The following is a 137,720-nucleotide window of genomic DNA, read 5'->3' on the forward strand; positions in this document are numbered from 1 at the left end:
CTTCATACTGCCTGTCCCATTATCATCCTCACAGCTACCACCATATCCATAGCGACCAAGGTGCATTGGTGATAAACACAGAATTCAATCCCGGTCAAACGTACACGAGGAACGGACAAAATTAAATAAAATGCAGAATAAATTAAACTTATTGAACGTACAGGCAAGCAACGCACACACATATCTACTCCCAATAGGAAATGAACCGGAAAAGATCAAACGGGAAGAGTTTTTAAAACATTATCATAAAAAGCCACATAATCAAGCGTCGGTCAATTTGGATGTTCCCGGAAGCCACCGTCAAAGACTTCAATAGCAGGTGCGCTTTTGTAGGTGATTAAAAAAAACCAACTCACACTCACGCGCAGCCACTCAACTTAAAATCATTTCAACCCACTTCCCCGACTGCAAGCGGCTAATGAGCGAATCAAGGCTAATTATAAATTATTCCCATAACAATTAAATAAACATGATTAAATCTGTGTTTAATGATGATAAACCGTCGCATGACTGCGACGAAACCCCCGAAACGCAGGAACCAATTTCGTGCGAATGCGCTGGGAACAGACTCGGAAAAACTTTTTAATGCTAATGCAGCAAGTGCAGTACATTATCGGAATTTCATAATCTGCGACACAATAACTTACTGGACATGTTTTGCTGCAGCCTGAGTCCGAGCAAGCCCTTGCTGTCCGCATTAGGCATCGGGTCCGTTCCGATGATGCACCTTAAGATGGGTGGATGCTGCTGAATTGGCTGCTTTATCATGATTGCCAGCAACATCATTATCCTAGCTACCGAATCCCAACCCCTGTCCATTCCTAGGTCGAAAGAAACAGATTGCAGTACAAAACAAACATCCATCCAGCGGCAAATGAAGAGAAAAGAGCAAAATTAACTGTTGATAAATTGTTCCCGAGAATAGTTTTCTCGACCTTTGGCTCGCTTGCGTTTCTTCCGGTGTACTGGAAAGTGCCTATGCAACGGTGAAATAGAAAAGAGAAAGCTCCTTCTCCAGTTCCGGTCATTTTCTTTTTCCTCTTACACCGGTTCGCTTCTCACCCCTAACAAGCAAAAACTTGCAATCGGCGCTCTGTCTTGCGGTTTCGCCCGGACTAAGGACAGTTGGCGCACAGTTTTCAAGCGCTTGATTGTGACTGATCATTTGTTTCGTTTCGAAATTTCAACAATCCCGACTATTCGCTCGACCCCGGAGATCGGAAGGGGCCTTCGTTCACTCGTTCCCCTTGATGAACCGTGATGGCATGCTTGCCCTTTTAGCCTACAGATGGGACCAGCTCGCAAAAGCGCCCAAACCAGCTTTCCCAAACCAACAACCGTGGGCCTGCCGCTGAGTGGCCCTCCAAAAAACTTAGGCTTTTGGGCAGCGGTATGGCAAACACGGAATTCGGCTCTTTTGGGAAATTCTTTCCAGCCTTGACCTCGAAAACGAGCCGTTTGACCGGCTTTTACAGAACTTTACACCTACATCTTCTTTTCCTCGCTTTGATGCTGGGTACTTAAACTAAACGAACGTCGAGCAAGTTTCTCGAGATAAAGTTCTCCATTCTGCTCAAACTCCAGAGCCCAGTCGGCTGTGGCTGTGATCCTGAGTGCGTACGTCTGAGTGTATCTGTGTGTGTGTGTATGTGTGCTTACTCATTGTCCAAACAAGCCGGTAGGGATGGTTCATTTTAACGCGCACTCGAACACAAACAAGCACACAGCCATGCCTCCTGTGATCGCCCGCAGCCGTTAATTTCAATTTGACGTCTATGAATATTTAAAGCAAAACTAAATTGATTTCATTATCTACCTCCAACACTTGCACGCCTGAACAAATCAATAATAAATGCAAAGTTCCACAACAAATTGACAGTAACGTATATGCGTCCGGAAAGCCCATGGCCCACACCTTCCCTTATCAGCGACGAAGGGCATTTAGCCATCCAGATGAAGGGTTTATTGGGGCCTCCATTATTCATACGTTTCTACAGCACAACTGTGCGGGTTTCTTTACGCTCAGCTCAAGTACTCCTAATGGTACACCGACAATCAAACCGCCGTAGCCTCAATCGAGCTGTCTCTTATCTACCACGTGTTTTATCGCAGGCGGCTGCAAATGACTTATCTGTGTGTTCGGAGAAATCGAACAAGATTTACAACCCGGGCTAATACAAGCACTCATCCATCCGCGTGCACGTTTCTTCGGCCGTTGTGGCAAGGCGCCTCCATCAAATGGATGTGCCCCGGGGTGAAACACATTGTGCTCATTCTTTCTCGGACGCTTACCGACACCACGGAGGCATGAAACAAAGGAATCTTACATTCAATTTATTGCAATATTTTGCATATCATTATGACGGCGATGGTCCATTTCGGAAGCAGGGTTTTCCACATCTCTCTATTTACTTTTTTTTTGTTCTTATACCACCCAATTCACGTCACGGATGATGGAGCAGCTTTTCATGCTTCGCATTCGCCACTCATTTTCGCGCTCTCTGTCCACTTTCCGTCTGCTTCCCGACTCTGCAGCTCTGCAGATTCGGGAGACAGAGAGCGAGAAAATTGTCGCTAGCGCAGAGCCATTAAAGCTGCCGGGAAACTGGAATGTGATACTCATCCCCCTGTCAACGGTCACAGTGGACATTTCAAGCGGGAGCTTTGAAAAACAGAATGGAAATGAACCTAAGACGAACAACAAGCTATCCACGATGACGAAACACAATGCCGGCGGAGGTCGGAAGAGACCATTCTAAGGCACTCTCTCGGCTCCAGTTCTCGGCATCAAATGTCAAGGACGATGGTGTCATGGTTGGCGTTGGTATCATCATCAGCGCGCTCCGGGCAAGGCCGAGCGATGCTTATCTTCATTCAGTGCTTTATTATTTCACTCATTTCTCACTTCCTTTCGCTTCATGCTTCTCTGCGGTGTGTACTTCAACATTCTCGTTTTATTTTCCTTATGGTCACTTATCTAATCACAATCTCCAGCGGGAAGGCGTTCTTTTTGTGTTCATTATCCAGCCTGCTCCGATCGTTCCGGGACGAAGAAAACCCAACGCATTCTACGCGCGTCCAGCCTGCTCGGCGTTTTAACGTTTGATCCCGTCAATCACTCTATTAATCTCACTATCAGCCACAGCAGGTACTCTGGGGAGCGGAAGCCGTCTGTTGATGGCCTATCGTCCTGCCGTCCTTATGTCTAATGTACGATGAAATGGGTGAGTGAATGGAATCACCTTTCGTGCCATTTCTAGCCCTCTGAACTTCCGCGACGTGGGCGAACGGTGCCAAAAGCCCCACACCGTGGCAGTGCAGGAAGTCAATTTTAAGCTTGATAGCGTTGCGGATGGCCACGTTGACGACCCCGATGCAAAATGGCGCTAGGCTTCGCTGCCGGGATTGCCGGTCCCTTGCCGACCAATGCCGTCGGCTTTGAAGCGGCCACGTTTCGGTAGAAACGATGCTTATCGTTCAGCTGGCTATAATAGTCCTCGAAACTGCCGAGCGGTTGCTGCGGAAACGGACGTTGACAGAATAATTGAATGATACGATTCGTGAGTACTTCGCGAAACCGATTAGACACAACGAAGCGGCACTGATTTCTGCAGTGCGCTTTTGCGTGGGCTTACCGATAAAAAGGACTCGACAGATGCACCCCCCGTCGACGGTATCCATCCCCCGTGCCAGCTGGCACCTCCCCCGGCGCCCACAATGTCGCCTCCGTACGAGTGCGCTGGTGGGTAATTGTGACCATTACCTGCAGCTGCAACGAATCGAACCGAATGCCCCTTTGGTCAAACGCCTGAAAGTATGCAACACGCTCGCCATCCCTTACCTGCGTGAAAGCTCACAAAATCTTGAGGTAATCTCTGGGGCCAGGCTCCGTCCAGTTTCAGTGGATGGGGTTTGAACGCGATCAGCGAAGCCGGAGAATGCACCCCAGGGATGGGGTGTTTCTTCTTTTTGTAATCGAAATTGAACACTGCATAGTTGGGGAGGCGCAGCTCCTTCAGGATCGGTGCTTTCGGAGCGGCGTAATGCGGCAGCTGGTGATGGGGATGATCATGCAGCAGCAATTTGTCACTCGGGTGTGGAATCAGATACGTCGTATCGACGGTGGCCAATGTGTTGTGGTTGTACTCGCCCTCCGGTGAAGTGTACCGGTTGTCCGGTGTCTGCACAACGCGGAACGTCGGTCTCGTCACGCGATGTTGATGCGGGTACACCTGGTACTGGCGTTGCTCCAGCAGCACACCGTCCGGCACAGCGATGCCATCCTTTTGCAGACGATTCAGTGCCAAACGGTCGGTCAGAAACGCCGAGTCTGGTATTTTGCCTCCGGCATGCGGTAGCACTTGCTCACGGAAAAGCTGACGTTTCTAAAATTGTGAGACAAGCGGAATTGACTCATCAGCGCGTCACGCGCGAAACCCATCGACGGCTACTCACCCTGATTATGTGCGACAGCGCATAGTGCTTGCTGAGCAGGATAGATATTAAAATAATGTACAATGAGACCTTCATTGTGTCATTCGAATCGTGTCTTCTTTTTAATCTGAAACATGAAAATCAAGAGGAACCGATCTAATACAACTCAAATTTACCCAACTTCTAAACATTGTTACATCAAACGAGCTAATGTTCACACCATGACAGTGGCACTTTGAAACAAGAATCACATTTGCACCCAGCTCCTGAGTCATTCCAATCCCTACGCTGCACAAGCTAAGGCTCCAAATGTCACAAACGTCCTGGCAACGCACGCAAATAAATGCATTCCCACCATGGCATCGCACGATACCTGCCTGCTACGATTGCTCGGAACAGTAGTTCGAAACGGTCACATCCTACGAAGGCCTCTTCACACAGCAACAGCACGCCATAGGGTCACGTAATTAAACCGAATGAAAATCAGTATTTCGGGCTTCGCTTCTTTTGTTACCCTGCGTTCTCGGACCGCACGAGATGCGCTGGCAGCAAGTGATCTTCTCGATTCTAGGCGTGAAGCTTAATACCAAAGCTGAGCTCGCTTAGTCTATACGAGCTCCAACGTACAATGTAAGCCCGTAGAGAAATTATTTATCCACCCATTCTTTGCAGGGTGCACCGGCCCCGGACCGGCGCAGCTTCGCCATGGGGCGAGTTTTCGTCGACCCGGGTTGGGAAAATTGAAATTCAATGCATAACGCACGTGTTCCTGGTGGCAAAAGTTTTGTTTCGGACGAAACTTGTCCCGAGCTCAAGGCTGCCGTCCGTACTTTCGGAACGGCACCGACCCAATGGCAGCTGTTGTCGTTCGGTCGACATTTGTTATAATGAGGCCGAAACTTATTCATGGTCCCGGCGTTATCCCAAAATCTTTCGCTCAGCAGGCACACTCGTGGTTCGTAGTCCTACGTCGGAAAATATCATCCGCATTGATTTATTATTCTCACTTTATCATATGTTTATCCGATTATAGATAGCTGGTTCGCCTTGGACAGGCCACGTTCGCACACCAGCTGCAGCTATCCTGTCGGCACCAACCATTCCTCGCATCAGACTCGTCCTCCACTCAATAGTATCCCGGTAAAGGTTGGTACGGTTTCGGATGTTATGGACTCCCGATTCTCTGGCAACCTCCCAGGAGATCATCATCGCTTGCAGCAGCATGTAGGCTGACCGTAACCACCTCCGTGCTTTAGTGTGGCTGTCGAACCACAATGCTACGCACAAACAATACACCGATGAAGCTGTATCGGTTGCAATCCAATCAGACACGGAGGAAAAGTATCATGGAAAATCTCCAAAGAGTTCCGTGCATGCTAAATGCAATTGATATCTCGATGAGTGCTCCGTAGAACCTGGCACACGCTCCATCGTTCTCTGTTGGTCTTGCGGTCTGCAAGTGAAGTACGGAATCATTCATGCTACATTACTAATTTCGAATAGTTGCCAGAATTGACCACGCTTTAGGAGACGAATAAATAAGGAAGCCTCTTCAATTGTTCTGAGATATCATGATGCTTACTCCTTGATAGTTGACAAAATAAACGAAGGTTTCTTAATCGAAATACTGGTTATTATATGTTTACCTTTTGTTAGTTGTTGGGAATTCAAGCATTTGTGAGGACGAAAACTTATAAATTTATCATACTCCTCTCAAAATGGTGAAATGTCAAGTGCTAGCCATTTGCTGGACAACTGCAACTGGTGTAGTGAAATCTTACGAATTAATACCGGTTGCCGATGCAACAAACCGTGTTCTGACAAGCTGGGAACCTACAGGTGAAAGTCCTACAGCCTGCACTATGTATCAAAACAATTGTGGGTTTGTGGTTTTACGGCTCGAAGCACGTCCTTTGCAATGCAAAACCAGCAGCGCAGTGTATCTTACCCAGAGGTCCAAGAAGATTCTAGAATAAACGCCCGCCCCTTGTTTCTTAATAGATCGGCCAATTAAACCGAACGAAGCTCGGTAAAGCTCACTTGGAACGAACGAGCACAGCCACAGGTCAGGGAAGTATGGTGCATTACTTGTCCAATTTCCTTTCGGATAAATTTTAATTTAAACAAAGCACGAGGAACGCACCGGAATGTAAACCAAGCTCCCGATGGCCGGAGCCTAGCGGCACCGGCCACATGAAGCCGTCAGCTTTTTGGTGTGCAGAAAGAATCCTTTTCCGAGCCACACGGCCCCTTTTCAACTTGGCCCCTCGTGCCATTTGGCCTTTCCTTTCGCGCTGCAGACCGCGCACTGCAGGACCTCCGAGTCTGTCTGATGCCCGGTCGCTGTCCCCCAAGGAAGTCGAATAAATAAGGATGTCTTTGTTTTCTTTCCACTCTCGTACATTTACTGTAGCCCGATCTCAACGTGGAGGGTTACTTTTGTTGCGTTTGTTATTGTTACGCTGTTGTTGATGATTCTTCACAGTCAAACGGCACACTTCCGTTTCCGCTCGGCCACCTTTGGAAGCCGAACGCCGGGAAACGCGAAACGAAACCCCAGCGTGGGCAAAAGGATTGAGCACGGGAAAATGAGAGAGATAGAGAGAGCAAGCGTGCCGGCAGAACGGAGAGCTTTGTTTTCCTCGTGTACGTAAGGACAAAACAAACCACCCACATAAACATCTCTGACAGTCGCTGGCCCACTCAAAGGTAGCCCATGGGAGGAAAAGGACACCCGTCCAAACCCGGACCTAAAGCAAGGGACGGCACGAGACGGTGGAAAGTGGCAACAAAAACCTTTTCCTCGTGATAGCAGATTGTTGACTGAATGGCTGAATGGTGCTTGACCACCGTTGACGGGGTCCGTGACAGAGGGTGGTCGTGACAAGGGGGTGGTCTTAGAATTGGACGATTGTTCTCGTCAAGGAGCGGTGGGAGCTTTCGAGAGGAAAGCTAAATAATAATGAAACAACAACATAGAAGAAAATTAAAGGGATAAAAAGGAAACCCAAGTGTCATTGTGATGCCGTCGCCCGTTCCCCGAAGCAGGTATCTTTTTTCAAAGGTGCTCGGGAGCCTCCAGGGTAACTAGGGTAACCTTCCAGAGCATCCAGAGCCACTGTCACCGCCCATTTTGAGCGAGCCAAAAAAGTAGCAAACACCAACACCAACCGGAACCGGCGTTAAACCTACAATGGTAAACAGTGGCAAACCAGGGCGCGTAAAACACCCGGAGGATGGCAACGATGGAGAATGACAATGGAGTAGAAAGTAATAATTGAAGTCACACAAAATAGAAACAAATGCTGTTCCGTATGAATACGTCTCGGGTTCAGGGAAAAGCCAACCCTTTTGCCATGCCGTTGCACATCGCTGCATTTTCTCATGCACATCTTCGCGCCCTGTCCGACCATTTACGGTGGAATAACTCAACAAAAGTATTTCTCTTCTTTTACGTTTTGTCGAAGGAACAGACACCTTCCCCAGACTAGCGGTGTTGCAAGGATGATACGCCGCATCAAAGGACCCATTCGCCAGGACCGGGTCGCCTTTCCAATCCCTGGCGAAACACCTGTAAGATCCCACGGGCTCATGGCCGCCAACAATTCGTGCCATCCTTCGTCGGGCCGGTTCGTTACGGCGGTTCGGTTTGTTTTGAAGTTAGACGACCATAAACTTGAACCTTCGTCAAGACGACTCTTTTCTCCGTTCCCAGCGAAGCGAGGAGGTGCGAAAATTATTGCAAAAGCGAGCACACCCACCCATTCGGGATCGTTCAATGGGCGCCGTTCCAGATGCCATCGGCCGTGGAGTGTTTGTCGAGGATTTGAAGCATTGTTCCACAAACACCCCCATTCTGTCATGGTGCATTGTGCACGTAAGCTTCCGGAGCGTCGGAAACGATTTGCATCGACTTTTTGGTTCACGGGAATCGTGTCTCGTGCTAGTGGGATTTAATTCCCACTCGCTCACGCAACAACTCAAGCAATTCGAGAATCTATAGGTATTGATTCCATTCTTTGTATATTTCACTATATTTTGTCGAAAGAATTTCGACACCTTAACGAACTTATGCTTCTTTTCTGTGACACGAGTGCTACTCCAGGGCGTAGTCCCCTAAGCATTTTGTGCCAATCAATTAGTAGCATACCTCCAGTAAGCCTTTCCTGCGTATGGGACATTCGACCCTCGGTTCAGTAACACGAACGCCAGAGGGAACCAATTGACGATGTTTGCAAAAATACCACAAAACCACATCGTACTGTGCACGAACCCATCGTGCTGGGCGTCCGTTATCAAGCAAAGACGTAGTCGCCCTGCAATCGCAGCTAATACGGCTACATCTGCTGATGCTGCTGCAGCAAGATTTTGATGAACTGGAACATGGGCGGCATTCCGTTCCGTTTCGTTCCCTTTCGAGCCAGCCAGCCAGTCGAATATCTTTTTCGACAACTCCCTTGGCTGTGGTCGTCACGAGATCGACACCGACGTCGTTGTCCCAAAACCACGGTCAATTATTCATTAGCCACATTGTGTCCTCTCGTGGAAGGCTGTCTCGACTGCGCCAGGGATCCAAAAAGAAAGGCCCCCATCACGCGCCCTCCTTGGCGCAACGTGAAACAATTTGCACCAGACCAGAGCCATATGGACTGAAGTGCTCTTCGCTTAGGGGCGAAATTCGAAATGCACCCACACATTCTAACCAAAATGGGGATTGTAGTGGGGAGGCTCGCAAGCTTGCGAAAAAGGACCCGCTCGTTGTTGTTGTCTTTGCTGTTTGCTGCTATAAAAATGCCGGCCATCATTAGTCTTCATTAGTTCTCACTCGTGTACTCTGGGCGCACAGAAACTCGACCCAAATATCTCAGAGTCTCCGCACCGCTCACCTCGATGCCCAGCGCATGTTTGGCCGTTCCAAGGTAAACACTTTCATTCTTCTCGCGTTAGAACGCTTTGGCCGTAAATGAGGAACCTGCTTCAGAACAACGCTTTTAAGACCAGTTTCAATGAGCTCAGTTTGATGGTCGTTATAACTTGATGATTGAAATTCGCGAGTTTCATCTAACCGGGCCTAAACGGAGCACTTTTTGCCATATTTTCCACCGATCGGGCACGTTTCCTAATTATTTCCGCGCACGGTATCAGTCGCGTAATGCTTTTTACCAGAGCTGCGCTCGCGTTCCACGAGGTCTCAAGAATAATTAATTCGCATCCAATCCCAAGATCTGTATATAGAAAATTAATTCCACACCATACCGCACATCCTCGCGATGTTTGGCTCGCTCGAAACACCCACCAGCCACTTGTGAGCCGTTGGCACCGGCCGCATAAAGCAGGCTCGAAGAAAGCACCCCAAATTTACGATAATTGATAATTTTAAACCAATAAAAATTAACTCCAGTCCTCACTCTGCGGACCGCTCGCAAAACGGTGGCTCCAAACAATTCGGCACGAAATAAAGCTACGACGATAGTATCTACTAAAATCGACGCACTCTGCCAGCCCGAGCCCGAGGTGGCTACAATATCGAAATTAATATTCATGAGCAGAGCGTTATTTCCTACCGTACTATATTTCTTCGCAAAGTTCCGCTCTCCTCGTGGTGGCCAGCGATACTTCCGGCCGGTTTGCCGGTTCTGCTTCAGCATCTAAACGACACCGAAGCCGTGATGAAATGCACGGATCTAGCACCCACCACGGCACCCAGCGTCGAAAAGGAAGGCAAACCCCAGATCCGGTGTGCCAGACCGTAAGAAAAGGAAACCGTGCCGAAGCAGCGCTTCTTATACATCACCAAGCACCGGCGTGCTCCTAGATGCTTCTTACAACTATCTTTCCGTCCAAAACAGACACTACCAGAGGACTCAGTGTGGCCAGGACCATGTGAAGACCATGCCGCTAGGATATTCCGACCATATCGCCTCCCGGACGAACCGCTGCGTTCACCACTGCCGGCTTTGGTCTGGTTTAGTCGTTAAGTGTTATTGGAGTTTAAAACAGTTTTGCTTTTATTTATTTAAAAAAAACCCATACCCTTTCTGCCCACTCTGCCCCGTACGGACGTCTCCACCAGCGCATCGGGATGACCATTTTCACCTGGCTTGGGAAACCAGCCAGGCCCCGTCGTTGGGAGAGCACCGTCGCTGGTTCGACGGAAGCGAAAGAATCTGGCTGCGCTGGTACAGGAGTGGCAGTACCTGATTTCAGCATGATAGCGCCAATAAATTTCCCCCGGAACGAGCACTTACAGCGAGGAAGACACAACGACTGATTCCGAGCGAAACACACCGTTCTGCCGAAGGAAAAATCGCCCCACACCAGCGAGAAGGCATCTTCCTTTCTCAGTTCCGCACCGCGCATGGGAAAATATTTATAGAGATATAATTTTCCTCCGATGATTATCTCCTCCCAACCGGACGGGTCGGCGCCAGATCTTTCGTTAAGTCCATCATGGGGACTATGAATCACTACCTTTTTTTTTGCTTCCTTTTTCGCTCGTTCTGTTAGTCGCTTCGGGCGGGCTACTATTGCACGGGCAATGTTTCTGGAAAATCAAATCCAACTGACACACGACTGCAAAGAGGCTGCGGGACGTGACTAAATAAATACGCACAGATTAACTTATTACGGTACGGCTCCAGCACCACAAATTGATATCCATCAGAGGAAAGGTCAGTTCTTCGTGTCCTTGCAGGAATAAATCCCAAACTCAAACCAAGAGAAACAACGGCATTCTTCGCATGCTCGTGTGAGTATACCTGCTTCACATACAAGGCCCAAAAATTCTGCACAACCTGCTCGATAGCTGATGATTAGATTCAGGCGTTATCATTTCAATAACTCTCTTTCCGATAGCTCAGGAGCTAGTCGCAGGACTGAGCGATATGGTGAAGTCGGAAAGAACTCGTCTGCGTACTCTGAACTCGACTCCAGCTCAAATCTTGTAGAGCACATGATAGGCACGAGTACGGTTGTATCGCTAGCGCAGCAGAAGCACACGAGTGCGAAACGTATACGCTCGGCTGTCCAGAGGTCAATTCAATTAGCATTGCCATCTCTGGAAATCGGTGCTAGAACCCAAGCCGACAACCAACCGCATATTGTACATTTGATGTCGTACGGTATCAATGGCTCAAATTAACCTGTGCTGTTGCATCCGCTCGGCTATGCTGGATTCCGCAGCGTAACCACGCGGACACACGCTTGCTGATCAAACAGGTTCAAGTGCACAATCTCATAAAATCAACAGTTCTCCTCATGCAGCAAGACGCAAACTCTGCTCGCTGCAACCTAATCGATGCGTCAAACGCATTCCTTCCAGAGAAGCACATTTTGAAGAGACGTCCGGCGGTTGGGATGCCCGGTCCATTTCGCTAATGCGGGCGCAAATGGTAATCAATTCACTGTTTGCATAACAGCACTAGCCTCACTTCTCAAACGTTCACCATTCTCGGCTCTGTGGTCAAATTCTGAGCAGTTCTGCCTGTATCAAGTGCTACACAGCCAGGTGTTTCGATCGTACGCTGTCCGGAGCATCTTCAATTACTGCTAAAGCCAGCGTTCGAAAAGCTAGCGTAATTCGTAAAGTATATAATATTATGATAATATTTTCTCCGAAAATGAATCGTATCAACAAATGCAGAGTATGCTAAACATACTTTGAATTAAGATAATTGTAGCTTGAGCTTGTGAAGTTCAAAGCTCAACCGAATTAGGTCGCCTGAGTATTAGACTTAAAATTTCTAGCACATACATGTGCTTTAAATAACACTACCGCAGAATACCACAAACCATTCTAAAGCAAACGCTCTCTCATGCACATATTTTACGCACTGGAAAGCTTTACATTCACTGACCAAAAGCTGATCCCAAAAAACCTCACCAACCCATTTCTGCCGGGTATGGGTTCCAAATCGGTCCCGGTCGGAAAAAAATGTCCAACGTCCCGACGAGTCTCTTCGCTCGCCACTCGAAAGCTCATCTGTTTTCACATCATGTTTATCATCGATACGGATCATTAATCGTCCCCTGTCTCGCTTCCGTTTCCGTCTCGTGCGTCCGGTCGTCTTCAGCACGGTCCGTGCATAAGGATGCCTAGCTCGTCGTCCGCTTTGAGCTGATAGGTACAAAATCTACATGAAATCGAACATCCTGCCACCTAGAGCAAGATATTGACACCGATGGCTCATTTGTTACGAATTTTCGGGCGGTCGATAAACTTTTATGGACCTGCGACTATCTCTTCCAGCACCGGGCGGCTCATTTCGGTACCGGATGCGAATGTCCCGGACGAGGAATCCACAAGACGAGGACCTCCACAATTCTCGGCTCAAAGGCGTTCGAAAGCTGGCCATCGTCCACTGGCTAGTAAAAACCCATTGGCCATATAAATTGAAGTCGATTGATATCCGTCGGTAAATCTCTCCGTCGGCTGCATATCGATGGGGCGGAGCGGTAAATCGATGACATCACTTCACTAGTTCCCGATTTGTTTGAAACTTTTTCCCATATCTTAGCAAATTAAATCCAATTGCTACATTTCTACTCCACGCCACATCAGCTGCCCAGCAAACCTTTCGCTTCTGCCTGACTCGCGGCATGCCTCTTTTCGCACTGCACTCGCACCCGGTCGGATTGAATTAGGTGCTTAGGCGCGCGCCACCATGCTGTACCGTAAGTTTCGTAGCAAATCACATTAAAAGCTTCAATGCCACCGTCTTTAATGTGCCGGATTGCTTCAACGAACCACGGGAAGCGTCTCGAAAAATGCCTGCTACTCATCTTAAAGACTTCGTTTACGCTGGCTCGAAACCTGCGTCTCGTGCAGCAGTTTGATGGACGATCATTAAAGCACATCTCTTCCATATTTCTCAACCTGTGCAAGCGCCGGCAGTTAGCACAACATCGCTCCTATGAACCACAAAAGGGCGACTGGAAAAGTGAACGAAATGGTTCCTACCGCACAGTGGCCTTTTTTCCGCAGTAATGGAGTGCTGATCATATCTGTGTCCCGCTTTTACCAACGAAAGTCCCTTTTCTTGGAACGCTCATTTAAAGCTTCGCTCTACACCTACGGTTTCCCACACACAAGCAAATGCAAACACAACTGGCATCCACGTAGGGCTTGGAATTGAGGATCGCGTTGGAAACGTCAAAACATGGTGCGACTCAAACGCACGGATGACTAGACGAATGGAAAACGGATCCGTCAATGCTGCCGAAAAGCTCGCGCCACTAAGCAACCGAGCGTTTCGACAATGCTGGGCTACCTGGGCTTGTTTCACTTCGAATGCGTACATCCCGCGTACTCGCTTTTTTCAATTTGACAGCATGATGAATGGCACCGAAACAGCAAATGGGGGCTTCATCTATTGCAGCATCATCTTGTGGTACCGTAGGGCTCCGCGGGTCCATCATCTTCCGCGACCATCAACACCATTTTCCGATCATCTCCTCGCACGGCTGGCTCACTGAAATCGCTCGCGGGCCATTTATCAACGCGCACACGTCACGAAACGGTAGTTAGCTGCTAATAAATTTCCATCTCCCATTTGGAAATGAGATTATAATACCCCCACGTGGAAACCGCCGCCACCGGGCCCGTGGCTCGCTTCCTTGCGCCCACAAAAGCCCACCCACCGGGAAGATGGCACCGTTCTGAGGCACGTTCGTACCGCGCGAGAAGTTCCAATAAGGCGCCGTTGGCGGACAAATACGCTGCACGCTAAATCCATCATGCCAGGTTTGTGGCTGCTGGTGGCCTTTAATCCCCAACCAGGTTCCACCTGAATGCGAAAGGTTTCGTGAACGATTCACCCCACCCAGACCCGAAGTGCTGTTCCCTTCACTTATCAATCCACCAACGAGCGGCAGGGACAACGGCGAGACATCAGTTCTCGCGCGAAACCAATGGCGATCGGTTTGCAAAAGTGCCTCCGCGGTTTTTGCGGTCCAGCCAACGCCAACGCCTAGAAGCCAGTGCGGCTTCACGAGCCCTCTGCACGCGGAGAAGGTTCCAGCGTGGGAACTGTCGGAAAAACAAACGAACGCCAAACACCGCACGCGCGCACACTTGCGGTGTGGGCGAAATCACACCCATAAATTTCCACCGGCTTAGCTGGGCCGGATTAAAATTGAATTTATGAAATTCGTGTTACGCGCGCGTTACAATCATCGACTCACTTCGTCCGCCGGGGTGGTGGGTGGGAACGGAAGTGCCGTGTGCTTGTGTGAGTCTGCGCACGCTTCCGGATGGTGCCTGTCGCGGGCCACCAAGCGCCCATCTCCGGATTTGCCCGCGATGATGAACGATTGGTGGCCCAAACTTCACCAGCCGGCTGTCAGACCGAACTCCGAAGGGTCGAACTTTATGAACTGTAATTTACTAGTACCACATGGCAGCGTTTGCGTGGATGAGGAACACTTCCCAGCCCCACCCACACGCGCGCGATTAGCTCGATCCCTATTCCATTGCCGAAGGAAAAGCGACCTTCCAAAGCCGACCGTTAATAAGTCGCGGTTGCGCTCGTTGTCAAATCCCATTCGAAGCGGCTAAATTATTTACAACCCGTCCGCGGAACCCGCGGTGACTCGCTGAAAAAGCGTCCCTATATGAGACACACTCTTATCATCGATAGCACCCTCCGCAACAGCGCAATCGCTGCTCGTGGCTCATAAATCCTTCGACCACAATCCGGAGCGAGTACAGGCAATTTACCACGCGATGATTGAACATTCTAGCGCCCTGGCAATTTCCCGCTAAATCCCATCCGTTTGGTAAACCGCGGGTTGTTTTTTTTCTCCTTTCTTGCTTCTGTTGTACTTAATCGTTGGGTTAACCTCTCATCAATTCCAGCGCAACGCTCATAACCCCAAAACCATTCAGAGCCCTGCGGAAGGATCAATGATTTAAAGTCAAAAGCCGGCTAACGCTCCAACTACTTGCAGTATTTTGGTGCATTCTAAAACGCTCATCGGTAAGCCTGCCGATCACAGAACATGCATGTGCACCGAGTACGAACTGGGAGATTTACCACGGTTTAGTTTGTTTGTCCCAAGAGAGACGTAGCGTGTTAGCTTTAACGTAAAAATATTAAAACGCGATTCCGATTCATGGACTTGTACTCATCTATATTGCAAGTCCATGATTGACCAGGAAGAATACACATGTTTTTGGCTTTCTTCTTATCAATACCCAAACACATAAAAAGTTATTTGAATTTTCCGAAAAAAAACCTCCGGTTTCTAAAGCACCAAACATTTCTTCATACATTCACTTTGTTAAATCGAGCAATGCCCTGGAAACAGAGTGATTGTATATTACACACATTTTCAAGCACATTTCTAACCAATGTCTTAACGACCAGCTGATGAAATAGCCCAAATTGTACTCAAATTGACCATTCCAGCTCAACGATGCGTGAAGGAAAATTTTGAGGCCTCGACAGTGTCGCCGGGCAACAAAATGAGCACATCAAGGAAGAAATGAAGAATTTTCTACAATTTCCAGCCCACAAAGATGAAATTGTCATCCTGAGTACAAAGCATAGGATCTTGGACATAATTTGAATGTCATCACAAACTTCATTCATTTTTCTTTAATTTGTGATACAAAATAAATTTGACATCATCATGACTACACAACTCCATACAAATAGCAGCTATCATCAAATAAATTTCCAATGAAATGTTTCTTGTACTACTCGGCTGGAATTTTTCCCGTTTCATGCTACTTGTTAGATTATACTGGTATCCTCCTGATGATTTAACCCCATTTTTAAGCAACAATTTAGCTGATAGCTAATCTCATTCTTATTATGGAATTCCAGACATTGTGAAAAAAATTTGCAAGTAATTCCTGGCCTGTTGTAAGAGACAAGGAATATGTCCAAAGCAAGCAAGCTCTCTTAGCTCTCCTTAGCTAACACGTCCTTCAAACAACAACAAAATTATGATTTCATTTTAAATGCGTTAGCGTTGGCAGCGGCTATAAACGATTGCACCTGTCTACGGGTACGACAGCACTGCGATGCAACCCTTCAGAGCCCTTCAGAGGAATGCCTGTTAATGCTCACACCACACATAATTCCGTAACCGTAAAATTAGCGTTTTTGTAAGTGCTTCGATAACAATCCCTCTAATCGCCATTAACGAACGGCTCACTCAAAAACCAGAAAATATCTCCCAAACCCCCAGTGACGCCAACGGCGCTCATCAAGGTTCGGGGGTCTCGCATAATATTTGTGTTATTTTCTTTCCCTGTATGACATTTCCCTTTGTCTGGCTGCGGGCAGAAGCTATCTGCTTTTACCCGTGCGAGCACACATTAGCATAATTTCGTAAACACTAAAGCGCCCGGGCGCGCGTTTGGCCAGCCTTACGCCGTTCGCGAGTGAAAATGCCAGTAGCCATCTACCAGCAGCGTCTCCAGCACTAAGAGATGGATGCGATACACCGTCCCAAGGAAAACCACCAAATTTATGGCCACAGGGCAGCAGGGTGGTATGCGTTATTGTGTGAGATCCAGATTTACTGGGCGACACCGCGAAACAATAGATCACATGGGCAAACGAATGAGAAAATCTACAACACCCTGGGGTCGCAGCAAAGTTGGCCAATTGCAGCAGGAAAACGAAACCATTTTTCTCTCCTTCTTTTTCGAAACCTAACATAACAAACGATCATTGCCTGCCAGTTCTCGATTGCGTAACCGTCATTCGCGACACTGTACCATTCTCCCGGTGGTCGCAGGATTACGCTTCACTGCGGGTCTACGCCTGCAGGCCGTATTCTACAATGTACAATCTCCTTTCATCTACACGAATTGGCGATCAGCGTGCGATCAGCAATCCGCATCACGATGCGCAGAAACGAGACGACGACGACTATGATGATGATGATGATCGCGGTGATTTGGGGTGTAATCGGTTCCCTTAGCCACTCGGTACAATCCCTTTGCACCATCGGTGACGGTTGGGGCGGGAGCATTTTTACAAAAGATTATTATTCAACGGACGAGCGATCGGGTGCTGTTACAAAAGGCGCCATACAATAAGCAATTGGGGAAGCAAACTTTTACTTCGAGACAGCGCTCTTGTTTACTTTAGCGAACCGTGCCACCTTGCAAACCGATCGAGTTCTTGTCAAAGGCAGCCTTCGTACTCTAGGGCTGAGGCGGCCCGTGATCACTCCCATCGGCTACCTTTCACCGATAAGCTCAGCGCGGCTACACTAAATTCAACACCTTCCCTCGGTAGATTGCAATCAACAAACGATGGGAGCGCTGCTGTAGCAATGATTTATTAAATAACATCACTTCTCGAAACCCACGGCAGCACCGTATCTAGCAGCAACGATCGCTGCTTCCACTCACTCCAAACGGCTGCTTTGAAGATCTTTTGCCAACACCGATAACAGCATCGGCACCAGGATCGCTACCCTAGTTGGCTTCGCTTTACATTCACACCTGTTGTTCCTGGATGAAGGAACTATTTAAGTTCGCTTATGTCACAAACCATTTAGGGGGTATTTCACTTTTTCCCGCGCATCGATCACTAACCAGGCGCACCCTTCGGAAGCTGTATTAATGGTCCTATTCGAGGGATTAATCAATCACCAGAGCCTGTGAACCGTTCTATCACCGACACGCAGCTGAGACGACGAGAAAACCAACCGTTATGTGAGCACTTGGCACAGAACAACTTCAACGCACGTCCAAGCGACGAACGCGATCAGTATACAAGCAGCAGACTTGCACCGTGGCGAAGTTTCAAACACCAAATAACGCCATTATTCGCAGCGGGGCTGAATTTTATGAAAATCAACCCCAAAACGGAACCTACCTCGTGGCTGCCACCGAGTGTCGCAAAGGAGCGTTTGAATCTTCAGCAATTGTGGGGGTTCGTGCGCTGTGGCCCTGTTGCAGTCCCGCACGATCGTTTGATCATCGCTCTCGCCTACCAGCGACCTTCTCACTCTCGCTTTCTGTTACGCTCACGCTTTTGCGCTTGTTCGAGCTCTCGCGTTCCATCGTTCCTGCTCGTTTTGGCCCATCCATGGCTGCACGTGGTCGCCCCCATCACGCTCATCGCATGTACTTTCGTTGTTTTCCGCACGGCTCGGGGAAGACCGGAGCAACCCTTTCCAAAACCCTAATCAACTACGGCACCCGTTAAAGAAGGGCAGATTGCATCCATCGGAGTGCGCCTGGGGTATGCACCGCATCGGTTGCGCTTCTTTGTCACGAGTGCTCTCTTCCGCAGATGCGAACACCGTCATCATCATTGGTTCAGCATCTTCAGACGAACTAATTCCACATGAGCTGCATCTGCAGCTAGATACGAATATTTGTGGATTGAAACGGCAAATGCATCCGGACGAGAATCTTGCAATTCGTGCAGAAAAATTCGTGTAAATTCTTCCAACAATTGTGTAATAGATAATTGCTTTTAGCACGTGCCTTCAATGTGTTAATAGAGGCAGGGCAAGGTGTTGCTCCTGAATTGCCACTTACAACCATTACCATTACTGTAATTGTATAAATATTGTTTTTAAACTAATCATATAAAACTTACATTCCATCCATCGCATCGCCCAAGGTGCAGGCAATTATGGGCTAATAATTGGACGTTTCAACTTCATTATCTGCTGCTTGGTCGAACGGTTGGCTTTTCCATTTTCCAGCTGGTGTGCTCGTGACTCGACAGCAGGATGCAGAGTGCAGTATACGGTAAACTGCAATCCAGAGAGGCACTTCCAAGAATATTCCGGTATGAAATTATGTCGATTCGATTGCTTTCCGTCAGACGCTGCCAGTAGCATGGAAAAGTTATGCTTCGATCACATGCGAGCTTCTGCCTTAAGGGAGCTCAGCCATCCGACGATCAATCAATTTACACGTCAAGAGGATTTTAAAACAAGAAATATCATCGAAAAAAAAACACTACAGCGTCGTTACCCTTGCGCCTCATTTACCTCACGACGAGCCGACTCAAAGACGGGCCACATGCGGCTTCCATGAAAAATGTATCACGAGAAAAGAATAAATTTTTGGATCCATCGCTAGACGCTGAAGGTGAACGAAGCCAAACCTGCCAGGCAGAGTGTGTGAGCTTGAGACCATGCGCCGATGGATCGCACTGCTTGCCTGTGGCGCACAACGAGAAGATGCCACACTCGAAATAATACTGGAGCAATCGGCCAGATTGGCTGGGTAGAGTGTTTCACTCGTGAACGTATACGGCGTCATGCTTTTAAGCGAAGGCGATCCTCTGAGGGTTTTGACACCTTTAATTGTGCCCCTTGCGCTGGTACGGCTCAGAAACAACACGGCCACATGAATTTCGACCAGAGGTCAATCTCGGCCAGCTGACGCAATGGCGTTACTCCAATTACGTGTCCGTTGACACCAGCGAGTCTGGGTGCTAGCATGCTGCAAGCCATTGCGACTCGGGAGACTAATTCCCAGCTCCCTTCCGATCGATAATTAGCTGAAAACCACCGTTTATAATACAACCGATTAACCCGCTGAACCGGGGAAAAAGCCAGCGATGAAACGTAGGAAAAACTGCCAACCAGTTTGCTCTCGACACTCGGCTATGCTCGTCTGGTGATGCGCGGTTGCGCGTGTGCATGAATTATTGCCGTAAAAAGTCCTTTCCAGCAAATTGAACGCATCCGGACTCTTCTCTCACGGCCCAACACTCGAACCGCGCTCAAAGCCCTGAACGGCTTTGCCCCAGCGGGCGGTTGTGAAAGGAAGAACCTTGGCGTGCCGGCTACCCTTCCATGTGCACTTGTCCATGCTCCCGTGCGGCCATCGCAACCCGCTTCGCTTGATCATCGTCAACAGCCAACACAAATGGATTGGAGTCAGCGCCACCGCAACAAAATCAGCTCACCACTCGACCAAGCAAGCCGGAGCAAGCTCGGAGCTAAATAGAAAAGGGATCCATCCGAGATCGTGGTAAAAGAAACGATCCCCACATCATCACCGTTTCCGCGTTCGCTACGGAGGGGTACATTTTTCTTCTGCCCTACTGAGTGGCGGACCAACCGACCGACCGAGGTCCAGGTGCCTTCGCCACAAATCATATTTACCATACCGATGCGAAACGTTAAATAAGAGGAGGACAAGGGCTAGCGCGCGCCCGTATCGAAAGTGAACGTTCCTTTGGGTGCACGGTGCGGTAACTGTGTTACGGTCTCTTTTGTAATTCGAACTGGCACATCTAACAATAGCAGGGCAAGCATACATGCAGCATCGATTCCACCTGATCCTTTCCCAAGATCCACCCCTTGGGCGCATTCCTAACCAGACACCATTTTCTTTCACAGGGCGCCATCCCGAAAGGGCGATCCCACTTGACGACATGACGATGACATGCACTCGATCGAGAGCCGATCGACGCGACTTTTCATTCGAGCCCTTTGCAAGCGTTCGCTCCTGATGCCTCACGTTTCTATTTTGGATGATATTTTTTTATCATTATGATTGAAACCGACCACCACGCGTAGGATATTTTACTCCTCCTTAGCAGCCTATTCTCCAGAACCTCTAACAACCACAAGCAGTCGTAAGCACAGGAAACAGAAATGTTTGCGTTTCGAGCGTTGAACGGAAGCTTTCCACGTGCAGTGCATCGTACTTCGTGACTTCGGTGAAGCCTCGGTTCGTGAAAACCCCAAAATGTTATCAAATTCGATTTCACTTTCGGAAGCGACCACCAGAGATAGGTTTGGTGGGTTTTTATTTATGAAACCCGTGGAATTTATGCTCAAAATTGGCAATAAACCTGGGCCTGTTGGCCGCGTCTTTTCGCGTAACTTGATGAATTTCATCAGTTACTGGTTATTGTTTCTTTTTCGCGCCGCAACGAGCCCACAATTTGAAGCACACTCATTGCATCGGTTAGTTCCGCTCAAAAGCGTGGTAGCGTCTCCACTAGGCTGTATCTCCACTTTTCCGCGCTTTATCTTACAACTCCCTGCAATCGAAACGATAGCCAGTTACGAGAGTGCTTTGAAGATGTATTTATTTTTCAGTTGTTGTTTCCTACAAAACGCGTTTGAACTTTCGATTACAAGGGAATGCATTCAGCGGGCCAGCGGGAATTCAATTTTTCACAACTCTCCAACAATACTTCACCCGGAGATTAATGTACGTTGCTGCTCTGCGAAATGTTGTCGTTCTCGGTAATGCACGAGGCGTGCTTCATTCGCTGTCGCCCTTGCAAATCGCCTACACCTCCCGTGAGAACTGCACCAACACCTCACGGTGACCTGCTCTCGTGCATGCGCCAAAAAAAAAGAAAGACAAAAACGGAACTAATTTATGCGGGAACGAGTGTACCTCGCACCCACCAACTGCAGTGAGGCCGCATTTTAAACCGGGCACAATTAGATGCACCTTTCTCAACCACCAGCGCAACACGATGTTAGGCGCGATGTTTTCTAACAAACCGATGTTGCCAAAGATAATGTAAAGATTGTCCTAAACACAGATTATCTGCTGGGGGCTTTTTCATCACCACGTCATCACGTACCGGCTCGGCCATCGCGAAATATCTCAGTGCATGGCATCTCGGCGAAAAAAAGTGCCATAAATTCGCGAACGTGCTGCGTTATTTGTGGCCGGTTGGAGATAGGCCTAGCCCTTCTTACCAAACAATAGGCTAGCAGAGTTCTTCGGTTTCGGGCGGATTACATACACCCAAGATCACTGAACAACGGAGCTAAACGACACGGCTGAACGATGAACCGGGCGCACAGTGAATGCAGTAGCTTTATCGTAAAGCTTCCACACTTTCCGGTAGAAACTTTCACGTCATTCGCCATTACTATGCAAACATTTCGAATGAGATGAATCAGCGAAATCGAAACAACGTGGTACGTTGCTGAAGCATTTTGTTTACCCAATAATACGATAGCCAACAGAATTCCGCCGTCCGTTCACTAAATAAATAAAATACATTGTAAGGAAATGGCATCACCCCGGTGCTGGGATCGAATGAAAGATATAAAATGAATCCCAAAACCAGCGCGGTGACAGCGCAGGCCCGTAATTGCAGCTCGCTTTTGCTTCAACACGACGATTGATGGCGACGGTTAAGCATCGCTGCGGACCATTTCTTCTCGCGGGAAAAAATACTCCACGCTATCGTCATTGTCAATGGAGAGGATGATAACTTTTTAACGTGCGCAACATTGCGCCATCATCAAAAGATGAGCCACGGGTGGGCTGTTACGAACCGAGCGCTGTTAGCCAGGGGAAAGCTGGAACAAATTGCTCGTTATTCCCTCTTTGTTAGAGGCACATTAATAGATAACACTTTTAATTAATTTACATGCTGTACACAACACTCGCAGTACCTCGGTCGGCACTCTTTTGGTTGGTTCTTGCTAAACTGTAGCAGCAAGACAAAATAACCACAACAATTTGATGCTCTTGATCGTTTGATGTAATTGACTTTTTATAATACAATTTTTTTCAACCCTACTAGCTCCCTGGATCTTAAGGATAAGTGCTTTTTTGCAATATAAATACATATTTTTACCTTCGGTATAGTGCTAGGGATGAGCTATTCCTCACTATCTTCGGCAGCCTGTACTGGTGATGTAGTAATGGAACACTGGCAGCTCCCATATGTACGATTATTGTCGTATGCATTACCGAACCGAGCAACTGCTTCTGCGCTCCATGCTGATTCGATGGGCTTCCAGTGTGTAATTATGTTGCGACCAGCACACAGAGCAAGCCCACGCGCAAACGCGCAACGGGAAAACGCGGATGAGTGCCTTTTTGCCCGCCGCCAGTGGTGATGGCTTATTTATCCACTTCTTGACGGCACTTTTCCAAGCGATCGTTAGCGATCGAACTCTTCTGCGCAGCCACTCTTCGGTACACAGCTCGCATTTGGCCGACAGCCACGTTGCAGACATTGAACTGGAAGGTCGCTTAATTTTTCAATTTCATCTCATTGCCTCTTAGCGTACGTGGCGGCGCGCGCGCTGCGAGTGGAATGACGAAATTCGTACCAATTGGGCTCCAACGGAGAAGCCACCGAAGAAGCCACCAGCCACAGCTAGTCTAACGAGTTCCGACCGATCGAACAAACCCGTCAGCTGATGAAGCTGACACCCGGGTGTCATCAGTCTCTCTCTCTTTCTCTCTGACCGTTTAGCAGGGCTCAAAATTGAAAGGCTTCCCGATGTGTGCCCGGTTCCCAGCGCACTATCGACGTTTATCTAATCGCTTTCCACCCCACTTGCAGTCGTGCTCTCTGAAGGCACGTGAACGCGAAAATTAATTAACATAAGTTCAAGAAGCAGCACTCGATCGCTTTGTTTGTTCGACTTCCCCGAGGAAGGTTCCATTGCCGCACGCCGGTCGAACATTGACGAGCATAATAGCGAGCTGCTCGGTTCTGTTTACGTTGGCTCAGTGACAGCCAGTTCGACATTCATTACGAGCCGATCGGTGCGGCTGTGGGATCAATTATCTGTTCCCACCGAGACGGGTGCCCGAATACTTTGATCCCCTGTCTGGCCTTTTCTTCGCACACAAAAATGTCCTCTATTTATCAGCCACCAGCAGCAGCGGACGCGTACGTTCAACAATATTTACCAAATCCAAACAACGCCATACCAGCCAGCCCCCAAACCGAAAGCTTTTATTTCAATCAAAGCAACCCGGTACCAAAGGCGACAGCCGTGTACAATCGAAACACATCATCCAGCCCAAACATAGCCCGCATCTCACTCTTGTGTCTGTTCGCCTTTTCATGCCTCCTACGATGCCTACAGTTTTCTTCGTTTAGTTATGCCATTTCGCCAGCATAAAGCTTCCTTCGACGACCCCCGGTTTTCCCGCTTCGCTGGGTGATTTGGTAGCGATTATCTTTGCTCTTTGCGCACGTCGGCACCGGTTCATGCACCTGACGCAATTGACGGCACCCTTTTTGTGGTTCGTGCCAGCATTATCGCGGGGAAGTTTGCCATTATGCCTTACTAACCTACGAGCAACGGTATGCTGCTAAAGCTCCGATTTCCTGAAATCGAAAAGCACTTTAAATGCTACTCCCCAACTTTTCCTTCCGTGAATTTTACTGCATTTAACGGTGTACACATTCTAGTGTGTTACCTGTCCACAGCGAAGATGCTATGTGAAAGGTTGCATGCGAAATAGAATGGCTAATGTGTTTGCAATTCTACGCATGAGTCATGCCTTCAGCCAAAAATCCCAAGGAAATCATCCGCGCGGTATGCAAGACAGTAAGCATGCTCAAATAAGGGATCCGAAGCATTATAACACCGGCTCATTTATGTTTCAACAGATGCGTGACCTTGTAACACTCTTGTTTCTGTGGGTTCCTCTTGGAGAATGTCTCCTTCCGAGTGGAGGAAGTCCAATGCTAACGACGGCGGATCGGATAACCTTCAAATGGACGGACGACCCAACCGTCGAGAGGACCAAACAGCCACCGTCGTCATCGTAATCAAATGTGAGCAGGCTCCTTGTGAATGATGAGCAGCCCAGCCGGGGCAAATGAGGACAAACTTGCGCTGCATATCATTGTGAGTTCACGAGCTTCCATTTTCCTATCGAGTTGGAATCGAAGGCACATTCTTCTACGCCGATTTCGCGCCATTTATCTTCCGCCATCGCAAATGGATACTGGTACTCCGCAACGTTTACGCGACCTCTGCCAAAACACTTTCACACGCACATTGCGAGCACACGCACGTTCAAGATCAAAATCTCGATTCGAATGGAGACGCGTGGGTTGTTCGCCAACGATGCCTTCACTTCGCCCGAAGATTGTATGGCGCATTTTAACATCCCAATCCTCGACGAATGATAGGCTGACGTTCACTTGTTTTATAACCATTTTATCCAATTCCGAGCAAAATTGAAATGTTTTGCCGAAGAAATCATTTGAAACACCTAGTGGCCATCCGCCGCTAGTGATGAATTCATCGCACCACTCGAGCGCCACATAACGAAAAGTCCATTTTGTCACCTCAAACGTCGAGAAGCCGCTGCTCGATCGATTAGCCCGAGGGTTTCCGATCCCGGCTTGGTGAGCATAAATTACCCGTCCGATCGGCGCCTTCCACAGCGATATCCGCCCATTTTGAGTCCGTTTCCCACGACAGTGTTGTGCACGAATTTCTTCACGAGGAAAACCCCTCGGCAATGTGCCACTGGTTGTGACAATCTGTCACTTCCTGCGCGACCGGCTAATTGTTGCTGGATGTTAAATGTCGCTCCCGCGAGAAACATAAATAAAACCTAACCCCTAGCCAGCCCGCTGGCGGCACGCGATTGCGAGCGGATTGGGTTTACATTCTGAAGGGCAATCAATGCGATACGATCGGCAAACGGTTGCTTTTGTAAGCTCCGTTCACCGTCGCTCGTGCTCTTGGAGCTGGAGCACGGAGAACTGGATAATTAAAAGGGACTTCTCGAAGGAAGCTGCATGGTTTATGCCATTGAGCAAAGAAACTGCCCTCGACGTCAAATATTCGCTGGATGAGGTGTTGCCCACGTGGGATGGTGTAACACAAACGGGTTTCATTTTTCTTTCTCTCAACACCTGTTTAACGCGTCAGGAGCACTTCCCGAAACATGGAACGCCTCGATTCTGGGCATTCGTTAACAGGATGAACTCGATCGGTCCAGTTTGCTTGAGCGTTTCATGGTTATTCAACGCTTTATGGATGGAAATGCATCCCCAAGGGACTGCGCTTGTTCACGCAAACGATCACATTTTTATTTTAGCTCTTTTTTGCTACATTATCCCCTTTCGAGTGAAAGGAGTTTTTCCAATCACGATCAGCCCACCTTTGACAAGAATTTGCCCCAACGATCGTAATTAATCGACATAATGCATAATAATAGTGTGTTTTAGATTTTTTTTTACCTACTACTGTCGCTAACTTTACTGCTACGCGAAACCGTCAAGTGAAATCAAGTACTAGGAAATTGGTTAAACATTTCTTAACAAAGTTTGATGCTTAACCTACATTACCTACTAAACTGTATAGCTACTGGAGGAAGAACAAAATATGCCCATAAATGTGTTAGGATCTATTACCGGCAAAAGTAACAACACATCGGTGTCATACATTTTACTGAGCTTTCGCTGACCATCAGCACTAGAACCAAAAGCAATGGGCCAAGGATTGTACAAAGTTCAGCTTATGTCAGTATTCCACTAATGGATTCATCATTTTTCTCGATTAGCGCTTTGTGGATTTGTTTGAGGGTTAGAGGCACATGTTAGCACATGCTAGTACGCTATCACCACCCTCTACGTGTGCTAAACTTTGCACTAACTTCACGGACTATTACGCCCATTACCCTCAATACGGAGGGTTCCCATTTTCATTCCTTAAACCGCTGCGGGCTGTCCTGACTATGGCTGGCGAGCGAGCAGAGAGTTTGAGCACGCATTATAAAATCATTGCCACTCAAACATTTACGCCTTCGGCATCCCGCAATTCTACCAAACGGCGGCCATCGTTCTCTCTTTCCAACGTGCAGAGGATTGCTGGGTGCATGTTGCATCGTGTAACTGAGCCCTCCGGCCACACGTCCTGCAAGAATCTTTGCATCCCGTGTACGAGTTTTAGACAACTTATTCACTCGTCGAGCACCGCCACGACCAGGAATCAATGCAAACTCGCCCAGAAATTTGTGGTGGACTTTGCGGAATTATTCTATACCGCCGGCTGCAGGGTAAGCAAAATAGCTCCAAACGCCAAAGTATGCTTGCGCCGATGCGATACATTAATTAAATTAGCCGTGCTTGATTCATCAGCAGCAGTAACTTTGCTTCACAACAAGTCTCGATACGCTGCAGGATAAGCTTCTCATCAGAAACGGTTCGGTTTTAACTAAAACACAAAATCTGCATCTCTTCTCTTTTGGCATCAAATAAAGCATGCAGTAAAATTTGTGCAGCTGAAGCAACTGTGATCGATACTTTGCACAAGTTGTGATTTATAATACCTTCCCTTGTCCCGGTGTCCCACCTAATCCAGCTTATCGATTGTAGGTATTATGTAAATTACTAGCCCAACATTGCCATTACCCGGATTCGACGAGATGCAATCGCTGCACTCCCGGCAAGGTAAATATTAGCTATTAATTAGGCGCGGTTAACCAAATCGTCTCAATCCCTGTAGGCAAGCATGGCTTTCTCGGCTAATCCAGCGTCTTTGCCGAAACGTAGAGCTTCACCCGACGAAACTATTTCCACATCTGCCCTTTCTCACGCTCTCTCCCTATCTGGCGTAGTAAAAATTTAAATTTAATGATTGACACAATTTTATTTGTTTTGAACAATTTACGAACTCAAAATATATACCAACAACGGCTCAGAAACTAACGATTTGTGCGTTCCATTCACAACCGAAAGTGAGAGGAAGTACACCGTGGATGATGTGTACAACGATACTGATCCATGTTTCCGTCTTGAGAAAAAAAGAAGGGTGCTGACCTGCCTGGGAGACTGTAGTGTAGGCAGCATAAAAGCATCAGTTTTCAATCCACTGTTTGTGGGACCACGTAATGGTATCAAGCCAACGATCGGAATCAAGCGTGAGTGGAAGGCTTTTCCTTTTATCTTCCATATAATAAGCATGTGACCTTATAGATCAATACTTGATGGTGGCTTATGTACTGAAGAGTGACAGATATACTTTAAAGGTTTCTATTATCCATTTGCCATTATCAACGTGCAGTCCCGAAACAATGGAAGGCTGCCTATTTTCTTAAATATTGTATCAATTATGTTGAGGTACTTACAGTAACTGTTACCAAAGTCCAAATGAACTATATACTCAAACGATCTTCGATGTCGTGAATCAAATAGACACCTAAGCGTTTCATCCCATCAGAGCCGCGTTTGAGAATCTAGATCAAAGAATGTCGCCCACGGTCATCTGGAATCGACACCATACGGTCGTACGCAACGCCAAGATCATTTCCTTTCTATTCGAGCCTTTTTCCTACAGCACTGCTAGAACCTTGGACATCATACGGTGGCTGCTCTAAATATTTGACACCCTCAACTCGAACACGTCATGCACCAAGCAACATTGTTTGCTCTGATTGTGCGAGCCTTCGAATCGTGTCAGATTCCCTTCAATGCTCCTTTGGAAGCAGCTCCCACAGAAGAGATTGCCTTCCTCTCCCTTTTCACCCGGGTAAAATGCTGATGTCAAGGTCAAAACTCGTTTGTTTCGGAGATGGTCAATACAAAGCTAGATTGCTCACGATCTCGATTCATCAATGATCAGTCAACGGTGGCAGCCTGGAGTTGCGACCATAAAACCCTTCAAAATGCCTCGTGTATGCTAGAAAAAGTTGTTGGTATGATTTTTTGCCCGATGCTTTGATCATCCTTGCTGATGCAGCTGAATTCTTACGTAAAGTCTCCGCATTCAAATCACCACACGCAAATAGTTCTTGGATGTGAAAGAAACAAACGAACCGCATCGTAAGAGTTATACATTTCTTCTATTTTCTAAATGATTCAAATTGGCAATATTATGTTATGTATACCAATATAAAATATTACAGCGCAGAACAAATGCGTCAAAGTTATATCTTTTTCCATAAAAAGAGGTTTTTGCATCATCGTAGAGTTCGTAAATTCCGGAAAAGCCGTGAAGTCACGTGCAACTGCATAACAGCCTAGTTTAAAATTGCTGATATCAATGCTATATGGCTCAGCGAAACAAGCTATAGTATTGCTATTAATTTCCATATTGGATAATGAAGTTACAGTGTATTGTAGGATTTTATTACATTGCTTTGTAACTGATCAGCTTTTGCATTATTGATTCCCGCTGAATTTGTCATGAGCTTAGTTTTTCTCTCATTTTCAGCTAGTGTTAGAAACATGTTTTGCTATAGCTAAGTTTGATGAGCAATTTAATCATAGCTCATGTTAGTGAGTAGTAACAACATATTTGTGTCGTTTGTTATGTCAAGGTTTATGTCCAGAAAACACTAGTGTCAACTATTGTTTTGGTCTGCGTTATCAAATAGATTGCAATTTATCAAAGAAGTTACAATTACTCAGGCCGTATATTTTTTTGTTTTTATACCAGGCTGTTAAAAAACTAGCTTTCAAAAGTTTTGTGCCACGAAATTCATAAGTGGTTCTTTGACTACCGGACGCAACGACTGGGTGGATTGTATCGTGTAGGTACATAATAAAAGATCACCATCACCAAATCCTAGCAGATTAGTAGTTAAAATCAAGTAAATATTTTGAAGAATAGAAGACGTAAAATATACTTACCCTCGCCTGTACGAACATAACAAATCAAATTAAGTGGAAATCAGATCTGCAGCTAGAATCTCACAATGGTAAGTTAGATTGTGATAAAAAATAAACAATTGTATGTATCAGTTCAAAACGCAATGTTTATTCAAATATCCCTGCTGCTCTGTGTGAATTGCGAGTGTGCGAATTATGGGGCTTTATCTTAGCAACATGGCAAATAGTATCAATAGTGGAGATTCTACTGGACACGCACTGACCGACCGGAGGGGATAGGCTTAAGATAGTTGGTAATCGGCGACTACTGGCGATGCATCGTTTCACTGCTGGTGTATCCATACCGTCCGAGCTAAAGATGGTCCTTCCCTTCAGGCTGCAGAGTAATCCGCAAGACCACTGCGTTTACCGCCCCATGAATGAAATGGGTTTCGTATAACGACTTTCGGCTGTTTGTGCGGTCGCACTACGGTACGTTTTCCGCCCCATGGATAGAAGACCTGAGCATTATTTCGCTTGCCGCCCCATGAATGGAACTTTTGCTTCGACACATATCGTGGGGTATCCCGTTTCTGGAGCAAAGTGTTGTGGCCTGCGGAATCGGTCAGGTCACAATTGGCATCTAGATAATCGTGCAGCGTTTTCAGCAGCTGTTGATCGTCAATGTGGCTCGAGAGACAATAATAATACTGCTTGGCATTGCTTAGACATGGGTCTACACGTAATTGACGATAATTCATTGTATCGGGCATACGAGCATCTCTTTGAAGCCCATCTGGAGCTGAAAGAAACAAACATTCAATTTTTTTTCAACTATGCATGCGATGCTTTAGCTACATAATGCCAACAAATTGAATTGCGTGTGCAGCATCGAATATTCAATTTTCAATATTATTCCCTTTTGGCAATTCCTTTCAATCTATATTTTGTTGTTTCTATTTAAAAAAATGTGTAAAACCGGAACAATATAATTGCATGATTGCGTTACATTAATTCTATTAACTTGCTTCTATGCCACACCCAACTCGCCAAGAGACGGAGTAAAAAGCAATCACGCTAAAACGGATCATGTAGCGTCAACAAGCAACGCAAACACATCGTGTCCATTAGGGAGTATTGATACAAAAAAGGCTCGCAAAAAACACAACTCAAAATACGTACAGAACTTAAGAGGAACCGAAAATCAAATAAACCGTCAGTTGATTTCCGCCTAAAGCTACTCACTCTTGTAGCTTGCGGCTCCCCCCGTACTGTCCAATGGACCATTGGTTGATCTGCCCGGGGATACTTCTGTGCTTTCCGTGTGCGACCCCAACGTAGGCGAGGATTCTTCGTCGTTCTCGGCTATTGCACGGCCACGACCTAGCCAGTAACACGCATCGTCGTGGCGAATGAGTTTTTCCACTATAAACTTCCGGTAGCGGTTGATCAGCGATTCTAGGTCCATCAGTTCGTTGGGGGTTTCGCGAGCGCTATAGCATGGAACCAGAGGTACCCCGTGGATCGGTTTAGCGGCCGGAATTAAATTGTTTCCATCCTCGAGCCGCTGGCGCTCTAAATTCCGTCCTAGAATATTGCTCCAAAAACTTCCATCCAGTCCCTCGTCGTTAACCGTTGCCCGGAACACATCTCCACTAACACGCGGTCGATCACATCGACAAGCTCGTGGGCCTCCGGCCAGCACGAACGCTGCCGCCGCCAGGAACAGACAAAACATGGCCATCGTTCATAAATCCACTTATCACCACACCTCACAATCGTGACGGGGAAAATCCGTGCCACACCGGAAATAACAGAGCGCTGTGCTTCCTGTCAATTCAGGACCACCTCACTCGCGCGCTCGCTCGGCTTTACCACGTTACTGTTTTGAGCAGTGATTTTTTTTGCTCCTGTTGCTCTAGCTACTCAACCATAAGGCTTTCAGTTACCTACCGCGCAACCAAACGCGGTTGGATGCATGTCGATGCTGTCACGGTCAATCACGAACTGGCTCACCTGTTGAACTGCGGATGTCCTTTTTATACTTCGTCCGCCCAAATTGTAATCATTTGCGATGGCTGGTGGCTGTCGAGAATAACCTACACAAATCACCAATTCGCAACGCGATTCCGAAGGGAATGTGCCGCGCTCTGAAGGGTCCTTGATTGCTGACAATTAGAAACGATTGAAGCATTTCCCGGGTACACTCCAGCAACAAAACCAAAAACTACAATAGATACGGACGAAGCCACGCTTGGCTTAAGATTTACATCTATTACCGATGCCTCATCCCTCATTGCCCTGCCATCGCAATACGACGACAGGGACGTGCGTAATGAAAAGTTTTACTCATTGTCAGCCCTCAAAGAAAGGCACGTCGGTAGCAAGGAAGAGTGGAAGAAATCAAATGGTCACCGGAAAGTAAAGCGTTTAAGGTGTTCCTACCGTGCAATAAAACTGAGTTCAACTGAGCGGAACCGATGAAGCACGTTGCCACTCGTTTGAAAAGTTGTCACACAATCGCAGCTACCGGAGGTTTGGATCCTTTGGATCGCTCCTATGGCAAATGAGCGAACCAGTCGTTCCTAGTATTGCTGCTCGTTGACCAATTTGGGTTTAAACAAGTTTTTTATTATAAGCTATTAAACAAGCAGACTATGCAATGAAACTCTCCACCAGCAAACGTTGTATCCTTATTCACTACACTCACGCAAACCGGAACCATAAAAGTTAAGAAAAATACTGAGGTGCTTCAAATAGACGCTTCCTGTTTCGTACTCAATTTAGCCCCGATCGTCGCTTCTCTATTTCGGGTGGTGATTACTAAAACTATTCGCTCGAGCATGGTAATGCATTAGACTCCAAGCCATTAGAAACTAAGGGTGTTGCTAAAAGATGCATCTTGCGCAATTTGTTCATCGAAATTAGCTGAAAAGTTTGCAAGTAAACACTTGCATCAAGAGTTAATTCCAACATAGATTTATTGTAACTCCCTTTGATTTGTTTTCCCTTTTCCAGAAATTTCGCTTCTGTGGCGATGGAGACTGTCCGGATTGGGTGTTGGCCGAAATTCATTCAAATCTGGCACAGCTCAATACCAACCAATTGAACGAACTTGGACAATATACGGCTAAGTTAATCATTGGAGCTGAAATTCATGTTAGTTATCTTCGACTTCTATTTTCTGAATATAATGTAGCACTTTTTAAACAATATTACGCTCTTTCGCCCAGCAGGAGACTTCAATTAACGAGATTTATTCCATCACCAAGGGATCCATCGATGCTCCAAAGGGAGGAATTGCTTGTCTTCGATTCCTTCTAACTAGCGCTTCCCGGTACAACACGGATTGTGAAATCTTCGGTACAGAACTGCAGCAGCTAGGGCTGCCAAAGGAACATACCGCCATCATGTGCAAGCTTTTGGACAGCTATCTACAAAAGATACGGGTTATCCTTAAGGAAAAGAGCTTGGGTATAAATCAGTTGAACACATTCAGTTGTAACATTCCAAAGAATACAATCGATTGCATTCAGCTGAATATTGGCATTCATAATGAAATAGTTGATGGGTTGCCAAAAAATACCACCCACGTCGTGAATCTGAATCGTAACGATGCGTTGCTTTTGCTCAACGAGCTGAAAACCGTGCGAGATACAATGGAAAACTATAATTATGATAAGAAGTATAGCGAATAAAAATTATGAATATATCATAAAGCATGTTAAACTCATTGTTTATGTTCCGACGATTTCGGCTACGGTTCTACTTCGACGGAAGGAAACTAAAGCGTGCAGCATCAGCGAAACAAGCTAAATATCGAAGAAGTGCCGCTTCGCGTTAGGATGAGGTCTCCTACGCTTTCTAGCTCTTTAAAAGTAACAATTCAACTGATGGTAGACTGGAGGTGGAACTTTGTAAGATAAGTCTGGCGGGGTTTTCAGTTGCTATGCATATATTGATTGCAAAAATTTGAAACGGATACTCAAACAGTGACAAAGACGAGGCTCGATGTTCGGGACATGTTAAAAGGATGTCGAAACAGGTCGTAGTTTAAGATAAAGGACTGCGGCCATTTGAATGGCTGCCTGATTATGTCATCACGTGCTCCGTTGGATGCGATTAAAAAAGAGAAGTTGCTAATCAGCATGCTCGAATCAGGTCAGTGAGATTGAGCCTCGAAGTCTGGTAAATATTTTACTATTATATAAGCTTGTATGTAGGTTTCCCATATTAAATATAAGCATCCTATTTTATTACATTATTTCTTCCAGGTGAGATTTAATTTTAAAAATACAATAAACATATGATTAGTAATTAGACTAACAATCTTCTTCTTCTTTGCTAGGCTTTGCCCATTATAAGATGCAATAGTCCAGCTTCCTGGGCCCTCCTGTATTAATCCGTGACTAAGAGGGCTGATCCTCCATCCTAGTTATATACTGGACCGGCAGCTATAGGCCATATGTCCTAAAAATTAGACGAACAGTAAAAAATTATTTACATTAATTTTAAATTACTTTCCATCAACTTATCGCGCGAAATGGCCTTCTGACGTTTTTACACTGTGCGCCAAATAAGCCCTTTCGGATTCTTTCTGTCATTTTTGTTTGTTTGCCATACATCTTTTGCACTGAACCAGTTATTGAAAATTTTAGTTGCTTTCGCTTGGAAGGTGTATTTTTCGAATAACATAGTATAATATTAAATTCAGTGAATCCTCTAATCTACATTCTAAAAGTCACTATTAAAAAGTATCATAGTAACAACCCGCCGGTACGTCCATCATGGACTTTCTACGTAATTACGCTGCAGACCAGGAAGACTCGGACTCAAATCGGGTAAATTTTTATGCTAATTTCACTTTGTAATACCTGCGACGGATATTAAGTGTCCGATAAAAGAGCTGTTCAATCGTGTATGTTTCCGCAACAAACTTTTGGAAAGATTGGGCTTGAGAATGGATGGATTCCAAGAGGCATCGGTTTGTCGGGTCAAGGCATACCTTATAAGGATGATATAAGATGCTTTCTATGCAGATGAACTGGCCATTGTGTGGAAGAGAGAAAGAGAGAAAGAGAGAGAGAGAGTAAAAGATGTTTATTAAGTGTCGTTTGAATGACTAAAAAAAGAAATTATTATCTATTTCAATATTGCCCTCTTGTTTCACCTTGGTGAACATCCGTACCATTGGAATATCGATTTTCCCAACATTCCTACCATTTTTTTTAGTAGAAGAGATTTGGCGCAATGAAAGGAAATGACTAGTTTATTTATTTTCATCATGCAGCTGCAACTGCAACAAATGCTCGCATTAACATCTGGACCATTGCCTCAATTTATCTCATTATTATTTATTCTTTGAGTTTGTCATGAATTTAAACTCGAATAAGATTGTTTGTAGAGTGGTAACATTTCGGCACAGCACGGATCGGGAAAATTGTATGCGGGATGAAGGGAAAACTATTTTTGTTAAATGCAATCTCTCGGTGGCTCAAGGTCGCCATGGTGTCAATCCCCAGAAGTATTGCGAAAAGCCGCAAATTCTCGTTAGTAAGGGACAATATATTTGTTCGAAGTAACTACGCTGTGTATATCTCGTTATATTCTCCTTTAATAACATCACTCGCATATCTTGCCTGTACATATCCTGAATAGTTGCCCCTTCCCTTAGGAACAAACCGCATCTCCGACAGGCTCAACCAGCTCGTCGTCTGGTGGATCTACCAAAAGGAATGCATCCAGCAAACGGCAGCAACGTCTAAAGGACGATAAAAATGAATTCTCACGGAAAGCTTCCGAAAAGGAAGGCAACCAACACCATAGATCACGGAAGGAGCTGAATGAGGTAAATATTAACAAGCTGATTTTTATTTTCCTCTTGAGCTTTCTATCTCTTTATAATTGTGTTAAACTGTTGTCCAACTACCGTTAAAGTATGCTTAATACATCTATCAATTTCGATTAACTTTCCAAGTCCACTGGATGGTGAACGAAAAACTTTAAATGATAAATGTGTTCGGGTCGCGTAAATAATTTTCCTTTTCTCTATATGTGATGGTTATAAGCATTCACAAACATTGCTTTCTTCACTCTCTACCTCTTTGATCGTTCGTTCGGGTTCGCTCTTATATAAAGTAGAATTCAGTTTTTTTACTTTCAAAACTGCATTTTGTAATCTCCAATAATTCTGACGCCTGTTATGTTGTCGTCCAAAGAACACCTCAATCATATAGCCTATAAAAATGCATATGCCACAAAATCCCTCAAAACACAAACACTCAAAAGAAACTCCTAAGAGCAACAACCATCCGTCGATCGGACATGCCGCCGTAACAAGTAACCTGCCATCGGCACCGAACAAACCTTCCCCAAGAGCTTACGCTTTCGTAGAAGACGCCTTTCGGCAGTTCTGCAGACGATCAGCTGGTCAACGCAACTGTACCTCCAGTTCGTCGATTATGCCGTAAAGGTTCCTTCGCGTGTTCTTGAAGACATAGGGTGCTCGGTAGTAATAAAAAAAGAGCCATCAGCGTTCATTATCAGTCTCTGTGAGTAAAAAGCTTTTGTGTAAGTATGGCTAGAACAGAAAACCAAAGGAAAAAAAGAACACATTCTCACACTTTCTTCTTCTCTACTACAATTTCTTATACCATTATTCTTTTAAAGCATATTGCTAGAGCGTAGGAACTATTTTCTACATTATCTCTCCTTGGTAATGCAATGCAATCATAGGGTCGATTGAATCGTGCGGGACGCCGTGAAAAGAACGTTAACATTATTTTCTTCCAGCGTCCTTTGACTGCAACCAATATGCTCGTCCAAACGTGGGTCCAAATACGACGTTCGCTAATGCTTAACCACTGACGATTGAATCTAACACGTTGATTGGATTCAAAAATTCATGTGGCAAACTCAAGCTCGTATGGCACACGTGCGCGAGTGGATTGTGTGCAGTATAAAACAGCAAGGACGAACGCATGGTGTTTGCTTATCTCCTTTTAGAAATTGTCTTCATCGGCATCTGAGGTTGATGGCGATTCGCTTAATTCATCGAGTTCAGATTCGACGAGTTCCAACTCTCGATCCAGAAGCCATTCACCAGCACCGCGAACCACCAGTGGAAATGGTGCGAATGAAAAGAAGTCCACGAACAGAACATCATCTAGAGGAAACAATTTCAACGACAGAGGCAGAAAAACTCCATCGCCATCTTTTCGCCAACGCCACGGAGGCAGCAGTGCAAACAAGGTATCTGTATAACCGTGTCTAGAGCATTGTGTTCTACGGACAGAACGTGTAATTACATTAATATTCTTATTTTCAGAACCCAGCAAAAGTCGTTCATAAGGACAAAAAGAAGTCCTCCCCACCAAGACAGGAGCTCCGCAAACGCGATAGAAGTGATTCCAGAGAGCGTGATCGTAAAACCCGCGACAAAGAACGAGATCGTGAAAGAGATCGAAACCGAGAGAAGCAGAGGCGAGAGGCTGAACGCGAGCGGGAACGCGGAAGAGATCGCGAAAAAGATCGCCTGCAGGATCGAGACCGTAATCGTGATCGGGAACGTGATCGAGATCGGGAACGTGGTCGCAGCGAGCGTGATCGTTACGTCCGTGACACTCGCAGTGACTACCGAGATCAGCGACGTGGCGGCAATTGGAGGTGACTCATTGGATACTTTTTTTTCATAGTAGACATAAGTTTTTCATAAATTTACTACGCTGAAATAGTGATTTTGCATTATTTTTTTTTCCACAGCAAACCCAATGACCGAGATAATATAAGGCGCGACAGTCGTGGGTATGGCGATCGAAAGGGCGATCGCAAAGAGAGAAGAAACAGTTGCGAATACGACAAAGAACGTCGTAGACATCATCGTTCCAACTCGCGTGAATCTCGCAATCGTAGACGTAGCTCTCCAAATGATCGCATTTCTTCAAGAACGCGTGACTCGAGATCTCGATCACGATCGCGGTCGCGATCGCGTTCGCGGTCGAATAGTAAGATTTCACCAGCGCGAGTCACGCCGCAACAAATGCCAACAAACTTTCCTCAATACGCCGGCGGGTTATTGCCAACACCAACCAAGCATCCCCACGGATTGCCCTCTCAAGCGAAACCCACTTCACTGCTTCCAACTCCGCCCATCTCGCAGTCGTTGTTAGGAGCAATTCCGCTTGCATCGAGTGTGCCGATTCCATCACTCATGAGCATCCCAACGAAGCCTCCGATTAGTCCACTGATTCCTGCAGCAGTCGCTGCTAAACTGAACCTTTCCAACGAACCGAAACCAGGACAAGTCGGAAATTCGCTGACGGCTTCCCCACTGGACACAGCAGCCTCCAATGTACTACTCTCACGCAGCGCCCTATTGCGGAACACCGCCAAAGTGGCACAGCTGGAAAAGATGGGCATCGATGTGTTACAACAGAACCAAAAGGCGGTTGATAGTGTTCCATTGCCATCTTACTATAATCCAGGTGTTGTGAACCCCGTCAGATACGCCGATCAGGTACAAAAACGCAAGCTGCTGTGGAGTCACAAGTCAACCGAAAGTAAAGAAGTGTCCTCGAACATCAGCAAATGGGAACAAGCGAAGTTTGCCCAGGACACAGACGGCCGGATGGCGACGAAATTTCTCCGGCTGATGGGAGTAAAGGATGCGCCTGGCAAGCCAAGTGACGAAGCAGGGCCATCCTTTTCGACAATCGGTTCTTCCTCGTCTCAACCAGCAACAGTTCCAGCAAGCGGGCAGACGAATATTTGTGCTGTAGCAAGTAATGGGGCAAAACCCACAGGAGACAGTATTAAGAAACAGGAAGAACTTTTCTCTACAATGGAGCAACAATATGAGGTGGCTCGGCAGGTGACACATACTATGCGAGGCGTCGGCCTCGGATTTAGCTCACAGGCCCGTCAATTTTAGTGTGAAATGCCTAGTCGAAAATTCATTGCTTATTATTCATGCCACATTCAAGCAGGGTCTGGTTATGTATGCCAACATGCTTCTTTCCAAGTCGCAATGACTTCGAGGCATGGACGTTTTTCTCGTAGAAATTAGTGGATGACCCGACTTTCTAGTGTACTCGGCTTGAGTCGCTACGCTCATCATATTCGTTTGTATGATTCAACAACATGAAGAAATAAGATCAATAAATTGCAAAATCCCTCATCCCCACATTGTTCCGACATGCGTTATTTCTTTCTATCTTAATTTGCATGAAATTTTTATACTATTTACTGACCGAATTTACTCTTTTATTCCAACTACTACCAAAATGAAAGCTTAAACATGTACTCAAAATTAACAAGTCAATAGATAATCAACCAAACCAACAAAAATACCGTGGGTATTTGTGGGGTTTACCACGTTACATAGGTTCCTTTGTGTTTTCCATTACAAATTCAACAACCAATGTCACAATTCATATGGATCATACACGGGATAAAGGATGGTGACGAAATTCAACAATTAAAGGGTAAAGAAGGATGCTTAGGCTCATAATAGGTCATTATTACTTCATAGCTTCTTACAGTGTAACAAGGAACGTTTTTATCGTAATAGTGTTTTCTTTTTCTTCTTCCAGATATAATTGAATTTCTCATTCCAATATCATTGAATGGCTTTTCCAACTTAAACGTACATTTAACCAGAAAAATAACAATTGATTTGCACAATACGGTTGCATCATAATACATAAACTACTTCAACACGTGGGAAAACCTTCCACGGTAGAATTTAGGATAGATAGAGACTGCCTGCTGTCGGATTACAATATCTATCGCTTACAAAATGAATATAGTAGTAGCAAACTGAACATTCCAGTACATTTTCATCAAAAAAGAACTATGTAAATTCAATAAAACTAATCATTGTTCTCCGCACAATCAAATTTTGTATGGTTGTGAGTGTCAAATGCTCTATCCATTGTATATCTGCGGAATGTGTTCCGTTTATCTTCCTGTTCACAACATTTACATCACAGCGCTTAGAGCAGCGACAAACACAGATCCATTGACCAGCTTATTTTTTTGTAAAAAATATAAAGCTTAGCAAAGTATGCAAAAGCCGCGCGTTAAGGCAACATACATTAATTTTGCAAAACATACAATGACATCAGTAATCTCCTATCATGGCGGTTTTCATCTACGAATGTTAGCTGCTGGTACTGTTCTTGTCGACCTTCTGGTCTTTACCGTCCATCCTTTCACGAACTCCAATTGCACATTATAAAGTTGTTTGTAAAGCGACCACTATAGCCGTGAAATGAGTTGATTAAATTTATGCAGTCCCATTGTGTTCAAAACTTCCAATATTGGAAATATGGCGCATTTCGTATAATTTATATTATTTGTTTTAGCTAGAAGAACATACTTTAAATTTTGTTTCTCTACACATTCTGTTCCCTCGCGCAAAAAAGCATCTTAAAAGTGCTCACGTTATCGAGCACATTTTTTTTAGATCATTATCACCATCGTCGATGTCGAGGAGCCCCTCACTGGGTAGTTGCCGGCCATCCACTGTTGGTAAGTACGGTCCGTAATCGAGATCGCGCCGTTCATAAAACAATAGATAAGCCGTGCTGGGATCAATTTTTGGTCGCGTAGGTATTTCGCGGCATGAGCTATCGTTGTAGCAGAACCAGGACCCATTCGGGTTAGCTGCATAAGAGATATAATGTCCTCCATTAAGCATTCCCGAGTGACACTGCAAGAAAGAAGACTAGTTTGAGAACAATTTCGTAGAATTGCTTTTCACAAATGCACATACCACAGCGGCATATAACTGATATTTTAGCTCAAACGGATCGCATTCCGATTTTAGATGATGCTTGTGGAAATCGGTAAACTCCCCGTCTATTACTGGAGTTTTTGTTAGGCTCGTCGATACCAGTCGCTGTCGCCGAGTTGAATCACCACTTCGTATGGATGAGGTTTTCGTGCGAACGCTCGCTGAAACACTTTCATTGCCCTCCGAGAAGCTTCCGCTCATCGCCTCATTGCCTCCCGTACCACTCTGGCTCGACTGGCCTTCGATGGCTGGCGTGATAATACTGCTCCGTGCTATTGAATCCTGCTTATGCCATCGATTGTCTTTAGTGCCGTCTACTTCGTTCTCCTTCATTCCGTTGATTTGCAAAGAAGACAATGAAACCTCATCGCTTCCTTCCTCAATCATAGACATTTCACGATCAAACTCAACAAACTCTTCGTGACAATCACGATTACGTCCGTCTCCACGAGTTCCTGATGGTAAACCGTCTAACAAATCACGATGTCGTAAAATAGTTTCCTGCGGTACGGAAGCGAGGTAAGGAGTTGGATCGAAGTCTTCGTAAGGAAAGTTAACGACCTTTTGCGATTTCACCCATTTTCCGTTGACATAATTAAATCGCTTTAGATGGACGATCTGGCAAAAACATCGAACAAAACTCAATTAATCATAATCAACGTATTCATACAGTGCGTATAGTAGCATACCAAAATAGGAGGTAGTTTCCAGATCTGTAACTTTTTGGTAGCTGGCTTTTTTTGCTTGCAGTGTGAACAATGATACCATTGTTCAAGCTTTTCCTCTGAGGTAAATGCCCGTAGACAGTGGTCCAAATCCACGGGTTCTGTTTGTTGTTTTCGGCAGATATCCACGGACTCGTGTACTGTCCACAACTAGCAATAATAATTGTACAGTGTTATTTTAACACGTCATTAATAAACATTATGTGATTTTTATGATATGATTCATATGGTTCATGAACATTTTGTACTCCCATGTAAAAGTTTGTATGCAGCTTACCCGTTCACGTGTACTTTGGTAACGCAAATGAAGAGCAGTTGGATCCCAATCGATGGCAATTTGAATTGATCGTGCATTGATAAAGCTTTGCAGTAACGATATTGGAGTAGAAGAAGATGACGGCAATGCACCCATTGACGATGGCTGCTGCTGCTGCTGCTGCTGTTGCTGCGAAATCACCTGCTGGTGGTTTGTGTTACCATCGAGTGATGAACTACCCGACGAGTTGGCTGCGTACACTTTTCGTCGGAAGGTTGGTGTTTGTTCGCGCGATGATAAATTTGGGGTGGAAGTATTGCCTGTTAGAAAAAAAAACATAACATATGATACAGTTGACCCGCTTTTGATCACGTAAGGCGGTCAACGATGACGATAACACTTACTCAGGGAACTAGGCGCTGGACATATCAACCCCTGTAGCAGAGGCTCGTCATTGCATGGAATCTCACATCCACGGCAGAAACGTGACCAAGGACAAAGTGCACACATTCGACCACCGCTTGCAACCGCACGTAATGTGAAGGGGAAGTCATAACCTAAGCTATCATCACTAATTGCAAAAAACGGAAATGGAAGAAAATTTTCGAAAAAAGACAACAAACATAAAACAAATCAATCAATATGGCTCATATTTCGCTCAATGTTTGCGTACTTAACAACCAAAAATACTGCAGTCAATGACTTACCAGTCGGTAGCGTGGTTTGATTGATCGGGTGGTGTTGGCGGTAACGGGCTGAGTAAACGAGCCACTTGCAACCATACTGAACAGTATAGCTCCTTGTTGGTAACACCATCATAGCAGGGGATCAATAGTGGAATACCGAACAAGCCTGGCTTCGATTTATGATGCGACAGGAAGTACGTATCCTGCCGACTAAGCTTTCGATGTACTGCAATTAGATAGTTGGTTTTCTGCTGACTAAATGCAGCGCTCGCACTTCCATACGCCTGCGTTCGCTTGCTAATTGCACTCAAACTTATCGCATCGTTATGCTGATGATCGCCAAAAGGTAGCATATCTTCCCCCATGTAAACGTTATCGCAATCGTTACAATCGTAAGGGTGGTGGTGTACATGGTGTGGATTGGAGTCGTACAAACCATCACCATTGTTCCAACCATTGTCAGTACTGTTCAACAAATTAGTCCTTGATATCGTCTTGGATCGATTCGGCTCTTTCAATGGTTGCTGGGTAGCGGAAGATTTTGAATGCTGCTGATTGTTGATAACGCTTTTCGAATTCCCGTAACTATTGCTGTTGCCGCCGTACGCCGTTAACTCGCTGTACTGTCCGGGTCCATAAATGAATGTACTGTCTGGGCTAGCACTAACTTCAGCAATATGCTGCAAACAGGAGTACAATTGTACATTGATGTTAAATGCAGCACATGCAAATGATAATTCAACAATAACACAGCATCAAATGGTCATAATGTAGCGAATAACTTTTCGAACTGAGCTACTCAATCATAAATCATTATTATGAGCGTTCGGTATACACCGGCTTTTGAAATTTAATAAGAAACAAGTGTAATATGCCCCCTTAAATGTCTTCTCATGTGAGGATGGTTCAATAAGGAACTAACTACTTAGGACATTAATTCTGCATGTATTAGCCAACTACGCATACTCTCTACTTAGCTCGTAAGTGTGTGCATCTTCAAACTAAACCCCATACTATTTCATACGTTGTAGCATATAAGGTTCAATAGCATTAATCAATTTAATAGCATTAAAGAAATATATCGATATTTTAACTATACATTTAGCGCTGTACTAGCTGGTAGACTTATTTGTCTAGCAACCAACCACAATATAAAATGTTAATATTGTTATTAAAATAGACACGTGTTTTTACAAACTTATAAATAATTTTACACGCGATATATTTACATAAAAAAGGAACTTGTATTGTCTGCGAACTCACTTGCAAAATATCAGTACCATTTTCTCAGTAATTTGTATGACCGGGAGTGGAGTAAACTATTTTTACATACTTATGTTGCAGTGACTGACCACCAGTTTGCCATAAATATGCTTCAATTTCGCCCAATCACGACTGTTCAAATTAGTTTACTGTCGTAACAAATATTGATTTCTTCATCATCAATCAAACAGATATTTACAAAAAATAACAACTTATATTAATAATAATTCGTTAATGATTAGCGCCAAGGCGACGGTAAAAAAAAAACTATTGGTTTTAAGATTTACATCGAAACATATTGAATGTTGAAGCTCCTTTTTTAACCTTATGTAAATGCGTTCAAGCCTAATGAATACAAACACTAGAACATGTATTATTGAATATAAATATATTTACACAACCATACCTTGAAGCACAACATATTCGGGGGCATGCAGAGTGTGTTTCCAAAGCACCGGCTTACCTTCGACGTGGCCGAGCTCCTTCGATTAGCCATCGTCGTTCCATTCTCATTTTCGCCACCAGCGCCTCCTCCTCCTGCGCTGCCGTTGAATAGGATGCCATTGGCCAATACAGTGCCAGTACTGTCATGGCCCATGCGTCCTGTTGGGAGAACCGGTTTACGCCCGTTAATGGCCATTGTATCCTCAGTGATGGCTGTCGAGGAGGAGGACGACGATGTTGAGGAGATCGTTGTGTTGATCGAACTGGTTGTAAGCTGGTGTGGGTCTAATGATGGTAGTAGAAGAGCTGGGTTGCAGTACGGTACGGTTTGGTTGGTATGATTGAGTATGAAAGGATCAGCCCCCGTAAACAAATTGTAGATATGATGCACAAATTGATGAATGCCACGGCACAAATGATGACAGGATTGATTTGTTTAGAGAGAGAAATGAAAAGTGAAAAGAACACACAGATGAAGAGGGAATGGTGGTTATAGGTTTTTGCATGCCACAAAAATCACGGTTAACATCAACATTCAATGATTTTGAGAGCAAAACAAAATGGAATAAGGAAAATGATTATTGAAATGTGAAACAAAAAATAAGAAAAAAAAAACAACACAATTAATAAACAAATGGAGAAAAAACACCTTTTAAACAAATTAAAGTGAATGAATACGTTTTAACCAATGAATAATTTCCACGATTTTCATGTTGAAACACGGATTGGAAATCGTTAAGCTTTAGACACGGTAAAGAAAGCATGCACGAATTCCGCGGTTATGGATGACTGTGAATCAGCCTTCAATCAATCACCAAATAATAAACGTATATCACACACACATCATGACCATATTTTTTTTGCTGTGTACCTTGATTCCGCTGAATATCCTTGAGTCCTTTTTCGATGTTAATCCCAAGCTCGGATCCCGCTCTAGATCGGAGCACACTATCTATTTTTGGCAGCTCATACACATATAACTCGCAAGCAGTACTCGGCTTTATCCGATGTTCGTTTGCAAGCACAAAACGGATTTGCGAGTTGGACAGCTCACATATCAACATTTGATCCGGTTCGAGGCCACACATTTCACACAGATTTTTCTTAAGATCCCAATACTTAGAATCGGAGTTCATTCGCAGACCATACTTTATAGGCACGGACCCGTCTAACAACATAACTAAATGAAACAAGATGCGTAATCAGTCAAGGCAAGATTAAGTCACAATTAAAGCGTTATACTCACCAAGAACTTCGCAATAAGTATAGTTTTCAACCGGCAGTGGAAGGCTCAATAAACTAAAAGGATCAAATCGCACCGAATCCCGTCCACAACCTTGGCAGGTCACTTTTGATTTTAGCTGCCCGTAAAACAGATCCACGATTATGCTTTGGTTGCGAGCATGATGTTGGCTCCACGCTTCCGTCGCTACGATCACGTCCGAGCGCCCGTCTGAATCCTTCAACTCCGTGTAAGGTTTCTCCATTACTCGATTCAGATCCTCATGAAGCGAATCGAGTAGCCAATCGAGCAATTCCTGCGAATCGTGTTGTCCTCCGCCTGAGAACTGAGGTGCGTGTTTGGTGACACAGAATCGCAGTTTTAAGGGAGCGATAGACCGGGTGGAAGCTGTCCAAACGTCCCGCAACAGCTCTGCGTACCGAAGGACAAGCTGCCCTTTCGTACCTAGCTTGTTCGTCGTATTCAGCTCATACATATGCATCTTTTTTATAAAGTATTGTGTGAGCGGCTGTGTGTTAAACAGAACTTGAAGAGCAGCATTCATGAAGCAGGTGTTCCCTAAATTGTGTAGCCCTGTGGCACCAGGAGGATGTTGGGATTGAATTGATGAAACCGTCCCACGTCGCTCCGTACTTGTGCCTCCGGAACCGTGTGTAAGCGCCAACGAACCAAGCTCCTCGGGCCAGGTAAGATCCTTGTTACGAATTTCGAGCAGGATCTGATCGTTGTCGGCTATGGACAGCTCATGTAATGTCAAATGATCTTCTTCCAGCAAATATGGAAATTCACTGATGCCTGTCGGGGTAGGCACAAGGTGCCATAGGCGAATATCTTCGGATTTTAACTTTAGTCTTTGGCATAGAAACTCGGCCACTTGTTTCACCGTTGCCAGCCGACTAAATGCGGCCGTGTATGCGAGATATTTCTTTGGAGGTTGCAACACCGTTGGCACGGATGACACTGTGGATGAGTAATTGCCGGTTGTAAGTGCACCATACCCTCCAGACATGCTGGCCCAAGCACTACTCCCAGCTATCTGCCCATGATGTTGCTGATGCTGAGCCGGTACACTCTGGTGACGCAATATCCTCAAATTGAGCGGATACAGTTCCAACTCAACGTCTCCATTGCTGTGCGGTTGAATTACTTGTCTCGGCAATGGCAAAGGACCTCCGTACCACTGAGCTAATGCTTTCCAAAGCGAGTCCGGCACCAGTTCGAAGTCACGATGTTGCACCAGTGTCAGATCTCGTTTCAACCGACCACCCTCTCCTGTGAGCGTTGGAATTGGTTTATAAATATGTGGTGCTATGAGACAGTTGTTATCGATCGTTCCCGGTGCACTGCCTGAATGACGACCGTACGAAATTCCGCTACTGCCTGAACCCAAACTAGATGAATCGCCCGTTCCCAAGAGATCACCCATGCTTTCTGTTGAGTTCGACGTAAAACTTTCATCACAGATCATTGCTTCATCTACTGTTCCACTACTATTCGTACCGGTGCCTCCGTTGGTTACCGTAAATGGAGCACCCGTGCCAATATTAGTACGATTGTTTGCATAACTTGCCCCAGTCGTCTTACAGTAAACGCACGATAAACTAGGAGATGCCATTTGTGTATACTGCGTCCAATGTTGCCACCAGTCCGATGAAATTAGGTACCAGAACTGCCCAACCTTGTATCCTCGACGAACTTCTCTGGACAACCATCCGCGCACTATGTCTCCTTCTAGATGCCGACATTGTGGGCGCAACCCCAATACGATATGACATACTTCGAACAGCAGGTCCAGAAACGGTTGTACAAGATTAGAATTGCTTTCAATACTCCAGATCAGAAAGTCTTCTTGAGAAAATCTAAATTCCGGGACATCCGATACACTCACAGTCGCATCAGCCATTGGTTCTTTTCTTTGTAATTTTTCGCCATTTTCGCTCCTTCTCGATGAATCTGATGAACGATGATACAATTCTGCGAGAACCTTGTCAGCACCTAGATTTTTATAGGTACTAGCGTTTGCTTCACGAGCTACCGAAAGCAGTATATCAACCATTTGCCGTATTTCTACAAAACTTAGCGTTCCATCGCGATCGATGTCGAATACTTTAAAGCAAAACTTGCTGCGCTCCACGCTGGGTCCTCTGCAAGCGGCACTGACACCGCAACATAGCTCTTTGAAATCGATGTGACCATCGTGATTTTCGTCAAATGCGACAAAAACCCCTCCTAGAGCAGCCTTTGGAACAGGTGGGCTAATCAAAGGGCCGAGGGATTCCAAGTCCAACTGTCCTGTGACGGCGGCTCCCTTCAGAAGCCAAAATACCTTTTCAAGGTCGCCTATATCTTGCTCTTCGAGATGGGTTACACCTGCTAAACTTTGATAGAAAGTGGGAGTTTCAAGCTCAGAGCTGAGATTAACACACGCGTCTTGTAGCAGCCATTTGGATAAGGCGGTTGCTCCTCGGTTCATCTGGATCCATGATTTGAACTGCTCGAATGTGACTCGATCGTTCTGCCCGAACAATGAAACCTGAAACCGACTCCATTGCAGCTGCTGATGGTGAGTTTGCCTATTCCCTCCCGATTGGCTATTAATAGTATTATTATTATTATTGCTACAGTTGGTAGTGTTGTTGCTGTTGGTGGTATTGCTTTGGTAGGTCGATTCAATTTGTATGGCTTTTTGGAATTCCTGTTTGAGTATATGTGAACCAGACTCGTTGCAGTATAGAGTCCAGAGAAATCTAAAAAGGCATATAGAAACAATTGAAATATTAAAGAACTCGTTTGGTATGTAGATGTAATCTTCAGATCTAATCAAGCCTATCGAACTAATGAAATTCTAACTAACATGATCTCTACTGAGCTTCCAATGTAGACAGGACTAACTAGCAGGCAACGTACAAATTTCAAGCCATGGAAAGCATTAACAAGGCAGCCCTCATCGTACATCGGTTGTTGAGCCATTTAGGAAGGAGAACTAACATCAGAATTGAACAGATCATGAAATGATCTGCAGCTCATTTTGGATAACTTTGGAAATCTATCACAGTTCAATATTTCCAAAATCCTCATTGATTGTTGCTTAGCAATTTCCTTTTTCTTGTTTGCAAATGCGGCAAATCGAAATAATTGCGTTGCGTTAAATTTCATTATCAACGATTAAAGACAAAGCATGATAGCGGTCTGTACAAAATGATGATACCGAACGATGCAAACAAATATTGATAGCGAACGAGTATAAATAAACCGCTCTGCTACCTATATGTAAAAGAATATGCCACGCGAAAGTAAAGCGAGATATATACGATAATAATAAATAAAGAAATGAAAAGTAGATGTGAAGCAACTATGGGCGTATGGTACAGTCAACGGATATCTTTGATATACAACCCAAACTAATCTATATTGGACCAGTACTTATAGAAATGAATAATGGATAATGAACTATGATCATCATCTTTCAGATAGCTAATAGTTGAACCTAAGGAATGAGACATCGCGAAATATGAAAACGAATGTGTAAATACGATATTTTCTATTGCAGTACACGATAAAGCACTGCAATGTAAAATAAAACACGTTAATGTAAAAACCTTAATTATGACGACAAAAATCCATTCTGCAGAAAAAAAAAGACTTATGGTTCTTACTTTATTTTCTCATCTTGTGTTCCTTTTGTAAGCAACACAAGGCCACATAGGAGCTCTTTGAAGGCGATACCCTTGGACGTACCGCCGCATGCCGTGTAAAGCCAATCTGCGACTACAGAAGGTACGCCATCGCCTAAGACATCCTGCATGAAGGCACATTTGCTTAACACTGATCCGCTCGTTCCTGCAGATCGCTTAAACGCATCTTTAATTCGCCGTAGCTCAGAGTCGGTTACTGTAAAAAAATCAACAAAAAATTTAGATGGAATTAATTGTGCTATTCTTACGAGACCGATGGATTATATGATTCAAATATATCAATGATAGCAAAAATAATACATCAGTTGTCGATTCGTGGAAAGATATTATAAAGTGCCTAATTCTTAACGGCAAAATATGAACCAAATAAGTTCATGTGCAAATGAATATTAACTAAAAAAATCGTAACAACGCACGCTAATCAATCGCCGAAACGGGTTTAAACTTTAACAAAAATGAAGCGATAAAACGTTATCAGCATGAAAAAGATCCGGAGAAGTATAAAAAAGCGTATTTCATTCACATACGAACACAAATTACATTGAAACGGCAGTTCCGCATGCGATCTAAGGAGGAAAACATTAGCTAATTGTCATTCTCCTTTTGTCAGACTACTATAGGCCACGATTGGTACCTCGGTACTATGGCCGGTCGGTTCTCGTAACCATTCAAAATTGTTACACTCATGCATGTTACTCGCTTCAAGGGTCATAATAAAAAAAACAAGTGTGCATCATTTCTTTTGATTTTAAATTTATTGTATGAGTTGTGATTCGTAAAGAATCTCACATTAATTTAGATAGTGTGCAAGTTTGATTCTTCTATGGTTTAATATAATGGTTTAATTTAAAAATACTTTTGTTTAAAATCGTTGTCTTGCAGACAATGTACTGACTCGAATGCTGAATGTACCTTAGTTAGACAGATTAATGGTGGAAAAAACTATCTACATTATTAACACAAATCAGCGTAACCCATTACATGTTTATTTCCAACATTATTTGTCACGTATGTAATGAACACCGTAAGCTGTGTATGAGCATTATACCAAAATATTTTAGATAGAGTTTTGTGGTATCCTATGAACAATTCATAACATCTAGAATCATTTATCTGATTATAGAATCGCGAAGAACAATCATAATAAATTATGTCCTCATAACAAAGTATACACTCTCACAGTTTAAAGCAAGGAGTACTACATTCAACTCTATCGCTGACGTTAGACGTCGGCGTTTGCGGCAATCCACCCGTCTACAAAAAGTTACTTTAACTACAGAGAGAACAGAGTAGGACAAAAAATGTATATAAATGCTGGGACGCGAGAATGGTTGCGAAGCGAGGGACGGTGGCGCCGATTTTCTTCCTCGCATAGCCCATTCCCGCTCTTCAGTTTCGTGGCCAACACATTCCCAATGATGTTTGCTAATTAGCTTTCATACGCGACGGAGATGATAGTGGTGAACGTGCAATTTCGACGCAACTCACCGTCCTCATCGCCGTCATCGCGAGTAACTTGTTCAGAATGCACCAGGCGTCCAATCGAGTATGGACGGAAAATAAAAAAAACGCAAAATACTGCAGGTGTGCATCATGCTACAATACAGCGTCCAGTTGGCATAGAGATACGGTTTCAAGAACGTTGTAAAATCAGCCTACTCGCTGTAGTACGTGTACTTACCTCGTTTCACAGCCTCCTCGTAGCTAATGCATGATGGCTTTGAATCCTTAGCTCCCATCGTTGTTCAGGCGATTATGTTGGTCCAGATCGACACGTATTTGTATAAGACAGTACGTTATCGGTACGCAGGACAATTACCCGAAATGATACAGTGGTTCACGAGCTAATCCATTCATGCAGGTTTTCATGGTCAGCATTCCGCACTCGGTGGTGTTGACTGCTGGCAAGGTAGGTGGTTCTACAGTAAACGCGGCGGCAGTCTATCCAAGAACAAATCGACGCACTATCAAAATGGTAACACAATGTTTTCTCTCTCTAGCGATTCATTAACGCACATGCTAAATTGATTCTCGGAAAATCGAAACACTACAAAAATATGAACGTTTAGTTTTGGTTGTATACTGCCGCATTTTCTATTCTTTTACTCTGTTGTAATTAGTTTTTTTTGTCTAAGAGCGTCTCGGTGAAAAAACGGCTATTGCGTTGAGGTTTTTACAGTAAAAGCACCACGATAGTCAACCACGACGATTTCATTGCGTCACACTTTCTTTGACTCTGTATGTACCAGTTTTTTAACACTGCAGCTCGACACTTAAACGAACACTCTTTACTGCAGAGCCCCCGTTTCTCACAAGGAAAACCGATGGGGTTTAACATACGAGGCGAAAATTTTGCTCCGTCGGCGTACTTTAGCTCGCGCAGCCCATGTTTTGTACACTGCCTATTAACGTACATACGAGCAGGCATCAGGGGGTAACTGCATACGCACACCCCCTCGAGTGTATCTGTTAACTGACACTACAGATACTACCTACCCTTACTTTCGCGAGCGTTATCTTCGATTGGAGTGCGCACTTTAGCCTTTTTTTATTCGCATTTTCTCGCTTTTAACATTACGGTCTTCCAACTCTCCTCACTGAATCTGAATCTATGTTGCAAGTCACGACACAATATTCGTACCAGCTAATTTTTAATACTTAGAGCCAGTGGGGTGTATCCAATGGTAAATATTTTCCATCGTAATGTAACACCCCACCACTTCCAAGCTGTTCCACGCACAAACTGGTCAGTGGAAAAACCACCGAGAAGAGCGAGAAAGCGAGCGTTCCCCGGACAACTGGACAAATCTAATGCGACAAACCGTCGTAATGTGATAGATAACCACCAGAACCCTGCAACCCCCATTACAGCACTTCCACCCTTCTTTGTTTGCAACACTACGGAAGCGATCTTGTTTGCATGCAGAATGCCTTTGCACCTTTTGCTTCCCAACTTTGCATTTCAGAATGAAATACCCACACTATTCGATGAAACACGCCAAAATTACAACGAATTTACAGCAAAAACGCTCGCCAACCCCAAGTGCTTCACACAACAACTAAATCTGGAGGGCTGAAGAACTGAACTGAGTATAAAACAAATTCGCTCGATGACAACGAATTTGACGGCTAAATGACGTCAACAAAATATTTGCTTTGCCGATTGCATTTATTCACGCGCTCATACGTTCCATCCCCACAGCTAGCTACACTACACTTTCTTTGGTTGTGCACGAAAAGATTCACAAAAATACTAACGTTCTTTATCTAACTACGTAATTTCGATGCGAGCGTTCGATCATAATTTACCTAAGTCCGTATAGTACAAACACAATGTAAACAATTCATCAAGAATGGTTTGCCCATCACTCGCCAAAACACATGATAACTGTGAGAGTTATTGAGCTACTTCGTCCATATGATATCTGTCAAATCTAATTGCTCATTTTTCGTTCAACATGATTTTGAACTGGTCGTTTAACATTTTCAAAAAACAGTATTGATAAAACAAATCTTTACGCCAGCAGAATATAGAATATATGATATGTTAAATTTAATCATTTATCTCATTATCAGTATTTGATGGTAGCATGTGCGAGCTATAAAAAAAACAAAATTGGTTCCGTCTAGCTGTGCCTTTGGCGCACTGACACAAGAGTTTGACGTTTTCTTTGCGTGCGTGATTGAAACAAAAACCAACAGCAACATCAGCAGCTACGTCGAAGTCTATTCCTCATTTCCCGTTTTCTTTTTTCGTTGTTACGCCTGGGAGAAAACGTAAAGAATAGTGTATCGAGTGATAAGCAAGTTGTTCTTCAGCAAAACCTGCTTCCAACAATTCCTAAGCGCATCAGCGTTCTCCGATCGTAGCAATCACCCTGTTTGCGTCGATTGCGCGACTCATCCACTATTAGCAGGTTTTCATCGTTGGAATTACATTGCATACGCGAATTGAAGGAACGGGCATCAGCAACACAACCACGGCCGTCTCTCTCGCTCTCGTTGGGGGGCACTAAATTGTTCCGATCGACCGCCGAGGACAAGAAGTTCTGACGAGACTAGTCTATTGTATGTGAATTGGTTCTAGAGCGTGTAAAAGTGTCGATTGAAGAACCCTATTTGCCGGCCGGGACTGCACGTCTTTGAAACTCGCGAAAAATCACTCCTCGGCTGAGTCGCCGTACGGGCTTTTGACAGATCAGAAAGCAACTCGACGACTCAGCTCACCAGCCCAAGGGCCGATTAAACAGCCAAGCACTTGAGATGGCGAAAACGTACGACTATCTGTTCAAACTTTTACTCATAGGCGATTCCGGCGTTGGCAAAACCTGCATACTGTTCCGCTTTTCGGAGGATGCCTTCAATACCACATTCATCAGTACGATAGGTGAGTAATAAACATGATTGTGGTGGCCTTGTACGATGTGTCTTTGATACTGTCGACACGGTCAGACGGGCGAGATTTAATAATGCGACCACAGACATAAAGAAACTGGTCTTATTGTCAGTAACACTGTAGCTACGACGACACCTGTCGTCATAGCAAGGTGGCGAAGCTTCCTTCTTCCACATCGCTTCGTATGCTATGCTGTCGTGCAACTTTGTGGAGTAAAGTTAACAAACCAAAGTGAAAATTGCATAAAAACCCCGCTTAAGATGGGCGAGGTCTTTTTCGGTCACTGGGATGTTCTGCTAGTGCTGCGTTGATGGAATTATCAAACACTTCTGATGAATCGCGCTCACATGTATTTTCTATGATATAAGACCAAGTGTGCAGGGCACCTGATAAGCATATGTATTCCACTGACCATGATGAGTAAACGGCATTGGGTAGAGCAGGAACAAGCATAGCCATTGTTGATAAGCTTGCAGACTCTGGATATGAGATTATCAGAAAACACATTTGTTTTACAAAACTATTTCCAAAATAGTCAATGATTAATGAACTTATTTTTGTTTGCAGTTGCCTTTAAACTATCTGAAGTCTACTTTTATTATCTACAACGTTTTGATCATGCAAATAAATAATTCTTTGTGCGCTAAGTTATCATGACTGAGTACAATCACCATAATGCCATTTATTTATAAAAATAAAAATATTTTAATTTTCATTAATGAATCTTAACATGAAACTGCAAAGCAATATGATGTTATACTTATAAAAAAATTGTTCTTTATTTGATTTTTTTCAATGCTTTCGATACCATTGATCCTGCATGCATTTGCTATTACGATCAACAGAAGCGCGAATGCAGAATGTTGCCTTCGCCAAACTGTATACCAGCTGACTAGTCCAAATATTTGCTTTCTACAGGATATATAAGAATGCACTGCTAAATTCGAAACAATCCAAATAGAGCGAGAAGAAGATAAAAATATCTTAGCGGCACCGTGCTGCGCCACACGAGCACTCGTAGTACTATTGGAATACCGAACCATTTGAGGAACGATATTTGGTGTGTCATTGAAGCAAGAAGATAGCACTTTCTTTTTATTTTATTTTTTTTTTTTTCAAAATTTAAAAGCTTTCGTCTGCTTTCTTAATATTGGTATAACAAGCCAAATGATTTCAAATAAAATTAAAAGAAAATTATGCTTTTCGTTAATCCTGAGAACGGAATTTATGTTAATAGGGAGGACGGTTACGACTTCAAAGAATAATTTAAATTCCTTCTGCTTGATTTTTCTCTTTACGATAAAAAAATAATTCCATATTTTTTCTTTGATCTTCAGGCATTGATTTCAAAATAAGAACCATCGATTTGGACGGCAAAAAAATCAAGCTTCAAATTTGGTAAACACGCGTTGTATCTAGATGGAACGAAAGATCTAAATAACAATCTTCAATTTTTTTCTACGCTTCCGCAGGGACACAGCCGGTCAGGAACGTTTTCGTACGATTACAACCGCCTATTACCGAGGCGCTATGGGTATCATGCTGGTATACGACATTACACAAGAAAAATCCTTCGAAAATATCAAAAACTGGATCCGGAACATCGAAGAGAATGCAGCAGCCGACGTAGAAAAGATGCTGCTTGGCAATAAGTGTGAGCTGAACGAAAAAAGACAGGTATAAAATTTGCTTTATACCTTTGTACATTTTGTAACATGAAGATTATTACTGTATCTTAGGTTACCAGAGTCCGAGGTGAACAGCTAGCTGTAGAATATGGAATAAAGTTTATGGAAACTTCAGCCAAGGCAAGCATCAACGTTGACGACGCATTTTTTACGCTTGCCCGTGACATTAAATGTAAAATGGAGAAACGAATGGTAAGCTGTTTAACTGTTCACGTTATTAAATTTACAAATTCACATTTTCGTTATCGTTTCGATTGTAGGAAGCTAATAACCCGCCGAAAGGTGGACATCAGCTCAAGCCACAAGTTGAACCACGGAAGGCACCGAGTTGGTTATCGAAGTGCAATCTGTTTTGACCTTGTAATAGTCCTATTAATAATTATTACTTTTTATATAACACTCTAAATAATAATTATCATTATTATTTAAAAAGTATGTAAACGGATAAGGTCGAGAATACGCAACACAACTATCATCACCGTATGTCACATTTAGGAGGATGTCTCAACATTTCATGTCAGAAAAGAATGCGTTTCACACACGTAACGATGGTCACGGATCATTCAAACTGTGAAAAAGAAATCATTTCATTTATTTCTAACATAATTGCGGATGATTTGTAATTCTGTTAGAAATAACATTATGCTCGCTCTAAAGATTCCCACATGCAAGAAGCTATCAAACGGAGCAATAAAAGAGCAAATGAATCAATTTGATGAAAAAAATATCGAGTAAAGAAAATCGTTGATATTTTGAACGTCTGCAGTATCTTGGTTTTAAATCCGGAGTAATGGAGATTTTGATTCGAGCAAAAATGTCGAAACGAATTATTGGCTAGACCTTGGTTTCCTAAATTTAGAGTAGCAGATTTATCTGCAATCAATAAGAATAAATGGCACATGGGAACTATCATTTCAAGCATTCTGAATATGCAGTTAAACTACAAATTAAAACTTTATAGTTCAAGTAAAAGTACATATTCGATTTTTTTACATGTTTTGCTTCTAATCAACGTGTATTCCTTCCAGCATATAATTCTTTTTCACTCCTCAATATTATTTTAACAAAAGCGTGGAGGAAGGGTTTCCAAAGCAATAACAACGCCATCTCATGAAACATGTTAGATAAGTACTCAAACCAATACCATCATTCCATCAGCAACATAGTTGATATTGTTTTGTCGGGCATAGTTTTCGACCAAGTCGGTGAATCATAAATTTAAATTTCGTTTCTAACTCTGAACGGTTTGAGCGTTGTCTAATACTGTATTCCTTCGGAAGCAGAATAACAGCACGTACATATATTCTTTTTCTCTACCCTAGTGCCAGGAAAACTGACTAGCGTGTTATATGCATTACACTGCTGTTCTTCATAAAACTGCTGCATTGGGCGTTTTCTGAAATGTAACTGTGGTAATCATTGACCTATTTAAACAGTTTATCTCTTTTTAAAAAGGAAAAACGACTTCCTTTATTTGTATTGGTTGTATTATTGTCAATTTACATCATTTTTTTCTACGACTGTGCGAACCCTCTACGCTGGTAGTCTTTTTGAAACGAACAACATAATGGGGAATTTGTGGGATGAATGATGTAAAATTAAATAAAAGAATTAAAAGTACGAGAAAAGTTTTGTTTTTAAGTTAACTAAATATGTTTGAGAAACATTTTCTGCACGGCACACTAAACCACATTCTCTAGCTCTAGTACTAGCATCGGGCATTTGTTTAAAAATGAGTCTATAGTCGACGCAAACACTCAGCTGTGATTTTTTTCCCTAACACCATGCTACTTTCTTTTTACCAAATCGAGGCACATTTAACCCGTTTGAACCATTTTGAGTGCTATTTTGTTGCTCGATGTGTAGTCGATTTACGGGTAGGTTTAAATCATCGCACGTGGCAAACGGAAATATACTGTTGAATGTGTTATTACGTTGCGAGCTTAGTGACGTCGATAATCGTCGTTCTATTTGGACTTCATTAGTGTTTGCTTTACTCTGTTGCTTTTTTATGTCGTGTTCGCGAAAAACAAGCATATCCTTCAACTGACTGTTATTTGCTGAAGTAACGTACTCATCGCGTGATTTGCCTGACATGAGTTCCTTAAGCCTGTGACTTGCTCCTTCAATGGCTTTGATATGTTGTTCTCGAACCTCGATCAGTTCTCGTTGCCGTTGAGTGCATTCAACAAGTTTTGTCTCAAAATCTATTAACCGATCTTCTAACAAACATCTCAGCTGTTGCTCGCGAATAGTCGCTTCACTGTTCCACTTGTCTTCGCATTTTGTCAGATTGTGCTTCGCTTCCGATTCGTACATATTTTCGATCATCATCTGTTGCTCTACCTCTAGTTCATATTGTAGCTGAAACTTTCGTCGCAAATACTCTATCCCTTCTGTACTCTCGGCAGCTGCCGTACTATCAATTGCAATTCGTTGGAGCAGCTGAATGTCGTGTAGCAAATCATTACGAATCGCTTCTGATCGTTCACGTAGCAGCATTTTGATACGCCTTAAGTTATGCATCGCTACCACACGATCGCGCCGCTGGTCGTTGTACACACGGAGCTGCTCTAGTTCGGTGACCATTTCTTCCTTTTTAGTTTTCAATCGTGCCTCATACATCTTCTGCTCGTTAGCTTCTTTTTCACGTTGTTTCAGTTCTACCATATGCATCTCCTGCAAGCTGCGCAATTCCTTCATTTCATGCTCACGCATGCGACTTTTTTCCAAAAGCACCTCATCTCTGCGTCGTACTTCTTCGTGTAACTTTAACTCACGTTCTTCTCGATCTCGTCGATCTTTCTCATCTTGCAACTGCATCTCTACTTGTCGATCGATCCAATTTAATTTCGCCATTGCTTGATGGCTTGTTTTCGAGTCCAGTATAACAGCATCACGATCATAACCTAAGCGCCATTTACTATACAAATTTGCCTCGAGGTCCATTCGCTTTTTGTTGTGTTCAGTGCTCTGTAGCCGGGAACGAATACCTTCCAAAATTTCTGTTGATAACGTTTTCGATTTCGGACGGGAAATAGCTGTCGAAATACGACGAACATTTAAAAAAGATCTCAATCACAGCCAAATAGATACTTGAAACATACCTTCCATCTCCCTTTGAAGCTGTTCGTTTTCCTTTTGCAGCAATTCTTTGAGCCGGTTCCGTTTCGCAACCAGTGCTTCCTGCTTTATCTTTTCATTTTCACGCTTCCTGCAGGCTGCTTCAGCTTCCCGGTAATACTGCGGTGTTGTCCATGACTCGTACCGGCTTGTGATACGTCCCCACTGGTCGTAGTATCGTTCAACAGCGGCCGACTTTTGATACTTGATCTGTTCAGCTTCACGACGTTTTACCAACGCCGCTTGTAACTTTGCGCCACGCATTCTGCAAATGTAATGATTGCTTAAATGAAATATAAAAATCCTTTGGTAGCCTGGTGAACGTATGTATGGAATATACATAGCATATTTGATGGTTTATCTAAATAACATATTTTATTTGCTTCAACTAATCTTGATCGCTTGATTTATGATCAACTTTATCATCATTACCGAATTTCTTTCATTTCTTTTCATTCAAAATAATAATTTAGTGTTAATAATACAATTCAAAATCAAGTTAATATGATGATTGAGTACAAATGTTGTTTTTTGATAAGACATAAATCAATACCACACGTTAGATGATGTAGGATTCATTTTTCTTCCTCGGCCCATCCGCTTCCCCTTCTGCTTTTGTTTAATTTCATGATTCTGCAATTTAACGAGTAAACAGTCTCTATCATTAAAGTAAAGATGACCAATCTTTCTTGCGTGTGAATTTATAGTCATCATAGTTGCAACTTCATAAAAGCCCTATTAATGTTACGTAGAAACTGTTATGCTGTAAAATAAAAGCAATATTGTGTTTCTTATTCACATTAGACAGATAGAGATAAATTTTCATATACAATCCATAGATTATCTTTCATAAAATATCTTCGAAATATATGACATAGCATTGAGCTTTCACTTCTAAATCACCAGAGCACGTTAAACAAGGTGAATCCCCGAAAAACAACATACAGATCCGATAGATGTTATTCGCCACGAGCCAATGCATGACTCGTTCAAACAAAATCGCTTGATGTCGGATTCTCACCTCTCGGTAGCTCGACAAAACTCCTCCCGGGGATCTTCATTGATCTCTCTGACGATTTTATACTCACCGCTCACGCGGTAGCATCCACTCTCAAACGCGTTGTATGGTCGCCGTGTTTGCAACACGAGGACCTATTTAACTCTAACCGACTGAGTTCCGCCACAACAGTATTACTTTACTAGAGATGCGGGAAGCAAAGGATAGGAAAGGCAACAGTAACTGTTCCTCCTTAAATAATGTGTCAAATAGTGTTGTAAGCACTTGAAGAAACTGTACATCGCAATGAATTGGGGCTTTTTTAGATGCTTTTTGAAGAAGACAAATGTAAAAGTTGACTATGCTCTAACAACACATTAGTGAATACGTTCGAAACATACGAGGCCACTTGTTTCCAGCACCGCGGTATTGTTCTCGTTACAGTGCTCCATAGCAAACTGTTTGTTTAAGTGGCGAATGTTACCTTCTCTTTTGGAAGCTCATTATTTGTTCATCCTATGACAGATTTTGAAGCTCACGACTATCGCTCCTAATCATTGACTGATTGCATTGATCAGACAACTTGTCTGTGTTCAAAGTACGAAGCATAGCATAGAGAATTGTGAAATAATACAAAAAAAAACTACACTATAAACGAAATTTGTAATTACTAGAGGTGCTAAAAAATACTTCTTGAAATTCTACATTATGTCGGCATCGAGACTTATAATTTGGCACACGATTGCAATACCGCTGATATTGCTAAGAGCTGCTGTTAACAGTAAAGCATGCGGTAAGTAAAGAGAGATAACATTAACTGAACTTGTGAATTGCGTTAATATTTGTTAAGTGACCAACAGATACGTAGTACGTTGTTCAATTGAACGATTATTAGACATTACTGCATGGTCAAAAAATCCCCGTTGTGGAGAGTTTGATTGTAAAAGTTGAGTACACATTACCACGTCGTGCTCGCTTGTGCGTTGGGCATGTCGCATGTGTTTTTTGCAACAAAAATTTACAAATACAAATTACATCATTAAAAGTAGCCTCCCAGAGACACAATCATAATCACTTATGACATGTAAATTCTCTTAACCTCATTATAACGATGCTTACCTGCGTAAGCAAATATTCACATACAAAACAGCTGACCAAACAGATTAGAATGAGAAAAAAACATTGCCTGAGGAAACGATCAGACTAGCTTAATCGTGGCCATCATGATACCATCGACAAAGTTTCCTGCAATAGAACACTCCACGATTTTATCATTTAGAGACAATTTTCCGCGAGATTGTGATCACCTGAGGACGGTGTGATGACAGTGTATAGCTAATAAGAAATTGTATAATTATTTCTCAGATTCACCACCTTACGTGTCTCGCAGTGCATGGAACGCTCAGCCGGCCAAACTGATTGAACACTTTACTGGACCCATCCCGTACGTTATCATTCACCACTCATATATTCCGGCTGCTTGCTACAATGGCCCGCAATGCATTGCAGCGATGCAATCTATGCAGAAAGCGCACCAAGACGTCCGTCAATGGAATGATATCGGGTATAGCTTCGCAGTAGGAGGTGACGGCCGTGTGTATCAGGGACGGGGGTTCAATGTTGTTGGGGCTCATGCACCGAGATATAACAATCGGAGTGTGGGGATTTGTCTTATAGGAGATTGGGTTGGTAAGTGGTTTTTTTTGTATGGTTATACGCTGTTGTCTATCTATCACCCGCTATATCTTTACAGCGGAAGTACCACCTAAGATCATGCTGACTGCAACTCAAAACTTAATCGAATATGGCGTTCGGAATGGACTTATTGCCCAGAACTACACACTACTGGGGCATAGGCAAGTGCGGTTGACCGAATGCCCCGGTGACAAATTATTCGAGGAGATTAAAATGTGGCCCCACTTTTCCCCCATGACTGACATTGTTGATCAGACCAATGTTTAAGTCACGATGCACATTTATTAAATGAAAGTATTTTACACGTGTTTTTTCTACCTCTTACAAATATTTTATGTTCCTAATGTTTTGTTGAAGCAAATATACATCAATCACATTCAACCAAAGCTTACAATTATGTCGTTCAAACTGCAAGGGGTAAAAATTTGTGTTGAAGTTTTCATAGAATTTAATTTACAACATTTTTTACGACTGAAGTGAGATGAATACATCATATATTTCAAAACATTCAACATAAAATAGCATGCTAATCATTCTTACGAAAAAACGAATACTATAGGACGAACGATAGGATCATACTTGATATGACAATACTAACAGTGTTATAGGGGTATATGTATAAAGTGAGCATTTTCGAAAATAGTTTTTGTAACTCAAAAGAATAGCAAAATTATAATAAAAAACAAATTGTTTTGAACCCATTCGTTCTACGCTGATTGACTTGTAAACAAAAACCATATTAAGTTTTACAAATAATTATGTCTGAGAAAAAATTGAGGAGAGAGATAAAGGAAGGGGAAGAGAAAGGAAGTGAAATATATAATGCCTGAGATGTTATGCCACTATCAAAATGATTGCTCATTTTCCCTGCAATTTCCCAAACCTGAGAATCCATCAAAGCACAGTGCATTCGATCATGTCTCGTAGTCGAGGAATTTTAATTTTAGCTTTGCGCGTGCACATCTTGCGCATGCAGGAATGGGTTTGAAGCGCCGCCGTTACGAATACAGTCACGATCGCACGACGTGGAGAGCTACGTAGGGAAAATCGGAAAACCACCTTATGACCACCGATCGCCCGAAGCGCACGCTCGCGTGAATCTCCGTCTCGTTTTTCGGCAGAACTCTCAAAAATTTTCGCGACGTGTCTTTTCCACCACAATGTTCATCGTGCGTGAGCGTTCAGTCGTTGAAGATCAACGAACAAACGCTGTGGTTTTCATGTAGGGCGGTGTTTCTTATAAAAAAAGATACAAAAATCAAAAGTGACATAGAAAGCCAGGAATAAATCGAAAATATATTGTGCATTCCGAATACCAAGCTAGGTGGTGCAAATTAAACGTCGGTCTGGTTTTCAGTAAAACCTACTTAAATTTTTTTTCGACGTTTTTGCAAGGTGAAAAATGTGATCTTTTCTGATCTTGTGGCATCCTTTTCGAGCGTTCACCCTCCCCAAGAATGTACCACTAAAAGTGATTAAAGGAACTAGCTCATCACGCGACACTTGCAAAAATCCCGTGGCGTAACGCCGAAACCGATTAATTAAAGAACGAGGATCATTGCACACAAAGAGAAATGAAAAGGGGATCAGTAGTGGAATTTACTAAATTGCGCGTACGTGGGCTACGTGTGCATACATTTGTGTGTAGTATACCCACGAAGGGTTCTGCAAAATGTGAAATTCATTGATAGTGCGTGCACTAGTCTACGCGTTTATTCAAATTACGAGGGTTACCAAAAGCTTATTTTTTATACGAGCTATATAATCGATAGTGCGTGATTGCATGTGTTTGTACCTGAGCAGGAGCAGCAAAAATAAAAAAATACTAAATGATGTGTAGATATTTACTAAAATATCAAAAGTGAACAAAAATCAACGCGAAGTTCAAGAAAAGTTTGTCAGGTATTGCGCTCAGAATTTTGTCTCTGCTGACCTACTTATCATAGAATGCAGTTTTATACATTTTCATATATTTTACCGACACACAGTGCATTTATACCAGTATATTGAAAAATTTTCCGTTTGCTCATCCTTCCACATGTTTTACAAACATGTTTAGTAACCTTTGCAAGTTGCACTCGGAGCAGTTACTTATCTATCTTACAAACCTACGCAATACCTCTCACATACAAACACAAAATCACACACATGCACACCGATACGTATTTGAACGTGTTTAAAAATATACAAATATATGTTTCAAACGATCATATCCACAATTCTGAAGTAAACGTTGGGCTAAATCCCGGGTCATGCTCATGCACTAACACTGTGACCAAGGCAAGTGACGTCATTCGAGAAAATTAATGGATCGTCCACGACTGCTATACAATTGTTTAGTCTAACATTATTACAAAATGTCTAGCTTATCAGTGGAGATCGACGCAGTGCCTAAACATTTGTTCTGAAATTCATCTAGTTTTCGACTATGAAACGAACAAATGTAGTAGAGTGATAATCCTTATGCCCTTGTTTGCAAAACAAACCCCAACGTTAGACAATCTTTATGGCACCCATGGCATTCGCGCAGCGCGAACAACCTTCAAAATTTTGTTACTTTTTTGAATGGCCTTCAATGAAGCTGCTTTCTCGGCATTTTAGTTTCACACGATTGCCGAAGAACACCGATCGCAGGGTTGACATCACAATATCAAGTTCGTAAGCAAAATGATGCTGCTTTTGTAACTATATATTTAAAATTAATCTAGAACCAACGAATGAGACTAATGCGATCCAGTGGAGGTTAATTCACGATTACTACTTACTATTTTCCTAGACTTTGTTGTTGACAAACAGTGAACGACCATCCGCCTCCATTTCCGAACTGTATGGAGACACTACTACCAACATGGTCGACACATCCGTTGAAGAAAAGCAACACCATTTTTACGAAAAGTTATTCTTAGCAATAAAGCCTGCCATGTGGATCATAAGGAAATTTCAAAATTATTTTGTTGCTTGTTTAAAAATTGACATTTTTTTATAACAATATCTCTTAGAGTGAATTTATGATGAATTTAGTGAAAATGGTGGAAAGCTCGAGAGAGAGTAATTCTTTGTATTAACGAGCAGTTGAGTATTTCTACGATATTGTTCGTCATTGGTAATGCAGTCGCAACGTATTAAAGAAGTTAAATGATTTGTTTCGTCCAAATTATGATACCAAACCTAATTGCCGTAATAGGGATTTGTAATTCAACATAAATGAAATCAGAATTCTATATGATATGTTTTGCGTAGTGAAATCTTTGCGTATATTGTCAGTCACGCGTATACCGATATTTTTATTTTTAGACGAAAGTTTAACACGTTTATTAACGCGCGACAGCACTGTCTCTTTCGATGTCCTCGAATCGCCCAAGAATGTATGACAAACGGTGTAAAAGACGTCATCAGATACAGCCATCGACGACAAAAACTAAGATCCTCGGAATAAACCAGTGATCGTATCATTGGAAAAGTTGTAATTAGTGCATTTCCATTCTAATAACATCCATTTTAATTGCATCCACATTCAAATTTTCCAGAATAAAATTAAAATTCATCTGTTTTAATTTGTCAAATGGTGTCTATTTTTAATTTTTATAGTCATCCTCATTCTATTGTAAATAGACAATCAAAATCACCCCTGAGCAATCGCAGATCAAAAATAACTCTTTTATCGTTAACCATAAATAGTACTTCAACACGGTGTTTGTGATACAGGAGTGAAGCAACAGAAATAAAGCCCTGACCATTCCTACCATCGGGCACTTGGGTTAGTTGAACAAATAGAAATCCTAGTACAATTTATCGCAACCACCGGTTGCTTGTAAGTTCAAGATGCCAAATAGTCGTCCTCCTTGGCTGAAGGATCGTCTAGAGACGGTTAACAAAAATGTACCTCCTGCTTGGACCCGTAAGGCAAGTGCAACGCCAGCCACTGATACCAAGGAGTCTTCACCGTCCGCCAAATCCAAATCCATTGAAGAAACTCCCGCCGCCAGTACGAAAGCACCAGTAACAGCATCGACCGGCATCAAGAAATCGGTCAACCCGCCTGTAAAAGAAAACGGCGAAACCGGTGCAAAGACTACAGCCACGGGCAAGCTACAATCAAAGGAAATCAAAGTTCCAGTTCTAGTAGCTCAGAAAAAACCGGTGAATCCTCCGCCAAGCAAATCCGACGCTTCGCCAGTCCTGAAAAATACAACCCCTGTCATGACGGTGCACCGCGAAGCAGCCAAACCAAAAACCAAATCGGTACTCAAGGAGCCAACGCCAGAACCCGACGAAGAAGATGAAGATGAATACGAAGAGGAAGAAGAGGAAGAGGAGGAAGAAGAAGGCAGCACCGAATATGAGACGGAAACTGAATCGGAAGAAGAAGTATCTCCTCCGCCACCAGTAAAATCGGCGCCTAAAAAACCCGATCCGAGTGAATTAAAGCGTCAGGACGCCGTTTCAGCGCAGTCCCCAAAGCTACCGGTGCAGTTGCGCAAAGTAACGCCAACAAAAAGCCCCGAAAAATCCGACACTGACAGTAAGCCCACCTCTAAGTCCGTATCGGAAAAATCTTCATCTCCGGAGTCGAACACATTCGTGAGACCCCCGCTTAAAAAAGTGGTACGTCCTCAGCAGGACGCGCCGCCAAAGGAGCGATCGGCATCGCCAGAGCCTGCAAAGAACTTCCGCGTGCAGTTACGAAAAGTACCGTCGAATCTCAAGGCCCCACGTGTCAAAGAAAAATTGCCAGAGGTGCAGCTAAAAAAGGTAGAAAAGCCACTCTTGGAGGATATTCCGAAGAAAGAAGAAGCCTACCCGCACAAACCGTCTATGTTGAAATCGGAGAGCAGCAAAAGAAGTAAGTCTAAAATTTACGAACCAATCCAACACCATGTTTCCATAACTCTTCGTCCTTGCTATGGAAACTGCAAAATCGTGTTCGAAAAACATATAAATCATTCTTTTATTCCATTGTGATGGCAGTTCCTCCACCACCACCGATGCCAAAGTCCAACATACCGCCACCTCCGCCACCGCCACCAGGCATGAAGCCACCTCCAGATTTTAAGAAGCAGGAAATATCTGATAAGCAACTGGAAGTGCTGGATAAACTAAAGTAAGCACTACACGCAGCTAGCATTGCTATAGCCGTTGGTGGCAAATCATAATTCATTTTCTGCATTTTCCACAACCATCCTTTATCGTTTAGCATTGCGTAGTGTATTGCCGTAGTAAAGCTTCTTCCTTTTCCTACTAAGTTTGAAACATTTCCTGCTAAAAACCGAAACGTATCTAACACGCCATTTTTTAATCGTGAATCGTCAAACACCTCGACTAACAACTAATCACATGTTACCTTTTATAAATCTTACATTCTTGCAGACGACGTCCACGTCGACGTCCGGACTGGTCGGATATGATGAAGGAAGTTGAAAAGGGAAAGAAACTCAGACACGTTCAGTGTAACGACAGGTATTGACTACATCAACCAGAGGGCAAAACTGGCGCTAACTTCTGTTTTTAATCAAAGCTTTCTTTGGGCCCATTCTTCAAATGTTTCCTATAGCTGATATTGTTATCTCTCCTACTGTACGTTACACTGTCGCTTTCGATGTGATTTATGATCCCAGAAATCTGCTGTGTACAGCTTACATTAATAAGTACCCGCCTCGAACATTCAATAATTTGTTGTTTTTTGTTTTATTTCCTTCTAATTGTACTCTACAGATCACACCCCATCATAAACTCTAAATCTATTACGAAGGTAAAGGATCAGTTCATCTTCGAAACGGAAAAAGCCACAGCGCATAATCAGCTGCTGAAGCAAATTCAAGGAGGCATCCAGCTGAAACCCACCAAATGCAACGATCGCAGCAAACCAATCCTAGAAGGATTGCGCAAGTTCAGACGTCAGATGACGCTTGAAGAGCAGCTTGCCAAATCGGAATCAAGAGCAAATTTGGAGGCCCCACCAGCTGACGAAGAGGAGGACGAATTAGACGACATTGATAAGGTTCGTGATGATCTGCAAAGCACAAAGCAAATGCTGGCCCATGAGCTACGCAACAATGAGGCTCTGGAGCGTGAAAACAAGAGGCTGTTGGTACGAGTGCAGAATCTTGAAGCAGAACTGTCCCGTGAGCGGTGGAATCCGCTGAGTGGCGAAGAACGGACAACAGTTACCGGACCTCAGTCCGATCTCATACAATCGCTTAAAGACGAGGCGTTAGAGGCTCAGAATCAGTCGAAGCAGCTTGAAGATAAATATCAAACTGTCGCCAAGGAACTAGATACAGCATACAAGCAGGTGGACGAGCAAAAGCGGAAACTCGCTGAACTAGAACGGAAACTTCAGGTAATGGGAGAGTATTGGTTAAGCAATCCAGGATGATTCAAATTTAACGGGTACAAGCACGATGCAAAAACAGCTTTGATATAAAAAAAACACCATCAATTGATTGTCAATTTGATGGAAAATAATTTTACTTGCATTTATGAATAAAATGTCACTAACGGAACGAATGGCCACAATTAACAGCACATCAACACATCGGAATAAAAATTCGGTGTGAAAAAATTAAACAAATTTATCCTCAGCAACAAAGCAAATAATGCTCTAATAAAAAAATATATGTTGCTTTTACTTTAATCGCAGTGCTTAACGGACGATGACTTCTATTTGAGCGAGCAACAGGTAATTGATATAATATATGTGTTAATGAATATGTAGTGCACATTGCTCCATTGCTCTTCATGACTAATCCATAACACAAAAAATACAACTTAAAAACATCTTAGGCTTATCATTTCCAGTGGCAATGTTCTAACCCCATATTTGTCAATCACCAGGGTGTAACGGATGATCGTAGAGCTACGGAATCAGCTCAAAAAGAAAGCTCACCAGAGCTGCAACCCGAAGAGGAAGAGGAAGAAGAGGACGAAGAAGACGAAGAAAAGAAGGCAGAAAAGATTGCCAAACGACTGAATCGCGAAGTAAATATGCTACAAGCTCGATTGACGAGACTAAAAGAAAAACAGGAGGAAAAGCATGCAGAACGACAGGCTCTTAAATATGCAATGAAAACAAATCAGTATGCTCTTAAGTACGTATTATTGATTATATGCGATAAAATTGATTGTGGCAATATAACGCATTTATTTTATCTATAGGGCTGAAAAGAAAAAATATAAAAAACTCCAGAAGGAAGTCGAAAAAATGGCAGCAATGATGAAAATGGAAGATGACGACGATGACGCCGCGGAACCCAAGGAACCGGCAGTGGATGATCCAGAAGACGAAGAACAAGAAGAGGAAGAAGAGGAGGAAAGCGAGTCCGAAGAGTCTGAGTCAGAGAGTGAAAATGAGAGCGAAAATGAAGCTGAGGTAGGTCGAGCAGCTGACTTAATTACATGAAAGAATTGTTCAATATAGTTGAACATTAACGGTTACGTTGACACGCATCACCCTTATTTCACAGGATGCTCCTGATGCTAAAAAGAAAATCAATCTTGATCCAAGAGTCAAACGCCATGAGGCACGACTGGCCTCGCTCAAGAAAGGAAACTACCTCCTGCAAGCAAATGTCGATCGTATCAAGGACGAAATCAGCAAGGTTCGAGAGGAATGTTGCACACTACAAACGGACTTGGACAACGTAATTGCAGACCTAGGTTAAAGAAATTCGACGGTGATGTTTTGACACGCTATAATTATGATGTAAAAGCAGTCTGTAGAATCTACTGCAAATTGCACTGTATTCGTTTCCTATGTACAATACGTATTTATCAAATAATCACAAAAACATATTTTCTTCTAATGCTTTAGAAATTTTGCAGAAAAGCTGCAGCGTAGTTTTCGTAAAAATGACTTCGAAAACATTGTTTCTTTGGATATTGCCAATTTCATAATCTAGTCTGAGCTGCTATTCATTTCATATCATCAATATGTGCACTTTAAAGAAAATGCACGAAACAAAGTATTTTTTGTACATCATTACTTTTGTATAACGATATATTAATATATATAATAAACTTACCTTTACGTACAAAAATTTAAGTTTCAATCACTCAAAAACTATTAATTCTGGACAAATTTAAATTATTGTAAACAGTAAATCAGCAACTCCTGCGATTTATTTGTTGTTAACTTAAATGTTTTCTTTTGTATCCCGGTTCAATTTGTTTTGACACCGTAAACAAACTGCTGCTGTCAAAGTGTCGCGCATGCGTATTTCAATGACTGTCCATGCAGCAACACGCTCTTGCACTATGGGCGTGCTATCAACTACTCGATCCAAAAATATTGTATCTTTTAACAATATAACACCTTCTCCGTAGATTTACACAGTTTCGAAATGCCTGAGAGCTATGATAAATCATGGTCAAGGATATTTTGTTACCACGTAAGTATTAATGCATCGCTACCGTAACATACACTCTCATTAAAATTCATTTCATGAACATGCTACAAGGACAACAAGGTCCTTGCTTTCACAGCTTACTGTCATTTGCAAGCACTAAATTAGTGCAAATTTCGAACTAACCCAATGAGATAATTTGTCCGTGTTTCTCTATGTAGTAAATTTAGCAGTTATTTGAAAACCTAAGCGTTCTGTTTATTTGATATCATAATAACTGAGCGCCACGTGTATACCGTATGAACATTCGCTGTTTTGATGGTTTAATAGTTTAATGTTAAAACAAATACTTCCATCGCTTGGTGCCGTCCTGTATTGGCCGTGGCAGAAAAATATGCGACCAAAACGAAGGTTTGTTTATAATGTTCCTAATTTATTCACTTCGTGCTTATGGAGAATTATTATCTGATTCTTTTTTGTTTGCAGTTGTGCGGTGTTCCGTGATGCTGTAGCTAACCAACAGTAGATATATTAGGATACTCTGAACTGAATCATTGGAACATTGGAATCTTTATTGCCGTAAAATGCCCGAACACCTTGAGCTTCAGCAGTTAGTGGACGGTGTGTTGCAAGGCTCAACGCGCCATCGGTCACTCTCGTGGCTACAATGCTCATGTCCTTATCTGGGAATCATATTAGCGACTGTGTCCTCGTTTTTCTTTTCCCTTTGTTCCGTCATCGTTAAGGGGTTGGTTGATGTAAACCCAATCGAGCTAGCCACATTCAGGTCTGCAATAGTCACTCTGCAATATATATGGATAATGTGCCTAAATTTTCACCTTTTTTATATTTTTAGGTTTATTGGGGTGTTGTTACCCTCGATACCGATTGCAATTTACCGAGAAGAAAGTTTTTATCCAGAAGGCAAACGTATCATATTAATACTGCGTTGTTTCGTTGGCACTACAGGACTAATGCTTAGTTTCTACGCGTTCCGGCACATGCCATTGGCGGATGCATCGGTGATAATTTTTTCTACTCCGGTATTTGTTGCTATTTTTGCACGGTTATTTCTCCGGGAAGCTTGCGGAATGTTTAATGTCATTACTATCGTGCTAACGTTAATAGGCGTAGTTTTAATCACTAAACCACCATTCCTATTTGGCGAAAATCATGTGTCGATAGTGGACGAACAGATCATGGAATCCAGTTACGACATTTGGGGGCCGGTAGCTGCACTTTCGTCGACTCTCTTTGGCGCAAATGCATACGTTTTGCTCCGTGCCCTGAAAGGGCTTCATTTCTCTGTTATTATGTCGAACTTTGGCGCTTTTGCCTTATTCTACACGCTGATAGTGTGTTATTACATTGGAGCTCTTTGCTGGCCCCTATGTGGAACAGATCGTTTTCTTGTTATAGCGTTAGCTCTTTTTAGTTTCGGCGGCCAAATACTGCTTACTCTTGCTTTACAATATGAACAAGCGGGCCCCGTAGCGATAGCACGGTCTGCCGACATTGTTTTCGCTTTCATTTGGCAGATTATGTTTTTCAAGGAAACTCCTAGCCTTTACTCGGTGCTCGGTGCTCTACTCGTTGTTAGCTCGGTCATTTTGTCCGGGCTACGGAAATGGGCTCTGGCACTACCAAGAGATTCGGAAACAAGAAAAAAGTTGCAGTTTTTATATTTAGAATAGATTCCTATTGATATGATTGATCTCGTTTTTTTTTATTATATCCATTGTCTTTGTGATCTTTGTTCCTTGCAATCCTATGTTAAGAGGTGAGCCTAAGTCCTTTCCAACAGGATACATTTTTCATTTGTTTTAACCAACCTCAAAGCAACATAATTAAAAAAAAATGATCAAAAGGCTGCTTACATCAACTTTTTTCGATTATAGGCTATCGAATGAAACCATTCTTAATAATTTAACAAAGTTTAATGAAGCAAAATAAAAAAATTGTAAGATCTTATGACGACCAAAATCGGCGAGTAGATGGTTCAAATATTTTTAAAGTTCTTTACTCTAATATGGAATTGCTTTTCTACTATTGTTTTAGTGCAAACAAAAGATTAAATGGCAACATCAAATACAAATGCGAACTCTCACACTCTCGACCCTTTTAAAACTAGTCCGGCGCCGAAAATCAGCGATAGAAATCAAGAACCAAATACCGAAAATAATTTTACGGTGTAAAATATATTGAAAATAGTTTTGAAACAGACGCAAGAGAATAAAAAACGATGAATAACTAATTAAACAATAGCTAATGCAATGTCATCATGATTCTAATCGAAGACGTTTTCCAAAGCGTTCAAAGAACATCAGCAAAATTGTATCACGAGGAAGAACAAAAATTCGGGTTTTTTGTCCAACTTTCTTGTAATATAACGAAATATTAAATAGCAAAATAAAACTGCATTGTGATTAAAAATGGTCTCATATTCTTGCCGCCATAAATGTTTCGGGAAGAGTTTTTGGTAATCAAATGATTAGTTCAAATTATGTTATTCCTTCGCGTGCATTTTAGTTAAATCTTCCCAGCAAGGTGTGCCTATTGCAAGGCGGAATAAAATAAAAATGGTCTGATATTTTACTTTGTCATACTAAATACTCAACAAATGCACCTGAATCTAAATTGTTCCGGATGTCACAGCACAAAAGACAGATCAGCTGTATAAAAACTACGAAAAAACACAAATCAACACTTGTATGTTTTTACAAGAATAAAAATCGTATCCCTCTCTATTACTTAAATAAAACAACGCTAAGAATCAACATAGGATATTCGGATTTTGGCTATATAACGAAAAAAGAACACAGAAAGAACATTTTATTTTCATGAATAATTTAATATTATATTAAGTACATAGCTAAATTAACAATAAGGCTTAGCCAGTTAACAATTTATGCTGTTCAGTGTATAAAAAATTATTGTTTCATGTTGCATGAGTCTCGCTTGGCAATTGTTGAACCTTTATGTATCATATGATTGATTGCACTTTTTTATCTGTTAAAAAGTATGATTGGATGAATAAAAGAGTTAACTATCGATTCCCTACTAGCTGTTCTTGCCCAGCAAGAGTGTACTAAGCCAGTTGTGTGATAAAAAAGCCTGAATTCTTATAAATATTCTAGTCTACGTTTTTTCCTGTACCTTTCTGTAACACACCCATGCATATTTCCATTAAATAAGGCACTAACAGAACAACTTTATCTAATACTAACGCGATTTTCGATTTTAATCAAGCCGCTTAAGCACGGAATGAATACGCACGGTAACACGGTTATCAAAATCGTAGTTTTTGAAATTCTGCTGCGCATGAATCAACAACCGACGGGCCTCAACCCTGTGATCATCACAATGTCCTTCCCGGAGTAAAAGCAGTGCTAGTTCGTAGTAGGAAAAAGCCGAAATGTGTAGGTCTTGTTGCTCAGGATGATCGGACGCTTCTCGTATAGTGATGCATTCACGATAAGCTCGAATCGCTTCCTCATACCGGGCAAGGTAGCATAAGCAGGCTCCAAGGATTAATCTGGATATTCCCAGCATCGGTTCGCAAAGCGAATCTGCTGGTTGCGAACAATCGACCACCATGCTCTCGAGCTGCTCGACATTACAGCTACCGAGAGCATTCCACAGGAACAGCATCTCAAACACGAGGTACTTCCAATACAGGGAACTACTGTATTTCGGTAGGTTTCCACTTTCTGCGCGAGGCAGCTTTAGACAGCGTCGAAAAATATACCGTTCGATTTGAGAGTCCTGAAATAACAGAATGAAACAAGTATTTTATTATGATTGTAACTGTAGCGAAATCTAACCAAACCTTTTGCGGAGAACGGTTAATCAATTCCAGAATATCTGCACGCCACTTCACTAAGTTAGAAAACTGTCCGTAAGACCCCTCGCATATTGCTGTCAAATACGAATAAAAGCTTTTCGAAAATTGACTACACAATCTGAAAAAAAAATCAATTTTCATTCTTTCGTGGTCTATGCTGTGGTAAGATATTCACACTTACTTGAGCTCCTTGAAGTTCCTCAACGCTGTTCCGTAATCTAGCTGTATCAAACGACACCACCCAATTTCATGAAGGCAGAGTAATTTTATTTCACGTTGAGCTGAAGAACGGCAAGCTGTCTCATAAGCACGTATCGCATCCTGGATGTTAGACTGTAAGTAAACGACACGTTAATAACACATAAGCGCCAATCTCTCCATGTCTCAGATGCACTCGATATAGTGAGGATCCTCACTAATCGCGTAAGATCCGCGATGGAATACTAATATCGGATGCTATAGGAGTCCACTCTCACAATGGGGCCATGTTTTTTATTATTTTACGGCATTGACAAATAACTACAACTAAACTTACCTTCAAACGCTCGACACGACCTCGGAAAAACAGAAAAAGGGATGAGTTGGCATAATGATTATTTGCTTCGTTGATCAGCTCCTGGGCAGCACTAATCTCGATGCTCAAATTTGTGCCATCAAGTGCAAAAAACGGCGTCACGATGGTGTAGTACCAAAGTAGAGCTAATGTAGCTAAGGGTGCTCTCATGTCGGTGCTTTGGCGAGAAAAACTTAAACAAGCGATTCCCATCGCTCGGTCGCCTTCGAAGCCGAGAAAACTTATTAATTTCAGCAAGCTTGGGGGTAACAAGGATATGCTCAACTGGAACACGCCATAACCGAAACTGACTGCTCCCATTAATCTTTGGATCTCTTCAGGGCAAATTTCTCTTTAAAAAACAAGAAAAATCATCAATAATAATTACATAGTGTTGAAACCATTGCAACTGAAATTAGCATTATTCCCCGATCGTACCTTGCTGCAGGAGGTGATGAGGATAAACGCGAATGTCCCGTAGCCTTTGGAAGAATGAACTTTGACCCGTTTATCCGATGAACAATGCCTACATTTAAATCAAGCATCAACTGTTCTCGTGTCACGTTGCATTCCATCACAGGCTTATCGTGATCCAGGGATTCTGTGCTGGAACCAATTACCGGACGGCTCGTATTTCCAACACAATCGGTTGTGTAACTTTTTGTTACTTTAACGTTACTACCACTTGATTGGGATTCATTCGATGGGATATTGCCAAACGAAGATCCTTCCACCGTTAGCAAATCAGTTGATTCGAATGTTGTAGTTTGCGATTTGCGCAAAGAGCCCAATTGTGAAGCCCTACAAAAGGTAAATTTCGAAGGAATAATGCCATTCAATATTGTATGAATTGTGAGTATGAATTTAATGATAATAATAACAATAATAATAGTAATCCATACCATTCACAGTCGTCTGGACTTTGAAGGGTAGAATTCGGAACAGTCCAGTCAGTGGATCCAGGAGATCCCAAATCCAGTGGCATTATCATTGTAGTAGCGTGTCTTGTTTGTTCGTTGATTAGCGGCGCTTGCGGGACGGACGTTGCTCCACTGAGATCCAGAGTGTCGGAGTAGAGCTGATAGATCTGTTGATAAGTGTGTTGATATACTTTCCAAGCTTTCCTCAGCAGCCAGCCACCCTTCACGAATCCGCCAATATCTTGTCCCAAGGACACTAGAATGGCTAGGCACAGTTGACTGTCTGCCAAGATAATTTGTTCTTCCAACGTCTCAGTGAGTGATTTTTTGGGTTCGCTGGATCCAAACAGCTTCGATCGAACAGATTTTAACCATCCTACGTCACCCGCGCAGTGCTTTTCTAGCTCTCGTAAACGAGTGTGGGCTTCGTTCATCTTTTCCGTTTCCCATGATATGACGGCATTCTAACAGAAGAATAAAGCGAATAGAGAATGCTTCTCAAAACTTGATTGGTGAATCCTTCAAACCCGTAATAAATCTATTTCAGTCGCGACTACCGGTAATCTCTTGTATTAATCAAATGCAATAGAGCAGCTCGAAAAGTATTGTAAAATCATCATGTATGGAACCATATCGTTTGAATAGTCATTGAAAAATACCCGGACAAAATATACATGATATTGTTCATTACTGTTTAAAAGTTGATAATGAAACACGTTTTCGCGTGAGTAATCACAGGGTGTTCCACCTGTAAAAGCACTTCAAATGAACATGACTGCAACTGCGTCAACAGTATGATATTATCTTCTTCAACAAGAAACAATGATCTGCACCTTATGCTGTGTACATATTGGTAACATTTGAAGTGATTTTAAACTGCGGTCTGCATTGACATCACTATAAATGGCAGCTCATCGTCCATCGATATCACAGTATCGAGTGGTAATTTATCAGGCATCATGAAGATTTTTGCGTTTGCTCTCGTGCTATCTTTGGGCCTGGTTCTGGGCATTGAAGTAGACACTGCACCAGAGGTGCCATCGGAACTAGAGCTTCAAGCAGATCAAGAAATTGCAGAACATCCAGATAACGCTGATTTGGACAATGCCATTGAAGATCACGATCGGCCAGACGTTGATTCGGATATCGCAGATCCATCAGAACATAACGAAGAACAAGACACAGCTCCTGAACCGCAACAAGAATCGGAGCCCAATCCACAGGACAACGAACAGGAAGATGCTGCCAAAGAAGAGGAAGCAGATGAAGAAGAGGATAATGAGCAGGAACATTCTGATTCCGATGATTCCGATGAAAGCGATGAAGAAGAAGACGACCGTTTGATCGCAGAAGAATTGGAAGAACGTCAAAAGGAATTGGACTATCTCAAACGGTACCTGATAGGGCGGCTTCTGCCAATTAGAGTTCGTCCTTCTATCATTCGACGCCCTTGGATCCCTCGTCCTTGGATCCCTCATCTTAGGATCAGGCGCCCAAGACTAATGGTCTAAGCTTTTAAACCAATTTCTGACAAAAACAGCAGAACAGTTGCTGAAGCACACTTATGTAAAACGATGCAATAAACTTTCACACTTTCCCTGCAATAATTTGTTGATCTAAAACCCGCTGAAAAATCTATATGAGCACGCGACGCTTTGGAAGATTTGAAAAATCAAACCAGCACTACGGATTAGCTTATTTAACAAACGTACAGCAACGTACTCTGTAACCAGCTTGCTATTTATTGTTTTTGTCTGCCATTACTTACCATAAATGAGATGAAGGTGCGTCCTGCAATAATATGTACACTTGAAGGACGATCCTTGAAGCTATCCTCGGCCGCTTTCGGCATATTATTGAGCCATAGCGTGATACTCTGCTTTACATACTCCCAATCTTGCATCTCTTCCACACCTCGATCGTCCATAGTAGTACACATTTTAGTTTCTATGAACACTGTTAGTATGCCGGAAACTAACACAATCAATCCAGAATCGATCCACAAACCGACGTAAAATCAGCCATCAAATTAAATAAATTCTATTTATAAACAATCTGTTGTGTGTCTCAGTAACCGCCACGACGTTATCGACATGAAATATTGTTTCATAACAAGTAATTTAAGAAATAATTGCGATTAGAAAAGCTAACAAAAACTAGGAAACTACAAACTTGATGATACGCTGAAGTATGTAATAAATAGTATGATAAAATCTGTGTACATTTCATGAAATGTGTAATGCGATGGCTACGCGTGTCTGGCTGTGCAAAACCCCTACAAAAATGACACCGTTGAATCGGAAATCAAAAAATAATTTTAAATAAGATTTTAATTTTAAACGTTATGTCGTTTTTTTAACGTTATAAAGGATATATTTCAGAAATTAAATAATTTATTTTAGATCCTAGAAATGTAACAAAAAAAAACCAAAAATATATCCAATGATCAGAAAGCATTTTTTACGTTAACAGTTTTGTAAACCTGTGTGAACCTAAAAGTGATGCTTCAGAACAAAATATATCCCGGTTTCACTCAGTCCATCTAATATCTAAAGTTTAGCCATAGGTATCGATGAAAACATATCTACGTAACATTCTCGAGGAGAATCGATTTTCGAATTGAAAATTCATTGTCTACGACACGAGAGAAACACACAGCGACTAGCACCTAAAACCTATCTCCCACATTACATGTCAATATCTCGTACTGTTTAAAGGAAGACAATAATGCTAGCAAAAAATCACTAATAGATAGCACCGCCTTTTTACCGTCTTGTGCATTTATTAATGGAACTCACAAATTCTGCAAACGATCGAAATTATAACTCGAAATTTACTAGGAACTTCCGCTTCAACGTTCTCACCTCGTCTAAACAACTTTCAACGTTCAGAGAAAACAGAGCGATGGGTAACGTCTGGACAAAACACTTTCACCGCATAAGCTAAATAAATGGATGTAACATCTGCAGCCTTCAATTACATTTATCTATGAAAAGACATTCAAATAATCACGCAACACAAGTTCATGTAAGTTTTATGCGACCGACCTCTTGAAACCGGTATAGAAACACGTTGAACATGGCTTCTATGGAATCTATCGCTCTTTTGTTAAAGATTGCTCGATTCGCCGCATTGCAGCTCCTTGAAAGAAGGATAACATATAAATACTCTCGCCGAGAGAAAATCTTTAGTAAGTGAGAATTTCTTTCTCCCATGGTTATTGACAACCGGCATTTACTGTTCTCTGTTTGGTTTTTCCAAGGATGCGAAATAGCATGTTTGAAAATTGTATCAAAATCGTACAAAAAATATTTAAAAAATAAATAAAAAGGTAGAAACTGAAATTCATTGATTCGATTGTGTGGGATGGATATTTTTTTATTCAGTTAAATTTTTAAAATAGTTACTGTACATGGAGCAATCAGAACTACTATATCACAACGGAAATAGGAAAGCCAGCGCTCTTCCTTTTTAGCTATAAACAACGGTCGGATATGAAAATCCGATTAATGTATCTTAACCCTCCAGGATCGATTAATGTATCTTATGTCACACGCTACTCAGTGACAGTGAAATTTGCATTGAATTCTTGTCGCAAAAAATATCTAACGAAAACCCTTTTAACAAAATCACCTGCCTACAGCGCTTTCGATAACGTCGAAAGTCATTGTCTAACTAGCTGCTAATACAAGAATACAGACTGTGGTTATATACAAACAGAATATTCTAAAGGATAATAGAAGGAAACATCAACGAAGAGTTCAAAAGCCCATTTGCACTCTTTGCATTAGATAAATTCTAGCCCTTCAAATTTGTATTCCGTGGGGATTCTCGTCTCGGACAGTAACTGTTCCCCTTCGATCGTGAACGCACTGATAAAACTTGATGTTTTACCATTCAGCTCCTCTGTTGATAATGCAACAATAATTTCATCGTTGCTTGTGGGCAAAAATTTAAAACTAGAGTACCCATGTGTTGATGGCACATCATTCCGCTTGAGTTCGATAGCGCGAATGTTCTGGAACGATTCGTCGCTCGATATGAGAAAACTGCATCCCATGTGCTCGTCGCGCGTCTCGTTGTAACGCTCCCGTGAGCATCTACGAGGCAGAAAAAACCATCTTCTATGCACATCAGACCAAGCTCCAGACTCGTGAATCATATAGCCTGGAAATTCGATGCCGATTGATTTACGAATGGCTTTGAAATTGTTCATCCAATTGAGATGATACACCTGCAAAAGGATAAGCAAACATCAGTTCGATTCGATCGCTCTGGTCAAATGATGATACATACCTCTCCGTGTACCGTAACAGCTTTCACGTACATGGGATCGTTGCTTTCAAAATCTCCCGTCGACGTCGTCCATTCCTTACCCATCGATCCGACGTAAAGCACTTGATCCTTTACGGTAGCCCATTCCGATTTGAATCCCTTCGGTGTTCTGCCATCGCCATCCATTAGTAACACCCATGGAAACACTTTTTCTCCTTCGATATCATACACCAGTCCGGTCCTATCATCAAATGTCAACAGTTTTCCGTTGAACACCACCAACTCCGAGAGTTCCATCCCCCGACCTTTGAGGGAAAATCCGGATTGCAATGCCTTTGGGTCGCCTTCATCCCAGGAAACTGTCACCGAACGTTTCGATGGAATGAAGCTCAGATAGCCTTTCTGGTAGAAACTACCCCATTGATTCTTGTTTAAGGCCGAATTTGTGTCAAGATCTGCAATTATGCCTATCCGAAAGGAGTATATTCCACTACTGATGATGGGGCTGGTCAACGGATAGGTGCGATTATACACGATTGCTGTGCTTCGGAGAAAACTGTTGGAAGTCGGTACATCAGCCACTAAGGACGACGGGTGTGATGAGATGAATAAGACGAATAGCAGGAATGTACACAGTATAGCCAACACCCAGGTGAAGTGGACCTGCAACCGGATGGTTCGGTTTCCTATCCTGTATGAAGGAGGTGATCGAAGGGCTTTCCGCCAATCCCTTAGATACATTCCAGTGTCTATGATAGTTGAACCGGACTGCTTAGAAGGTTTTGGTTCAGAGGTCTTTCCTGACCCTAGACTGGTGTACAGCAAGGACGACGAAGAGACAGAGCTACTAAATTGTTGCTTCATCTGAAGGAACTTCTCCGTTGGCGAGAACGATTCTCCCAATCAATCGGCTATGGCAGGGGGCTGCCCAAAGCGTATGATATGTAATATCACACGCTACGATATTAAACTCACGTACGTATATTTACACGTCACAATGCCATCGTTGATAATACTGTATCTATTTTTTTCTCACAACACTTCGGGCAAGATCTGCGAGCATGAGCTTTCGTTCTCTTCTGATTATGCCACGTACATCTGATTATGACGCTTGTAAAACCAGCGGTATACTCTTGAATATATTCAAGAGTATACCACTTTATGATATCGCTGAATATTGAAATGGATTGGATATTTTCATAAACTGAGGTACGAAATGTCCCTAAAAAAACACTTCTTATAACCACAGTTTGACATAGCGAACGTCAGTGCATTATGTCACTGCTGTTCATTAAAATTATGTATTCTCTTTCAGTGTTGTTACTATTTCGATTCAATCGCACTTGCCTGCAAATCTATTATCTTCCTTGAACGTCTTCCAATGCGCTAATATTATCTTGTCTTTATTTCATAACGAAATTAATCAATGATACTAGATGGTTACAAAAATATGAAGGCGTATGTTTAGATTAAGTCATAATTGCCATCGCATGCCTTTAAAGCTGCATGTCTAAATAATTTAAAATAGCCAAAATTAATGTTTGCTTCACTTCTTTTGCAGTTCTGCCTCTATAATGTAGCCACGTGCTTAATCATGTTCAAAACGGTATTTACTTCACTCATCATGAAGCGTGGGTTTGAACATATGATAGCGAACCAAACTCCTTTCAAGGTTCGTCTCGCTTCAGTTATTGCCTCATGGCTGCGCTCAATATGGTCAGGTCGCCGCCTCCACCCATGCGTTCCTGATAGACCCATATACCCATGAAGCAATTTAATCCTCCTCATCCCAAGGCCTATTTGAAATGACTCAGAACGTGACATTTAATGATACGCAAATCCAACATAGAATTCTGTTGTTGAAGTAATATTTTATTTTATTACTTTCATTGTTTCACATTTACGTTCAGTGGCTGTTTTGCTACTGGCGTTCGTACGTTTAGTACTCTTCAGCACCCTCACCCTCTCCCTCGCCGGAGTCCATGCCGACCTCTTCGTAGTCCTTCTCGAGGGCGGCCAAATCTTCGCGAGCCTCCGAGAACTCTCCCTCTTCCATACCCTCTCCGACATACCAGTGCACGAAGGCACGCTTGGCGTACATCAGATCGAACTTGTGATCAAGGCGAGCCCAGGCCTCGGCGATGGCCGTGGTGTTCGAAAGCATGCACACGGCACGCTGCACCTTGGCCAGATCTCCACCCGGTACAACGGTCGGCGGCTGGTAATTGATGCCCACCTTGAACCCGGTCGGGCACCAGTCGACGAACTGGATGGTGCGCTTCGTCTTGATGGTGGCGATGGCCGCATTGACGTCTTTCGGTACCACATCACCGCGGTACAACATGCAGCAGGCCATGTACTTGCCGTGGCGCGGGTCGCATTTCACCATCTGGTTGGCGGGTTCGAAGCAAGCGTTCGTGATCTCAGCCACTGAAAGCTGCTCGTGGTATGCCTTCTCCGCCGAGATAACGGGTGCATAGGTGACCAGGGGGAAATGGATACGCGGGTACGGTACCAAGTTCGTCTGGAATTCGGTCAAATCGACGTTGAGGGCACCATCGAAGCGAAGAGAAGCCGTGATGGACGACACGATCTGGCCAATCAGCCGGTTGAGATTCGTGTAAGTCGGACGCTCGATGTCCAGATTACGACGGCAGATGTCATAGATAGCTTCGTTGTCGACCATGAACGCGCAGTCGGAATGTTCCAACGTGGTGTGAGTGGTCAGGATGGAATTGTACGGCTCGACAACGGCGGTCGAGACCTGGGGAGCCGGGTAGATGGCAAATTCGAGCTTGGATTTCTTGCCGTAGTCTACCGACAAGCGCTCCATCAGCAGAGATGTGAATCCCGAACCGGTGCCGCCGCCGAACGAGTGGAAGATCAGGAATCCCTGCAGACCCGTGCACTGATCGGCGAGCTTGCGAATACGGTCCAGCACAACATCGACGATTTCCTTGCCGATGGTGTAGTGACCACGGGCGTAGTTGTTGGCGGCGTCCTCCTTTCCGGTGATCAACTGCTCCGGGTGGAACAGCTGACGGTAGGTGCCGGTGCGAACCTCATCAACGACGGTCGGCTCCAGATCGACGAACACGGCACGGGGCACGTGCTTACCGGCGCCAGTCTCCGAAAAGAAGGTGTTGAACGAATCGTCACCCCCTCCGATAGTCTTGTCCGAGGGCATCTGACCGTCCGGTTGGATTCCATGTTCCAGACAGTACAGCTCCCAGCAGGCGTTTCCGATCTGCACACCAGCCTGGCCCACGTGTACGGAGATACATTCACGCTGTGAAACGAAAAAATATATTTATTTTAGTAACCATACACGATCATCGGTAGGCGCTGCATTTGATGGCGGTAGCTGCTATTTTATCAATTTGTTCATCCCTTTATATGACCGCGTGGCTATTGAAGAGCCATCCCGATAGTTGTTTAAAGGACCTGTTATTATTGCCTTTCCTGATTGAAGTCAAAATTGCAGGGGAGATGCGAATAGACTACTGCCCAGGGAAGGCGAAAAACAACATCTTTTTTCTCCATCCTAGTTGAAAAAATCTGATTTTCTTCTCTCATCGGAATCCAAGATGGCCTCACCATGCGGTATGGTGGTATGCATCACACCAAATGACTCATCGGCATGGGCGAAGAAATCAATTCCGGCCAACGCCCTTTATGACCGAATGCACTGGAGCATCAGCACACGGCATGAACACATTCGTACCGCAGGCAGCAAATCTATTGTGCGCAATGCGTCAATTCAAGAAACATTCTATCCAACGCAAATTACTACTGATCATTCCATTGCCGAAAATAGCCGGCCACCGACGTCGAGATGACGTGGAAGCAAACCCCCCATGAAGATATCTTGGGGACGTTTTTGCATTCTAATAAACTCAAACCCATGGATCGTTCACGCCACAATAATCTACATGTTTTTTACTCACCATCTTGATTCGAGTGTCTCGAAAATCACTTCACAAAGAATTTGCAGAAATGTGAGCTTGGAACAAAACTGTTCGCACAAGATTCCGCTTGGCGTAGCTGACTAGGACGCTTTCCAAACAGAGAGAATTTGAACGAAACTGCCGCAGAATTTCAGTTTTATACAACCACCAGGAACGAACCGGAAACTGGAACGACGCTCTCTCTCTTCTAACGGTTTCATCTCGTACTTTTTCGTTGAAACATGACTATAATCTCGTCTTCGATACTTTGATAAAATGATTTTTCCTCGCATAATAACATCTATATACGTAACGTAAAAACAAGATAATTTTCTGATCTTTTACAATTGCTTGAATGTTTCAAGAAGCTGTTGAGAAAGGTCTACGGTTGTGTAGCGATGCACCGGATCCATTCGTGAACATGTGCGTGCTCAAGAACAGCGCTTAATCAAGGTGATAAATTCTCAGCTCAGGAAAAGAGTGCTCTCTTTTGCTGCATGGTCTTTAATACTTACACATTTGTAATTTATCTAGTTGAACGAAAATGATAAAGATTTATAGCCCATTTTAGAAATAATCATCATCATCTTTTAAATTAAAACTCAATTGAAATTCTTAATGAAAAATTGAAAACTGTACTTACCGATTTATTTACAAATCATTTTGAATTGAATTTAGTTCGTCATCTTCTCGCGTCTATCAATCATGTTTTCCAGCAATGTTCGAAAACGGGATTCCCTGTACTGTAACAAAAACTTAAGCTTTCTAATTACGACATTCTGCTAAAAAAAAGTTATATAACCGTCTCTTTACATTTGGTGTTGGAATGCAACTCCACATAAAACGATTAATGAAACCAGCATGTTTTTATTAAGTACCTTAAAAGTCTATGCAGCAAACTGAATGAAAATACCTAAGGAACACTCTTTTCCTGAGCTGAGAATTTATCACCTTGATTAAGCGCTGTTCTTGAGCACGCACATGTTCACGAATGGATCCGGTGCATCGCTACACAACCGTAGACCTTTCTCAACAGCTTCTTGAAACATTCAAGCAATTGTAAAAGATCAGAAAATTATCTTGTTTTTACGTTACGTATATAGATGTTATTATGCGAGGAAAAATCATTTTATCAAAGTATCGAAGACGAGATTATAGTCATGTTTCAACGAAAAAGTACGAGATGAAACCGTTAGAAGAGAGAGAGCGTCGTTCCAGTTTCCGGTTCGTTCCTGGTGGTTGTATAAAACTGAAATTCTGCGGCAGTTTCGTTCAAATTCTCTCTGTTTGGAAAGCGTCCTAGTCAGCTACGCCAAGCGGAATCTTGTGCGAACAGTTTTGTTCCAAGCTCACATTTCTGCAAATTCTTTGTGAAGTGATTTTCGAGACACTCGAATCAAGATGGTGAGTAAAAAACATGTAGATTATTGTGGCGTGAACGATCCATGGGTTTGAGTTTATTAGAATGCAAAAACGTCCCCAAGATATCTTCATGGGGGGTTTGCTTCCACGTCATCTCGACGTCGGTGGCCGGCTATTTTCGGCAATGGAATGATCAGTAGTAATTTGCGTTGGATAGAATGTTTCTTGAATTGACGCATTGCGCACAATAGATTTGCTGCCTGCGGTACGAATGTGTTCATGCCGTGTGCTGATGCTCCAGTGCATTCGGTCATAAAGGGCGTTGGCCGGAATTGATTTCTTCGCCCATGCCGATGAGTCATTTGGTGTGATGCATACCACCATACCGCATGGTGAGGCCATCTTGGATTCCGATGAGAGAAGAAAATCAGATTTTTTCAACTAGGATGGAGAAAAAAGATGTTGTTTTTCGCCTTCCCTGGGCAGTAGTCTATTCGCATCTCCCCTGCAATTTTGACTTCAATCAGGAAAGGCAATAATAACAGGTCCTTTAAACAACTATCGGGATGGCTCTTCAATAGCCACGCGGTCATATAAAGGGATGAACAAATTGATAAAATAGCAGCTACCGCCATCAAATGCAGCGCCTACCGATGATCGTGTATGGTTACTAAAATAAATATATTTTTTCGTTTCACAGCGTGAATGTATCTCCGTACACGTGGGCCAGGCTGGTGTGCAGATCGGAAACGCCTGCTGGGAGCTGTACTGTCTGGAACATGGAATCCAACCGGACGGTCAGATGCCCTCGGACAAGACTATCGGAGGGGGTGACGATTCGTTCAACACCTTCTTTTCGGAGACTGGCGCCGGTAAGCACGTGCCCCGTGCCGTGTTCGTCGATCTGGAGCCGACCGTCGTTGATGAGGTTCGCACCGGCACCTACCGTCAGCTGTTCCACCCGGAGCAGTTGATCACCGGAAAGGAGGACGCCGCCAACAACTACGCCCGTGGTCACTACACCATCGGCAAGGAAATCGTCGATGTTGTGCTGGACCGTATTCGCAAGCTCGCCGATCAGTGCACGGGTCTGCAGGGATTCCTGATCTTCCACTCGTTCGGCGGCGGCACCGGTTCGGGATTCACATCTCTGCTGATGGAGCGCTTGTCGGTAGACTACGGCAAGAAATCCAAGCTCGAATTTGCCATCTACCCGGCTCCCCAGGTCTCGACCGCCGTTGTCGAGCCGTACAATTCCATCCTGACCACTCACACCACGTTGGAACATTCCGACTGCGCGTTCATGGTCGACAACGAAGCTATCTATGACATCTGCCGTCGTAATCTGGACATCGAGCGTCCGACTTACACGAATCTCAACCGGCTGATTGGCCAGATCGTGTCGTCCATCACGGCTTCTCTTCGCTTCGATGGTGCCCTCAACGTCGATTTGACCGAATTCCAGACGAACTTGGTACCGTACCCGCGTATCCATTTCCCCCTGGTCACCTATGCACCCGTTATCTCGGCGGAGAAGGCATACCACGAGCAGCTTTCAGTGGCTGAGATCACGAACGCTTGCTTCGAACCCGCCAACCAGATGGTGAAATGCGACCCGCGCCACGGCAAGTACATGGCCTGCTGCATGTTGTACCGCGGTGATGTGGTACCGAAAGACGTCAATGCGGCCATCGCCACCATCAAGACGAAGCGCACCATCCAGTTCGTCGACTGGTGCCCGACCGGGTTCAAGGTGGGCATCAATTACCAGCCGCCGACCGTTGTACCGGGTGGAGATCTGGCCAAGGTGCAGCGTGCCGTGTGCATGCTTTCGAACACCACGGCCATCGCCGAGGCCTGGGCTCGCCTTGATCACAAGTTCGATCTGATGTACGCCAAGCGTGCCTTCGTGCACTGGTATGTCGGAGAGGGTATGGAAGAGGGAGAGTTCTCGGAGGCTCGCGAAGATTTGGCCGCCCTCGAGAAGGACTACGAAGAGGTCGGCATGGACTCCGGCGAGGGAGAGGGTGAGGGTGCTGAAGAGTACTAAACGTACGAACGCCAGTAGCAAAACAGCCACTGAACGTAAATGTGAAACAATGAAAGTAATAAAATAAAATATTACTTCAACAACAGAATTCTATGTTGGATTTGCGTATCATTAAATGTCACGTTCTGAGTCATTTCAAATAGGCCTTGGGATGAGGAGGATTAAATTGCTTCATGGGTATATGGGTCTATCAGGAACGCATGGGTGGAGGCGGCGACCTGACCATATTGAGTGCAGCCATGAGGCAATAACTGAAGCGAGACGGACCATGAAAGGAATTAAGGTTGCAATCATCGTTTCCATCTCGAGTTTGCTTTACGTTGCCATATAAGACTATATTTGCTCCGGATGACTGGTACGAATTAGCGGCAAAATTACTCGAACGTCGCCAACGCGTTGTTGATCTGGGAAGCAGTCGACGATAATCATAGTGGGCGTACTGGTTTAAGGTATGTTTCGTTCAACAGCCGTGAATGAATGGAAGATAGCCTTCAATAAATAGAAATGATGTCATTTCGCCTCCACTGAAATAAAACAAACACTTAGTATTTCATAGGATGAATTTCCGTTTTAATAGATAGCACTGTTATTACCGCAAGCGTGCTTATTGAAACATTTCACTCTCATCTTATTTCTATTGCGCTCTTGCCTGAATTCCTAAATATGGACACGTTTTATACAATCCAACCAAGGACAAGGACTTAAGAATATACATTGTACATGATAAATGCATAAATAAATAATAATTGTTCTTTCAAAGCACTTTGAATCCTTATTTATCAAGAATTGGTGTGTTATTTTAACACAGTTTTGCCACACCTATTCCTTCTTAGAGTTTATACTAAAGGTAGGACTTATTTTCAGTAAACGAGAGGAGAACCATTGAAAGAATTGTAAAATTAGAATGTATATTCTTACTCTATCGTTACTAATTCTAACAATCATTAGATCTCTATCAGCGAAAAGCATAAAATAGCAAATTTACAAGGCAAATTTGAGATCATCACACGTCTAGATGTAACCCATATAAGTAGGAAAAATTATGTTTGAAATTAACTCATCAATCAATCAGTAGAGGAGTCAAACTGCATTCCACGAAGCTTCTAATTCGATATGCGAGGACTAATAGTAAAATGTCCATTACAGCTACCTCGCCCAAAACCACAACTAATCCTGAGATTGTCTCTGAACTGCAAATAAAATAATGATCCAGACAAATAATTGAAAGTTAACGTAATGAAACATTTAAAGGATCCTTCTTGCTATCTTATCCGGCATTACAAATGTGTAGTGGTTTTGGCTTGCTGCAAGGGAAATCCGAACCGTTGGCGTTCGCGCGTCTTCGTTTGCCAACGGCTTTTCACTAAATGATGAGCAGAAGTTAATGCAATTACGGGGCTGAATCGTTCGTCGCCAGTCTGATAATCAATCCACCCGAGTTTTACTCATTGCGCAAAAACAGATGTGCTTATACATATTGATTCCTAAAGTATTGATTGGTTTCGTCAATAATGGATAATTTTGTCTTCAGTCTAAGAAACATTGAAGAAATTTAATTTTACGTCTAATAATGTGGTATGTACAATTTAAATTTTTCATCAAACGTGCTTTCACAGCATTTTATGTGAATAGCAAAAAAGAAACAAACACTTTGGCTTAAACGGAAATAATCTGTGCTCGCAAGTACATAACACCTTCATACACAACAAACAATACTTCAGGATGAACAGAACATAACCTTTTATGAAGATTAGACTGTCATAGAAGGACAGACTGTTAGAAAAAATTCCTGATTCTTAATAATATGCATGAAACATGTCATTAAAACATCTATCATCTATCTCTAGCTATATCATCCTCTACTGCCGTTCTGCTCTATATTCTGTTCTTTTTTGCAAATTCACTTTTCCACGTATGCAATTATCCTTGGCTGGTACGTTTTTTACGTCGGAGATGCTTTCGGTAGCCCTTACCATACCATCCTGGCTTAACTTTAGGTTTGTGTATTGTACCATTAGTACTAGTGGAATTTACCGTGGACGAAGCATTTTCTACGACATTGACTGCAGATTTCTGTCGTTTTCGTGATTCCTCTTCCTTGGTCTGTTCCTCTACCAAAGGCCGTCGTTTATGATCTTGCAGTTCTACTGGAGCGGATGTAGTCGACACTTTGGATGTGGACGGAGTGACCACGTTTTCCATCGAGCCATGTTTGGTTTCACAATTTTCGCCATCATAAAAATCGCAACACTCGCAAACTATCGGTTTTCCGTTACGATACGACTTCACGGTGAATTCGGGCGGTTGTGGTGGATAAAACTGGCAGTCATATTGAGCATAGTTCTCGAAACAAAATTTACATTCTATCTCCAGCTTCTGTTGCTGTTCGACCTTAATCGGTGATCCTCCCCAAAGATTCACATCCGGTGGTGGTGGATGGATAATACTGTGTAAACCAGAATAAGCGTAGTTCGCGTCGTACCATTGTGGCAACGTGTTGCTAGTGTTGGCATTGGATTGTTGTTGCTGGATGGCGGTCTTGTAGTACGTTAAAAGGCGTTTATATCTCTCCTGTTGCGACATAGCTAATAAAAAAGGTAAAAGAATGGAAAGAAGAGTTTCACAAACGACAGAATGAGCAATGTTGTAATAAATTCATATTAAATAATATTATGTGTCGATAATACAAATACTAAATGTTAGTATCAACATTTTGCTACTCATGAAAAATGTAGAAATGTAATTGAACAAATGTCCACACTTACTTGCGCAAGAATTCGCACCTAGAGTCGAAATGATAGGCGCTGGTAAATAACCGATCGGCGTGGAGATCGTGAATATACGATTCGCAAGAGGTAGTGGCATTGTAGCCATTACTGACACAGATTCTATATCATTTGATTTTTTTAGCTCGGTTATCTTTGAATGTCCAGCGCCCGTTGACACTTTCGAACAAGTGTTATCGGAAGGTTCGTTGAGACGTTTCTTTTTCTTCACCGGATGTTTGATGTTGAGAAACTCAGGCTTCCGACGGACGCGAAAGCTTCGCAAGCGGGCTCCTCCATGACTGCTTTCACCAAATTCGTCACTTTCATTTAGCTCATCGTTCGAACGACGACTAGTTTTCCTCAGTTCCTGTGGAGATTGATCCACCGTCGTGTCAGTATCGGAAGTATCCGTTTTATCCGGAGTTGCCAACTTTTTTTGTAACCGAGCCGATTCGAGTCGCTTCGAACGTCGTTTGATTGGGTTTTCATCATCTTCGTCCGTTTGCTCATCGGAATCGAGACGGAAGGTCTTGGCGGGTGTCGTTGGCATTAATGTGGCTAACGATTTGGGTGTGCCAGCCATATTATTGCTGCTAGATGATGCAACTGGATGTTTAGAAGGGCTCGTCAAAAGAACCAAGTTTCCGGCTAATCCAGGGGGCAACTTTAAGAAATTCGAATATTTTTGCGTCGAATCATTTATGTTGTTATTTCTAAATAGGTACGTGCCAACTCCACTGTTTGGAGCTAGACTCGATTGTAATGGTAATAATGTTTGAGAAACACTTGAGACGGTTGGACCACTACTACTGTTTTGAGCTCCATTAGATGCTGGCAAGTTTAAAACACTTTTCATGGAGTGCATTGGAGGCGTCAAGAGCAATGCTGGAGCCATTTGGATGGGTTTACTAGAAGAAATGCAGCTGCCCTGAACTGAAGCAGAACTTGGAAACGAAGCTACATGCATCGTATTGCTCTGTAGTGGCTTTAAAGATGAGGAAGCCACATCGTTGTTAACGGATTTTACAGACATCTGTTGGAAATTTGGCTTAACCATTTTAGTAACCATGTGACTAGGGATCTGATATTTGATTGGCGTTATTAGCTTTAAAGCAGGTGGATAACAATCAGCAAACTTGGGAGCAGCTTCGTACAACTCAAAAAGAACACTATTGCTAAGCACAACCTTGACCATTTTTTTAAGCTCCTCTGACTTTTGAGCCGGTTGATTGCTGCTACACTTGGTGGCGTCCGGTGCACGTTGCAATGTTGCTGCAAAAAAAATCAAGCAATTGCATTAAAAATACCATACATCAAAATTATTTGGGAATTTACGAAGATAACCACTTACCATTTAGTGATGGTTGCGTTGAATAATCATCATCCGTTTGAGATGAATCTACTTTCACTAACATGCAATCATCATTTCTAAGCTTTCGGGGATCTACAACATCATTCTGTACGTTACAATTATTCAACGCTGAAAGCTGCCGTGGAACACTTAATCCACTTTCTTGCTGCTCTTTTGAAGATTTTATACTATTTATGGAACATTTACCAGACTTCGCTTCTTCTCGTGAGGAGATTTGCAAGTTATCCACAACTGAAGCGTTATGTGTATCATCAATTTGTTCTTGTTGTTTCGTTTTCATATTTAATGCCTCCGGTTGCATATCGGTGTACAAAATGTCTTGTACCACAGGTTCTTTTTTTTGAAAAGTTCCAAATGATGATAAAGCAGAAATGTTAGGCGAAGAGATTGACTTGGAGCTGCCTTCAATTAAACTATCTTCATATAGCAATCCGTTTGTTTCAGTATTTTCAACATTTAATTTGTTCTGAGTCGTCTCTTTCAGATGCTCCTCACTTCGTGTATCTGCTGGCGTCAAATTATGTGATAATGAAACATCGTAAGCAGTGATGTCAAAATTTTTACCTTGCCTATTACCTTGGTTATCGGCGTCATTGTCCGCATCTAGGTTTTGTTTCTTATTACTTTTCTGACTCTTCAAACTTGTAGATAACTTTTCATGTTCTGGTCTGCATTCTAATGAATCGGCTTTCTCAGATATGCAATCTTTCTTGTTTTCAATTTGGCGTTGACAAAGTTCTTTATCTTTAGCATAAATCGCATTACCTTTTTGATTCAACCCACTAATAATTGAACCAGTAGTCTGGATATCTAAAAACGAAGGTACGTTATCGAAAGGAACTTTGGTACTGATGACTTTTTCTATACTTTCGATTTGATATTTTAAAGAAATGGAGAGATTGCTGTGCTCCTTCGATACCGACAGTAACTGACTATTATTACTCATACCATTTTTTATCTCTTCCAGTTTGTCAACATGATTTCTGTCGTATGCACTTGCGGATTTTTTTATACTTTTTAAATCAAAACTATCATCAGATTTGTTTGTTCGATTTATGCATTCTTCATCTTCATACATTGCTGCCTGTGCAATATCTTCTTCGGCAGCATATTTACGCCAAGAGTCTTCACTTCCTAAATCAATTGTTGCTTCTTTTATATCATGCTCGGCAACGGTACCTTGTATTGACATTGGTTCATCAACGTTCTTCATCTTTAATTTCAAGTCCATATGATCATGAATATTTGATGAATTAAACTTTTTTTCTGGCAGACAAGTCTTTACTATTTTAGGAGCATTTAGGCCATCTTTGCTACTAACATACTTACTATTGTCTGGGTTTATAATTGATACTAGCTGAACAGCTTCAAGCTTGCCTGTATCGGTCCGGCATACTTCCATCCGGTTTTGATCATTTATTGTTTTGTTGCAAGATGGTTCGTTAGATTCAACTTCATTTGCATGTTCAGCCGTTGAATATTCTTCTTGTCTTTTTTTATTTAGCGATACATTGGCACTGAAAGAAATAGCAGAATCATTCAACAACTGGGTTTTACCTACTGCTTCCGCTGCTGTGGAACCCGGATCCTCATTTTCTGTTGGCTTTTCTAGTGCACATGTTATCGATTCTGTTGTTGTAATTGAAGCTACTGATTTTTCATTAAACGGTACATATATATCCTTGAAATTTGTTGGATTATGTTTCTTAGGATCATCAGTCAAAGTTGTTTCAAATGAACTATGATAAGTGGACAGCCTACAAGATACGCCTTGCTGATCCCTTAGTTCATGTATTTGATCCTCATTTTTTGCAATGTCAGTATCCTTCTTGGTACATAGATCTAATGACGTGTGATTTTCCTCAGATTCTATATTGATTTGGGTATTGGAGTTAGTTCTTAGAGCCGACAAAAATACGGCTTCATTTGTACATTGCATCGCAACTTGACTCTCATTGTCATGCTTTTCCATGATATTATTGAATTTAAAAATTTTGCCCTTAGCAATGTTTTCCAATGGATCAGGCGTAAGAGTTTTCTTCTTTGCGTCAATGCTTGCATTTAGTTCGTCCAAATTGAAGTTATGGTTTCCAGATATTCCCGAAGCTTGTGTACCATGTTTGTCACCAATTTGGTTATCACTGCACAGTTGCACATTGTTTTTGAATGAATCATCAGCATCACCGTGTTTTCCGATCGAATTTTCTTTTGTGGGAACAGTAAAAGTTACAATGCTTGTTTCAAAATCAACTCCTTCTTTGTAGTGAGAAGTAGCGTCCTCAGAAGAAGATGAGTTAATTGAAATGCATTCGATATCGTCTGAAAGGTATTTTTCTCGAACGTCACAATCTGATAATTCACCATCATTTTCTATTACATTACTTCCTTTAGTAAAGAACGTGTCCTCGGAATTTTCAATTTTAAAAGCGAGCATTCGATTTTCATTCTCATTTTGCTCAGAATTAGCTGTCACTAAACTCTTGTCCGTAGTTGAATTTTGTTCCTCTGTAATACTTTGAGCACCAGTGCACTGTAAATCAGACAACATATGTTTTACAACGCCAAGATGACCGATATTGATTTGATCAGTTTCAGACGTTGTTCTATTTGATTTTTTTTCTAATTTCTCTTGTACGGCTGGAGAGTAATATTTGTTACTTTCTTCTACGGTACTGGGACCAAACTTTTCTTGCACATCATCGGTGCATTTGGCAACTAGTCTGTGCACTTCATTTTCATACGAAACAGATTCCTCCAAGTGTGGTACTTTTTTTGCACCATGTATATCAGTTACAATATCATCCGAAGAAGATGTAGATATTTCTTTATCATTTGTAATGACTGAGCAATGTGGCTCTTGATGCAAGCGATGTTGATTTATGGGCACCAAGCTCGGTGGATTGCTTACAATCACTGGTTGTACTATCAATTGAATTTGATTACAAAATGAGGGATTCTTTTCAACATCTGCAGCATTTTTCTTTTCAGACACACTTCCTGTCTTTAAAGGTTGTTGGATCATTGTCATACCAGGTTTTAGTAACAATGGTATGGGAACTTGCACTAAAATACAAGTCACAAGAAATAAATTAAATGTTAAAGTTAATACAGTAGAGTAAATACACTCATGTAAAAAAGTACTTACATAGGTTTTCTATCGACCGGTTGACAACAGCATTATTTTCAACGCCGTCAACGCTGATTTTGTTATTTGCAGATGAAGAATTTTCACCTACATTAATCGTATTAAGAGCTTGTCGAATATTTCCAAACAGGTTCGAGGAAGTATCTATTTTGATAACGTTTGTCGCATGACATGCCGAAATCTCTTTGAGGCTTTTTGATTCTTCAATAGGTGGCTCTTTTACATGATCGGTTCCACTATTATTTATCGTACATGGTACAAGTGGAGGCAAGTTGCATGACATCATTGAACCACGTGCGTCCGGACTTCCTATGCTATTTATTAAAATATTGTAATTATTATGCATCTGCTCTTGGTGTGCGAGAATCAAATTATTTAAATACATCTGCTGTGGAGACAAATTACTACCGCCAAAAGTTCCCGATTCTGTTTTGATATCCTTTTCCCGTTCGTTGACTTGGGATTCCTCCGGGGTTTCCTCTTTAGTGGCAGTTATTTTTTTCAGCATTGGCTGTGAAGCCGTATGCTGTTCGTCGGGCAGCAGCAAGGTTGCATGAGCAAAAATTGGATCTTTTAATCGGTTGTACACCGGCACCTGAATGTTCAGGTGCTTCATGACTAACGTCATAACCTGATCGCATCTGCCGTTTATTTTGAGAGTTGATACTTTATCTTTTGGAGTCCATTGAAGATTGATGATAAAGATCTTGGGTCTTTTTTTTATGGGTCGATCCGTAGCCCATAGCCATGTATACTTTCGGAGCACCTTTAAGCTCGACCCAATGCATAGTATTAAATCAGTCTTTTCTGTGTGTGTTGTAACTCCTGCCCAATTGAGTGGCCATTTTAGTTGACCTCGTTCACCGAAATGCACAATTGTGTCGATAAGCGGACCACCACACCGTCGACATCTACGATTCGTCTTGTGGTAATGCCGTGCAGTAAATTGTGTCGTATCGAAAAGTCTCCAATATTCCGCATTTGGTTTACATTGCTTACATACTTCGACATACATATTTCCGTGTACCTCAGAAAGCGAGAATCTGGGCATCCCGGAACGGAGATGCAATCCGTCGCAATTTTGCGACAGCACGTGCTTCAGAATGCCTCTTTGATGCAGTTCGAATAATGCCATATGTGTGAAAGTCGGATCAGCTAAGGAAAGATCATATTCCCCGAGGTCTTTGCCCTGCTGCAGGAGTGTCCAGATTCCTTGGCTTCCGCGATAATCCGGTATTTTGGCCGAAGTACTGATACCCGCTCCGGTGTATACGATCAAGTGGTTTGCTTTTGCAATAGCTTGTGCTAGCTTTAACGCTTTTCGTTCGATAACTTCCGGTTCATCTTCTGTTTCTAGTACGCGTTCTTTATATTCAACGTTACGCTTACGGCGTTCAAGGATTTGCTTAACCACATCTGGCTCACTCTCTAGCAAACGTATTTCTTCGAGAGAACGTTTGCTTTCACATTTATTTAATACTGCGGCAATCTAGAATATAAGTCAAACAAATAGTCAATTTTATTTGCATTTGCTTGCTGTGCCACCATAGCACATTCGAATCCCTTGTTTACCTTTCGCCAGGAATCACGCTTTTGTTTTTTAGGACATTCTTCCTTAGGAGGCGATTTGCGTCGGCGTGTCGCACCTTGTTCCAAAATAGCCGACAGTGTTAATCCCTTAATTCGCATTTTAAATACAGAGCTTTGCAGGTTTTAAAAGAAAATTAATATTAATTACACCTAATTGGTTTATATGCCCCGGGAGTGCTATGCTTTCCGATTCCGGCGCAAACGAAAGGCGAACTTCAAATTCGAGCACCATTCAATAATATACTAATGCTGTTGCGTTTTTTATTCTTCACCCCTTAGCTAGGGTGTTCATGATACATTAGTACGGCACATTTTTCTTGAAAACTTGTATTTTTGGATCCTTAATATCACTACAAAAGCCTCGCGATAATGACAGCTCAAAAAGCGAAATGTGTTTAATTTTTTCTATTATTGTTTATCTACTTCTCGTTTTCGCTTGTGCGCAGTTCCCTACTAATGCTATTGCATTCAGTTTTATTTACTGCTTTTGTGTCCACTGTACAACGCGTCAGATTCAGGTTGAGGGAACCAGGTTGAGCAATTTTTCAAAATATGAGACATTCTTCATTGGTATACAAGTTGGTTCCAGCAACGAAATTTTTGGAATTGGTATTTTTTCTAGTGTTCAATGTGAACTCAATTGAATTAAATTGACAATTAAAATAACAATTGATTTAAAATGAACACAATTACTTTAATTCCAACACAAATTTTTCCTAAAAAATAACATTATTTGGCATTAACATAATCATTGTTTCGCAGATCCGTGCATATTTCGAAAGTTGTCAGTTTTTAAACCAACCTCTCGGAGTGGGAGTTTCACGCCAAAACAACGGCCAGGTAGGACGAAAATGACCAAATTTCAACAAATGGAAAACGATGGCGAACAGATAAAAAGGTTTGTGTTTGGAAGTAAATCCAGAGACAGCTCAACGTGCAGTGGGGAAAATGTAGAAATACTCATACCGGAGGTAGGTCAGGCGATAGATCGCAGCTTAACATGATTTCATAGGATTATCCGAGGAACTGGCATTGTTTGGCTGACGCTTACGTCTGGTGATATGTCAAACCGCGCACAATTCCTTGCGCTTCAGTGCATATTTGATAGCAGAGGAGTTAACCCAAAAAATCATCTCCATTACAGCTTCCTTTGCCAGGATACTCCTTTTATACCTGGCCTTCTGCACCAATTCTAGCTTGGTTTCTCTGGGAACGACGCCTCTCACTGATCAACACTCGTATACTTGAGATAGGTGCAGGGACGGCATTACCCGGATTGCTGGCTGCAAAATGCGGAGCTCACGTAACACTTAGCGATTGCAGTACGTTACCAAAAACCTTGGAGCACATCGAACGTTGCTGCCGGCTGAACAATCTTATACCCGGTCCTGGAAAGGACATCGAAGTTATCGGTCTTACGTGGGGGCTGTTCGTGGACCAAGTGTTGCAGCTAGGACCGGTAGATTTGATCCTTGGTTCAGATGTATTTTATGATCCGTCGGTTTTTGAAGATATTCTAGTGACTGTTTCATTTATATTAGAAACAAACCCTAGCGCGAAATTCCTTTGCACCTATCAAGAGCGAAGTGCAGATTGGTGTATCGAAAATTTGCTAAAAAAGTGGGATCTAGCGTGTTCCGTGATAAACTTGAACAATCTCAGCGAGGACCTCGACATCGATCCTCAGGAATTAATGGGAAACCATACCATTCATTTGCTGGAAATTGTACGAAAAACGGTAGCCTAGTTAGCCATCAATAAGTTCTATATATCATCATGTCTTCCACAACGGCTGCTGCTAGCACGATTGCCCGTGGAGTTCAAAAGTTATTCATTGGCAATCTTCCGTGGACGGTCAGTACGAAGGAGCTAAAATCGTACTTTTCCAAATACGGGCATGTTCATTCGACTAACGTGATTTATGACAAGACCACTGGAATCAGTCGTGGGTACGGATTTATCGTGTTCAGTACGCGCGAGGGCTACACCAATGCCACCAACAACAGATTGCACGTTCTAGAAGGACGTGTTCTAGACTTACAGCCTGCCTCTTCATGAAGGAAAAAGAATAAGGGTGATTTCACCACAAATAATAGAGATAAATGTTAAGCGCTATAATGTGAACAATTTTTATATGATTTCATTGAATAGAAGTTATATTTAGCTTTAAACTGTCGCCCACGTGGTTCCAAATTAATCTGATTCTTCCATTTTATCATCCTCTAAACCCATCTCATCATCATACTCTTCTTCGGTTATTTTCTTTTTTTTAACCTTTTTCAGCAAACGAATATCATTCGCAAGTTCTTCGAGATCTTCCTGCGAGAATTTGTTTCGTTTCTTCTTTATCGGCATAGCTTCTCCAGCCTCGTTTGCGAGTTTCCGTTTTTGCTTGATTTCTTTTCGTTTTTTACGGTTTTCTTTTTTTTCATCTCGGGCTTTATTAGCCATTTCCCAGGGTATAGATTTCTTCCGTATAATTTTCTTCTTCCCTTTCCATTCGCCGGTTTCAGCGTAGATTTTCATCTTTTCCTGGAATGATGCTTGCTTCTGTTTATCTTTGTAGGAAAGCTTCCACACGTCCACTGCGTTCTCAGGACCGCGAAATGTCTCCTTGAAATGTTGTTTCATCTCGGGCATGCGAGGAAGTTGCAGCAGTCCGTAACAAGTTGCCATTTTACCCAGATCAAGATCTTTTACACGTAGGATCAAATTACATTCATGTTTACTATATGCCTGAATATGCGACACAAAGGCTCTGTTCGCTTTATCGAACGTAGCACGATCTTTGACCTGTAGGTGGTGCAACGTTTTCAATGTTTCCGATAGATTATGCTCGTTAATCTCAAGAGATATCTGCTTCAACGAAACCTTTTGATTACGTTCTAAAAAGTTTACATACGCATCCTCGGTGGGTAACAGCATGATAAGGGCATTTCCTTCGCATCCTTGGCGTGCAGTACGTCCTACTCGATGCACAAATGCGGCCGCGTTGGATGGAGGATCCCACTGAAGAACCCAGTCAACTTCTGGGATATCAACACCGCGAGCGAGTAAGTCAGTACATAGTAACAGTGCATTGTCTGCATCTCGAAATGTTCTCAGAATTTGATTTCGCTGAGATTTCATTTTCCCGTGTAATGCCAACACCTGTGTAGATACAGCAAGGTCTGTCATGGCAATGGACCAATACTCAACGCATGCACACGTGGGAAAGAAAATCATAGCTTTCTTTATATTTCGCTCGCGGATGAACTCCAACAAAGCAACTAATTTCTTATCTGGTTCAACTATAATATAATAATTTTGCAACAATTTTGGTGTGCTAGAGGTAGCTTTCTCTCGAACACTAACCAACACTGGGTTGCGGAGACCTGCTCGCATTAAATCTTTCACTTCCTTTGTCTGGGTTGCAGAAAATAATCCGGTGCGACGTTGTCTTGGAAGGTATGCTAAAATGGTGTTGATTGTTGCTTCAAACCCCATATCTAGCAAGCGGTCCGCTTCGTCAAGCACAAGCAACTCCAAGTTTTTCACTTTCGCTGCAAGTTTAAGATCGCCCTTCCGTTCAAACAGATCTTGAAGCCGACCTGGTGTAGCTATTATTATGTTGGCCCCTTCCTTCACGATCGATGCAACATCTTCTTCAACAGAGTTCCCTCCAATCAGCGTTTTCTGTCGAAAACAACTAAAATGTTTGTGAGTTAAAAACTCGGATAATACGTCATGGATTTGGGAGGCTAATTCGCGCGTCGGTGAAACGATAACGGCTCCGATTTCATGTTTTTTCCATGGCTCATTCTGTTGTCGTTTCAATAGTAGCTCGAGCAATGGGACGAGGAAAGCCAAAGTTTTCCCTGATCCTGTTACAGCTTCTGCAGCAACATCTTTGTAGGACATAAACAAAGGAATCGATGCGGCCTGCAAGAATTATAGTTTGATTAGTGAAATCAACATTTTTTCTGCTCGAAAAAGCATACAGGCGTACCTGAACTGGCGTCATTTTCTTAAATCCAAGACTATCGATAACTTCGAGCACTGGAGCACTTAGAGCAGGGGACAGATCGGTCCATTTCGCAGAAGGTCGGGACATTTTCTAATAAAAGTGCCCTTTTATGCTTATTACTATACGGCGTTACAAGTTGAAAGAAATGTTGCAATCATGTACGCCTACATCAAAAATATAAATATTTTGTATTTGCACGTGCTTTTATTTCAGGCACATGAGCCGTTTGACAGCGGGTCTCAGTTGACGTTTTGTTGACGGACCGGCAAGCTGCAGAAGTGTATCAAAATAAATCTTTAGTAAACGATAGCGTAGTTTCTTCTACATCATTCCCAAGTGCAGATAGTACAATACCGGAGACATGGCACACAAGAGAGCTTCTAATGGCTCGCGCCTTCTGAAGGAGGAAAGTGATTTGATGGTAATACGACCTCTAGGTGCTGGCCAGGAAGTAGGACGCTCCTGCATCATGCTTGAATTCAAAGGGAAAAAAATCATGCTCGATTGTGGCATCCACCCGGGATTATCCGGCATGGACGCACTTCCGTTCGTCGACCTTATTGATGCGGATCAGATCGATCTGCTATTTATTTCTCATTTTCATCTGGATCACTGCGGAGCATTACCATGGTTTTTGCAGAAGACTTCATTCAAAGGCAGATGTTTCATGACACATGCTACTAAGGCGATCTATAGATGGATGCTGTCCGATTACATCAAAGTCAGTAATATTTCCACCGATCAAATGCTCTACACCGAAGCTGACCTAGAGGCAAGCATGGAAAAGATCGAAACGATAAACTTTCACGAAGAACGTGATATCTTGGGAGTACGATTCTGGGCCTATAACGCAGGGCACGTTCTTGGGGCTGCAATGTTTATGATCGAAATTGCAGGTATACGTGTACTCTATACTGGCGACTTTTCGCGACAAGAAGACCGGCATCTGATGGCAGCCGAAATACCGGCGATGCGGCCTGATGTGCTTATCACCGAATCAACGTACGGTACACATATCCACGAAAAACGAGAAGATAGAGAAAACCGTTTCACCTCGCTTGTACAGAAGATCGTCACCCAAGGTGGGCGATGTTTGATTCCGGTGTTTGCTCTTGGCAGGGCGCAGGAGCTGTTATTGATCCTGGATGAATACTGGAGCCAGAATCCGGATCTTCAAGAGATACCGATCTATTATGCTTCATCGCTTGCGAAGAAATGTATGGCTGTGTATCAAACGTATATAAACGCAATGAATGATAAAATCCGCCGACAAATCGCCATAAATAATCCATTCGTGTTTCGGTTCATTTCGAATCTAAAAGGTATTGACCACTTCGACGATGTAGGCCCTTGCGTTGTTATGGCATCGCCCGGCATGATGCAGAGCGGGTTGTCAAGAGAGTTGTTCGAATCGTGGTGCACGGATCCAAAAAATGGCGTCATAATCGCTGGCTATTGTGTCGAGGGAACGCTAGCGAAGACGATCTTATTCGAACCAGAAGAAATTACGAGCATGAATGGACAAAAGTTACCGCTTAACATGTCTGTAGATTACATCTCTTTTTCGGCTCACACTGACTACCAGCAAACGAGCGAGTTTATTCGACTTTTGCAACCTACCCACGTGGTACTGGTACATGGGGAGCAGAATGAGATGGGACGTCTCAAATCTGCTTTAATGCGAGAGTATGAAGCCAATGCAAAGGTCCAAATCACTTTTCATAATCCGCGTAACACGCAACCTGTCGAGTTATATTTCCGTGGTGAGAAAACTGCAAAAGTAATGGGAACGCTAGCTGTTGGCGAGCCTGCGGATAACCAGCGCTTAAGCGGTGTTTTGGTTAAACGGGAATTCAAGTACCATCTACTTGCTCCTACGGATCTTTCTAAATACACAGATATGAGCATGTCGATTGTTACACAAAAGCAAAGCATTCATTGGCCTGGATCGACAGTTGTATTAAAGTTACTACTGGAACGCGCTGGAGGACCAGGATCTGTTACTGACTGCCCATTGATCGAGGGTAGTACTGCTACAGCCAGATTACGTGTGTGTGATTGCATTGAACTAACGGCAGATGGAAAGATTGTAACACTAGAATGGCAAGCAACCCCAGTGAATGATATGTACGCCGATATGGTGATGGCTTGTCTTCTACAGTGCGACATTGCCGGTAGCAGCGTCGTCGGGACACGGATGTCGAAGGTGGATGAGAAACACTACCAAAATTGTCTAATCGAGACGCTTCAGGACTTATTCGGGGAGCAATCGATGGACAAGTTCATCGACTCTGACAAGTTGACGGTGACCGTTCGTGGCAAGCGGATTGTAATTAATTTGCAGACTCATGAAATTGAGTGTGATCAGGATGAGCAATTGTACCAAACGGTTTACATGACCGTAAGGAAGTTACGACAAAGTTTACTGCTGTAAGATTCATTTACATCATTCAACGATAGAAATTGTAGAGTAAATAATCATTGAATAAAAAGTCCATTAATAGCAAAAAGCAACGCCGAACTTTTTTATATAAGCGTTCAAACAGTTCATCCGCAGGTCGAACAGTTCAAGAGAAGCCTCATCAGATCGGAAAAAGTGCCGTATAAAGCGTTTTGTAGCCGTAGAACACACATTTGATTTTTTCGGTAGAAGTAGGCAGTATGCACAATAGATTTAACAACAAAATTTCAAAAATAAAACACATGTCTATTAGTGAATATATAAATTTTATATCTTTTATACAGCTCCGCACATGTATTTTATCTATGCATTATACTTCTATGTTTTTTGCATATTTTCATGTGCCTTTTATCGACGGCACTCGTTCCTTTATGAATATCAATAATTGTGTATGTGTGAAAAATAATAATGACAAAATGCTGCGGAGAAATGCATATCGCGTATTACCTTGGGTCGATAATACTGATCTCTGTTCAATAATGGGCAATGCAAGTAGATTACTTAACAAGCTTACCATCTAAAGGACGGGCTCAGCCGTCTGACTTGACATGAAAAATAATAAATATCTTACGCTAAAACAACATAATACATACGGTCAGGACATCCCCTATCATACTCTCTAGAAGAGTATAACGCTATTTTTGTATAGTGGACTAATGCTATGTGTCAGTTATGTTTTGAAAAATAATATTACCTTAAGAAACGAGTATGTGCTCTTTCTCATAGTGTGTGCTATTCGAATCTGGTGAAATTCCTTACGGTGCGCGTTCATATGTATTCGCTAACTTGAAAGTACTAATTTTCACTCAACATTACGAAGCAGTCCAGTCTCTTGGTTCAGTGCATGCCATGCCTTCTTTTTAAGAATTGTAAACATGCTATTTATTTCTTACAGAATTTTTGATCAATACTCAATGAATTTCAATGCGAACTACAACATCCACTTTGAGGATTTGAAATCGTGCTACAGCAGCCGATTGGTCCGACATCAAAGCATGGTAAATTGTACAGAATAAAGTCTAAATAAATTAATTCGTTGGTAGCCTTACATTAGGAACATATAGCTGCTATTCTTCACTTTCTTTTCTTGTATCCTTCGGTGTACAATCAGGAAAACGGATTGCTACGACGTTTTAATGAGCCGAACTTTTTCTCCGCTTCGAGAAGCATCTTTTCGTTGCGAATGACTTCAAATGGTGCCATTTTCATTAGTTTTCCACTGACGATTCCCGTCGTTAAGCGTGCACCATCCGCTGCTCCTGTAGCTTCGTCCGCCAGTTCATCCGAAGGAAAGTCCTCAAAGCTCATATTACTGAATCCCATTGTTTTGGAGCCAGCTTTGGTGTTTCCTTTGTGTTGTTTTGACGAATCGTCTTTTTTACTCTTTCCAACGTTCCCTATGCCACTATCTAAAACAGCCTTACGATATCCACTGACGTTAGCTTTCATTTTTTGCCCGAGCGTGCTGGTGAGTTCTTCGTGACTAACGGTTGAGCTGCTTTTCTCTTGCAAATGATTATACTTCACTTTCTGCTTTTTGGTCAAAAATCCTTTGGACGAAACCTTCACAACCACGTCGCTACTGTTGTCGTCATAATCGTCCGACTTGAGATTACGCACATCGTCGTCATCTTCGCCATCTGGACAGAAATTAACATAGTTGTTATCTGGTGTCACACAATTAACGTTTTGCAATGGAATTTGGCTGAAGTTTATGTAAGTCTGTCTTGCTGACATTGACTGCTGGGACCCTGCTATATTATAATGGTTGCTGTAGTGCGCTTTAGGATGAGCAACTAACTGCTGGTTTTGATTAGCAATTAGGATGGATGGTGGTGAAGGCGACGTGGTTGCAGCAGATGACAGGACTGGCATAAAAGAGATATTTGCACCAGATGAGGTTGTGTGAGGTATGATGTGAGTCAAAGTCACACCACCAGATTCGTGTGTGATCCGTGAGACTAGCGTTTCCTGAGCAGTTGTTATTGGGGTTTTTGAGGATTGTGTTGCTGCATTAACTATCGTTGGTATCGGTGGTGAAACTATCACCGGGGATGTTGATGCAGCAATTCCAAGCGAAACCACAGGTACGATGATCGGGGCAATTGGCGTCGCGGGAAACGGTTCCAAATCAAAAAGATCCCTACGAGCGCTAGGGGATGTTTCACGTTGTGGCGTTGTGGGCTGAGGTGTTGTATCAGTATTACGATTAAAAAAATCACCGCACATTGAAGATGTGGCCTCAACGTTCGAACCAGCTGATTTGATCGGCGTCGACGCCATGAATTCTTGTGGCAAGAAGTCTACTCCTCCAGCAGCACAGTGTTCCGGAATGGAATGTACTTCTGGTATAAATCTAGTGCCACTATTGCGCTTCGATACGAACGGTTTCCGAAAAGGTGCCAAGGCGAACGGATCTAACTCAGCGTCTGCATCATCATCATCTAGACATTCTTGCTTTATGGGCAAATTTTCATCCTCGGGCGTGAATGGATCCATTAGGATTTCTTCGCCGCTCGTGTTATTCTCAGCAGCCGATTCATAATCTAATTCATCGTCCAACAGAAGCGGTTTCTCACCCTGAATCATATCATCTTCAGCAGAGTCGTCTTCATCGATAACGCTGTGCTTTGAATCAACATGTTCTCGTTTTTTAACACGCACCCGCATCACTACTCGGCTCGTATTGTCCTCGTTTGTAGTAACACTTTCACATTCAGCATGGTAGGCACTTGAACCGCACGTTTTGATGCTCTCGCTGATGCAATCATCGACACTTCCTTCACCACCAAAAGTTCCCCGGTTGAATGGCTTTCTGCGTGTTGGACCATTCGCTGGAGCTTTAATGGCTGGCTCGTCGCCTTCAGGAAAATCATCATTCGCGCGGAGATCTGATGCCGAACCGATTGAATCATCATCCGAGGCAATATCAGGGGCGTTTGGCTCTTGTCGACTACCGTTCTTTTTCCCCTGGCGCTTATTATCAGCCTTGACTGATCTTCCCGCGATTGTCGTAGGTTCTTTGCTTGCTTGAATTACTTTGCTACGCAGTTTTTTCACTAGCTGTACATTTTTCATTTGGCCCTTGTCCACCTTATGATACACTGCCTGCAATTTTTCAGGAATGTTGCTCTCCACAAATTGTTTAAAGCTTTGCTTTTTCGCACTTGAACAACCACTGCTAGTGCTGTTGTGCAAGTGCCCGATTCCCGAAACACCTCCTCCACCGACCATACCACCGGCGGTAGCGGAAATAGATCCGATGGACTCTACGTAAAATTCGGAATCGCTATCATCCGATGTAATGTCGTTGGAATTGAGTTTTTCGTACTTGTTGCGATCATCCAATGGAAGTTTTATGAAACTAGGTGATCCTTTTTCACCGCTGCTAATAAGATCGTCTAGTTTAAGATTCTTTGGTCCGAGCACTGATTTGTCGATGGCAATCTCCTTGTGATTACTACCCGTTCCAACATCAATGCCGTTGCGGTATGGTTCCGTAGGAGTGTTTTCTATCAAACTCTCCTTGCCTCCGCCATGGCCGCTACCAACGGCATGTCGCCAACGGTCACTTATTTTAGAGGCCAGTTTGGACGATCCACTTTTCTGTTTAAAACGCTTTGGAAGCGTGAATGGAGCAGAACCGAAGGGGTCTTCATCAAGTGACAACAAATCTTTCCCCGATAAGCCTCCGTTTGTTGCAATCATACCAGTGGAAATGGCCTGAGATAAGGATCGGCGTTGGGATCCCCAGTATGATATGCAACGATCGGATTTCATCTCCTCTGGTGAAGTCACAATAGAAGTTTGGCTGCCTTCAAGACGTAACTTATCAAATTCTGCGCCAAACAGTTGATCTTCCGTTAGCGTTGAGATGGGACTAAAGGGAGATGCATCCCCAAATGGATTCCACGTTGATGAGCCTGACAAAGGAGAGACGAGCGATTTTTCACTGTTTGAATTGCTCAAAATGTGCTGTTGCGAATGTGACAACACCGTTGGCCGTGGACGAATAGACATTGTGGTGGAAGTAGACATCGAATCTTGCTCAAATGGCGACAATATAGTGGCAGGTGAAACAGTTGCTGAAGGTACGGTAAACCTTGGAAAAGCGTATATGTGTAAAACAATTAGTACTATAAACCTTACTGTAAATATTTAGTATTCTTACTTAAAACTAGTTGTGTCGATTTCCGTTACAATTGGGCTGTTTCTCGGAATCGAGGCGCCGAGAAATTTATCATCAAAGTTGACCACAAACTTGTCACAATCTATAACAGCCGCAGGAATTGGCGAGATGACGTTTTTTGGTGAGGGATTCAACGACACGGCGGCAAGCGTGAGCCCCATCGACGGAGTTGTCGAAGTTTGTTGCGTTGGTTTCGGTCTAGATCTCGGTGCTACACTGGTTCCATGCCCACTGCCGATCGCTAAGGTTGAAAGTCTCGAATCACTTGCCATACTGGCGGTGGAATCCAACGGGAGCTGTTGTGAACCACACAGCTTTGCGGCTGCTTTATGCTTATTGGTCGTCGACTGGGGCATCTTAGCAGTTCCGATGCTTCAGACTGATTCTTCAATGGAACACCGCTCAGTCATTATCCATGGCTATCCGACGAGAAAAGTAGCGCAAAAGTAGAGTGTTACATGTGTGAAATCAGTAACAACTTTCAAACCGTGTAAGCTCTAGATACGAGAAGAAACGGGGATGCAATCATAACAGGACTTTTTGTTTACATTGACCGATAAAAGAGTATGTGGCTGTGGGAGTTGTGTGGGAGGAATGCAAAAGTAAAGAGAGAAGCAACGCAATCGGATCTTGTGCTTTGACGTATGCTTCAGCCGCTTGTTCGGTTCGCCCATGCCCTAACAAGCAGAAAGCAGTAACTGGAGAACTAAAAAAACAGCTGCTCTCTTCTCAGTACTGCGTTGTTGTTTGATCATCGCTACGTCAGCGATAATACAATGTACGATAATAGCGTATCATTATGAGTCGTGACAATTAGGAACCAGGAATGGCTTTCGATTCGTATTCAGATGATGCGATGTACACTCACCCAAAAGGTAGAAGAAAATTGTTCAGAATACGACTTAAAACCTTATACTGCCAGTATCCTACGCACAGGAAGGAAAGATTTTGTCTTATCTGAGAAAACACTATTTCACTTGATAACGTTGATGTAACGAGTTGCGTACAGTGTGCAAAACATGTGATGAATAAGTCCTTATTTATCTTAAACAAGCAAAACTCCGATTAAATACAGCGTCGCATCACTTCGAACTCGCGGAACAACAGTGTGATGTTGTGAATAGCTTTTCTGAATGTTGCTGTCAAACTAAAGCGGTCAGATGGAGCTTCAGTAAAAATGATTTTGTCCAGTTTGACAAGAAATCAAAATACAAACAACTGTGTTCCTAAAACAAATAACAGACAAATTTACAAATGTTGCGCTGATTTTTATTAATGACTAGGATTAAAACAGCTATTCTCCTTTAACGTTAGGCGTAACATGGTTTTAAAAAGGCATTGAAAAAATATCACAAATCATATCATTTCTAGCGAACGTAATACAGGGAAAATCATTGTTAAAATTTCATAGTCTTCAGGGTGTAAGCTTTTTAAATGATTAACCGACGAATTCGCATCCGGATCTTGAGGATTGATGATCTCACTCATTATGATAATGAAAGGTCGGAGTCTCAAGGGAAATAGTTCATAATATTCCTTATTAGAGAGCTCTTCCTTGGAAAATCGAACACAAGCTGTAACCAACGGTTGGGTTCGTTTTCGATCCTGCTCTGCAAGATAGGTGAGAATCACATAAAAAGATCCGCTTACAGTGAGACATCGTGAAATAAATCGAAATTCACTCATGTTCTTAAGCGTTGAATAATCTAAATAGTCGAGTTGCATTAGTGCTCTCATGGTAGAATGCAAAAATTGAGGATATACCTGAGAAAGCTCATTGATCAGTCTAGGGAGATAAAAACGAATGGCTTGTTTCCATGATCGAATGAAAAAATTCCGCAACGAAATGTTATGCTCGAATTTAAAAACGTATGGCTTTAAGAGAAGCACTTTCTCGAGCAAGGATTCTTCATCTATCGGCTCCGTGTTCAGTTCCGCCAATCCCGCATCAAGTATGATAGTTAAGTTTTGAGCTATTTGATCGCAAATGCAGTAGTTTTTTAAAGCTGATCGCTCATCAACACTTTTTAGGATTGAAAAATTTGCTTCGTTGATGGGTAAAGTATGTCCAGTATTATTAGCTGTCTTGGTACTAGTGCACTCAGATATATCCGTCGACTTTTTCAATTTATGGAGGAAAAACGTCTAAAAAAAATAAACAATTGAAGAAATTATTAATTTTAAATGATATCCCCGTACACACTTACCATCGTTGAGAGGATTTCAATGTCAGTTTCATCCCAGGATCGATCAATGATACAACTTGAACTTTCCTTCAATCGGCTTTGGTGGTAAGAATCGTGCATTTTGTTAACGTTTAACTTTTTTTCATTGCTACAGGAACAATTATATTGAAAATACAGCTCCATCGCATTTCACTAAACACAGCCAGTACTGCACCAGTGTAGCTTTTGGCGCACATATGAATCAAACAAATGTCAGCGCAGGAAATTTAATTTGACAATTAGTGTCAAGATCTATGGAACTAAATCGTAAACCAAAAATAATAGGTAACATCGGCTATTTTGATCTACCTGTACTTTCTGAAAGTGCGTAGCAGTGATAAAGAAATTACTATCGACACAAAAATGTCAATAGTACTAGCTGAGGTGGAAGCTTTGATATTGCAAAATGTTCCAGATTTGATAAAATCGTTGACCGGTTTCAAGGCAAGGATTTTTCCAGCTGTTACATTTGACTCGTTCGCCTAACTATAAAATGTTGCATTTTAGGAGTCGGAGGAAAACTACAGACTTTGTCATAATTTCACCATAGGTACGATCAGATCGGATCGATATCTATCCGTCAACAGCCATGAAATACGCCGAAAGATCGAAGCGGTTATAGAGAATATGGAAATAGGAAATTTTACAAACGAGGCTGCTCAACTGCGTCAGTGCTACGAAGAATTAATCAATGATCCGACGTGCATGGATCACTATGTTCATGATATCCATTGGGCTGTGCTTTTGTTCCTGCTTACTGTAGCTTACAATCCCATAGGAGCTCTAAAGGAACGATTACGAACGGGAGAAGGTATACTTCTTTTCGAACCCGAACCGACGGAAATACAGGTGCAAGATAAAGAAAGGGAAGAACTGATTGCGGAATTGCTGGCTGAGAATCTTCCACTTTCAATAGGAAACGATAACGAAGACACAGAGCTAAGCGATTGGAGTGATTTGGAAGAAAACTCTCACAACAACGAAAAGATTCCACAGGATCTTGAATCGTCAGAAATTGTAAAACAGCAGGATAATGTGTCTGTTAAATCAACTGATGTAATTGTTTTCAACAAAATTGAACCTCCAAAGCAGGAGCAAATTTATCAAACCTTCAGTGAGCTTGGCACTGAATGGTTGCAAGAAAATGTTCAAATGACCTGGTGGACGGAACCTCAGTACAAAGTTAATGTAAACAGCGACCACAGAGGAGCTACATTTTGCGATTTTTGGACTGATCGCATTGTCAAAGCATCGCATGGGTTTCTCAAAACAGAGCCAGTCTCCACCGTGTCTGAGTATTGCGTGTTGAGGGAAATTGTATGGATGTTCACCAACCCAGTCGATTGTAAACTGTTCCGCATCGACGACGATCAGATATGGATAAATTCAAATGTTTCACTAGCCAGCACCACAGAACATGGCATACAAACTTTTTTGCTGAATTTCACCGAATACATGACTATTGCGTATCGTTTACGGAACTTTTGTCAAGGCATTCTAGAGCACACCACCAAAACGTTTCCTGCACCTCACTCTTTCGAATGTTACGCGGCCGGTGTAAAGAGCTTCCTGGATCATATGGAAGCGGTAATGATAAACACAGAAAAAGAACTTATGAAACAGGAACCCGGAAAAACGTATACTATCATAAAACTGTTCCATGAATTAGAACCGGAATTGTTTGTTCTAAAGAAACTGTACGATATTCACAAGTTTTCTGTTCTGGACTGGACCAAATTTCCTGCGCATATTGCGGTAGCTCATTTACTGTCCGGCCTTTTTCGAAGCGTAAAGCTTAGTGCCAACTTAGAGAAAGGGAACCTTGCCTTTGCTCTTCTCATGGCTGCTTTGAAATGTTACATGAATATGATTGACACGTGGTGGACCGAGGGCCGGCTTGATGATTGGCGGGAGGAGTTTCTTGTTGAGAAAACATATGCCGAAAACTCTTCTGCTGGTCTGGTAACTGGATATCAAGCTAGATTATTCTCCAAATGCAAAATACGATCCTTTTATGTTAGCTCAGCGGTTTCGGAGGTCATCGAAAATGACCCAATCATAAAGCTGCTACTGCACCACTCGCTGGAAGCCGGTTATACTTTGAACATTTTGAATGGGTTGGATAGGATTAGTGATATGCGAAAAGAGCAGGGAAGAGATGAACATTTGATCTACATGCATTTTCCCGAAACAATCGTAAATGAGCTAGAACAATTTCGTACCGAAATTCCTGCCCTGACAGAAGAGAGTGAAAAAGAGCACACATTGGATATCGACATTAAGGTAAAATGTAATGACTCTTGAGTCAAATTAATATTTTCATATGATTATTCTTTGCAGGATAATATAGATTCCATGTCGACAAGCCTTCAGAACCAAATACGAGAAATCAGCGATGATGATCTATTGCTGATGGTTTTTAGTAGTACTCTCCAGTTGGTAGACGAAAGTATTCGGGAAACTGGAACTGATGCAAAAAAGATATCTGCTCCAACTGAATCATCGGGAAGAAATCTTTCAAACGCGTATATGCTCTACACGATTCTTAATTCTATTTCAACACTCCAACTTCCTTTAGAGCATGTACTATTTAATGCGATAAAAAATCTCATGGAGTCAAAGCGGCAGGCTGCGAACCACTACGTTACGTACATTTACAAAGACGAATTTCATGTAATGGATCATCTCAAAAACATTCGCAAAGTTTTGCTTCTGGAAGCGAGTGATTTGATGGACTACTTCTACAGTGATCTTTTCCGGCGAGTCGAAGCAGGAGAAAGCTGGGCTAATCCTTACCTTCTCACGATTCAGTTGAACGATATTCTAGCTTCAAGATTTGATGATATGACGTCGCTTTTCACTGTAGAAGTTAATCGGTCCGCCGGATTCAAGCTTGATACAAACACGGTGCTACTAGCGATCGACGAAATCCGGATACTTTACAACTCAAGTCAAGATTTGAGTAACATGATCAACGACAAAACGATGGCGAGCTATAATAGCGTGTTCCGATTTTTGTTAAAAGTGAAGTGGGCTCTCAGTACTTTGGAAATGTTGCGCTTTCCCGAGTCTCAAAAAAAGCGCCCTCCGTATGCAAATTTTGGAATGCTTGACTTGATTCTGAAGCGATTAGCGATGTTGAAATTTTGGATGATATTTTCCGTACAATGCATTCATTCACATCTGATGACTCACGTACTACAATCGTTTGGAGAACAGCTCGATGAAAAGTTAGAAAAGGCCGATAATTTGAATGAAATGATAAATGTACACCAGACGTACATATGCACAATATTTGATCATTGTTTCCAGCAGAACGACAGCAAATCAGTTATGGAGGGAATCATAAGATTGTTAAATTTGGTGCATATTTTACGAGATGAGTGGAATTCGACGGTGCTCTATACGGAAATGGATGCACGTGGGGATATCCAGAACGAAACTGTGATGGAAAATTTTATTGCTAGCTCCCAAGTGGATGAATTGGAACGGACATACTGTAAATGTCATCAGCAGTTAGCGAAACTTCTCAGCCGAGAGGCATACGGAAAACACAAACTGTATCGTAAGTATAATAAAACGAAATTTGACATCTGAATGTATCAGCTCATATTCTTTCTACAGTCACAGGTTTGGCCGACGCATTTAGTTACAATGTACCTTATTAAAAGAAATCAATATTGTAAGCTGCGTTTAGTGCCAATATCGTCCAGTATTTGCTGCAGCTCATCGTCTTCGAATCGACCTTCTAGAGAAGGAATCAGAGCTTTTGCTTCTTCTGGTGAAGCCGGGCAAAGATTGCCAAGTGCCGCAAGCTCGAATTTATGGAGTTTCTTTTGCATCAACAAGCTGTTTTTGAAATAAAATAAACGTATATAACATTCGAATATAAATCAAATCGTAAACATATAATAGCGAACAGTATGAATCATGAAGAAGTATTTCAATTACCTTCTCACACTGGCAATAGTTTCTTTGTTGCGGAATTTTCGAAATTCGTTCGTGTAAGTGTACGTTTTATGGAAAACTTCTGAAAATTCCTGCTCCTCTTCCGAGGATTCGTTTTGATTCTTTCGATGTTCCAAAAGCATATGCACTTCGCTGATTAGCAATGTTTCGGCATTCTCAAATTCTAGCAACAATAGGTATGATTTGAAGTCAATAAGACGGGAACCAAACGATACCTTAGTTTGATAGCAAACATACCTTTCGGAAATTGCAAATCAGCCGCATCTTCCTCAACCATATCAACTGGGTTGAATCCTGCCATTGCGCTAGAATTTTCTTTTGTTTTCAAGCACGTATCAACACGAAGGTAGTTGGATTGAAAATTGTATCACTTGATTTTTGTGTGGATGTTAAATTAATACTTTTATTGCAATAGTTTTCAATACTTTGCGCTTATGTTTTGGAGGTGTGTTTTGATTTCCTTGACCGGTTGGTTTTGTTTCACATCTGTATTAGAGGCACAATGCACAAGCTATATTGTTTTTAGCACTACGTTCGTTTCTTATTATTTGTTGATATTCATTTATTCGGGCTTACGCCATGGCATGAACACGTCAATATGAGATTTAGAAAATGAAAATTATAAGTTACATGTACAAATGTAAATTGACCAGCAAACTTTTGTTTCGAGCGCGGACAAAATTTATGTAGCAAAAGAAGTTAGCAAGTAGGTATGTATAAACGAATACGATAAACGAGTATCACATCAAGAAACAGAGCTCATTCTGTAAACTAACGTAAGTCAATTCAATTCCGTTACGAAAAAGAAAGAAAGAAGTTGCGAACGGACGACAGATATACGGAACAAATTACTAATCATATTGCAGTAAAAATTGTGCGTGCTTGGCATTTCAATCAGTGATATCTTGTAAATTGTCGAAAACAACTATTAGGCACCGATTAGCATGGAGGATGGTAAAGAAGAAGTAAGTTATAGAAGCTGTTTTGGGGTATAGATGATGGCTACCATATAGCCATAGGCGGCAATAAAATGATGCCCAGCTGACGTTGTGATATTGCGTCAATACCGGGAAATCGAAACTCTTTCTAGAGGTACGATTATTTGAGGTTACAAGCTGTCGCTTTGTCGAAAGGAAATCTATGTTTGCTAGAGGTAAAGATAAATCTGCTTCATACTGAATGAATGCCACTGTAGTCAGCATAGTGTTTTGCAAAGTTAATTACATCCAATACGTTTTACTTAGTTGCATATTTACTTATATTTCGCATTTATGTGCGATTCTAAGTACATTTAATTTTATGTCTAATTAAAGTAGATTTGGTAAACGTTTCCCCATTAAGATGACGATTTCGTGAAGGAATGCGTCCCCTGTACCGTGTTAGCAGAGGTGTGATGATGCCATTTTCATGATTGATCGTGGATGGGCATGCAAAACGCAAAGGCACGAAAGTGATAGCTTATTTATAAGAAACTGTATGTGGAAAAGAAATTCTTACGGATTGTGTAGACATTCGTGCTAGAGCAACGAAACGTGCGGGGCAAATGTGAGAAATTCCTAATGTTTTGGGCTGTGACCTCGTTGCAAACACGCAGTACATGTTGTGTCGGGAATGCACAGTTCACAGGCAAACATTGATCAAACTTTGGCGCGAAGTAACTTGTATTCAACGTTATTTCAATCGTATGCTTCCTCCCCGGAAGGAAGCAGGTCACAGGGGGCATTTGAAACAGGGAGAGAAACGGGATCAACTTTTCCTTCTAGTTGAGGTTTTGGTTCGGAAGTTTATCCCATTCGATTAGACGTGTATACCAGTGTTTCCCATTCGGTGGATAGTACAACATGATTTTTACCCGCCACTGATCTACCTATGATGTTAATTCTTCACCAGCACCAGTTCGTCGTGGACGATGTGAGCAAAATTATTAAGGAAGCAATAGAAACCACGATCGGGGGCAACGCATATCAACATGACAAAGTCAACAACTGGACCGCATCCGTGGTGGAGAGTTGCCTTACCGTGCTAACAAAGTTACAGAAGCCTTATAAATATATTGGTAAGTTTTAATGTTCAAAGATAAGATACACTTTTTGTTCGACATGGATTCTTTCGTTTATTGCTGGTTAGTTTTAGTTGTTTTTTAAACTTATACCTCAATCACGACTTTTGTTTGCAATGAGAGTAGGGGAAAATGTTCGATTATCCGCTGAAGCCGAAGCCCAATCGCGCATTGGCTTGAAGTCCAGTGCGTGGTAGTAAACCACTGGACAGTCCGCTACCGATACCGAAACGAGCTCCTCCCATCGTACCAATTTGAGCTGAGGATCCGGCACGGAAACCGATTGTTCCGCTTGAAGCCGCTTGTAATCCGGTTCCGACACCTCCGAGCGCATTGCTGATTCCTCCTAAAACTCCATTGGCAACATTAGCCACACCACCGATGGCTCCGCCGACGAGATTCAATCCGGATCCAACAATATTGCCAGCAGCCCTAGCTGCAGATCCGACTACGGTGCCGGCCGTGTTTACCGCCGCACCGATGATAGGACGGACAATGCCCGGTGTTCGAATTCCTCCACCAATGCCAAAGCCGATTCCGGTTCCACGAAGACCGAATCCTGCCCCGAAACCGATGCCCAAACCAAGCCTTTCGTGGCTGTGATGTCCGCGGCAGCCTCCTCTGATGATAGGACTCACTGTTGTAGTCGTGGTTGCGGAGGCAATGGTCGTGGACATGCTGCTCATGATCTGCGCGATGATCGTCAATAGATTGGGATCGCTAGAGCTCACGGTGATCGTCTGCCCGTTGTAGTTAATCGTAATCGTGATAGTTGTGGTGGCCGTTGTTGTTGAAGCAGCGGCAGTGGTTGTGGTCGTTGCCGCTGCAGTAGCTGCAGTGGTAGCAGCGGTTGTTGCGGCGACAGTCGTGGTGGTAGTTGCAGCAGTAGTTGCAGCAGCAGTGGTGGTTGTTGCAGCTGCGGTGGTCGTTGTTGCAGCTGCTGTTGTTGTTGTCGCCGCAACGGTGGTTGTTGTTGAGAGAGCAGCAACAATTGCGGCAATCGTAGCTTGATCGGACGAAGCGACTGTTACGATGCCTGAAAAATATTTTTAAACATCATTAATGCTACATTCATATATACAGCAAACAGATGAATCGTAGATTGATAATGGCTCTTACTTCCGTTGATATTGAAAACGACCGTATTTCCCGTTCCGGATGCAGTTGTTGCTCCGGCGGCTGTAGTAGCAGCAGCAGCAGTAGTCGTTGCAGCAGCAGCAGTAGTCGTTGCAGCAGCAGCAGTAGTCGTTGCAGCAGCAGCGGTGGTCGTGGGAGCTGCAGTGGTTGTTGTTGCACCGGCTGCCACGGTAGTAGCCACGGTAACACCAATGATCGAGGAAGATCCGAGGACAGTGACACCGATACCTCCTACTCCTACTCCGATTTGGGCAAGCGTTGGGCTAGTCAGCAAGCTGACCGCGACCAGGATGGTAGTAAGGAAGTGCTGCTTCATTTCGTCGAATGTCCGTTGAAATGAGTTGCTGATGTAACCGATGATTTGAGGCTAATCGCGAGGATCCTTTGGTTTTATACACGACGATGGCAAGGTCTCGCAAAAGCGTTCATCAATTAAATAGTCTGTTTTCATCCATGATGACTAAATGGTTTAGAAGGTTGACGAAAGCACGCAAAAAACAGTACTTAATGAATAGTACTGTTCTTTTGGAGAAAGTGCGTCAAATGGTAGATGTGCTGAAAAGTTTGCAGTTTTCGTATAGTGGGGATGATTGTTCCGATGTACTGGAGAACACTGGTTTCAATTGAAACGGACCAAACAACTACAAGCGGTTTGTGTGCATGGATGGGATTTTTAGCAGGTTTATGTTAGGTTTCCTTCTCCAAGACTGGTTGATTAGGAGGTTGCAGTTAGCTATCATATTTGGTGCCGAAGAAACTCTATATTAGTTCATCAATGGAGCTCCGACACTTGAGATTGCGTGCAACACGCAATAATAGTAAGAGTAGGTCCAATAGGAGGGTTTATTGGGTGATAGTTTTTTTGTAGGATGTTGCATATTTTCTAACTAATGTGTTGTGATTGTTTGCTTTATCTTTTATATTTCACTTTATCTCTATCTCTTTTTCTCTTATGGTTTGTTTTCTAATAGTAACGTGCATGATTATGCAGAAAAATGGCGCTGGCTTACATACGGCGAGTTCCTGTTATTGGAATAACGAAACAGATGGCTCTTGCACTGTACGCTGGGAAAATAAGACAATGTACTGCATCGTTTCGGTATTTGGACTTTCGATATAAAAAATATAATGTAATTTTCCCATTAGGATAAACTATTGAAGGAGTTGCAAAACTTCTGCAGTAGCATATAGTTGTAGAAAAAAGATCAATTTGAAATTTCTCCCTTAATTTTCTGCCGCTAATTGAATGATCTTTTTTGTTTGCTTATTTTTATTCAACTATGAACTGTTGATGAAAGGAAAACGTATGGTCGAAACTAAAAGCGCAAAGATAATATGCCGCTTACTGTGCTTTATGTATCATGAATATGAGAGACACCATTTTCTATGAAGGAAAATGCAGTAGTTATGAATTTTATAATAAATTATTTTTATTGATCTATAATTTACAATAACAATTGATTACTAACACGCTTTAAAGGAAGTGGAATCAAAACATCCAGTTCCATCGACTTAAGTCATATTCAAAAGAGGAATAAAATACGGAAGCCTATTATTTCTCACCGTGATGCTTATTTTTGAGGGATTCTAGGTTGAAACAATATACAATAAGCGCACGAAATACAGAACTTCAAAACAAAAGCCATAATTTGCAGGGCATGAATTTAGGGAGTTGTTTTTTTCTCATAATTACATGCAAATCCCACACAACCTGGATTGAGCAAAAAATAAACATGTAGTAATAACTTTGTATTTAACATGTTTTGTATGCATTCAGTGCCCCGTTCAGCGCGGAAAAAATTATCCGCGTTAATCAGGATCTGCTTGTATACCGCGTTAGGCTGTGCATTTGTGAAGGAAACTTGAATGAAACATCAGAAAAACAAAAAAAAACAGATGAGTACAGTAATTAAGAACCGCTGGAAGCTAAAGCACATTTTTGCGTCCGTTTCAACATAATATTGCAGAATTAATATCCGGTATAACAAGTAAAATCACAGCTGTCTGGAATAAAAGTGTTAAGAAACGGTTTGTTATCGTGGTAGAAGAGGAATTTACCAAATCAATTGTGATCGGTGTATGTTTTACGAAGTCAAGCGCACTATTTCCATTGATTGAGTTTGTAGTAAGCGTTCCGTAGCAGTGACATGGTTATGAAGAACATTGAATAGAATATAAGAACAATCTCACAGAACTAGAGGTCTGCGTTTGAAGTGTCTTGATCATTGAAAGAAATATTTTGATTTCATAATTTGATAACTTATGTTACTTAAAATTTAATTTCCTATTTGCTAACATTTATATGTATGTTGTAAAGGAACGGTTCATTTCATGAAAAACAAAAAGATATTACTAAACATTATAAAAAAAATGTTTCATTAGATATGGTCCGATATTGACAAAAAATTACAAAACATAGTTTTAATAACTATTTTGAAAAAGGAAAGATTACATAGTAGATGGAATGATAAAAAGTGTTAACACATATGACAATGCTAAACCACGCTTAACCACCGAAGAGGGATTTCGTTTATAACTAACAGTAAAGGACTTCGGGTAGCAGGAAAAAACTTCGGGGTATCGGGAGCGTCTACATGTGTCTACATGCATTTCTGTGGTATCACTTCAAGTGCAAAGTTTTACGCATCCGTCGAAATGTAACATATGAGAGACGTTATTAAATCGAATGAAAATAGAAATATTCATTGGTGGACTGATGTATGTATATGGCGAATTTATTGTGCCTGTTAGGTGAAGTTGTGCTTCAGATTATCATTAACGAGAAGAGCAACGAACACAGTTGGTATCCTCATGTAGACAGCTTGCATAAATATCCCGTTTAGCCGCAAGCTCGAGAGCGAACATTCACGAACACCGAATGCACGAAGCTACGCGACCCGAAGAGAGCGGACGAATCGCATCGCAACAGATGATTTTTCCGTCAGGATGATACTTCCAAGAAAGCGGTCGCTCTTCAAAGAGGTGCTCTGTCAGCAAATGCAAGTGGTAAATATTTTACAATATCGAGGAAAACAATAAATTCGAAAAAAAAAACGCCTGGTATATAGGGAGGAAGTTTTTTTATGAGATTGAACGGGATTATATCTATATCATTGACCGTCGAGGAAAGCGTGCAGGTAATTGCAGATTCATTACGCGACTGATCGAGAGTTAATTGAATGAATAATTAAAACGTTTCGCGATTACTTCCCGCGCGGCTACATTCTCCATGAGGTAATTACTAACCGGCTCGGTACGTTCAACGCTGCCTGGTTTATGTTTTTTTTTCGCCTCGCGCCAGTCGCTATTTAGATCGCAGATCGTGATCACATTCACCAAGGGTGGCTGCTGCCGGCACCACGTGCTCTACCTACATTCAACAACGATAAAAAAAATTTGCTCATATCAAAACTCGGACTGGAACCTCCCGCCTCAGTGTGGTTTGTGCGCGATCGCGTGGGAACGAAAAGTGAGAATTATCTTTTGAAAATTCGCGCCCAAATGTCTTGCAGCCGGTCTGAGTCACAAAGCGTGACGGTCAAAATAAACAACAGTAGCTACGCGTGAACACCGTGGAAAATTGTGCGCCAACACGCAGTGAATAATTTGTTTACCAGCGGAGTGTGTGTGTTAATAAGGTGCTTGTTCCATAAAGTGAAGCGAAAAGTTCGGTTTGCATCCCGATTGTTTCCGGTTGTGTGGTGTAGGTATTTTGCATTGCGAACGGTTGGTTAGAAAAACGATTCAAGTTTTTCGCGAGACATAAAACAAAGCAAAAAAACGAGCGCGCGCGCAGCAAATGGTGATAAATTATTCAAAATTTACGTGCAACCCTCCTTCAATCCGGAAACAGGAAGTTCCTAGTCCCAGGTGTAAAGTGTGAAAAAGATCCCGCCAACACTCAATCGACCTGTCTGGCCTGTCAGGCAAAGGAGAGTGGTTGCGTGAAGCTAGATGTCCTATAACGTGCAATGCGGAGTCGGTGTTGAAGTGATGTGAGATGTAACCATTAGCAGAGGAGTAAAAAAGTGCGATTTTGCGAGTACGATTGCTGTTTGCGTTGGTTTGCTAAAAGTGAATATCAAGATCTGCTAAGTAGATTTGTCGTGCGGAAGCGAAGTCCGAAGGCAAATTGTCGCATCAGTGGGGTTCAATTTGCATTAGCTATCCATTTCCTGAACTGTTGCCGAAACCACGCACCATCCGGTACGAAAGCAGTGTCTGCAACATGAACTCCATCAGCGTGCTATCGATACTAACTGGTAAGTCAGCAATATTGGCAGAAATAAGGGTCGTTGTATTCGATTGATTAATTATGGATGACAGCACGCAAATTGAGACGCCAGTTCCGATGATGCGATGTTGTTCCAATGTTTGCAGGTCGGAGCCAGACTTGCGAAAAAAGGCGTTCCATCCATAGGCGATGATTCTCTTGAGGGGGCGACCGACTGGCAGGGGTTTCATCTCTAGAACGCTAGTACATTCTTCCATCGAATGCCTGACTGTCATTGTCTTCGATGTTCATGTTAAATTATTCGTAACGGTAATGAATGAATACGATAAATAAGTGCCTCGGAAAAGTGCTGTCCCACTTAACGGGACGAACCTGCACCAAAATGGCTACATTGATCTTTGTCACAAAAAGTTCTTTCCGGAAATATTGGTTAATTCATCTGGGAGCTAGATTTTATGTTTCTGAGTATCCCTTATTGCTTCACAGGAATACACTCAACGAGACATTTCAGGAAATTGTGCGTCGTGAAGAAAGGTGAAAGCAAGCTTGTTATAGATCGTTCACATTAAATTGAGCCTTATCCTAGGCAATGACCTGAAGTGCGCTAGGTGCGAAATGTCTGCTTCAAGTAATCCATTTACATCTTGTCCTCTGGCCAAACGGGGCTCTCTTTCTTATTTCACTGTTCGCTGTTCGTCCAGGGTGTCCAGGCGAAACAGTTTGTTTGTATTACGCAGGTTTTGGTTTAGTTTTCGATTTGAAGGCTGTTTGCTTTGTCAGGCATGGCCTTGGTCTGGAACCGTTGCGGTGTTTAGATACTGTTCGACATGCCTTGTACCCTAAATTACCCATCTGGCGAGCTGTCTCGAAGATGCTAGGCTTGGTTTGCGTTCTTGTGTCAACACACTCCGTGATTCAACAGCCACGAACAGCCCGGGTTGTTGTCCAGGTGCGCCGTTCTTTCTCCATTTCGTGGTTCATTACCAGCGTTTGGAAGGTATTTTTGCGATAAGCGTTTTTTTTGGGTTCCATCGCACCTTCGATTGATTCGAGCAAACAGGAAATGACAAAAACAAGTTCTGTCGGACGCGGTTCTACTCCAAGCGCTCGTTCTTCTTCAGCTGACGATGGCGTTCTTACGTTGGTCAAGTGTGTTCCACGCTTCGTTCCATATCTCGGAGTTATCTTGGCGCTTGTAGGCAGCAAAGCCACGCTGTCAGCAGATCAACCACTCGAAGGAGCCACAGCGCATGGCGTGTGTTTTGTTGTTGTTTCTCTTACAAACGCTGTACGGGTTCTTTTCGCCAAGTTCCCTTCTCATCCGCTGCAAGGGATATGTTTTTAAGAAGGTTTTCATTTATGTAGCGAACAGACTACAAAGCACGCGTAGTTAGTGGGAAAACGGCAACGAGTTTCTAAGCAACCGAAGTAGACAAACTTCGTTCCCTGCCTGGTTCTTAGATTATTGATGAGCGAGCGTCCCCTCGAAACGGGGAGTGTTGGTGGATTGCTTGGATGCGATTGATTAACACGCGTCGATTATCGTCTCAATCATCAAATTAGTACGATTGATGAGGTGTCATTAATATCTCACTTCCCACGAACCAGCCGTTAGGATGATGGCATAATCAGAGGGCAGCCGAACCTAACGAAAAAGTTGATTGGAGCCGGAATTGGAGGACTATACCAACATGATAACAAGTTACACACATCATATCGCCGTGCGTTTGGGCCTTCGCTAAGCAAAGAGAAGATGTTTAGCGGAATAGAAGATATATAGCTTGAACGATTTGCTTATACTCGACACATGCCGTTTATGAGTCAGCTTTCTCGTACGGCATAGGGTACGCTTTTTGAGCCGGAAGTAGAAATGACCTACGATGAGATTAGAAAAAAAAAGAATGCTACCGGGAGCGGGGCTGGAAGTTGTTGAGATCCTTGAGGTTTCAGCTTTTACCCGTCAAAGATGATATCGTGCTGCGACGGTCGAATGGGAAGGGTCAAAAGGTCTGGAAGAGTAGCAACTCTGTTGAAATAGGGTTGAGAGATTCTATGGTCTCAGAATCTCCCACTGCTGTGTGGCGCTTCAAAATATACGGCAAAAAAAAGAAAGCTAGCGAGGGACCCGCCTGAGAATATAGGTAGAAGCTGAGTTCATCTTGGAAGTTGGTCGAAGAAAAACAAAGAGAATCTAAATTAATGGATTCAAGAATGGCCGTAGTGTCGTCCCTTCTTCGATTCCAAGGATTTACACCGGCGTTCTATCGTTTTACTTGGCTTGAGTTTGGACTTTCCGAAACACCCGTAATACAACGAAGGGCGTTTGCCACCCAGCTAACCATGTTGAGGTTCGGTGTGATAATGAGATAATCAATGGAGATGATCTTTAATTAGGGTTTGTTACATGGTTGCAGTGGTAACACCGCTCCAAGATACAACGAGGTATGTTCAGTTTAATTTGAACACTGTCCTTTGTTGTTTTCCCTTATCGAATATTTCTATCGCAACGAAGTAGATTGCAGTTCTTACTGTAATACTCGACAAAGGTTGAAACATTTATAAAAAATGCCTTGTTTTCTAATGAAAGTCACCGTAATTAGAATATGCAACGAAAAATTATTATATTTTTCATTTTTATTTATCATGGTTTGAGCAATGTATTCAAAAAAACTTTTCTTTGTTACATAACATGAACACCTAACAATTTCCCCATAGCGATGTCCTTGAAGCGTTATCTATGATAAATAGAAATAATTTTAACGCTAGTTTATTAATAGCGCTGTTGATCCTTAATCAGTGTGTCAACTTTTGACGTTGAATGATGATCGATCGGTTCCATAGGCGAACGAATGAACTTTAGCTATATCGTCAATCAACCTTCCCGAGTAAGAAACTCGTTTCAATGGAGGCCGATATTACACTCAAGCAATAGATAACAATCGAGGGTTTGACGGTGGTTCTCTTTTCGTATATTTTTCTCATCTAGCCTGGGCGCATTTAAAAGCCTATCGATATCTTACATCGAAGCGTGTGTCAAACGATTCAAATAGGCCTGCCAAATGTTAGGGTGTGAAAAGAATTTCGAGATGGGTGGCTTTGTGGGCTCGCCGGTCTAAAGTGTATGACCCAAAACCGCCAATTAGGGCTCGAAAATGGAGAACGGTCAGGAGCTGTTTACGGTTCATGATCGGTAAGTCTCGTTTGGTGTTGTTTTAAATGTGATGGGCATCGTTTCCGGTTTTTATTTTGCCTCTACCCGATGGCAAATCCTGGCCATTCCTAGTGGAACTGTTGAACCTCTCCTGCGCAATAAACTCGTCAAATAGATCAACAGATAACGTTCTCTGGCTAGTGAATGGAAGTGGTTTGCGCCTGCCTGGGATCCTGCTACAAAATCTGGTCTTCTTTCCCAGTCCCTAATCCGTTGGCTGCCCACTGGTCAGCTGGTTGACTCTGAATCGTTTGAATCGAGTGCGGAATAATTCCAAGTTCCTCTTCCTGCTGCTTTTGGGCCATGGTCGTGTACCGGGAGAGGGTAATAAAATTAATTCCCTTCCACCATAAATCTGTTTAAAGCCCTTTCTCGACTGGGGTGGTGGCGGTTCCCGGCTTGATCCGGCTTTCCAGGATTACGCGGCTACTCTGACCGGGACACGAGGGAGAAGGAGTCGTTAGTTGTTTGTCTGGTTTTATGTTTACGGCTTCAAACCGTTGATGTGTCACCCTCGGCCGCAGGTGACCGGTGGAAGGTTGAAGCCATGCGGTAACATCTGCTCAAACGGACGGAACGGATGGCCGACATTAAAAAGTGAATTGTTCCCGCGGCCAGAACTGGTGTGTGCGCTTTTGCGTTTTTTGTGGGTGTGGCTTTGTTCGTGCACCGATTGTTTTATGTGCATATGTTTGTGTGTGCATGGACCGTTTGTGAGTGAAGAGTAGTCGAAAATCAGCATTGGCCCCAATCGGTGATGCAATGGAAATGTCCCACAGTTGGCCCAAGGCAATCATAGCACGGTACGCCAAAAAGAAGCGATAAATGATAAAGTGCTGCCTGGCATAACCCTTTGTTGATTGGCGTGATTAAAATGTGTATGCTTCGGTACGGTGGCAACACATTGAAACAAAGTGGGAGAGTAAAAATGAATTAATGATTTTTCTACTAGCTAACCTGAGAATAAAATATCGACAAACACACATACGCACTGGTCCTCGTTGGCGTTTGTTTGTTTTCTTTTTTTTTCCAACCGTAGTCAGATAGTACTCACCATACAATTACAACCGCCATGAGCGATTTATTGATTTGGGCAATGAAAGTATATCTATAACCTTTGTGACTTCCGCCATTCCCGGACCCACATCAAGCTCGGTTCGTTCACCAATTTATTGCAGCTTGCACGCTATCGATGCTGGATGGATGCTTTGGTCCTTTTTTGTTAGCATCGTTATTATGTTCTGTTATCTTCCATCGCATCTTTTGTTCTCCCCTCGCAAGGTCCTTCCGTTGCCCTTGTTTGCGAAGTAAACTCGCGCCAGCGTGGCTTGCATGGCTGAATTGTTTGTACAGGCTCGCGCTTTTCGTACAACATGTGTGAGAGTGTGCGAATGAAATGCAACGCAACAGGATTAAGTGCGATTTTGCTGGTCGAAAATTATTGGTCAGACTCGCACAAGCCGACGGACGGAAATAAATGGCCGATCAGGACAGTCTCGGCCAGACCGACAAAACAATAATAATAATTCAGTACCGTTCGATTTATGGGCCTATTTAAAATTAAATATTGCATACGATACGAGGCTGCTGCTGCATCCGATCCGGCAATCGCGGAAATCGGTTCGATTCAACATTGACGAGCGTGTGGTTCTTTTCGAGCAGTTAGGAGTAAAGTCTCCCTTTTATTTCCCTTCCGATCCTTCCAAAGGGCATGTAGCTGGGCTTTCGTTTCGTTGTCTGGTTTGATCGCTCAATTTAATCCTCCATTGAACCCTCTGGCTCGTTTCGGTGGTGCTCCCGGTGTTCCGTTGCCATGGTGAAGAGAGCTTTATGGCAATGGCTCCCTTGCTAACGTTAAGCTCTTTTAACGTACATAAAATATGTCAAAACCATCGCAAGACTCATGTATCAGAGATGATGGTGCATGCGATGGGACATGGTTTAATTATGCCACCTGTGGTGAGGCGGAGAATCATGGTCTGGGCTGGAACAGATTGAAAAATCCATTGACATGCTTGGCAGTTAGGTGACCTTTGATGCGACCATCCAGCAACCGTTTGTGACTAACTTGGCACATTATTTAAGTTAATTCGCGGGGTAAAAATAGATCAAAATTATGCAATTCGAAAGAGGTGCCTTTGTCAGATTTTTTTTAATTTCACTATACTCTTCTGTACGTAATCTCTGATCGCAGCATGAGGATATTGCGTCTTGATTAAAACCGTGGTTAGTTAAGCAAAGGTAATCATACCTCCTGGCAAGAATCGATCTCACCGCATCTGTCCAATACTGGTGGCTTCCGGTTTTGAGAGTGAAAATGCAGGAAGAGTAATGGTAGGAAAATCAAATTAAAATCAATCACGACAAATCGAAACCACAAAAGTAAACGAGATACAGCGAATGCCGTCGGGCTCTTGGAAACGGGGCAAATAAATAATAAAATGCCACGAGCAAGGACAATCGATCTTTGGCCCACCATTTCGGCCATCGTAGAGCTGTAAAATTTCCCAAAACAATACCCATCTGGGATTCGCGTTTCCATCAACTCATTGAAGCATTGCAGAGGGGAAAGAGCACGGGTGAGAAGGAAACGAAATTTGAAGAAAGCTAAAAGAACATCCTCGAAATGGAATGGATCCGTTCATTAATTTGCTTTGGGAAGAGAAAAAAAGGTTGCTTTTTTCGTGCCGTAGTCTTGAGGAGGAAGTTTTTCGCTCGATTCCGGAATCCGTTCGATGGCAAATTAAATTTAAAACTTTTCAAACCAACGGACACAATGGCATGGGTTTTGGCTGCAGTCGAACGTCATGAATGAAACAAGCAAACCCTTCGATTTTTGATTCGTTGTAGACCGTTCGATTCGTTGTATGTTTCGATTGTTTTGATTTATTTGCGCACCATTGTCTTTATTTTGTTCTTCTTTAGAAATTGGCTTTTGAATATTTCTCATAGATTCCAGTGGTTTCATAAATTTCCGCTAAAATTCTCACAACGTCTATTGCTATTTATTCTCAAATTAAGCCATGTCTGAACATACCAGTTTTCAAACATGTCTCAAAGCCGTACCATCTATATAACCTTTTTAAAATGTCTGTTTCTCACTCCGTTGGAAGGGACAAAATGGTACGATTGTTACCGATGATTGTATAACCGTCGACTGACAATTAAGCGGATGGCGTTTGTTGTCGTCAGTTCATTAATTATTGCTAATTAGGAATCGTAATTGAATCATCGATGATGGACACTGGGAGAATCGATTTGGTTAACCTCTTCGGAAGAACGGCCTACAGCAGCCACACCTGTGATCCGAAAGCTTCGATGCAATTGCAATAATGTAATTACAGTCCGTACGTATGCATGCGCTGTATGCTGCACGCGATGATTGCTGTGCATTGCAACGTTTCATTGATAAAATCAACGAGAAGCGTTATGCTATAACTTGCAAGGTTGATATTTGTGTGTTACAGTTTTAAACAAACAGCGATATAATTCCACATTAGCTCGGGCTATAGGGATTTCGGAGGCGCTTACAAAGAGCTTAAATTGGAACGCGAATGCGTTCCTTGGAAAATTATGAAAAGTTGAATTATTTGTTGCTAAACTTTATAAATGGAAACTTAATTGGGAAACGCTTTCTAAGTATGTGGTAGAATGCATTCATCCCGTTCCGTGCATCGATGGAGTTGATTGTCTATCGGTAAAGAAAGGAATGCCCAAAGTATTTCGGTGTTAAATGGAGCACGAATGTAGTATGATTAACTCATGTGCGATAAATCAATTCATTGGTGTGGTGTTTATATGCCTCTGCCTGCTTTTGTCTTGTGTCTTTTGTGCATTCATCTTAGGGAATGTTGAGCATGCTTAGCAGTAGTTGCTATACGTGATAATAAATCTATTTCACTTACACCAGGACCACCCGCTTTCGTGGGGTATCTAAAATAATCATTCAGTTCGAGATGATTATGCTCAGATACCTATTGTGCAGCCAGAGGCAGATCATGAAGGAGATAGAGTTTTGTTCATTTTGGCCGGCATCCCGATGGTCCAACATTTCTCTAACCATGTTCGATGGAAATGGAATGTCAACGATGCATAAATACTATGGTTTCAGATTTAGTGATGGTAGTCTTGTGTGTAATATAGCAATGCAATCAAAAATTCATCGTTATCTCGATCCAGTATTGAAGATTTTTTGATATTGTTTCATTGATGTTCGACGAACAGTTAGGTTCTGGCGAAAAAAGGAATATTTTTAATTTCTAAGAATCAACTTACTAACATTAAATGTTGCCACATTGTTTCAGTGTAAAATGTTTGATTGATCCGTAGCTCGTCATAATTTAAGCAATCACTGGGGTGGATCTCCAGGAATGGTAAATTGTATAGGCCTGTGTATACCAAGATCTGAACGACATGTTGACTTGTTTGTTTGCTGTAAAGAAAATGTGTTTGTCGTAAATGGTATCGAATTCTCGAATTCAACGTTGAATTCAACGATTATTCTGCATGCATGGTTATGTGGCAATGGTGTCAGGATAACTGTTTATAAAAATATGCCTCGCAACGAAATATTGAGAAGATTACCAATCGAGATCATCGCGCGCGACTAATCGTTTCATGGCTTTTGCTAATGATGGTGTTTGAGTGGGTGATGTTGTTGGCTCGATTGGTTGAAGCGAAAAAGCGATGTGTTCGCCCAACGGGTGGTCATTTTTATGTTCGACAACGGTCAAAAAGGAACTAGTGGCAAAGGAAGGGAGATGAGATGGCTTTTTTTCTCAGAATAATCATCGTCAGCATTGTGTTCTATCTATCCGCGTTAATAATAGTCGCGATCATGAATGGATGACCCGTCTCAGCATGATGAAGATCGTAAAAATATTCCCTTTTTTCGTCAACGTTGCTCGATCTTCGCACATAACCTGTTGCGGGCAGGTTTCTTGGTGCGAATTCCCGTTGCCGAATCAACAAAACCAGTTTGTCTAGCTTCACGATAGCAGTCGCAGTTCAAAAGCATTCATTAAAGATTCGCCGATTAGTTTAAGGTGCTTGTGCCGCTTGGAATGCTCTTCCGGTTCACAATCCGTGGCGCGGATTGTGCCACGCTGGAATCGTAATTTAGGATAAACCTTTGTAGAATTATCACAGTCAGCTCCTGCGCTGGGGGATGCAAATATGGGCCCAACGTTACCCATACGCTCAAATCACGGCTCTCTACCCTTTTCGGAATAATCGCCAAGAAAGCTTTGCATACTGAATACTATTATAAGCGAACAGGGGACAGCGAACAAATGAAGCAGGGGAATTCGGAAACTTTTGGCATCGAGTCTGGCCGGCTGCATCCCCATCATCAGCATCATCATCATCATCATTGTGGTCGACGTCGTAGTGGCCCGAGGTTTCGGTGCTGTTGTATGAGCGACGCGTTGTCCACTGGAAATCGGGATGCAAATGAAAAATCGATATTGCACGTTTCTTCTACAGAGGTTTTGCTCAGATCGGGTTTGGACAGGTTCAGCAGGGTCGAAAGTGGCACGTTGCACTTCTACCAGCCGCTTCTGGTCGTGGTCGTGTGGTTTTTTCGTGTGTCACTTTGGTCCGGCGTTCGATTTTACGAGGCCGGTTGTGGTGTTTCGACGTTTCGACTAGGTCCGACGGATGCATTCGCGGTATTATGTCGGTTCTCTGAAATCGTGCGATAGCAAATTTGGGATCTTTTCCACTTTGCCCTCTCCAGGTGTAACAGGCCCGAATGTCCTTTCGTTCGATTTTCCACGGTTGGTTGGTGAAATGACTACGCTTTCTGATGAATATGTCCTATAAAAATCAATACTAGCTATCGGCTGCTGGTTTGCCAATGCTTTGGCAATTCGAACTGCTGACGCAAATGTTTACAAGGTTTGAGCGTTGAATCGAGGATGACGGATCAGAGACTCTTTTAGCAAATGGTAAATTTTTATGCATATCAATTGAACAATGAAAAATAGCACTTCGGAACGGGTATTCTAACGGGAATTGTGTGATTGTAATAAATGCTAATGACCGGTCAGAGCGAAATTTGCGTTACAAGCGTGTTATGAAAGAGGTTTGAACCTGCTACGGGAGTAGGGCGCAAATCCTTCGAGTAATTTGGGTCCCGGCAGTTGTACCATTGACGTTCTGATTGGAATTTTGCCAGAGTCGACGCGCTCGGCTGGATTGGAAAAATTGCTGTGCCAATGAAGTAACCCTATAAATCCTAGCATGTGATCCTATAAATTTTTCCTAGATAAATTGCAGAGAAAAGTGAGTTTTTATCATTTGCGAAGGGAAGGCTTTCTAGTTTTTTTTCAGAAAAATCGTTGTATCAGTCTGTTTAAAAACAACTGTGGTAAAAAATTGAATGGAAATCAGCTCGTTCGTTTTTTAAAAAGCGCCTACATTTTCCGCGAATGGGTCTACATGGTCTTTGGTAGTTCTGTCAACATCGAATGAATTATGCAACGGTATTAGTGCGCTGTGAGGAGACCAAAATTTAAAATGCAGCGCAGGTCATGCTCCTAAAAAAATGCCTAGATTGCGCCGTGAAGCCATCGGATGACTGGACGATTTTTAACTGGTCATTCATTTGGTCAGTGTGAACCGTACCATTTTATGCCTCATTTATGAACCCATTCAAGGCAACACAGACAGCGGAGCAGACATTGGAAGCTTAATTGTTCGTATTCACTCCAGCGTGCGATCCGATTCGAATATGCTTCCTTTCTAGCCAACCCGATTCCATATTAGGTTGTAGTTTGCCTGTATTGCTTCATTTCCATAGATAAATTCTCAACAGTAACGTATCCATCTGTAGGCTGTGTTGCGAGAATTGATAGTAAAAGGGCATTTTGTTTAGGAGAACAAGTGAAAGGAACATTTATAAAAAAAATACAGACCCGTAAGTTCAAATTTAAGATGATATTCATGGTTTACATGATGTTTTTCAAGAACATCTATTCGACTTTGATTGAAATTCTGTATGTTTGATGTGGCATTAGATCGTATCGCTTGTATCGCATTAAATTTACGAATATCCTCAGGTCTAAGTGTATGTAGTTTTCCTCTGCCGTGTGGTAGAAGGAAACTGGAAAAGAATCGCGTTCGACACCGCAATGCTTTCGAAAGCTTTCGCTTCATTAGATTCTGTGAAACGCGTCGAGCAGCAGTGAGATATTTCATAGCACACGGCATCGTTTGCCATCACATTGCGATGTGGAAATTGAATCCGGTTTCGGCAGATACTTGAGTAAACGGTAGAACGGCAGAAGGGATCAATTAAAATGAATAAAACATAAATTCATTGGAATCGAGTATCGCCATGATATTTACGCTTGATTTTCGATGGCACGGTTGTGTGTTTTGCCTGGGAGCGAGAGCACTCTACTATCGCCGCAATCCGAGCAAGACAGGGTCTACACACGAGCGTGTTGCCTATTATTTAGTATTTTTTAACCATATTCCGTACTCGCAAGTCTCTGGAAGTCGACCAAGCAATTATCGTTAGCCGTGGTTTCATGGCAGTCTAGGTGGATGGCTTGAATGACGTGCTTTTTGGTGGAGTTCAAGGGCTCGAATGGAAGGCAAGGCTGCTGGCAAGCGAACGAAAGAGATCCTCATCATCCTGATGGTTATGGGTGGTCATGTGTATCCACGGTCCTGACAGCCGGCCACCCAGAGCTACCGCGTTGATGCGGGCAACCAGAGGTATGTACGTCAAGAACATACACGTGTTTTCGCTTCCGAATTCTGATTGGGGATCGGTGTATCGTTCTGCTCCAGATCCTGGTGCAGTCAGGCATGAGACATCCGAGACTGCCCGTACCGCGACCAATGCAATGGATGGCGTTGCGATGCCCTCGATGAGCGCTTTCCGTGCAATTTCCATGCAGGTCGTTCTGCTCCTCGTACAGCATAATCTCCTCTAGCGGAACCAGTCCCTGTGTGTGCTTCCCGCTCTCAATTCGTTGACTGCCGCGCGATTGGTCCCTCTGCTTCCTGCAATGCATGCGGTGCAGCAACGGCAGATGATTGGCCAGCGGTGTCCAGTGGTTCCGGTGTTGATTGTATGTGTACCGGAAATCGAGCTACCGTTTCCGTCGAACGTGCCGGAGGCTGTCGGTGACGCTTCCGCGCCTGCTTGTAGTACACCCGTGTGCTGTAGGAGAGGATTTTTAAGCGGAACGGCACTGATAAATGAGGAGACAATAGCCGGTGTTTCGAAAAAGTATGATGAAAATTAAGCAGTGCAGGATATCCCCGCACTCGAGCCGGGCCACGCTGGCGGGGCTTGTTCGAGGGCTTCCTTTCAGCATCTGTTCGTTAGCGAAGGAACGATTGGCAATGCTTCACCGATTGCCGGCTGTGGGGCTTTATCCATTTTCCGACCGATTTCATGCGCCTTTTCCGGCGTACGGTCGAGTAGGATGCAGCTGTGGGATTGAGGAGAACTCGCGTGCGGCATGCGATGAATGCAGCATTAAAACAATTCGCTTCGGGATCGAACGGAATCGAACTCAGTTGGCGAACTTTCGGTGAAGTTTTTCGTACATCGCCGCTCTTAGATTGCGCTCATGCCACCAGCTTCCTGGCGTGTGGGTGTGCAGTCTAAAAAGGCGGATGTGTACGTGTACTCTCGCATATTGGCCGCATTTCAAATGCTGATTTTATGCTGGACAGCTACGCGAGCCAGCGCTGTGTATCGCTTCTAGCAGCGGCTAGCCAATCGAGTCGAGGTGAGTGCTGCATTAGGGCGAGCAGGAAAATTTTCCTTCACTCCAGACCGGAAGAAATAACTGGCTGGTGGTTGGTGCCGTCGGCAGCATTGGGAGGGCTCTGATGGAGGAGTTCGCATATAAGCGTTCGCGACCGTATGTTTGGTAGCATCGTTTGCAGAACACCGACTTAATCTGATGACGTCGGGAAGGATGCTGGCGAAATGGAGCTGGTTTTCTCGTGTGCTGGCTCTCAGCTATTTCGTTCACTCGCACAGGCTGGAACATCGCGGATGGCGCCTTCTGATCGGATGCCAAAAATATTGCGCCCACGGCTTCGAACAAAATGTGAGGCGAGCGTCCGTTGAAAACGCAGTGCATGAATCTAATATCAGAGAGAAATGCATGACCCACTGCTGGAATTTGGCATGGGAAGGGTATCTTCTTCACCTCTCACGTCTCTTTGGCACAGAATAGCACACTTCTTCGGGAGGGCTCGAATGTCAGCCAGTTATGCGGTATTTGGGTTAGCTAAAAGTTCCGCGGACTTAAAGGGACCCTTAACGAAAAATAGAGCAAACCACCACTTCGTGCTCTCTTGGCCGGGTGATGGAATGGTAAGAATTCACTGGAAGCATCATTGGGATGCTTTTTTAAGTGCTCGTCTGGCAGTTGTCTGGCCACCGGCGCGATGTTGGCTGAATTTTGAAGAACTCGATATCCGCTTTTGCAACAAACAAAAAAAGCCGCCTTTCGTCGTAGTACGCGTCTTACGTTCTTTGGCTGGTATTGCAACGAACTGCTTAAGCTGGAATAGCCAACCAGGGTCAAATGTGGCAGCCGAAGCACTCGGGAAGAGAACAAACCGTAACCTGTCCAGCTCGCAGAACGGTCGAACTTTTCTACGAGCTGGCTGAGCCTCACGGGAAAACGTTCAGCCAATAAAAGCGTGTTTTTCCAGAGTGTTTGTTCATCGACCATGCGCGGGTGTGTGTAAAAGTGTGGTAGGAAGGAGTGTTTTTACAAAACGGCATCGAAATTGGTGATGCAATTTTGACGAGCGACCGCCCCGACGGTTGACCGACTTTGGGTTTGAATATTTAAATCTTTGTCCCGGTGGCAGTTGTAGTTTCTCGTTGGCATTGCAGAAGGTATGGTTTGCTGTAAGCGAATCGGTGGGAAGGAACTTCGCTTCTGCATAATTCATGCAGTTGGTGAAATTTTAAAATTCCATTTAGAAATTTTAGAACACCTGTTGGGGAGTTCGGGTACTCTCTTCGTGAATAACGCCAGAATACACTCGAATATGTATTTTTATTGTTTGTTACTACTTCAAAGTTTCGCATAATCTTGATTTATGCACATGAGTAAAACTGCCTAAAACTTTTTATTTCATTTGCATTTTCCAGGTAAGTTGAAGACTCTGTTGGGCATGCACTCTGTTGGACATACACGAAACTGTAAGTACAAAGAGAGTAACTAGTAGATTTGGTTTGTTTTACTTCTCTCGTTTGATTTACAATTTTGTATTATTTAAATCGTGAGGTTGTTGTGAGAGGTTTCAACAGCTTTGTTTAGGTTCATTATCACTTCTCATGTTATGTTAACATTACTATAATTTTAAAAGAAATGTCGGGCGATATGCGATCCAGCACTTAGTCCATTTTTGTGGCACTATGAAGAAGGGTTGATCTAACTTCCCTAGACAAGCGAGAAGAATGTTCCTCTTTTGTAATCAACCATTTTCCAAACCGACTGATTACCAATTGAACGTTGCGGACTTATAATTCTCGAATGAAAGAGACTATGTTTTATGTAGATTGATACAATCTAGAGCACACATTCAGCGACCCTTTAGAGTTTTGATCGAGAAAACAAGCCGGAAGTCTAGGCGAGGCGAACAAGGACGCATCGTTTCAATAAATCACCATAAGGCTTCATCCCCTCGTCAAAAGCATTAGCTCCGGCGATAACGTTATTATCGATGGCGGTACGTCGTGAAATATTTCATTCCTTATTTTTGCAGAGTCTCAAGCCCTTACCCTGTACAACGATACCAAACTTGTACAAAGAAGAAGTGGAACCTACGGTGTACCTCCTACGGTGTTTCTGTTTCCGTTAGCATGCTAATCGAAGTGATTAGATTATGTTATCCGAAGCCAATCACGAACGAGTCAAACACGGTTACTTGTTTTTATATCAGTTTTGATTGCTTGTTTCCGGGATTTGCTTTCCGGTTCCGCCGGATGCGAGGTAGAAAAAAAAACTCCTTTGACTGATGAATTTCAATTTGAAGTTGACGAGGCGATGAGTAACATCTCCACAGAGCGTAAATTTTAATAGAACGATTAATGATTTTCTTGTAAGGCTCGTAAAATGGCAATAATTCGCATGATTGAGGCTTGCTGAACAGTTTGAACAGCCCATTTAACGAGTTAAAATTAAGATCTGAAGTAGATTGCGTAAAATGCGAGGAAGTTTCCCTTGGAAGGGCTAGCAAAGGAGAGCGAACGGAGATAAGGCGAAAAAGCAACGAGGGAGGAAAATCTAATGAAAACTGCCATGAATATATAATAAGGAATTTTGACTGTAATTTAAAAACCGTGCATGCTACGTTTCCAATTAGATGGAATATATACCACGTTCGTACTGTACCCAGACTTGGATAATATGAGCTTTACGAATTTATGTGTTAGAGTCCTACGGGAGGACTGACGGAATTAACAGTATGAGTACATGTATGAGATCTGTTGATGTTTTATACGATTGGTTTGCTTTTTATTCATGTATGACTAACGTTCACTTCAGACTAGCAGTGGTTGGCTTCCTTTGGAGCACGACTCTTAGAGAGTTCCATTAAAAATCGTGTTCTTTCAAAGTTGAAAGAGTATATTCTTCGGTTCCGTGAAAAAAAATATTCTGCTCGAGAGTAACCAAACTGTCAGTGAGACTCTTAAAACATCCCATGCGAAAGTCGATTCCAACAATTTCATAGTGAATTTTCTTGATAGCATATGAAAGTGGAATTTCATCTTGCCAGTTTCAAGGTAGACCTGAACGCTATTATGCAAATAAATAATACATTTTTGAAAGCATGCCAATACCGACGGGACCTGGTGGAGGCTTCAGATCCCAAAGGTTCTTGAAAAATTAGATGCAGATTCAATGATGATGCGAAAATATCCTGCTGATCTACACGCTCGGGCGATATCAGTTCGTACGAGCACTTTCTGTACCTGTTTGAGTTCCATGAAAATGGCTCGGATTCGTTAGAAGAAATAATTTAATTGTGGATAGGATGTTGTGCGTATAACAAAAAAATACGATTTGTCATTTTGCAAGTGCAATGGCTACGCTCCTAGGGCAAATAAAACACTATTAGCCAGACGTATTGCGTGAGGTACAACATAGTCAGGAAATCACGCAATCGAATCTAGACCTTCACAATTAGGCTATGTGGAGCTATATATTAGGCTATGTGGTGATTCATTCCAATGAACCAATCACAGTGAAAATGTATCTCGAGTTTGTTTGATTCTGGCGTAAATTTTCTATAAAACTTTGTTCTTTCCTAACATGGGATATAACAGATCCAATGTGTGAAGTCTTGTAGTAACTATTAACAATGAAACGATAGTTTCTCTCACATTTGGTTTTTTTGCTAGCAATCATCGTGAAACAAATAGTGGTATTGATAATAAAATTATACAAAAATATCACTTAATCCTCTTCTGTTGTTCAAAAATTGTCTGCTCTACCCTTATTGACGCATGTTGAGTTTTAAACAGTAAATGCCATTGTGTTTTTATCCCGAGGTAAAACTATGCCCTTTTGGTGCTCCCTGCATAACTCGCTGCCGTCAGTATATAACGGAGCGTTTTCGAGAATAAGTTTTCCCAGTAGTTAACTTGCTCTCGAACACGATGCGGTTGATCCTGACGCCAGTACTGACTGTCATATTGTATGTGCTACCAACCAGCTATGGCCAGTTGTTGGGAGTTACTATTGGTGGCATTGGTGTGACCGTTCTGGGAACATCCTCCATTATTGGCATTGGAGGAGGAGCCGGTGGCACCACAACAACTGGAACTTTGATTTCAACAACAACGGCAGGGGCAACTACTGCACCAACAACTACCGTTGCAGGCACTTCAACTTCAGTCAGCACGTCATCAAAATCCAGTACTTCTGCGGGAAACACAGTGGTATTCAACATAGGAGGAAGTAGGTATTCTGCATTTGCCAACACCGACCCAAGCTAACAGTTGTGTCGGTATCATTCTTATCATAATACAGACATTGTAACGGTCGCCTCGAGTGATCTGGCCACTATAACTGCCATATTGGCTTCTCTGCAAACTGCAAGTACAACTGCAGCGATGGCGACAACTACGCAGGCACCAACTTCGACCATAGTTACCACTACAATCGGTTCATCTAGCTCTGGCACAACTGTCGGAAGCGCAGTAACTGGCGTTGCTAGCAGCACTTCCACGTTGGCAGCACAATCTAGCTCTACTACGCCTTCCGGGATGTCAACCGGGACGCTGACAATCACCCTTAATGGCCAAACTGTTACACTTCTGTCGGGCAATTCGTCCTTGCTGACTATTTTGTTGCAAATATTAAACAGCTACTCTTCAGGAGTAAGTTCCCCTGCCGTTACAATTGGATCAGGCTCTACTACTACGCCACCTAGACGCACTACTAAATTGATAGCTTGTATTCGTGGAATTGGTCCTCGTGGTGGGAATGTTGTTTCCTCAGCTCAAGGACATCGTTTTCACAGCCACGAAAGCTCTCATCATCACCATCATGATCACCACTTACATCATGGGGATCGGCAACATCATGGACATGCTGTCAATGGTGCTTTTCCACGCATTCCACTATTTCCCTTGGTGCGTGCAATTGCTTCGCCGATAATTCGTGCTATTGCCAGACCGGTTGCTGCAATTGCTCCTGTGAGAAGCGTGAGGCCAGGATTCGGAGTTGTAGCCGGAGTACATTTTGGTATTGGTCAAAATAGATACAGTCAGTAAAAGATATATTCAAATGCATTGCAATATATTAAAGAATCCTTGTTAAAAATTTTTCGTGGTATTCGTGTTATTTTTTTTTCTTAAGGCTAATGTGTCATGGTTGTGAATTATTGATATACGATAAGGCGTAGGTAAAATGCAAATGGATTTTACTTGCTTGTTGTTGAATATTTAGCATACTTTTAGGCTGTTCGAATTTATCGCACTTGCAAAATACATAATAATTTCACGTTTAATAAATTTATAAAACTCACGTATGCCAGTGGAGGTTCGATTGATTTTTAAAATTAAATTTTTAATTTAATTATAAATTGATTTCCTGTGTGGCTACTTGTGTGGTACAATAGTGCCTTGTGACATATAAATTTGTTGTTTTTCGAATTCTTGTACTGCATTTCAGAAATCATTCCATGAAATTGGTTTGTTATTGAATTTGGTTTGTGCAATAAATAGAATGGGTCATTGCCTTCTGTTGAGACGAACTAGGTACAATCTACATGTACGTATTTTTAAGCTTCAATAATTGCTTACGGGGATACGCAGAGAAGGTGGTACACTTCCTGAAAGAATGAACTGCCGTAATAGCTTCACCAAGCAAATATTCTGCAGTGAATAAATATCCGGCATTCATGTTTGCAAAATTGTTTTTGTGGTACAATTTGTTTCGTGTTGCGAATGTACACAATGTGAATGATTATAACCGAAGGACTGCTATTTGCAAAGAAAAATACTTTTTGCGTACTTGTGCGTTGACGTATAAAAAGGGAGGTGTGTCTCAAAATTTCTAACTTAGTTGCAGCAGTGCAGTGGAGATATCAAAATGAACCTAATTTTCGCCACGTTCGTGGCACTTTTAGCCCTTACCGGGGACCTGTGCGTTGGACTTGGGATCGGTGGTGTAACGGTCGCTCCAACACTGGCTGTAACCGTACCGACGGTCGCGGTATCTATTGCGCCTGTTACTGTGCCTTCGGTGACGGTTGGACCTATTTCGGTGTCCGTTGCTCCAGTGACCGTTCCACCCGTGACTGTTTCCGTGCCAGCCGTTACAATTCCTTCGGTGACGTTGCCTGTAACAGTGCCATCTTTGGCAGTAACAGTGCCTACACTGGCAGTTACGGTTCCTACCTTGGGAGTAACAGTCCCAACACTAGGAGTTACGGTACCAACACTAGGAGTTACGGTACCAACCTTGGGAGTGACAGTCCCTTCAATAATTCCCATTCTGGCAGGAGTAGGGACTACTACAACGACCGCAGCGCCAACAACGACTACAACTTCTCCCCATACCGTCAGTTTTAACATCGGCGGTAGTGAGTATCGATTCCCGATGGATCCGCGAGAAAATATTTGTCGTCACTAAGGTACAATGTTTGTTACAGGCATTTTAGTAGTGGATGCTAGCGACATTACGACGATCCAAGCTGTAGTCCGTGCGTTGCAAGCAGTTCCAACAACTACTACTGTAGCAACAACAACCGCTAGTCCAACCACAACAACCACTGCTGCTACGACCACAACATCTACTGTGGCATCAACATCGACTGTTTCGTCTACAACTGTAGGAGCTTCT

The 137,720-nt window shown here is 42.7% G+C and overlaps 25 protein-coding genes across 25 annotated transcripts in view; 14 read left to right on the forward strand and 11 right to left on the reverse strand.

Moving 5' to 3' along the window:
- Positions 1-3,331: 3,331 nt before the first annotated feature.
- On the reverse strand, positions 3,332-4,542 carry LOC128720829 (uncharacterized). The gene is made up of 4 exons (XM_053814526.1): positions 4,456-4,542; positions 3,842-4,385; positions 3,636-3,769; positions 3,332-3,517 (listed from the first exon to the last, which is right to left on the reverse strand). The coding sequence occupies exons 1-4, from the start codon at positions 4,528-4,530 to the stop codon at positions 3,332-3,334; spliced, it is 939 nt and encodes a 312-aa protein (XP_053670501.1). The 5' UTR covers positions 4,531-4,542.
- Positions 4,543-29,876: 25,334 nt separating this feature from the next.
- Positions 29,877-31,452, reverse strand: LOC128720105 (leucokinins-like). Its single transcript, XM_053813751.1, has 2 exons — positions 30,954-31,452; positions 29,877-30,510 (listed from the first exon to the last, which is right to left on the reverse strand). Exons 1-2 carry the CDS (start codon positions 31,450-31,452, stop codon positions 30,101-30,103), a joined length of 909 nt encoding a protein of 302 aa, XP_053669726.1. The 3' UTR covers positions 29,877-30,100.
- A 205-nt stretch (positions 31,453-31,657) lies between these two features.
- LOC128721169 (COMM domain-containing protein 4) lies at positions 31,658-33,406 on the forward strand (the record flags this gene model as incomplete). Its single annotated transcript, XM_053814894.1, has 3 exons — positions 31,658-31,753; positions 32,697-32,867; positions 32,945-33,406. Coding segments are annotated over 3 exons (729 nt in total), but the record flags the coding sequence as incomplete, so codon positions are not given.
- Positions 33,407-34,495: 1,089 nt separating this feature from the next.
- On the forward strand, positions 34,496-38,880 carry LOC128721183 (arginine/serine-rich coiled-coil protein 2-like). The gene is made up of 5 exons (XM_053814907.1): positions 34,496-34,549; positions 35,383-35,556; positions 36,714-36,959; positions 37,036-37,373; positions 37,470-38,880. The coding sequence occupies exons 1-5, from the start codon at positions 34,496-34,498 to the stop codon at positions 38,635-38,637; spliced, it is 1,980 nt and encodes a 659-aa protein (XP_053670882.1). The 3' UTR covers positions 38,638-38,880.
- A 74-nt stretch (positions 38,881-38,954) lies between these two features.
- Positions 38,955-50,554, reverse strand: LOC128722021 (ubiquitin carboxyl-terminal hydrolase 32). Its single transcript, XM_053815832.1, has 12 exons — positions 50,497-50,554; positions 48,777-49,011; positions 45,124-47,867; positions 44,749-45,057; positions 43,840-44,183; positions 42,192-42,850; positions 41,889-42,055; positions 41,686-41,804; positions 41,506-41,655; positions 41,193-41,378; positions 40,483-41,121; positions 38,955-40,419 (listed from the first exon to the last, which is right to left on the reverse strand). Exons 1-12 carry the CDS (start codon positions 50,552-50,554, stop codon positions 40,147-40,149), a joined length of 5,883 nt encoding a protein of 1,960 aa, XP_053671807.1. The 3' UTR covers positions 38,955-40,146.
- A 2,462-nt stretch (positions 50,555-53,016) lies between these two features.
- Positions 53,017-56,521, forward strand: LOC128721118 (ras-related protein Rab-8A). Its single transcript, XM_053814841.1, has 5 exons — positions 53,017-53,202; positions 54,549-54,609; positions 54,684-54,888; positions 54,951-55,091; positions 55,160-56,521. Exons 1-5 carry the CDS (start codon positions 53,079-53,081, stop codon positions 55,253-55,255), a joined length of 627 nt encoding a protein of 208 aa, XP_053670816.1. The 5' UTR covers positions 53,017-53,078; the 3' UTR covers positions 55,256-56,521.
- Positions 56,522-56,577: 56 nt separating this feature from the next.
- On the reverse strand, positions 56,578-58,286 carry LOC128720932 (trichoplein keratin filament-binding protein). Its single transcript, XM_053814633.1, has 2 exons — positions 58,007-58,286; positions 56,578-57,940 (listed from the first exon to the last, which is right to left on the reverse strand). Exons 1-2 carry the CDS (start codon positions 58,284-58,286, stop codon positions 56,676-56,678), a joined length of 1,545 nt encoding a protein of 514 aa, XP_053670608.1. The 3' UTR covers positions 56,578-56,675.
- A 945-nt stretch (positions 58,287-59,231) lies between these two features.
- LOC128721322 (peptidoglycan-recognition protein LB) lies at positions 59,232-61,530 on the forward strand. Its single transcript, XM_053815063.1, has 3 exons — positions 59,232-59,812; positions 60,385-60,708; positions 60,773-61,530. Exons 1-3 carry the CDS (start codon positions 59,728-59,730, stop codon positions 60,979-60,981), a joined length of 618 nt encoding a protein of 205 aa, XP_053671038.1. The 5' UTR covers positions 59,232-59,727; the 3' UTR covers positions 60,982-61,530.
- A 3,006-nt stretch (positions 61,531-64,536) lies between these two features.
- On the forward strand, positions 64,537-68,560 carry LOC128730444 (DNA ligase 1). Its single transcript, XM_053823490.1, has 8 exons — positions 64,537-65,557; positions 65,683-65,815; positions 66,082-66,171; positions 66,427-67,054; positions 67,355-67,393; positions 67,549-67,802; positions 67,870-68,083; positions 68,178-68,560. Exons 1-8 carry the CDS (start codon positions 64,537-64,539, stop codon positions 68,373-68,375), a joined length of 2,577 nt encoding a protein of 858 aa, XP_053679465.1. The 3' UTR covers positions 68,376-68,560.
- A 1,080-nt stretch (positions 68,561-69,640) lies between these two features.
- Positions 69,641-70,750, forward strand: LOC128720942 (solute carrier family 35 member G1). The gene is made up of 2 exons (XM_053814643.1): positions 69,641-69,843; positions 69,913-70,750. The coding sequence occupies exons 1-2, from the start codon at positions 69,641-69,643 to the stop codon at positions 70,748-70,750; spliced, it is 1,041 nt and encodes a 346-aa protein (XP_053670618.1).
- Positions 70,751-71,920: 1,170 nt separating this feature from the next.
- On the reverse strand, positions 71,921-76,522 carry LOC128730604 (tetratricopeptide repeat protein 39C-like). Its single transcript, XM_053823678.1, has 7 exons — positions 76,142-76,522; positions 74,356-74,837; positions 73,892-74,254; positions 73,436-73,805; positions 73,082-73,233; positions 72,886-73,018; positions 71,921-72,821 (listed from the first exon to the last, which is right to left on the reverse strand). Exons 1-7 carry the CDS (start codon positions 76,310-76,312, stop codon positions 72,297-72,299), a joined length of 2,196 nt encoding a protein of 731 aa, XP_053679653.1. The 5' UTR covers positions 76,313-76,522; the 3' UTR covers positions 71,921-72,296.
- On the forward strand, positions 75,313-76,004 carry LOC128730605 (glutamic acid-rich protein-like). Its single transcript, XM_053823679.1, has one exon. The coding sequence runs from the start codon at positions 75,333-75,335 to the stop codon at positions 75,882-75,884; it is 552 nt and encodes a 183-aa protein (XP_053679654.1). The 5' UTR covers positions 75,313-75,332; the 3' UTR covers positions 75,885-76,004.
- A 3,985-nt stretch (positions 76,523-80,507) lies between the features above and the next one.
- Positions 80,508-82,710, reverse strand: LOC128721571 (tubulin alpha-1 chain-like). The gene is made up of 2 exons (XM_053815340.1): positions 82,596-82,710; positions 80,508-81,937 (listed from the first exon to the last, which is right to left on the reverse strand). The coding sequence occupies exons 1-2, from the start codon at positions 82,596-82,598 to the stop codon at positions 80,588-80,590; spliced, it is 1,353 nt and encodes a 450-aa protein (XP_053671315.1). The 5' UTR covers positions 82,599-82,710; the 3' UTR covers positions 80,508-80,587.
- Positions 82,711-83,884: 1,174 nt separating this feature from the next.
- LOC128722041 (tubulin alpha-1 chain-like) lies at positions 83,885-86,087 on the forward strand. Its single transcript, XM_053815855.1, has 2 exons — positions 83,885-83,999; positions 84,658-86,087. The coding sequence occupies exons 1-2, from the start codon at positions 83,997-83,999 to the stop codon at positions 86,005-86,007; spliced, it is 1,353 nt and encodes a 450-aa protein (XP_053671830.1). The 5' UTR covers positions 83,885-83,996; the 3' UTR covers positions 86,008-86,087.
- A 1,840-nt stretch (positions 86,088-87,927) lies between these two features.
- LOC128721189 (uncharacterized) lies at positions 87,928-94,981 on the reverse strand. The gene is made up of 7 exons (XM_053814912.1): positions 94,865-94,981; positions 93,293-94,781; positions 92,942-93,210; positions 92,378-92,677; positions 90,127-90,232; positions 88,773-90,047; positions 87,928-88,592 (listed from the first exon to the last, which is right to left on the reverse strand). The coding sequence occupies exons 1-7, from the start codon at positions 94,979-94,981 to the stop codon at positions 87,928-87,930; spliced, it is 4,221 nt and encodes a 1,406-aa protein (XP_053670887.1).
- Positions 94,982-95,733: 752 nt separating this feature from the next.
- LOC128721198 (histone-arginine methyltransferase METTL23) lies at positions 95,734-96,629 on the forward strand. Its single transcript, XM_053814924.1, has 2 exons — positions 95,734-95,853; positions 96,027-96,629. Exons 1-2 carry the CDS (start codon positions 95,734-95,736, stop codon positions 96,627-96,629), a joined length of 723 nt encoding a protein of 240 aa, XP_053670899.1.
- A 20-nt stretch (positions 96,630-96,649) lies between these two features.
- LOC128730772 (SRA stem-loop-interacting RNA-binding protein, mitochondrial-like) lies at positions 96,650-97,019 on the forward strand. The gene has a single exon (XM_053823850.1). It carries the CDS (start codon positions 96,659-96,661, stop codon positions 96,938-96,940), a length of 282 nt encoding a protein of 93 aa, XP_053679825.1. The 5' UTR covers positions 96,650-96,658; the 3' UTR covers positions 96,941-97,019.
- On the reverse strand, positions 96,961-98,975 carry LOC128730771 (probable ATP-dependent RNA helicase DDX55 homolog). The gene is made up of 2 exons (XM_053823849.1): positions 98,871-98,975; positions 96,961-98,803 (listed from the first exon to the last, which is right to left on the reverse strand). The coding sequence occupies exons 1-2, from the start codon at positions 98,973-98,975 to the stop codon at positions 97,076-97,078; spliced, it is 1,833 nt and encodes a 610-aa protein (XP_053679824.1). The 3' UTR covers positions 96,961-97,075.
- A 274-nt stretch (positions 98,976-99,249) lies between these two features.
- LOC128720734 (cleavage and polyadenylation specificity factor 73) lies at positions 99,250-101,322 on the forward strand. The gene has a single exon (XM_053814429.1). It carries the CDS (start codon positions 99,250-99,252, stop codon positions 101,320-101,322), a length of 2,073 nt encoding a protein of 690 aa, XP_053670404.1.
- Positions 101,323-102,009: 687 nt separating this feature from the next.
- On the reverse strand, positions 102,010-105,894 carry LOC128732186 (uncharacterized). The gene is made up of 2 exons (XM_053825356.1): positions 105,521-105,894; positions 102,010-105,451 (listed from the first exon to the last, which is right to left on the reverse strand). The coding sequence occupies exons 1-2, from the start codon at positions 105,892-105,894 to the stop codon at positions 102,457-102,459; spliced, it is 3,369 nt and encodes a 1,122-aa protein (XP_053681331.1). The 3' UTR covers positions 102,010-102,456.
- A 554-nt stretch (positions 105,895-106,448) lies between these two features.
- LOC128721207 (uncharacterized) lies at positions 106,449-107,907 on the reverse strand. The gene is made up of 3 exons (XM_053814933.1): positions 107,746-107,907; positions 106,986-107,683; positions 106,449-106,464 (listed from the first exon to the last, which is right to left on the reverse strand). The coding sequence occupies exons 1-3, from the start codon at positions 107,905-107,907 to the stop codon at positions 106,449-106,451; spliced, it is 876 nt and encodes a 291-aa protein (XP_053670908.1).
- A 219-nt stretch (positions 107,908-108,126) lies between these two features.
- LOC128731225 (gamma-tubulin complex component 5) lies at positions 108,127-111,529 on the forward strand. The gene is made up of 4 exons (XM_053824331.1): positions 108,127-108,207; positions 108,271-110,046; positions 110,104-111,328; positions 111,388-111,529. Exons 1-4 carry the CDS (start codon positions 108,127-108,129, stop codon positions 111,429-111,431), a joined length of 3,126 nt encoding a protein of 1,041 aa, XP_053680306.1. The 3' UTR covers positions 111,432-111,529.
- Positions 111,438-112,033, reverse strand: LOC128731226 (DNA-directed RNA polymerase II subunit Rpb4). The gene is made up of 3 exons (XM_053824332.1): positions 111,970-112,033; positions 111,715-111,895; positions 111,438-111,612 (listed from the first exon to the last, which is right to left on the reverse strand). Exons 1-3 carry the CDS (start codon positions 112,031-112,033, stop codon positions 111,438-111,440), a joined length of 420 nt encoding a protein of 139 aa, XP_053680307.1.
- A 519-nt stretch (positions 112,034-112,552) lies between these two features.
- On the forward strand, positions 112,553-117,115 carry LOC128730721 (dynein light chain Tctex-type). The gene is made up of 3 exons (XM_053823800.1): positions 112,553-112,697; positions 113,623-113,788; positions 115,900-117,115. Exons 1-3 carry the CDS (start codon positions 112,677-112,679, stop codon positions 116,046-116,048), a joined length of 336 nt encoding a protein of 111 aa, XP_053679775.1. The 5' UTR covers positions 112,553-112,676; the 3' UTR covers positions 116,049-117,115.
- Positions 117,116-135,028: 17,913 nt separating this feature from the next.
- The window catches only part of LOC128721209 (uncharacterized), a 3,349-nt gene continuing 657 nt past the window's right edge, over positions 135,029-137,720 (forward strand). The window contains exons 1-3 of the mRNA XM_053814935.1: positions 135,029-135,329; positions 135,402-135,485; positions 137,599-137,720. The exon at positions 137,599-137,720 is cut by the window's right edge and continues 657 nt beyond it. Coding sequence (XP_053670910.1) covers positions 135,029-135,329; positions 135,402-135,485; positions 137,599-137,720 — 507 coding nt within the window. The remainder of the gene's footprint in view (positions 135,330-135,401; positions 135,486-137,598) is intronic.

The sequence above is a fragment of the Anopheles nili genome, chromosome 2 (assembly GCF_943737925.1).
Source record: "Anopheles nili chromosome 2, idAnoNiliSN_F5_01, whole genome shotgun sequence".
NCBI lineage: Eukaryota > Metazoa > Arthropoda > Insecta > Diptera > Culicidae > Anopheles > Anopheles nili.

Excerpts from the sequence above, each read along its gene's own strand:
- LOC128731226 (XM_053824332.1), bottom strand. The coding sequence starts at position 112,033 with ATGGCAGGATTCAACCCAGTTGATATGGTTGAGGAAGATGCGGCTGAT. Across the intron at positions 111,896-111,969 it reads TGATTTGCAATTTCCGAAAG|AATTTGAGAATGCCGAAACA; the intron begins GTATGTTTGCTA and ends TATTGTTGCTAG. Across the intron at positions 111,613-111,714 it reads ACTATTGCCAGTGTGAGAAG|CTTGTTGATGCAAAAGAAAC; the intron begins GTAATTGAAATA and ends TTTCAAAAACAG.
- LOC128721322 (XM_053815063.1), top strand. The coding sequence starts at position 59,728 with ATGTCGGCATCGAGACTTATAATTTGGCACACGATTGCAATACCGCTG. Across the intron at positions 59,813-60,384 it reads TGTTAACAGTAAAGCATGCG|ATTCACCACCTTACGTGTCT; the intron begins GTAAGTAAAGAG and ends ATTATTTCTCAG. Across the intron at positions 60,709-60,772 it reads TCTTATAGGAGATTGGGTTG|CGGAAGTACCACCTAAGATC; the intron begins GTAAGTGGTTTT and ends ATATCTTTACAG.
- LOC128720942 (XM_053814643.1), top strand. The coding sequence starts at position 69,641 with ATGCCCGAACACCTTGAGCTTCAGCAGTTAGTGGACGGTGTGTTGCAA. Across the intron at positions 69,844-69,912 it reads ATCGAGCTAGCCACATTCAG|GTTTATTGGGGTGTTGTTAC; the intron begins GTCTGCAATAGT and ends TTATATTTTTAG.
- LOC128721118 (XM_053814841.1), top strand. The coding sequence starts at position 53,079 with ATGGCGAAAACGTACGACTATCTGTTCAAACTTTTACTCATAGGCGAT. Across the intron at positions 53,203-54,548 it reads CACATTCATCAGTACGATAG|GCATTGATTTCAAAATAAGA; the intron begins GTGAGTAATAAA and ends TTTGATCTTCAG. Across the intron at positions 54,610-54,683 it reads AAAATCAAGCTTCAAATTTG|GGACACAGCCGGTCAGGAAC; the intron begins GTAAACACGCGT and ends ACGCTTCCGCAG.
- LOC128730604 (XM_053823678.1), bottom strand. The coding sequence starts at position 76,312 with ATGTGTACTACTATGGACGATCGAGGTGTGGAAGAGATGCAAGATTGG. Across the intron at positions 74,838-76,141 it reads GCACCTTCATCTCATTTATG|AATGCCGTCATATCATGGGA; the intron begins GTAAGTAATGGC and ends TTCTTCTGTTAG. Across the intron at positions 73,806-73,891 it reads TCATCACCTCCTGCAGCAAG|AGAAATTTGCCCTGAAGAGA; the intron begins GTACGATCGGGG and ends TGTTTTTTAAAG.
- LOC128730605 (XM_053823679.1), top strand. The coding sequence starts at position 75,333 with ATGAAGATTTTTGCGTTTGCTCTCGTGCTATCTTTGGGCCTGGTTCTG.
- LOC128720932 (XM_053814633.1), bottom strand. The coding sequence starts at position 58,286 with ATGCGTGGCGCAAAGTTACAAGCGGCGTTGGTAAAACGTCGTGAAGCT. Across the intron at positions 57,941-58,006 it reads GCTTCAAAGGGAGATGGAAG|CTATTTCCCGTCCGAAATCG; the intron begins GTATGTTTCAAG and ends GTATTTCGACAG.
- LOC128730444 (XM_053823490.1), top strand. The coding sequence starts at position 64,537 with ATGCCAAATAGTCGTCCTCCTTGGCTGAAGGATCGTCTAGAGACGGTT. Across the intron at positions 65,558-65,682 it reads ATCGGAGAGCAGCAAAAGAA|TTCCTCCACCACCACCGATG; the intron begins GTAAGTCTAAAA and ends TTGTGATGGCAG. Across the intron at positions 67,055-67,354 it reads AACTAGAACGGAAACTTCAG|TGCTTAACGGACGATGACTT; the intron begins GTAATGGGAGAG and ends CTTTAATCGCAG.
- LOC128720105 (XM_053813751.1), bottom strand. The coding sequence starts at position 31,452 with ATGGCCATGTTTTGTCTGTTCCTGGCGGCGGCAGCGTTCGTGCTGGCC. Across the intron at positions 30,511-30,953 it reads GGGAGCCGCAAGCTACAAGA|CTCCAGATGGGCTTCAAAGA; the intron begins GTGAGTAGCTTT and ends TGTTTCTTTCAG.
- LOC128721183 (XM_053814907.1), top strand. The coding sequence starts at position 34,496 with ATGGACTTTCTACGTAATTACGCTGCAGACCAGGAAGACTCGGACTCA. Across the intron at positions 35,557-36,713 it reads CACGGAAGGAGCTGAATGAG|AAATTGTCTTCATCGGCATC; the intron begins GTAAATATTAAC and ends ATCTCCTTTTAG. Across the intron at positions 36,960-37,035 it reads GAGGCAGCAGTGCAAACAAG|AACCCAGCAAAAGTCGTTCA; the intron begins GTATCTGTATAA and ends TCTTATTTTCAG.
- LOC128730721 (XM_053823800.1), top strand. The coding sequence starts at position 112,677 with ATGGAGGATGGTAAAGAAGAA. Across the intron at positions 112,698-113,622 it reads TGGAGGATGGTAAAGAAGAA|CACCAGTTCGTCGTGGACGA; the intron begins GTAAGTTATAGA and ends ATTCTTCACCAG. Across the intron at positions 113,789-115,899 it reads GAAGCCTTATAAATATATTG|TAACGTGCATGATTATGCAG; the intron begins GTAAGTTTTAAT and ends GTTTTCTAATAG.
- LOC128720829 (XM_053814526.1), bottom strand. The coding sequence starts at position 4,530 with ATGAAGGTCTCATTGTACATTATTTTAATATCTATCCTGCTCAGCAAG. Across the intron at positions 4,386-4,455 it reads CGCTGTCGCACATAATCAGG|AAACGTCAGCTTTTCCGTGA; the intron begins GTGAGTAGCCGT and ends TCACAATTTTAG. Across the intron at positions 3,518-3,635 it reads CTGTCGAGTCCTTTTTATCG|CAACCGCTCGGCAGTTTCGA; the intron begins GTAAGCCCACGC and ends CCGTTTCCGCAG.
- LOC128731225 (XM_053824331.1), top strand. The coding sequence starts at position 108,127 with ATGTCAATAGTACTAGCTGAGGTGGAAGCTTTGATATTGCAAAATGTT. Across the intron at positions 110,047-110,103 it reads CATTGGATATCGACATTAAG|GATAATATAGATTCCATGTC; the intron begins GTAAAATGTAAT and ends TATTCTTTGCAG. Across the intron at positions 111,329-111,387 it reads CGGAAAACACAAACTGTATC|TCACAGGTTTGGCCGACGCA; the intron begins GTAAGTATAATA and ends TTCTTTCTACAG.
- LOC128722021 (XM_053815832.1), bottom strand. The coding sequence starts at position 50,554 with ATGGGAGCTAAGGATTCAAAGCCATCATGCATTAGCTACGAGGAGGCT. Across the intron at positions 41,805-41,888 it reads TCCAGCGCCTAGTTCCCTGA|GCAATACTTCCACCCCAAAT; the intron begins GTAAGTGTTATC and ends TTTTTCTAACAG. Across the intron at positions 41,656-41,685 it reads GTAACACAAACCACCAGCAG|CAGCAGCCATCGTCAATGGG; the intron begins GTGATTTCGCAG and ends CAGCAGCAGCAG.
- LOC128720734 (XM_053814429.1), top strand. The coding sequence starts at position 99,250 with ATGGCACACAAGAGAGCTTCTAATGGCTCGCGCCTTCTGAAGGAGGAA.
- LOC128730771 (XM_053823849.1), bottom strand. The coding sequence starts at position 98,975 with ATGTCCCGACCTTCTGCGAAATGGACCGATCTGTCCCCTGCTCTAAGT. Across the intron at positions 98,804-98,870 it reads AGAAAATGACGCCAGTTCAG|GCCGCATCGATTCCTTTGTT; the intron begins GTACGCCTGTAT and ends TAATTCTTGCAG.
- LOC128721207 (XM_053814933.1), bottom strand. The coding sequence starts at position 107,907 with ATGGAGCTGTATTTTCAATATAATTGTTCCTGTAGCAATGAAAAAAAG. Across the intron at positions 107,684-107,745 it reads TTGAAATCCTCTCAACGATG|ACGTTTTTCCTCCATAAATT; the intron begins GTAAGTGTGTAC and ends TATTTTTTTTAG.
- LOC128732186 (XM_053825356.1), bottom strand. The coding sequence starts at position 105,894 with ATGCCCCAGTCGACGACCAATAAGCATAAAGCAGCCGCAAAGCTGTGT. Across the intron at positions 105,452-105,520 it reads ATCGACACAACTAGTTTTAA|GTTTACCGTACCTTCAGCAA; the intron begins GTAAGAATACTA and ends CGCTTTTCCAAG.
- LOC128721189 (XM_053814912.1), bottom strand. The coding sequence starts at position 94,981 with ATGCGAATTAAGGGATTAACACTGTCGGCTATTTTGGAACAAGGTGCG. Across the intron at positions 94,782-94,864 it reads AGCGTGATTCCTGGCGAAAG|ATTGCCGCAGTATTAAATAA; the intron begins GTAAACAAGGGA and ends CTTATATTCTAG. Across the intron at positions 90,233-92,377 it reads TTGATTTTGAAACAAGCATT|AATGATGTTGTAGATCCCCG; the intron begins GTAACTTTTACT and ends TGTAACGTACAG.
- LOC128721198 (XM_053814924.1), top strand. The coding sequence starts at position 95,734 with ATGACCAAATTTCAACAAATGGAAAACGATGGCGAACAGATAAAAAGG. Across the intron at positions 95,854-96,026 it reads TAGAAATACTCATACCGGAG|CTTCCTTTGCCAGGATACTC; the intron begins GTAGGTCAGGCG and ends TCTCCATTACAG.
- LOC128730772 (XM_053823850.1), top strand. The coding sequence starts at position 96,659 with ATGTCTTCCACAACGGCTGCTGCTAGCACGATTGCCCGTGGAGTTCAA.